This window comes from Malus domestica, chromosome 02, assembly GCF_042453785.1.
Source record: "Malus domestica chromosome 02, GDT2T_hap1".
NCBI lineage: Eukaryota > Viridiplantae > Streptophyta > Magnoliopsida > Rosales > Rosaceae > Malus > Malus domestica.
The window spans coordinates 4,882,524-5,021,984 of NC_091662.1; the positions used below are offsets into that span (position 1 = coordinate 4,882,524).

The following is a 139,461-nucleotide window of genomic DNA, read 5'->3' on the forward strand; positions in this document are numbered from 1 at the left end:
AAGCCAATCATACATTGTCACGTATACGTAAATGGCCTGGGATGCCGCCACAATAGCATCTCGTTATAGGCAAGTTTTTATCCTCTTACTGATCCCTAGTAAGTAGTGATTGATAGTAGGCTTCATCTTGATGATGAGATCACTGAATCAGAAGAATAGTAATTGCAGAAGTAAAGGACCAGCTTGAATGGTAATATTAACTGAAACCGAAACTTTATTTCTGAAATAGCACCGAGAAAGTAAACATTTTAGTACGTATGTATGACTATTCGACATCAAACTATCACCTTTCTCGGACCTAAGGCCCAGAAAATGTCCAACGACTTGTTAGAAAACTCGAAATTAGACTGTACAAAGTCACTCAAGAAGAAATGTTACTAATTCAACTCACTTTCTACCTCTAGTTTCTTCTGCTTGTGCAGATACTTGTAATGTTAATGACATATTGTTTCGGCTATGAATCTGAAACGGAACTGCCTCCCTGTGTAGCCTCTTCAACGGTATCAATCCTTGAGGTGTCTGAACTTGTTTCCACCTTCGCTTTAATGTCAATGTTCGAGTCTTGTACTGAAATTTTGCTTTTGGCTTCCAAATCAGCACCAGTTGTTCCTTCTTTAGATCCAACTTCTTCATTTACCTTGTTTTCTCTGATGTCACTTTGATTGTTAGAACTCGAATTCATTTCCTGATGTCCGGTAATTGCGTGATCACCGCCTGTTCCAGTCACTATGTATTCTATGAGATCATGGCCATCTACTGGCACGCCATTCACATCATCAAAGCCATGGACCTCTCTGTCTGCCACTCAATTTTGGCCCTCAAGAGAGTCATTCTTACTTTCACCACGTGTAATGTCCTTGTATGTAGTACTCAATTCCATCAATCACTTTGGCTCCTTGTCAGTGGTACGAGATTCCTCCAAATCTCTTTGTCTCCTTAGCTTAGCCCCTTTCATTTTCTTTCTCGTCGTGCTTATCTTGTGGTATTTGCTCCTTGTCCTCTCCTACTTCATCATGATTCCCATGTTTCGCACCATCTTGATCAGCGAAAATTGCCTGCGTACCTTCGTGTCCCTCTTGGTAATTTTCTTCATGCGAAGAACACTTGTCGAGCCCCACCGATTCATCATTTCCTTTAACTTCACCACCAGAATTATCATCTTTATTGTTCAATTCTTTTTTCTGAATTTCTGTTTCCTTTTCAACTTAATTCACTTCGTTTACGTTCTGCAAAGATTCTTCCTCATTTTTCTCTTCAACATTTCCATCTTCTTTCTTTACACTTTCTTCTCCTACATGTTTTGGATCTTCTGGTGCAGACACACCTCCACCTTTTGACCACCCTGCACTCCCCTTACGTCCGAAAATATCAGAACCGCTTCGCTGGCCTTGTCCTTTGAACTTTCACTATAGTCCTTGCCATGTGACTGCTTCATCTGGTATAGCAACCAGAAGCAAACAGCCAAAATCAATGCAATCTGAATTGCATGTTTCACCTTCAACCCTTTGGCGGGTCTCTGGTTGCGCCCGGCAATCATCACAACGATAAGCAAGTCAAGGTTGCATTTATAAAATATAAAAGACCACCACCCCCCCCCCCCCCCTCCCCCCCAAAAAAAGAAGAGAAAAAAAAAAAACCACCAAAAACCAGCAATTAGGGTTTTGTTGTCAACATCAAAAAAAGGAAAAATCGCATATTATTATCACCAATTAGGGTTTTGCAAATTTCCAATCAGAGAACTCCCCTCCCCATCAAATTCAGACCTTAATATCTTTCTTAATTAAATTTCCTCCTGACAATATACAACGATCTACTAACTAAACCAAAATTTATGAACAGAAAACAGAAAAACCAGATAACCCTCAGTTTGGTTTCCGAGAAAATGCAGGAAAATGAACTAAAGTTTGAATCTATGAGTCAACTAAGTCCAAATCCAAGTCAAGTCCATAATTTTCAGGAAGCTTCCAATATTTCCAAATCAATTCACGTTCTTCTGCTATAATGACTTATCTTCCCCCAGCACTGCACGCTTTAAAGGTTATATTCGCATATCCATTCTAACTTTATGGCCTAGAAATCTTTTGATTTATGAAATGATTCTTATTTTATTATTCAATCGTCTGAAATGTGTTTGTATCATATGACAGAGAAGCGAAGAAGCTCTAGTGATGATGGAGAAGGCTATCACGTGACAAGCGTTTATTGGAGGGATGATGCCACTAGAAAAAAAAAAAGAAAAAAAAAGAGACATTGAGTGAGAATTTGTCCAATGAGGCAAAGCACTCGTGTAATATGAATTTGGAGAAGATAAGGACTGCTCAACGCCTAACAACTTTTATCAGCACCACATGTCAGAGATATTAAGTTAGATTTCCTCAAATTGATGTGATAGAATTTGACGATTCTCCCTCCTTTTCGAGGTATAGAAGAAACTAGGAAAGGATACAAAACATCACTATCAATCCATTTAACAGCCTTGCAATAATATTGGAATGCAACTGCAGTAGTATCTCAGGCCAATCATATATTGTCACGTATATGTAAATGGCCTGGGATGCTGCCACAATAGCATCTCATTATAGGCAAGTTTTTATCCTCTTACTGATCCCTAGAAAGTAGTGATTGATGTTGGAATTAAATAGAATTCAGTTTTGTTCAAGTGTTTAAGAAGGAAGAAATCAATAGAAAAGTGTATGTCTAGTCTCATAAGACAAGTGTATGCTTTAGATCTTTGTTTTGAATCAAGGGCTGAGATTGCTCTAGATTAGCTTGTAAGGAAATATCCTAAGTTGATATTTATTGAAATATCTGTGATTACTTCACAGATAAGAAACCTTTCACATTTTTTCCCCGATTCTGTTTTTCTCTGGTTCATCTTCTTGTCTGCCTCCAGGAACCAAAACTAACTCACCAGAATTTATCATGGCCTCAGAGCTTAGGTTCTGATCAAATTCAGGACTGGGCGTTTTGTGTGTGTGCTTCGTATCTCTGAAAAGGAAAGGAGGAAAAACATACCCAGATCGTGAAAATCTCATATGTTCTTACAAAGCCTCACATGGTTACTTCGAGCAGTGGAGGAGATCTGAGGGCTCCTATTTTCAATGGGATCAACTACGATTTTTGGTCCATCAAGATGAAGACCATATTCAAATCACATGATCTCTGGAATTTGGTGGACAAGGGTTATGAAGCTGTAGAAACTGAAAATGATTCTAGCGATGAAGATCAACAGTCTGTGAGGAAGATAGCAATGAAAGTTAATGAAACAAGAGATGCAAAAGCTCTTGGTATCATTCAAGGGGCAGTGTCTGATGAGATCTTTCCTCGAATCTCAAACTTTGAAACCTCCAAGACTGCATGGGATGTTCTTCAACAAGAATTTCGTGGTGATAAAAAGGTTAGGTCTGTCAAACTACAATGTTTAAGAAGAGATTTTGAGTACACTAGGATGAATGATGGTGAAGCTCTATCTGTTTATTTAACAAGATTGACTGATATTGTGAATCAAATGAAAACTCTTGGTGAAGAACTGACAAATCAAAGATTAGTGCAAAAGATACTTATTAGCTTGCCTAAATCTTATGATTCCATCGCATCTATTATAGAAGAAACTAAAGACCTTGACTCCATTGAGGTTCAAGAAGTGATTGGTACATTGAAAGGCTATGAGCAGAGGTTAAATATGCATTCTGAAAACTTAGCTGAAAAGGCTTTTACTAGCCTAAGTGTGACTGAGAGAGATAGTAGTTACAGGGGTCAGGGGAGCAACTCAAATCAAAAGAAATTATGGAAAGGAAAAGGGAAGAAATGGGACAACAACCATACTTCACAATCAAAATCAGAATCTAGCAGTGAGTCTACCAAAACCAAGTGTAAAATCTGTGACAAATTACACTATGGTGTTTGCTGGTTCAAGGGAAAACCCAAATGCACCAAGTGTGACAGATTTGGTCATCTAGCAAAAGATTGTAATCCAAGAAGGAACCAAGTTGTCAACTATGCACATAGAGCAGAAGAAGAGGAAGTAAATGTCTTTTATGCTTGTAGTGTTGCAAAAACTGAAAACAAGAAAGGAATCTGGTATATTGACAGTGGATGCAGTAATCACATGACTGCATATGAATCCTTACTGATCAACATTGACAGAAGCTTCAATTGCAGAGTTAAAATGGGGAATGGACAACTAGTGGAAGCTACTGGAAAAGGAACTCTTGTTCTAGAGACAAAGGGTGGAAGAAGATTCATCAAGGATGTAATACTTGTACCAGGTCTTGATGAGAATCTCCTTAGTGTGGGACAGATGATTGCTCATGGTTACTTCTTACTTTTTGGAGACAATATGGTGGAGATCTTTGATGACAGAAGCCTCCAAAACTTGGTAACACAAGTTGGCATGACAGAAAACAAAAGCTTTCCACTTATGCTAGATTACAATGATTCAATTGCTCTAAAAGCAAGTGTTGCAGAAAACTCTTGGTTATGGCATAAGAGGTTCGGACATCTCAACTTTCACAGTTTAAAGAGATTGGAGAAACTACAAATGGTGACTGGTCTTCCTGAGTTACAAGAGACTAAAGAACCGTGTGAAGGTTGCATACTGGGGAAGCATCACAGGGACTCTTTTGAAACTGGAAGTGCATGGAGAGCAAGTCAACCTCTAGAACTCATACACACAGATGTGTGTGGTCCAATGAAGACACCTACACTCAGTGGGAACAGATATTTTCTGCTATTCATTGATGACTGCACTAGGATGGTTTGGGTATATCTTATGAGAAACAAGAGTGAAGTCTTTTCAATCTTCAAGAAATTCAAAATGATGGTTGAACTTCAGAGTGGTCTCAAGATCAAAAGACTAAGAAGCGACAGAGGTGGTGAATTCACTTCACTTGAGTTCCAAGAATTCTGTGAAGGAGCAGGATTACAGAAGCAATTGACAGTGGCCTACACACCACAACAGAATGGTGTGGCTGAGAGGAAGAACAGGACCGTGGTTGAAATGACCAAGTCAATGCTCCATGATAAGAAAATGCCACTTTCTTTTTGGGGTGAAGCTGTCAATACATCTGTGTATCTCCTAAACAGGTGTCCAACTAAAGCACTTGAGAAGAAAACACCGTTTGAGGCATTTAGTGGCAGAAAACCAAGTGTGAAGCACTTGAAAGTGTTCGGATCAATTTGCTATGCACAGATACCATCTCAACTACGACACAAGCTTGAGATCAATAGTGTCAAGTGTGTCCTTGTAGGTTATGGAAGCTGTGAAAAGGGCTATAGGCTCTACAATATTGAGTCACGTAAAGTGATCCTCTCAAGGGATGTGGTGTTCAAGGAGAATGAAGCATGGAATTGGGAAACCAATAACATATACACTATCTCATTTCCACTAGCAATGGAAGAAGCACAAGCTGAAGTGCAAAATGTGAATGAACCTGTTATACAAGATGAGAGTCAAACTGATTTTTCAACTCCAACACAAGGATCTCAGTCCTCTACTTCAAATGCAGAAGGACAAGAATTACAGGATTCCTCCCCGGAAACAACTCCATCGAGAATGAAGAGTTTAAATGAGATATATGCAGTGTGTAACTATTGTGTTGTTGAACCTGAGAGTTTTGAAGAAGCTGAGAAGGATCAATCCTGGCAGAAAGCAATGAATGAAGAAATTGCCATGATTGAGAAAAACTCTACTTGGAAATTGGTAAATAGACCGAGAGATAAACCTGTGATAGGTGTGAAATGGATTTACAAGATCAAACTGAATTTGGATGGATCAATACAGAAGAACAAAGCAAGATTAGTTGCCAAGGGCTACTCACAACAACCTGGGGTAGATTTCAATGAAACTTTTGCCCCAGTGGCAAGGTTAGACACCATTAGAACCTTGATTGCTCTTGCTGCCCAAAAGGGATGGAAACTTCACCAGTTAGATGTCAAATCAGCTTTTCTAAATGGCATTTTGGAGGAAGAAGTGTATGTGGATCAACCACAAGGATTTGAAGTGCCAAATAAAGAGGAGAAGGTCTACAAGTTAAACAAAGCACTGTATGGACTCAAACAAGCCCCCAGGGCTTGGTACAGTGAGATAGACTCCTATTTCAGCAAGAGTGGATTTAACAAAAGTCCTAGTGAAGCAACATTATATACAAAAACTGGTGAGAACTCTGAGATGCTTATTGTGTCTATATATGTTGATGATGTGGTCTTTACTGGTAATTGTGAAGAAATGATTGAAGAATTCAGAAGGGAAATGATGAGACAATATGAGATGTCGGATCTTGGCTTGTTGCATCACTTCTTGGGAATTGGAGTAATACAAGAAACTACTGGGATTTTCATACATCAACAGAAGTATGCACAATCACTGCTTGAAAGATTCAATCTGAAAGGATGCAAATCTGTGGCAACACCATTGATCACGAATGAGAAACTTTGTAAAGTGGATGGTTCTGAATCTGCTGATGAATGCTTATACCGAAGAATGGTTGAAAGTCTGCTTTATTTGACTGCTACAAGACCTGACATTATGTATGCAGCCAGTCTCTTATCAAGGTTTATGCATAATCCCACGAGAATTCACATGGGAACTGCTAAGAGAGTACTAAGGTATATCTCAGGGACCTTGGATTATGGAATCAAATATGAAAAGGGAAAAAAAGCAATTATGGTAGGCTTCTGTGACAGTGATTGGGGTGGCAGTGAAGATGACATGAGAAGTACCACAGGATATGCATTTACATTCGGTTCTGGGATATTTTCTTGGGCTTCTGTCAAGCAACAAAGTGTTGCATTGTCTACGGCTGAAGCAGAGTATGTGAGTGCTGCAATGGCTACCTCCCAAGCTATATGGTTGAGGTTTGTGTTAAAGGATTTTGGTGAAATGCAAGTGGATGCTTCACCACTTATGTGTGACAACACATCAGCAATAGCTATGACCAAGAATCCTATTTTTCATCAGAAAACCAAGCATATCAAAAGGAAGTTTCACTTCATAAGGGAAGCCTTGCAAGAGAATACCATTGAACTGATCTACTGCAAATCACAGGATCAAATGGCCGACATCTTCACCAAAGCTCTACCGAGGGAAAGGTTTGTCTATCTCAGAGGAATGCTTGGGATCAAAACCAGAATTCATTTAAAGGGGAGTGTTGGAATTAAATAGAATTCAGTTTTGTTCAAGTGTTTAAGAAGGAAGAAATCAATAGAAAAGTGTATGTCTAGTCTCATAAGACAAGTGTATGCTTTAGATCTTTGTTTTGAATCAAGGGCTGAGATTGCTCTAGATTAGCTTGTAAGGAAATATCCTAAGTTGATATTTATTGAAATATCTGTGATTACTTCACAGATAAGAAACCTTTCACATTTTTTCCCCGATTCTGTTTTTCTCTGGTTCATCTTCTTGTCTGCCTCCAGGAACCAAAACTAACTCACCAGAATTTATCAATTGATAGTAGGCTTCATCTTGATGATGAGATCACTGAATCAGAAGAATAGTAATTGCAGAAGTAAAGGACCAGCTTGAATGGTAATATTAACTGAAACCGAAACTTTATTTCTGTAATATCACCGAGAAAGTAAACATTTTAGTACGTATGTATGACTATTCGACATAAAACTATCACCTGTTCTCGGATCTAAGGCCAAGAAAATGTCCAACGACTTGTAAGAAAACTCGAAATTAGACTGTACAATGTCACTCAAGAAGAAATGTTACTAATTCAACTCACTTTCTACCTCTAGTTTCTTCTGCTTGTGCAGATACTTGTAATGTTAATGACATATTGTTTCGGCTATGAATCTGAAACGGAACTGCCTCCCTGTGTAGCCTCTTCAACGGTATCAATCCTTGAGGTGTCTGAACTTGTTTCCACCTTCGCTTTAATGTCAATGTTCGAGTCTTGTACTGAAATTTTGTTTTTGGCTTCCAAATCAGCACCAGTTGTTCCTTCTTTAGACCCAACTTCTTCATTTACCTTGTTTTCTCTGATTTCACTTTGATTGTTAGAACTCGAATTCATTTCCTGATGTCCGGTAATTGCGTGATCACCGCCTGTTCCAGTCACTATGTATTCTATGAGATCATGGCCATCTACTGGCACGCCATTCACATCATCAAAGCCATGGACCTCTCTGTCTACCACTCAATTTTGGCCCTCAAGAGAGTCATTCTTACTTTCACCACGTGTAATGTCCTTGTATGTAGTACTCAATTCCATCAATCACTTTGGCTCCTTGTCAGTGGTACGAGATTCCTCCAAATCTCTTTGTCTCCTTAGCTTAGCCCCTTTCATTTTCTTTCTCGTCGTGCTTCTCTTGTGGTATTTGCTCCTTGTCCTCTCCTACTTCATCATGATTCCCATGTTTCGCACCATCTTGATTAGCGAAAATTGCCTGCGTACCTTCGTGCCCCTCTTGGTAATTTTCTTCATGCGAAGAACACTTGTCGAGCCCCACCGATTCATCATTTCCTTTAACTTCACCACCAGAATTATCATCTTTATTGTTCAATTCCTTTTTCTTTTTTCTGTTTCGTTTTCAACTGTTGGAAAATAATAGTATTTTGGTTTATTTGAATGTTTGGTTTTCTTGGCTTAGCTCGTTAGAATTAGGTTTTGTTAGTTTATTATAAATATGGTGCTTTGTTATTCATTAGAGAACAAGCTAGTCACAATGTAGCCTATTAGGGTTTTGTAGTCGTTCTGACATTCTCGTTTGTTTAATAATATTCTTATTATTTTGTAGTATTGTTCGTTGCGCACTCTGATTTTCAACTTGGTATCAAAGCAGGTTTGATTTTTTGGGTTGAATCTGTTACAAAGCCGTGAAACCCATAAATCATTTCTGTTTCCATTGTCTGATCAGAACCCTCTTGCACCCACACCCTGATCCGTAGCTGTCGTTGCCCCGTGTTGCTGCAATCTGATCCGTTTGCATCGACACCTTGTTCTTGCACTCGCACCGTTTTCTCACTTATTACATATTTGCCTATTCATTTATTACATAATTACCTTTGAATCCTCCGAGTATTTATACGAGATCTAAATACGGAGGCCCTAAGTATGGTATAAACAGTAGTCCCCCAAGTCTTCAGTCAAGAGAGTCTTTTGGCTGGAAACTTGAAATTCAGTCCATGTGTGGGCTGAAGTAACTAGATGTCGTCTAGAACTGATACTCGATATGAGGCGGTACTCAATCTGAAATGATGCTCAACTAGAAGTAGCACATGTTGCGAGGCTGCTCTGCTTGTGGCTTATGTTGCCTTGGTTGGCTCGGCTTGTGGCGTTGAAGGTGAGGGAGTCCCTTTTATAGAATAAGGGCTCACTCCTCAATACATAAATGATGGGCTAGAATCGATACGCGCGGCGAGGCGGTTGCTCAGCAGGCGGCGATGTTCTCTAATAATGGTGAGGGAGTCCCTTTTATAGAATAAGGGCTCGCTCCTCAATACATAAGTGATGGGTTAGGAGTGATGCTCGCCGCGAGGCGGTTGCTCAGCAGGCGGCGATGCTCTCTAATGATGGTGAGGGAGTCCCTTTTATAAAATAAGGGATCGCTCTTCAATACATAAATAATGGGTGCTCTCTAATGAAAGTGGGGGAGTCCCTTTTATAGAATAAGGGCTCGCTCCTCAATACATAAGTGATGGGCTAAGTCCCCCAAGTATTTTTCATGAAGCCCAGTTGAGGCCCAATATATGGTATATAATGTAGTCCCCCAAGTCTTCAGTCAATAGAGGTTGTTGGCTGGAGACTTTCAAATTCAAGCCATGTATGGGCCGAAGTGGTGGTTGTTCGGAGGCGGTCTTTGTAAACCATGCACTGAAGCTTTGTAGGTGAAGCTTTGAAGCTAAAGCTTTTGTAAATGAAGCTTTTGAAGCTGGAGCTCTCGAAGCTGGAGCTCTGTAAATGAAGTTTTCGAAGCTGATTGACATGAGTGATGCTCATGAATATTTATGTTGATTGACATGAGTGATGCTCATGGATGTTGACATGAGTGATGCTCATGAATGTTGACATGAATGATGGTCATGAATGTTTATGTATGATTGACATAAGTGATGCTCATGAATGTTTATGTATGATTGACATGAGTGATGTTTAGGGAAGGCCAATTCTTAGGCCATGGAAGGGCTTTCTCACCCTCAGAAGCTCTCTCCATCTCTCTCCCTCACAAATAGAGAAATACAAATATCAGTGTGGACGTAGCCCAAACATTGGGGTGAACCACGATACATCTTGTGTTATTTACATTTCTTGCAGATTCACGGTCGGATTTACGTTGCTCCAAGATCTCCGATTTTGTGCATCAACAGAGGCTAGAGAAATCGCAGAGACATTGTCACACCAAAGAGTGGGAATGACAGTGAGTTGAAGAGCAACATCTCTGAAAATTTTACACACCCATATGAGTTCAGCTGCAGTGTGCGCAAGAGATCTATATTCGGCCTCTGTAGAAGATCGAGCAACAATATGTTGCTTTTTGGCACTCCAACTAATCAAGTTTCTGCCCAAATATATATAGTAGCTACTTGTAGACATTTGATCAAACACACAACCGGCCCAATCTGCATCAGAATAGGCTGTAAGGTGCAAGGAACTCTTCGTAAACCACATTCCTTGATCAAATGTACCTTTTAAGAACCGTAAGATTCTCTTGACATCCTGAAAGTGTGAATCACGAGGACAATGAAGAAATTGGCAGACTTGATTCACTGCAAAGGAAATGTCAGGTCTGGTCCAAGTGAGATACTGTAGAGCCCCGACGATAGACTTGTATTCTTTAGGATCAGCTAATGGAACGCCAACATGATCAAGCTTTTGAGTTCCCAAAGGGGTAACACAAGGTTTACAACCTTCCATGTTTGTCTTGATTAAGAGATCTAAAGCATATTTGCTTTGAGACAGAAAGATGTCGTCATTGGATCTATGAACTTCTAGTCCAAGGAAATAGTGCAATGAGCCTAAATCCTTAACTAGAAATAAGGAACCAAGATGCTGAATAAAGTGTTGACATAGAGAGGTATTGGGACCAGTTACCAGTATATCATCCACATATATAAGGATTAGGACAAGGAATGGTTTAAGTTTCACAAACAGAGAGCAATCAGATTGAGAGTTTGTAAAACCAAGAGATACCAGAGTGTGAAAGAGCTTGTCATACCATGCCCTAGGGGCTTGCTTTAAGCCGTAGAGAGAGCGTTTGAGTTTGAAAACATGTGAAGGTTTGGATGGATCAATAAAACCGGGTGGTTGTTGCATAAAAACCTTTTCTTGGAGATTTCCATGGAGGAAGGCATTGTTGCTGTCAAGTTGGTTTAAAAACCAATCATATTGGACTACAAGTGTAAGGAGAATGCGAATGGTAATAGGTTTGGCAACCGGGCTGAAAGTCTCTTTGAAATCAACACCTTCTTATTGATGGAAGCCCTTAGCAATAAGACGGGCTTTGTATCGATCAATAGAACCATCAGGTTTCCTTTTGATTCGGAAAACCCATTTGCATCCGACTAGATTTTGATGAGGAGATGAGGGTACAATATTCCAAGTGCCGGTGGACTGGAGAGCTTGAAATTCTTCCATCATGGCTTTATTCCAGTGATCATATTTGGAGGCTTGCAAATAAGTAGTAGGCACAAAAGAAGTAGAATCAATAGGATGTTTTATAGCTGTTAATACTTTTGGCTTGAAAATTCCAGCTTTAGACCGAGTGATCATGGGATGAGTGTTTGTGGGAACTGAAATTAAAGAAGAATGATGCTCTTGAGATGAGGCAAAAGCTTGAGTGTGTTGGGAATGTTGAGGTGGAGAGACTAATGGTGTTGAGGAAGAACCTTGAGATATATATGGACCCGGAGATGAATGAGACACAGAAGACGGTTGGGTGGTAGAGATGTTTGATTGAGGAAATGGCAATGAGAACTCAGTTGATGTAGATGAGGAAGTACAATGTGTGTGAAGAAGTTTGGTGAGGATAAGAAAATCATGAAATGGAAAATGGTCTTCATTGAAAAGGACATGCCGTGAGATATAAACCCTGTTGGACAGTGTATCTAAACACCTATAGCCTTTGTGTTGAAGACTATAGCCCAGAAAAACACATGGTGTGCTTTTACCATCCAACTTTGATTGCATATATGGCTTAAGCCAAGGGTAGCAGCATCAACCAAATATCTTCAACTTTGAATAATCATGAGGCATGTTAAAAAGAATTTCCCATGGAGACTGAGAGGATCCAGAGATAGGTAGTCAATTGATAAGATACAGTGCAGTAGAAAAAGCATCTACCCAAAATCTGTGTGGAACTTTAGAAGCAACAAGAAGTGTCCTTGCAGTCTCAATAAGATGTCAATGCTTGCGTTCCACACAACCATTTTGTTCAGGTGTGTGTGGGCAGCTAAATTGATGAGAAATACCATGCTGAAGCAAGAAAGAAATAAATGCAGAACTTGTGAACTCACCCCCTGAATCTGTTCGAAAAATCTTGATTTTATTTCCAAGTAAATTTTCAACATATGTTTTGAAATTTACAAAGATAGAAAAGACTTCAGACTTTGCCTTTAAAGGAAACATCCAACTGTATTTGTTATACTCATCTACAAAGAGTACATAGTACTTATAGCCACTAACAGATGAAACTGGACAGGGACCCCAGACATCACAATGAATCAAGTCCAAGTTATTTAAGACAGTGGTGGTACTAGAAGAAAATGGCAGCTTGTGATGTTTACCAATTGCACAGTTTGCACAAAAAAACTTAACAGAAGCTGAATTATTAGTAACAAGCTTATTTGGATGCAATATCCTTCTGAGAATGGTTGTTGAAGGGTGGCCAAGGCGTTTGTGCCATTGTTGTAATGAAACCTGAGTGCTAACAAGTGCAGAGAATGAAGCTTGGAATGGTTGTCCTTTCAGATGATAGAAACCATCCCTAACTGGGCCCCGAAAAAACGTCTTCCCAGTGGAACGGTCATTGATGACAAAACCATCATAATCAAGAGTTAAAGAGCAATAATTGTCTCTTAGAAATTGATACGCAGAGAGCAAATTGAATTGCATCATTGGCACATGGAGAACATTATTTAAGTGTTTTAAGTACAGAAGAACCGGTGTGGTGAATTGGCATACCTTGACCATCACCAGCATAAACCTTGTTTTCACCAGAGTAAGGGATGGGAGAAGATATTGCTGAGATATCATTGGTGACATGAGCAGTGGAGCCAGAGTCCAGAAGCCATGTAGGCTGAGAGGAAGAAGAAGTATTGGCACACATAGCAACAAGCTTGGCAGGTGGAATCTTTCCAGCAAAAGCATGGTTCATTCGAGCATAGCAATCAAGGGCCTCATGATCAAAAGAATTGCATATTTGACAGGGAGACCGATTTCCAGAATTATGAGTATAGCCACCAGAATTACGATTGTAGTTACCAGAGTTGTGACGGAAATTATCATTACCAGTGCCAAAATTGTTGTAATTGCCACGATAGTTACCACGACCTTTATTGTTCTTCTGAAAATTGCCTCGGCCACGGTTATTGCGCTGGAAATTGGAGCGATTGATGTAGTTAGATTGGTGGACATCATTAGCCTGTTAGGAATGAGGCGTAGGTAAAAGACCTTGCTGGAGAGATGGACCTTAAGCAGCAAATGCATGAAATGGTTATGTAAGGGAAGATGCAGAAGCTTTCTTCTTTCTATGCATGAAAAGTTCTTTGTTCAGAAAGAGGCCATGAAGTTCATCTAAGGAAGTAGATGAAATTCGAAGCATGATAGAATCTACGAAGGATTCATAATCATCAGAGAGGCCATTTAAGATAACATCAATAAGATCTTGATCTAACACCGGAGCTCCGGCAGCCGTAAGAGCGTCAAATATGCCTTTGATACGCTATAGATAATCAGAGATTGACATATCGCCTTTCTGAATGGCATGAAGACGTGATCAGAGTTGATGAATGTGCGCCACTGAGACACCGTCAAATCGTTGTTCAAGAATCTGCCATAATTCTCGAGACGAAGTAACCCTGACGGTGAATGGAATGAGATATTCAGAGAAGGTTGAATTCAGCCAGATAAGGATATTTTGATCCTTTTCAAACCAGATCTCGAAAGTAGGATTAGGAACTGCAGTAGTTGCACCATATTGATCAAGAATAAAAGGCGGTGGACACACCTCCGATCCATCGATAATGCATGTAAGTTTGTATCGTCGAAAAATTGGAGCGAAAAGAGCTTTTCAGACCAGATAATTATCCCACTTAAGCTTTGTAGGAACCATACAACTGATGTTTTGAATTGAAATTGAAGAAATTGAACAGAGATTCGAAGAGTTAGGGTTTATCGGAACAAAATTTGATGAAAGATGGGTGGGATTCTGAGTGAAAACTTCCGGATTTGCAAGTGAAGAAGTAGAAGACACCATTGGGGATCAAGATTTGCAGGGAGAAAATCAAAGAGGATCAGAGAAATCGAAGATTGCAGAAGAAGCTAGGATTGGTGATTGAGCAGAGAGGCAATTGATACCATATAAGAAATAACTCTGATATTTCATTTCTTAATGAATAAGAAATTACAATGGGTTTATATACAGCAGAGAAAAATAGCTTAGTAACTAATTACATCTAGTTAACTCACTAATCTAGTAATTAGTTACAAGGACAGTTGTAACACACTTGTAACAAAAATACAACTAACTATTTATATGCCTTTTTACTAGCTCTGTGTTATTTGACGAAACCTCACATCTCCATTTTTTCCGACGAGTTGCAGGTTTCCCATCGTGTTTTCCGGCCAAACCTCGTCAAATTGGATGAGGTTAGCACCACCAACAAACTGTTCTCCATCCCTGGACACAGATCGAAGCTTTGCATGCTCGAATCTGTCATGGATTCGAAGAAACCCAAACATGCCAAGACTTCCGGGCCAATTTACGGCCACCTCCGATCATCTTTTGGCCTCGATTCCGGTAGAAACTGAATCCCCTCACTCCCAACTTCAGTTTGGTATATTTTTATGTGAAAATTGGTTGTGAAACGTATTTGAAAGAGATGGTCGAATCGAAAAGTTAACGGCAATGTGTGGTCGGAGGTCACAAGGAGTGGCCGTAAGTAGTCGTCGAGCAAGACAAGGATGAGAGAAATGATGGTCTTAGCTAGTTCCATGGTTCTCGGCGGTACTCGCTAAGACCAGATAGTCCTGCCCTTAGTCGAGGCGAGTGAGAGCTAGTCTCACTAAAGCTAATCCTTGCTGGGAACAAACATGGGACTTGACTAACCCTTAATTTTGTCTAGTCCAGTGAATTTTAACGAGGACAAACAAATGCCCCCTTCTAATTTCTTCTATACCTCGGAAAGGAGGGAGAATCTTCAAATTCTATCACATAAATTTGAGGAAATCTAACTGATCAATATCTCTGACGTGTGGTGCTGATCAAAGTTGTTAGGCATTGAGCAGTCCTTATCTTTCTCCAAATTTCTGGTACATGAGTGCTTTGTCTAATTCTCCCTTTTTTTTGTTGTTTTTTTTTCTTTTCCTAATGGCATCACCCATCCAATAAACGCTTATCAAGCGGTGAATTGGGAGAGATTTTTTAGTGTGACTGGTACACGGGTGATACACCACGTGTCACTATATAAATGATAAGATATGTGTGTTAAAAAGTTCATAACTTAGAACATAAAATTGTTCACCACTTATATAAAAACAAGTGATGTACCCTCCGTATTCCGGTCACAATCAAATTTTTTTCGTGAATTGGTGATAAGAGAGTATCTCTCGTCTGATTGAACTCTGCTTTATCTTACCAAGATCTCATGACCGTATGTTCATATTTTAGAAATTATATGCACATAGAGAACGGTGTTTCGCACTTCAAGAAAGTTATTCTACAATTGTTCACACGTAATTCTTCTAAGTGTTTTTATTAGAAGGAACGGGTGCATCGTGAAGTGCAGATAACAGCTCCCATACAGATGAAGCCTTTATATAAAGCGTATTGAAAGAAACATTCTACAAAGCATCCATTTGTTATTAGCTTTCTTGTCCTGCAACCCAAATGGCACTTGAGAAACAATTGAAATGGGAAGGCAAGGCAAGTGCAGAGCTAAAAGTGACCAGAACTTGCCATGGTGTTGAAGGCACACCGGGGGTAGCCGGGTGCGTGTGGTTCTATGCTGGGTTCAAGACTCCGGTTGATCCTAAAAGTGACCAGAACCAAGACCAAGAGAAGGCGAACCGGACTAAGCAGAAGCTGCTGAGTATAGACCCAGCAGAAATGACATATAGTTACTCTATCATAGATGGGAATGTTGGGTTTAACTCGTACCTTTCGACCGTTCAAATGGTGCCGAAGGACGCCGAGTGTACGATTGTGTGGAAGTATGAAGTTGAACCAGTGGAGGGATGAAGGCTGGAGGATCTGGACCTGTTTATTGGCACTGGCTTGCAAGTCATGGCAAGCAGAATGGAAGCCTCTCTCCAGCTCCAAGTTGAATAATTGGAAACACAAAAGTGATTTGGTAGAGAGAATGGCAAGTGATTTGTATAACCCTGCAATAAAACCGGCAACAAAATCCAGTAAGGTTGATAAGTTGTCGGACTTGTAGCTCCGATCGTTAAAAGTAGTTACCCTTGTTTCAAGGTGGATTAGGATTTTTTTTTTTAGGGATGATTTATGAATGGGGGTAAGGCTAGCCGACATTCACCTTTCCCAGATCCTGCGTAAAGCGGGAGCCTTGTGCACTGGGTACAACCTTTAAGGGATGATTTATGAATGATGAACTAAAATATAAACGTTTTTAATCGTTGAAAAAAGTTACAGAGTGAACACCACAAGGTGCCCCTGAAATAAACAAAAGAACCCTAATTTTGAATCTAGGTAAATTCGACAATTTAGACTTTTTGACGGGAAGATCACGTATGGATTTTTAGAATTTTGGTGAAAGAGAAAGACAGAGCAATCATAAACATTAGGGTTAAAGATGATGATACAAGTAATTTTTCAACATCATGATACAACTATCCGTACAAGTACAGCAACTATTAGTACTTGTGTCACATCTTGTTCTCTACCAGTATGTGAATCACCTACAAAACTGAGGTCAGGTTCTACAGTATGCAGACTGGATGCGGATGCCCGAATGAGCAGGCAAGCCTCACGAACTAGGCCATTCATACGCCTTCGAAGTAAAAGCAGACTACTACTCGGGGCAGAGTCTATTCAGCCGGATAACTTGCACGATGTTCTCTTTAACTGACTTCCGACATGATGGATCTACTAATCGTCTAGTTAACTTCTCAATGTCAGCATGTTGAAAAATCAAGAGACGAGCCTTGAAGTAAGATGCAAATGAGAGCTACGATTGTGTTGCGATCAAAGCACTTATGGAAATTAAGTTATCAATATTGGATGTTAATAAAGACTAAGAAATATGCTCAAATCTCACCTTAATGGTAGCGACATCGGTTGAGGATGGTTTCAAATCCAATGCATAACTGAAATGAAGCATTGCTTTCTCATGCATGTTACGCCGCTTATAGATCTTACCCATCAAAGCGTAGACACTACTTTCACGAGGAGAGTATTCTTTAACCTCCTCTAAGACCGCTAAAGCTTCATCGAACTTTTCTAAGCTCATTAGTATACTAGCCTTATGATACATTGGAAGTGGATTCTTCTTATCCGCCCTAATAGCCTTCTCCATCATCACTAGAGCTTCTTCGCTTCTCTGTCATATGATACAAACACATTTCAGACGATTGGATAATAAAATAAGAATCATTTCGTAAATCAAAAGATTTCTAGGCTGTAACATTAGAATGGATATGCGAATGTAACCTTTAAAGCGTGCAGTGCTGAGGGAAGATAAGTCATTATAACAGAAGAACGTGAATTGATTTGGAAATATTGGAAGCTTCCTTAAAGTTATGGAATTAAATTGGATTTGGACTTGGTTGACTCAAAGATTAAAACTTTAGTCCATTTTCCTGTATTTTCTCGGAAACCAAACAGAGGGTTATTTTGGTTTTTCTGTTTTCTGTTCATAAACTTTGGTTTAGTTAGTAGATCGTTGAACATTGTCAGGACGAAATTTAATTAAGAAAGATATTAAGGTCTGATTTTTTTTTTTTGGGGTCTTTCATAAATGAAACCTTGACTTACTTATCGTTGTGATGATTAATCGAGAATTTATAAGGAGCTTGTCTTTTGAGCAGTTGTAAAGAGTTTGGATGAATAACCAGTCTACCGGGCGTAACCAGAGACCTGCCAAAGGGTTGAAGGTGAAACAGGAAATTCAGATTGCATTGATTTTGGCTGTTTGCTTCTGGTTGCTATACGAGATGAAGCAGTCACATGACAAGGACTATAGTGAAAGTTCAAAGGACAAGGCCAGCGAAGAACGTGGTTCTGATATTTTAGGGCCGAAGGGGAGTGCAGGGTGGTTAAAAGGTGGAGTTGTGTCTGCATCAGAAGATCTGAAACATGTAGGAGAAGTAAGTGTGTTGATGCACAAAACCGGAGGTCTTGGAGCAACGTAAATCCGACCGTGAATCTGCAAGAAATGTAAATAACACAAGATGTATCGTGGTTCACCCCAATGTTTGGGCTACGTCCACACTGATATTTGTATTTTTCTGTTTGTGAGGGAGAGAGATGGAGAGAGCTTTTGAGGGTGACAGAGCCCTTCCATGGCCTAAGAATTGGTCTCCCCTAATGAGGAGAGTGAGGAGTCATTTTATAGAATAAGGGCTCCTCACTTATTACATATTTGCTCATTCATTTATTACATAATTACATTTGAGTCCTCCGAGTATTTATACTAGATCTAAATACAGAGGCCCTAAGTATGTTACAAACAGTAGTCCCCCAAGTCTTCAGTCAAGAGAGTCTTTTGGCTGGAGACTTGAAATTCAGTCCATATGTGGGCCGAAGTAACTAGATGTCGTCTAGAACTGATACTTGATATGAGGCGGTGCTCAATCTGAAATGATGCTCAACTAGAAGTAGCACATGTTGCGAGGCAGCTCTGCTTGTGGCTTATGGTGCCTTGGTTGGCTTGGCTTGTAGCGTTGAAGGTGAGGGAGTCCCTTTTATAAAATAAGGGCTCGCTCCTTAGTACATGAATAATGGGTTACGAGTGATGCTCGCGGCGAGGCGGTTGCTCAACAGGCGGCGATGCTATCTAATGATGGTGAGGGAGTCCCTTTTATAAAATAAGGGCTCGCTCCTCAATACATAAATAATGGGTGCTCTCTAATGAAAGTGAGGGAGTCCATTTTATAGAATAAGGGCTCGCTCCTCAATACATAAGTGATGGGCTAAGTCCCCCAAGTATTTTTCATGAGGCCCAGTTGAGGCCCAATATATGGTACATAATGTAGTCCTCCAAGTCTTCAGTCAATAGAGGTTGTTGGCTGGAGACTTTCAAATTCAAGCCATGTATGGGCCAAAGTGGCGGTTGTTCGGATGCGGTCTTTGTAGACCATGCACTGAAGCTTTATATGTGAAGCTTTGAAAGTGAAGCTTTGAAACTGGAGCTTTTGTAAAAGAAGCTTTTGAAGCTGGAGCTTTTGTAAAAGAAGCTTTTGAAGCTGGAGCTCTGTAAATGAAGCTTTCGAAGCTGATTGACATGAGTGATGCTCATGAATATTTATGTTGATTGACATGAGTGATGCTCATGGATGTTGACATAAGTGATGCTCATGAATGTTAACATGAGTGATGCTCATGAATGTTAACATGAGTGATGCTCATGAATGTTGACATGAATGATGGTCATAAATGTTTATGTATGATTGACATGAGTGATGCTAATGAATGTTTATGTATGATTGACATGAGTGATGCTCATGAATGTTTATGTATGATTGACATGAGTGATGCTTATGTATAATTTTGGAGTATTGGACGTACTTTTGATCACTTGGTTGGTGATAATAACGGCAGGCTGCTGAATAATTTTGGAGTACTGGGCGTACTTTTGATCACCTGGTTGGTGATAAGAGCGGCAGGTTGCCAAATAAGTTTGGAGTACTGGACGTACTTTTGATCACCTGGTTGGTGATAATAGAGGGCTTGGCTCTTTTGGGCATATGGGCATTCACCCTCCACCTAACATTCCAGCCCATTATTTTGGGCTTGACGTTTTTTTTTTTTTTTTTACCCTCTGATGGGGTTATACAAATGTCTCCTAAAGATAAGAAAAATAAACATCATTCAAAAATAAGAAAAGTAAATCACATCTTTCTGGTGGAGTGTTTATTCCTTGCTTTTGCAGTGTCCCCATGTGCCTCCCTTTTGCTTTCTGCTTTTTCTCGGTTTTTTCTGCTTTGCTTTTGCTTTTCTTCTTTTCTCTTTTCCTTTATTCCACTTTTGCTTTCTCAGAAAATGAAGATGCAGGGGATGGGTCATTGATCTCATCTAGCAGGTTATCTGCAGCATACAGAGCATCTTTGATCTACACTAGCTTCCCTGCAATTTGTCGAGGTACTAGGGCTGGCCATGGCCCCTCTTGATCGCTTCCAGGAGATCGAAAGATTGAGAATCGGACGGCGGAGCCTTACCGGAGATCCATCGCCGCTGAAACGAGAGGGAATCAGAGACCGACGGACGGCGGAGATCGGATACGATCAAACATCGACGGCAGCCATCGGACCTCAAAATCCGTGGTAGTTTCATCCTCTCTCTCACTCTCTCTGGAGTTCGTCTCTACCTCACTCTCGCGAGATATGGATTCATCCCTGAAATGTTGTAGAAATCATCTGATATCTTGATATCTTGTCATTGTAAGACAAGCAGCCACTGACCCATAGCCGACACGACACCGTCTCAGCATCAGTAACCTCAAGTTGAGTAGTAATCTCGTGCAAGAACAATGTTTCAGCACCCAAAGTAGCTTGAGAACAACATCTTGGCAAAAAAAAGCTGCAAATAATAACTTTCCTTATACCTCTGAGACAATCTCACTTTAGCACTCTCATGTTCCACATTTTTCTCTGTTCAAGGCTCTTACCACAGAATACAAACATGCACGGAGATGTGACATGCAGAACTCGGAGGTGGATAAACTTGATGGAATCTGTGATTCGAGAGCTGAAAGAAGGTTGAATGACGCATCGATCTCGGATCTGAGATGAGGAGGATAGGGATGAAGGCAGGCTCTCGAGCATCTCGCCATGAGAGATTGATGAGAGAATGACAGGAAAAAGATCACTCGTCTTTGGGAAGTGGTTAGCCCTGACTTGGACCTTCTCGCCGACCTTCCCGTAGCCAGGCCTAGCTGGACACACGGCGGGCTTCGACGACGACGGTGGCGGGGCGGTCAGCATCAGTTTCAAGAGAGGAGGAAAAGCTCATCCAAGCTGTTGAATACATTGATGATGAGATTGTCATTGGTGATGGAGTGGATGTCTGACTGAGAGATTTTGAAGTCGTTGGGACGGGTTGAAATTGGAGCAATCAGAGAGAAGCAGAGTTGCGGATGGTGACTTCAGTGTGGGTTTTCTGCTGTTCTAAAATGACGACGATTCGGTCCCTCCGGAGCCGCACGAACAGGACAACGGTGGATCGGGCCTGGTGGTCGTCCCAGATCATGACTTTATTGGTCGGGTACTGAGGGTCGGGTCTACCGCCGAGGGTCAGAGTTAGGGTTGGGCCATGAATGTGTTGGTTTATGTCTGGGCTGCTTGGAGAATTTGGCCACAGAAAGAGGGGTTTTTGGTTTCTTGGTTTTGCAGATTCATGGTGGAGGTTGTGAAGTTCTCACGGTGGTGAGATGGAAAATGAAAGATAACCAACATAGCTTTTCGTGTCGATTCCCATAGACGGCACCAAATGTTGATGCACAAAGTCGGAGGTCTCAGAGCAACGTAAATCCGACCGTGAATCTGCAAGAAATGTAAATAACACAAGATGTATCGTGGTTCACCCCAATGTTTGGGCTACGTCCACACTGATATTTGTATTTCTCTGTTTGTGAGGGAGAGAGATGGAGAGAGCTTATGAGGGTGAGAGAGCCCTTCCATGGCCTAAGAATTGGCCTCCCCTAATGAGGAGAGTGAGGAGTCCTTTTATAGAATAAGGGCTCCTCACTTATTACATATTTGCCCCTTCATTTATTACATAATTACCTTTGAGTCCCCCGAGTATTTATACGAGATCTAAGTACGGAGGCCCTAAGTATGGTACAAACAGCCTCAAATCCAGTTTTTCATGCTCGCACAAAGCATGTGGAAATTGATTACCATTACATTCGTGAACTCGTTCTTGCCAAACTGCTCCGAGTACAATATCTCAATACTCAGCATCAAGTTGCTGATATCCACACTAAATCTCTTTCCAAAGCTCGGTTTCAATATCTTCAATCCAAGCTTTGACTCGGTTCTCCTCCGTTTAGCTTGAGGGGGTGTAAAGAGGCATATAAATAGTTGGTTTAATTTTTGTTACAAGTGTGTTACAACTGTCCTTGTAACTAATTACTAGATTAGTGAGTTAACTAGATGTAATTAGTTACTAAGCTATTTTTCTCTGCTGTATATAAACCCATTGTAATTTCTTATTCATTAAGAAATGAAATATCAGAGTTATTTCTTATAGCTAGAGCAAGGGAAAGAGGAGAGAAAGATTGGAATCGAGAGGGAGTAGGACAGAAAAAAGAGAGAGATAGAGACTGGAATTGAGATGTCTAATCTGGAAGAAGGAAGGGTGGGACGGAGAAGGCTATTAGGGCGGATAAGAAGAATATTCCCCTCGTGAAAGTAGTGTGTACGCTTTGATGGGTAAGATCTATAAGCGGCGTAACATGCATGAGAAAGAAATGCTTCATTTCGGTTATGCATTGGATTTGAAACCATCCACAACTGATGTCGCTACCATTAAGGTGAGATTTGAGCATATTTCTTAGTCTTTATTAACATCCATTATTGATAACTTTCCATATGCGCTTTGATCCAACACAATCGTAGCTCTCATTTGCATCTTACTCCGAGGCTTGTCTCTTGATTTTTCAACAGGCTGACATTGAGAAGTTACATGTACCTGATGAACTAGACGATGAGTAGATCCATCATGTCGGAAGTCAGTTAAAGAGAACATCATGCAAGTGAGTAGCGGTCTGCTTGTGCTTTCGAAGGCGTATGAATGGCCTAGTTCGTGAGGCTTGCCTGCTCATTCGGGCACCCGCATCCAGTCTGCATACTGGAGAACCTGACCTCAGTTTTGTAGGTCATTCACGTACTGGTAGAGAACAAGAGGTGGCACAAGTACTAACAAGTAATAGCTGCTGTACTTGTACGGATAGTTGTATCATGATGTTGAAAAATTACTTGTATCATCATCTTTAACCCTAATGTTTATGACTGTAATCTGCCTTGCTCTTTCACCAAAATTGTAAAAATCCATACGTGATCTTCCCATCAACGAGTCTGAATCGTCGAATTTACCCAAATTCAAAACTAGGGTTCTTTTGTTTATTTCAGGGACACCTTGTGGTGTTTACTCTCATTTTTTTCAATGATCAAAACTGTTTATATTTTTTAGTTCATTATTCATAGATCATCCCTCCAAAAAATTAGGTAAATCCAAATCCACCTTGAAACAGGGGTAACTACTCTTAACGACTAGAGCTACAAGTCCGACAACTTATCAACCTTACTGGATTTTGTTGCCGGTTTTATTGCAGGGTTATACAAATCACTTGCCATTCTCTCTACCAAATCACTTTTGTGTTTCCAATTATTCAACTTGGAGTTCAAGAGAGGCTTCCATTCTGCTAGCCATGACTTGCAAACCAGTGCCAATGAGCAGGTCCAGATCCTCCAGCCTCAATCCCTCCACTGGTTCAACTTCATACTTCCACACAATCATACACCCGGCGTCCTTCAGCACCACTTGAACGGTCGAAATGTACGAGTTAAACCCAATATTCCCATCTATGATAGAGTAACTATATGTCATTTTTGCTGGGTCTATACTCAGCAGCTTCTGCTTAGTCCAGTTCACCTTCTCTTGGTCTTGGTTCTGGTCACTTTTATGATCAACCGGAGTCTTGACTCCAGCACAGAACCGCAAGCACCCAGCTACCCCCTGTGTGCCTTCAACACCAAGGCAAGTTGTGAGAGTTGGGAACCACTTGTGCAAGCCAAAGAAGTCTCCAAAAGAGGCCAAATTTGCTCTGCTTTGGGGCCTTTTAGCTCTGCACTTGCCTTGCCTTCCCATTTCAATTGTTTCTCACCATTTGGTTTGCAGGACAAGAAAGCTAATAACAAATGGATGCTTTGTAGAATGTCTCTCAAGAGGCTTTATATAGAGGCTTCATCTGTATGGGAGCTGTTATCTGCACTTCACAATGCACCCGTTCCTTCTAATAAAAACACTTCGAAGAATTACGTGTGAACAATTGTAGAATAATTTTCTTGAAGTGCCAATCACCGCTCTCTATGGTTTCCCAAAAAAAAAAAATATCACCGCTCTCTATGTGCATATAATTTCTAGAATATGAACTTATGGTCATAAGATTTTGGTGAGATAAAGCAGAGTTCAATAAGACGAGAGATACTCTCTTATCACCAATTCATCACGTGACAAGCGTTTATTGGACAGATGATGCCATCAGGAAAAAAAAGAAAAGAAAAAAAAAAGAGAATTTGTCCAACGAGACAAAGCACTCGTGTACCAGAAATTTGGAGAAAGATAAGGACTACTCAATGCCTAACAACTTTGATCAGCACCACGCGTCAGAGATATTGAGTTAGATTTCCTCAAATTTATGTGATAGAATTTGAAGATTCTCCCTCCTTTCCGCGGTATAGAAGAAACTAGAAGGGGGCATTGTTTGCCCTCGTTAAAGTTCACTGGACTAGACAAAATTAAGGGTTAGTCAAGTCCCATGTTTGTTCCCAGCAAGGATTAGCTTTAGTGAGACTAGCTCTCACTTGCCTCGACTAAAGGCAGGACTATCCGGTCCTAGCGAGTACCCCCGAGAACCATGGGACTAGCTAAGACCATCATCTCTCTCATCTTTGTCCTACTTGACGACTACTCATGGCCACTCCTTGTGACCTCCGACCACACACTGCCGTTAACTTTCCGATTCGACTATCTCTCTCAAATACGTTTCACAACCAATTTACACTTAAAAAAATATACCAAACTGAAGCTGTGAGTGAGGGGATTCCATTTCTACCTGAATCAAGGCTAAAAGGTGGTCGAAGGTGGTCGGAAATTGGCCCGGAAGTCTCGGCATGTTTGGGTTTCTTCGAATCTATGACAGGTTCGAGCAAGCAAAGCTTTGATATGTGTCCAGGGATGGAGAGCAGTTTGTTGGTGGTGCTAACCTCATCCAATTCGACGACGTTTGGCCGGAAAACACGATGGAAATCCTGCAACTCGTCGGAAAAAATGGAGATGTGAGGTTTTGTCGAATAACACAGAGCCAGAGCGAGGGAGAGAGGAGAGAGAGATTGGAATCGAGAAGGAGTTGGACAAAAAAAAGAGAGAGATAGAGACTAGAATTGAGATGTCTAATCTAGAACAAGGAAGGGTGGGACGGAGAAGGGAGAAAAAGAGGGAGAGAAAGAGGGAGAGAGTGACGGTGAAGGAAGAAAAAGAGGAGGAAAAATATAGGATAATAATAAAATATTTATATTTATTAATTAAATAATATAATATTATTTATTCGGCTTTTTAGTCCGAGTGCATCAAACGCTTCACTAAGTTAGTCTATTCTAAGCCAATTCAGCTTAATCCCTCAAGTTAATCCAGTCCGAGATAGTCCGGTGCAACAAATGCACCTGAAAAATATATAAAACGTCACTATCAATCCATATTTAACAACCCTGCAATAATATTGGGATGCAGCTGCGGTTGTATCTCAGGCCAATCATACATTATCACGTATATGTAAATGGCTTGGGATGCCGCCATACTAGCATCTCGTTATAGGCAAGTTTTTATCCTCTTGGTGATCCCTAGTAAGTAGTGATTCATGGTAGGCTTCATCTTGATGATGAGATCGCTGAATCAGAAGAATAGTAATTGCAGAAGTAAAGGACCAGCTTGAATGGTAATATTAACCGAAACCGAAACTTTTATCTCTGAAATAGCACCGAGAAAGTAAACATTTTAGTACGTATGTATGACTATTCGACATCAAACTATCACCTGTTATCGGATCTAGGGCCAAGAAAATGTCCAACGACTTGTAAGAAAACTCGAAATTAGACTGTACAATGTCACTCAAGAAGAAATGCTACTAATTCAACTCACTTTCTACCTCTCGTTTCTTCTGCTTGTGCAGATACTTGTAATGTTAATGACATTTTGTTTCTGCTATGAATCTGAAACGGAACTGCCCCCCTGTGTAGTCTCTTAAACGCTATCGATCCTCGAGGTGTCTGAACTTGTTTCCACCTTCGATTTAATGTCAATGTTCGAGCCTTGTACTGAGATTTTGCTTTTGGCTTCCAAATCAGCACCAGTTGTTCCTTCTTTAGACCCAACTTCTTCATTTAATGCGTTTTTGCTGATTTCACTTTGATTGTTAGAACTCGAATTCATTTCCTGATGTCCGGTAATTGCTTGATCACCGCCGGTTCCAGTCACTATGGATTCTATGAGATCATGGCCATCTACTGGCACGCCATTCACATCATCAAAGCCATGGACCACTCCGTCTACCACTGAATTTTGGCCCTCAAGAGAGTCATTCTTACTTTCACTGCGTTGTACTGAAATGTCCTTGTATGTTGTACTCTTTGGCTCCTTGTCAGTGGTACGAGATTCCTCCAATCTCTTTGGCTCCTTAGCTTGTCCCTTTCCATTTTCTTGCTCGTCGTGCTTATCTTGTGGTATTTGCTCCTTGTCCTCTCCTACTTCATCATGATTCACATGTTTCGCACCATCTTGATCAGCGAAAACTGCCTGCGTACCTAGGCCCTCTTGGTAATTTTCTTCATGCGAAGAACTCTTGTCGAGCCCCACCGATTCATCATTTCCTTTAACTGCACCTTCAGAATTATCATCTTTATTGTTCAATTCTTTGTTCTGAATTTCTGTTTCCTTTTCAACCTGATTCGCTTCGTTTACATTCTGCAAAGATTCTTCTTCATTTTTCTCTTCAACATTCCCATCTTCTTTCTTTACACTTACTTCTCCTACATGTTTCGGATCTTCTGATGCAGACACAGCTCCACCTTTTGACCACCCTGCACTCCCCTTACGCCCTAAAATATCAGAACCGCGTTCTTCGCTGGCCTTGTCCTTTGAACTTTCACTATAGTCCTTGCCATGTGACTGCTTCATCTGGTATAGCAACCAGAAGCAAACTGCCAAAATCAATGCAATCTGAATTGCCTGTTTCACCTTCAACCCTTTGGCGGGTCTCTGGTTGCGCCCGGTAGACTGGTTATTCATCCAAACTCTGTACAACTGCTCAAAAGACAAGTTCCTTATCAGTTCCCGATTAATCATCACAACGATAAGGAAGTCAAGGTTTCATTTAGGAAAGACCCCCACCACCCCCTCCCCCGCCCCCAAAAGAAAAAAACCAAAAACCAGCAATTAGGGTTTTGCTATCAACATCCAAAAAAAGGAAAAATCCCAAATTATTATTAGGGTTTTGCAAATTTCCAATCAGAGAACTCCCCTCCCCATCAAATTCAGACCTTAATATCTTTCTTAATTAAATTTCCTCCCGACAACGTTCAACGATCTGCTAACTAAACCAAAGTTTATGAACAGAAAACAGAAAAACCAAAATAACCCTCCGTTTGGTTTCCGAGAAAATGCAGGAAAATGAACTAAAGTTTGAATCTTTGAGTCAACTAAGTCCAAATCCAAGTCAAGTCCATAACTTTCAGGAAGCTTCCAATATTTCTGGTAAACAAAAACATCGAACCGGAAAATTCAAAACTTGGATTTCTTTCTTTTCCACTGAATTTCAACAGCAATAAATTCACAACGGCGATCAAAAAGTTCAATTACTTGAGCAACAAACATACAGATTATTCAGAAATTTAGACCAAAACAAAAAGAAAAGAAATAATTCACAGAAAAATATAAAGATTTAAATTATTTAATGAGTTAAAATCTTACCTTCTAATCAGGAATGGAAATTGAAGAATCTGACTGCGACTGTAATTTTCTTCTTCTTGTGATTTATTTCAAAGTTTGTTCTTTTGGGGAGGAAGAAATGATCGAAAAAATAAGAAATAGCGGTTACTTTTTTGTTGCGAATCCGAAAATGGCCTTCCTGACCGGCGGACAAGAAGCTTTCACAGTCGTGGTTTTTTCGTAAATATGTTGGGAGTATTAGGGTTTTTTGGGCACGGAAGAAGAATGAGGGGTGCTTTCTTGAATGTTGTGCTTCCCTTGCCGCCTTCGGAAACGACGACCCAACTTTTTCCTCCGCCGGTTACGGAAATAAAAGACGGCGATTTGGGCAAATGGCTCGTCGACACGTCTACACTCTGCTTTTTTACTCTCACCAGCCTGGGAAGAGATTCCATCCGGATCTCTCCTGCCAAGTCCCTAGGATCCGTGGATCCGGATCTTTAAAATTTGATCAAATTGTTACAATTAGTATAACTTAGGGGCATCTTGTTTGTGGCTTTGGATCAAATTTCAAGGGCCTAATCGCCAGATCACTAGGATTTTGTGAGAGAGATTCGGAGTGGATTTCTTCCCCACCAGCATCACCGATTTTTTAGTGCGCCGGAGAACGGCTCGATATATAAAGTGTCATAATACAAGTAGTTAGATATTTGAAAAAATGATTACAACTACTTGTAGTATGCCACTTAGCACTCTAAAAATTTCTCATTACGAAAATAAAAAGTGATTTTCACAACATTGTTTAATTTCTCTTTACTAATAGAAATGTGGCCCAAGGTTTAGTGTTTATGGTTATGTTTCTGAGCTTCAAAGAAGGATTTATACATTTTGGATTTCTGGTAATAGTTGTAGAGAGAATGTAGGAGATGATGATGTGTATATTGCATTGTTCTTTCATACAAGAAGTGTGATATTACCGTTACGGGAGAGAGGAAGGGAGATCTTTCTCTCTTTTATATCGAAACAACTCTTAGTCATCTTATGAGATGCTTACACTTGTTATAATCCATCACTTAAAAGAAATGTTAAGAGGCCGTTTGAACTATGATCCAACGACTCCCATACATCTCAAGAAAAACATTATAAAATGAAATTCAAACATTTCTTTTAACACAAGAAATCGGATGGAGGGTTATACACCAACATAAGGCCATTCATCAGTTGTGGGTTATTCTTCCTCAAAGGACACTGGTGGTCAGTGGCGATAGCTCAAAACCCACGGATGAGCCACAAAACTCCATCTCATTGGAGTACAAGAGTGTGGCCGATCAATTTCAGCCACACTTTGCAAAAAAATGTAGTGTGTGTGTGTGTGTAGTATAGATAACTACAATTGTGTACCCTTGACATGTACTAAATATCTTAATTTTTTGAGTGTGGTGTTGCGTCCTATGAGGCTATATACTGCTACTGTTTCCAGAAGTCTCGAAGATAAGGCTTGGCTCTGTAAATTAGTGGCGGAGTTGGACGTTTCTTCAGGCCGCTAAACACCACCAAGGCATAAACCACATGGCAGCTCTTAAGGCCATTACATGCAACAGAGCCCACCATGAATATAACTAGTTGTTACTTGAAGCTCTCGTAGAGCTGGAAGATCGAATGGAACAGGTAGACGGAAAAGTCCCAAGAGCAGATGTTGAGTTGAAGCCACCATCAAATTAATCATTATCATGAATCTAAAAATCTCACTTCACGTAGGGAAATCGGTTAAAGTGGTTTGAACAAATTTACTGAATACAAGCGATTTCTCTAGTTAAAAAATGCGGCTGTGAGATGAAAACTCATAGTAAAAGGAGTGGAGAAAGACGTTGGAAGACACAGAAAGAGATTTTTGTTGGAAATTTTGAGTAAAAATTTCACTGTCGCACATTGATCACTACCAAAAAGGTTTCCTCACTTTATAAGGTTTTGTCTCTTATAGAAAATGATTGGAGTGATGAACCTTAGAGAATAAAATTGGGCTTACCCTTGGAGTTGGGCTTTAGGGTGTGCTAATTAATTGATAATTAATATATAATTAATTATCAAAAGATGGGCATTGGGTGTGATTCACAAGTTGAACACACAACTTACCCATTCTTATGATAAAGTGTGTGTTGTCTGTTGAGTTCGAGGGGTTATGTTTTATACATTTAAGAACATTAATATCTTGTTATCAAGAGAAATATGGTAGACTGTTCTTAATTAATGTCACCTATATAGGAGTAAATGGGGCCGCATTTATGAGAATTGAAATGACTAAATTCTCTAAAGCTCCCTACGATATCCGGGATCTGTTTGGAGCCAAAATGAACACAACCGTATGAATTGATGTGTAGCAGACATGATATGTGTGTAGCATATTGTCTCGGTTTATTACTAAGGTTAACAGTTCAAGATCTTTCACATTCACTACGTCACCAAGTAAACCCGATATGTTTTCACTAGGGTAAGTTCAAGTCCAAAAGACACTTCACCAGCTGCATATCATGTCTATTCTCTCTCAACTTTAGGCAGCCTAGTCATACATTTGCATTCAAATGTGGGGTGTTATAAGTAAATTGGTGGTGTTTGAATGAAATTTCAACTCAAATGTGGGGTATTGTTGGAAATTTCAAGTAGAAATTTCATTGTCCCACATTGGTCACTACCAAAAGGTTTTCTCACTTTATAAGGTTTTATCCCTTATAGAAAGTGATTGGAGTGAAGAACCTTGGAGAATAAAATTGGGCTTACCCTTGGGGTTGGGCTTTGGGATGTGCTAATTAATATATAATTAATTATCAAAAGATGGGCCTTAGACCTTGGGGTTTGGGCTCTAATAATTAAAAAATTTAATTAATTAATTTCGAATTTAATTAATTATTTTTAATTAATTTCAAATTTAATTAATTATTATTTTTTATCAACATACTCATCCTTTCAGATGAAATTTGTGAAGAGTGATAAAAGAACGCAGAGAGCAAAGCACCCTTATAGAGAAGATGTCTCCCAACAGATACATCACTTTCTCATACCTGTTGCGAATATGCATACACCTATTATATATACATCCATATACATGACATTTATAATACAGAAAATCAACATTCTTCTTCTACAATCACAAATATCCTTTCTGAGAGAACCACACAAAAATTCGCCAGAAGTCAAGTTTTCCATTGCTGGAATTCTAACTTGATCTTTGAATCCTGATAAAGCAGATGTAACACTAAGTAAAGACGAAATTTCTGTTTCAAGGACATTGGTGTACGCAAGTCTCGATCTTCAATATTTCTATTTAATATTATTTCATTGTTCATACATTGTTAATTAGTTGTTCGCATTTATTATTTATTTTTATCACAAATTATTGATATATTTCTAACAATTTAAAAATATATATAACGTACTTGCCAATAGAAAACCTAGTCAAAACGTACTCATTGGCGTTCTAAAATTTATACCGACAATCCTAAAAGCAATTCAAACCAATCCCAATTCGTAAAGTCCTCACATGACGTGCCTCATTTGAATAAAACACACACTATGTTCTGCATTTCCACACTCCCACTCGAAGCAAAGACAAAAAGTAGCCTAAATGATTTATAAAAAGAAGTGAAAAAACATGCAGTGCCCTACTGATGTTGATGGGTTTTGTTTTTGCTGTATTAATAGTACTATAAATCAATTATAAAAGCATAAAGGATCCCAGCAAATTAAAACCAATTTAATGTGATTAACTTTAACTTAATTAACAAGTTTGAGCTAAATAATTAACTTAAATTAATATTTCTGTCACCTTTATTTTTCCTTCCATGAAAGGATGCAACGTTACAAAAGCAAAATGAAAAACATACTTCTTCGATTACTCTTTACGAAAAGGGTAATGATGGAAATCTAATTTGTAGATAAAATTCTGTAAAATAAATAATATAGAAACTAATGATTGAATTATAACTTAAGCATTGATAAACGTGTTTATTTCTATTGGTGACAAATATTTATTTTGTAAATTTTGTCTACAAATTTTGTTTCTCTTGCTTTACCCTTATAAGAATACGATCGTAGACTCGGAGTTTTAATTACTATTAAGATTTTGACTTTTTTTTTTTTACCAAAAGAAGGAAATAACTTTATATTCTATTGTTTGCTGCATACTATACACTAGAAAATGATAAAATTTTCACAAATGCATACCATCAAAAGTAAATGAAAATGTATGTTTCGTAAAGTACATTATCCTTCAAACAATTAAAATATAAAGAAATTAATGGAAACTTAATTATACAAGTTACATCCATGACAATTTCCACTAAAATTATATAAGGAAAAAAGCAAATTTCGAACTTGAAAATTGAACTTAATCGTGCAAAATATATTAAAGAGAGGGCAAATGGTTTGATAAAAAAACATACCCCATGAATATGATATTGACCCCAAAGCCCCACCAAAAAATATCAGAACAAAATACCGCATACAATACATGAGCACAATGATCATGATTCATAAGACAAAAGTTATAAGTATCTAGTATTCCGGATACTTTAACCGTTAAATTTTTTTTTATAATTTAACGATTAAAATATTTAACATATCATTTGCTTCGGAACACCAAATTAAATACTAATCATAAAATTATTTCCAATAAAAAATGCTAAATATAATTTCGTGTAGAATATAACCCTTCTAATCAAATTAGACAACCACTAGGCAATGGTTCTAGTAGTTGACAAATGGCATTAGGTCCCCAAAGCTTAGGATTCTTTCGTGGCTACGGCTCATTGGTGTGATTTAAAGAAAAAAAGGGTTTTGAATAGCTTTTATGTTCGTGGGTCGTGGCCCAACCAGAAAAGAAATTTCAGTGAATACCCTAAAAAGAAGATTAATTTTTCATTTAAATCCTTTTCCAAAGTCATATGCAGCCTTTTCTTCCTACTTTTTTCTTTTGAATACAAAGTTAAATATATTTTAGCTGAGTGGGAGTAAGAATGTGGATCAATCACCACCACAAATCACAATTGATTATGGATTATAGTTCTAGAAGTTGAATTTAGATCATTTCCAAATCTATGTATTTGGAGTCAACCGATCTAAAAATTTGGACCACTCATTTAAAACTTTCAGTTTTCATTAGCATATTCTAATGACCCATCTCACACAAACCTAGAATTCGGATCTCTCTTTCTCTCTTTTCAACGGTCTAGATTTTTAAATATTTGGACTCCAGATACAGAGATTCAAAGAGAATCTCGACTCCTAGAAGCTAACTATTCATACTCTTTTTTTTATGCAAGCAAGAGGAAGAAGGGATTCAAATTCGAGAACGTGAATTAATACATGAATATTCAATTGTGCTACAAACTGATGCATCGATATATCAATTTGAATCCATATTAATGTGTCACGTGCCTTCCATTTGCATGCATATGTAGAATTCGGCTCGGACCAATCATTTTCACAAATACAAATTTCTGAAAGAGAGAAATTATGTGATGAGAACCAATTGTAAAGGATGTTTATAGCTTTCACTTCAAAGAACTTGGAAAAGTACACCTGCCCAAATTGCATTCCTAATTAGATAGGTATATGACTTAATCACTAAACATAATTAACTTGCACACGTGTTTAATCTGCATTAAAACGATAAGGGTTAATCTTAAAGATTCAACACATCCTCATGTGTTATACATGCAATTGATTCATATCGTTAATGAGTATCAGTTAATATCGTTAATAAGGATGAGTCAATCACACAATAATTCTCTTTGGTTAGAGTTGAACATTTATTTATGCAAATCTCACAACAAGTCTCGCACAAACCAACAAATCAATGTAGTTCTAAGTCGTCCACATAGATATGAATAATTGTCGATTACAATGTGGGTAGGTTTTACTAACATAAACAACTTACAATTGCTAATACCTCGACTCTTTGTTTATGCGAATCTTGCAACGTATCTCCCACAGATCAATAACTCAAAGTCGTTCACCTTGGAAGCAAACCTCAAAACATGGTACTTTAGCACGCAAAGCGAAGTAGTTTTGCAAAGTGCATTTCCTAGCGTTTGGTTAGGTGGTGGTCGATCGTGAAAGGAAAAGCATAACGTTTGGAGTTGAAAAAAGGAAAAGCATTTCCTAGCAATATGGTGGCCGGCTACCATTTATGCTTTTCTTGATCAAGTTGAACAATGTGTGTTATTACTTATTAGCATGTATATTTTAATAGGTTAGCTCATTTATTGACCAAACCAATCTGAGGAGAAGGAAAAATAAACATAGAACAATAAAATTAAAATGTGATTAGGGTTTAGAGGTCCCCGGGGTGTCTTGCTTTCTTCATGTGAACGCCCAATTTTAGGGTACGCAAAAAGGTATGTTTTCGAATACGCGTGTACGGTGAAAGATTCATTTGCGGCCTCAAATCAGTGGGCCACGTGTTCAGAGTAGTAATTCAATCCTGTCAACCTTTGTCAGGCTGGCTGGGTTCCATCCAATCCCTCTCATGGGCGCTGTAGCAACTAAGATTATTTTCCACGCCATTGGCTAAATGTCTGCAGCTTGAAAGAGCAAAGAAAAAACACACAGTTTTGAGCATCGTTAGAAAGATCCGACCGTTGTTAATTATTGCATAAATCAGAATTGACATTAACAATTAATTACAACTAATCATAATTGAGTATAGATGTGACATGTATATGATATGATATATATATAACAATTAACAACTAATCAGGTAGCACTCTTTAACTATCTCTAGAATTACTTTTATTCTTTAATTACAACGGTGTTTTTAAGACTTTGGATTGTCGGAGACTAAGCTTGACCGAGTTGAGAAGTTTTTTAGAAAAATATACACCGCTACATTATATTATTGTCATAATCATGTTAATGTGAAACCCTAATCTACTCATCATATTAAGCATATGATTAAATGGTTCATATTAAGCATATGCTTTTGATAATATCAAAGTTGCTTTTGTTTAAAGACATATTTTTTCAGGTATCGGATATTTAAACGATATTCCATATATTATAATATAAGTAAAGGAATTGATATATTTTTCTGTATCCCTCCAAGCTTTAATGTTGTTGAGCACTTAGAAAAAATTCTCTATCTAAACATATTTTGTGCATGCAATAAAAACACACCTAAACAAACCATTACTAGCCATCATTTCTTTTAAATATCAATCTCTTTTTTCATATACTTTTAACTTTTATGTTCTGACTTCCATCAGTGTGTACATAATATGATATTTTAAAGATATGATAGATCTTGCACACTGTCTAACGAAGTTTTATTTTTCTATAGGTCACTGTTTAGTCTGGTTTGAGAATCCTGAATGTTATATAAAATATACTCACTCAAGACTTTGTATTTGAATGTCATTTAATCAATAATATTGTTAGTATTTCCTAACATATACAGTAAGATTCTAATCCATGAACTTAATGCTTGAGCCTTGAACGTTTCAAAGCACCAAAAACACTAGTTGAAGGATGATTTGAATTTCATAAGGAAAGAAATGGAAAAAGTTAAGATGCAAATACCTTAATATGGAGGGCAAAGGCTGCGTGTATTTGACACTTGGGACCTTCCCAAGATATTTAATCATTGCATATGGGAGCATTACTTAAGTAATTTGGTTCCTATCACAGGGACCTTCTAGTAATTTGACGAAGCCAATCATAGGAACTTTTATATATATATATATATATATATATATATATATATATATAAGCACTAACCAAAATATTAAATCAATCAAATAACAAATAATTAGAAATGCCAATTCCTATCAATTTGGAAATGCCAATTCACTCACTCATCACACCGCGTGAAACAAACTCTCGTACTTATTTTGCATTTCTTGATCTTTCTCTTAAGATTGTAACACTCACTCGCCATAGAAGAGAATGATATAAATCGCTACCACTTCATAATTATCAACTTAATCTATTTATTTATTAAATAATAATTCCTAACCCCTTTATATACCTCCTTCCCCTTCCCCTCACAAAGCTCGAACTAACCAAAAAAAAAACTTCTTAATCTCTCTCCCTCTCTCCCTCTCTCTCTCTCTCTCTCTCTCTCTCTATCACCCAATTATACAAATGGAAGTAGAACCAAGCCCGCCGGTTGTGGCAAAGAAATTGTGGAACTTAGTACGCATAGCGTTCTTCATGTTGCGCAAAAGCTTATCGAAGAGCAAGCTTATTGTCGACCTCCATTTGATGCTCAAACGTGGCAAGCTAGCAGGCAAGGCAATAGCCAACAACCTCATGCTCCACCACAACTCCGCCTTCAGCTGCCGCTCAAACGAGGCCCTATCCTTCGTCACTCCCCGAGAGTACGAGTTCAGCTGTAGCAACAGCCCCGCCGTTCACAACCTTTTTCATTTCAACAAGCGCAACAAACACCACAACCACTATTTTCCCAAAGCAACCAGTGCGTACCAATACGACGACGTTAGCACTATGAGTGCGGTTCAGAAGGTGCTTGAGATGTTGAATAATGAGATTGCGGTGGAGGCCTCGCCGCTTGTGACATTGCCAGGGTTTGGGAAGAGCCCTATGGTGAGGCAGCTGAGGATAACGGACTCGCCGTTTCCGTTGAAGGACGAAGGTGATAGCCAGGTGGACAGGGAAGCTGAGGAGTTTATTAAGAGATTTTACAAGGATCTCAAGTTGCAGAAACGATCGGCTGCCCTTGAATCTCCATCATACCATGCCATGCGTGGTCGATGAGATGGGAGAATAGACACAACATTTAATTTCAACTCGGTTAATTAATTTCCTTGAGTACTCCACGGTTAATTTGTTTCTGATCTATCAGCTTTGTGATTTGCACATAAACGTATATTTCCACATGCACAAAGGATTTTTGTATGCGCCGGTTATATATGTAAACATCACTCAATCTACGTACGTATAATTGGATTCTGAATGCATGATATGAGAAAGAAGTTTTATATATTACTGGCACATACTAATTATATATTTTTCACACACGCTAAGTATTTACTTTTGATCTTTTTATTAAGGCTTTTTAGCCAAAATGGTTGCAGGAATGATCCCTGAGATTGTCCACCGTCCATTATTTTGGTCATTCCGTTAAAAACTCCGTTAAATGTCCCAAAGCTTTGGCCGAAAATTTAGGCAATTTTCAAAGTTTCGTAACTCAATCGCTTCTTGACTAAATTTGATCCATAATATATCAAAATGAAGATAGGAAAGTGCAGAAAAATGATTATACCTATTTGGAAGCCCCATGATTGTCAGAGATGGTCGGAAAATAGCTTGAAAAGTGACTGGTCAGCGGGAAAACTGGAAAACTCGCCGAAAACTGAGTAAAACTTAAACGTTCATAACTTCTTCAATACTCAACGAAAGCGAGTGATTCGAAAACAAAAATCATACTTCTCGACGAGACAAAGAAAATGATATATTTCTTGAAGGCTAATTCACTATGGTTTGGTCGAAAAATAGCTCGAAAGTGGCTGTCCTGGTCATCGAGTTAGTCACTTTTGAACCATTTTCCGGCCAAACCACGACGAGTTAGCCATCAAGAAGGCTACCATTCTCTTTGTCTAGAAGTATGATTTTTGTTTTTTGAATCACTCAATTTCGTTGAGTATTGAAGAAGTTATGAACGTTTAAAGTTTACCCAGTTTCCTGCGAGTTTTCCAGTTTTTCCGCGGATCAGTCAGACTATTTTCCGACCATCTCCGGCAACCATTGGACTTCTAAATATGTATAATCTTGTTCTACACTTTCCTACCTTTATTTTGATATATTATTGGTCAAATTTGGTTAAGAAACGATTGAGTTACAAAGCTTTGAAGATTGCCCAAACTTCCGGCTAATAGCTCCGGATACTTAACGGAGTTTTTAACGGAAGAATCAAAATAATGTATAATAGACAATCTCAATGACCATTTCTATTGATTTTCAATTTCAGAGATGAAAATGATGTGTTATACAAATTTTAGGGACTATTTTGGATAAAAAGTTTTGTATTAAAAACATAAAATGATTTGGAAATTGGGTGTGTGTTTGCTTAACGTGGATATCTACTAGTTGCTTTTAGACTTTAATATTTAGATGAAACCAAGGCTCCCCCTTTGGAGAGCAATAATTTTGATTCTTGTATTTTCCTTCCCACTGTGTCTTTTTAAATTTTTTTGTTGTCTTCACATGTGGGTCTTCCTGAATGTCTTGAGTTGTAGTTTTCCTATTATTTTGGCCTTTTTATGTTGTGTTTACTTTGTTTATGTTGAAATTATGTGTAATATTTGAGTGAACCTAATATGCAAGGATTGTGAAACCGAGCTATATACTTCATCGACTTTTGAAAGTAATTTGATTCCATCAATCTTTTCCTCGAAGTTTCACCTATCACAACAATTGCACTGTTTCGAATTTGTACCGAGATTTATCTTTTCGAAAAGAAGAAAAAAAACATGTTTGCTGGTAAGAAAAGAGAAAAAGCGAAAGGGTGCATATATAAACATATATGTGTGTGAATTTTTCTCTTCTTTTTATAAAGCTATGGCCTTGTACCTACTGCGACTGTAGTTGCAACTTGCATGGTAAAGAAGACTTGAGAGAGCGTTATGTTTGTCTTGGTCTCTCGTGTGTGTGGGATTTTAATGTATTGCCTTTCCAGGTTGGTGAGGAGGAGCCTTGGATTTATTAGGGTTTAGGGTTTTTATCTGTGTAGTCCACTCTTTGTGATGGTGATACTAGTGGTTGATCTGGTTCGAAATTTGATTACGTTGTTAGGGGAGCTACTATTCAATTTCGACGATCGATGGTCCAGAACTGAAAAATAAAGATAGCCACAAATTTTCAGATCTAGCTATACTACCATTTCGATGAGTTTGTCCAGATATTTGGTCATTTATACTCAATTGTATATTTCAGTTTCTTGTTCTTTTCATTTTTAGGTTAGTGGTTAATCAAATTGTGTCTGTGATTTAAATAAGAAATGTTGAAGTTGACAGCAACGTCTTTGTCGTCCATTAGCCTCGACTAATGGACAGATTTTCAGTCCGTAAGTTGGAGAGATTTTTCCGTGATCAAAACAATAAGTGATGTATCATATGTCATTATATAAATAGTAAAACATGTATGTTAAAAAGTTAATTTAAAATATATAATTTTTCACCACTTATATAAAAACATGTAATGTACTACATGTTCTGATAATAATGAAAATTTTCTCTCTAAGTTGGGGCAGGTTATTCGTATAATAAAGACAAATGGGCAATCAGTAGACATCTTCCTTCCTTTAACGGAAAAAATGCAATAATTTTGAGAGAGAAAATAACATTATTACAAATTTGATGGGAGGGAACGTTGTGAACATCGATTATTGTGTTATATGTCCGTATGTGTGTGGAGCTAAATTCGTGACATTCACTTTTTTACACAATTTTTTACAAATATTTTTATAAAGCCTATTTTATAATGTATTTTAATGATTTAATTTGTTAATCTTTTAAAAAATCATTCATAAATTATCTTTATAAAAAATTAAACAAATTCAAAATGATTAAGACATTAATTTATTGTAAAGAAAATGAACGAATACAGTCCAACTATCATATAGCTTCAGATTTGCATGATTTTTCGTGGACATGATATTTAAGGGAAAACCTAAAAGACTAACGGTTTGGATCATTAGGCTTTGGGCTTCACACCTAAAATAACATTGTCCCTGTACCATGAAGAAAATTAGAAATTCACCATAAAATCATAGGAAAAATAATGAAAATAGTTTGAAAACTTTGAGTTTTAATGATAAGAAGAAAGGATAAAGTGAATAGTACCATGATTGACTTTTTAGTGTAAAAATGTAATTTTTCATTAAAATGAACAATACCAGAAGTTTTTCGTTAAAGTTTCCTAAAATCAATTGGTATCATTATAAGCTTATCGGCTTCAGGGATCAACTCCGATCCTAACTTTTCTTTTCCTTCCCATTTATATGTTCTTCTTTTTTCATTTCAGCTATATTTAATTTGTATGATAGCAGCTGAAGGGTCCATCTCATATTTTCTTTATTTCCATATTTTGATCACTTCTCCAACGTAAAAATGATACGTGGGCGTGCAAATCTTACCAAAGAAAAATCCGAGAAAGTTATCTTTGTAGTACATAGAGAACAGAGTAGTTTCTTGAAAAGAAACACAAAAATAACTTGAGTATGCTGAAGATAATTAGGCAACAACACATGCATCCATACGAAGAGGAAATAAATTAATATTTATTACCCAGCATGCTACTATGATGAACTGACTAACCCACTGAATAAATTAACCACTATATATTTACTGCTCAATAAACTCGTCTATACATATTTTATTATTATTATTTTTGAAAAATTGAAATAACATTACAAAGAGGATCCTCGACGGATCTTAAAACCATACAAATCAAACTTTAACCTATGCAATGTTAAATTTGGAAAGTTATTAACCAGATAAAAGAATGATCGTCATTATAAACTAATTCAAGAAGCAAATCCATATGCTGTCATATTAGCTTCTTGATAAATATGATTAAGGGTATATACTTCAGAATTTGCTGAAGAAGTTGTCAGATATCTTGTATTGGTTAAAAAAAGGAGGTGAAAGATTGTCAGAATTAGCTTTATAGATCTTGAGGAGTAAAAAAAAGGAAGAAACAAATGGTAAAATAAAAGAAGGGAAGAAAACGACAGTAATTACAAAGAGTAGGTGGGAGATTGCGATGTATAGTTGCATGATTGACGAATCGTCTCTCTCAAACAGTAAAGAGCCTCCTATCTCTCTCTCTCTCTTATCGATCGATGCTTTCATCCCATGCTTATCTTGCAAATGCATACAACTAATATATATGAATCATCATCGTGTATTTATATATATGTGTGTGTGTGTCGTGTATATATATGTATATATGTGTGTGTGTGTGCGTGTCATGTGTGTGTATATATATGTGTGTGTATTAACATCAATATTAATACATATCTATTTTTTATTTATTTTTGGTTTAATTGCTGAAATTCTGAGGAGCCAATGGCACAGTCGCCCTAGTAGATGAGTGCCATGCATGCGTGCATGATTTATTTGATATGGACTTGTTTGATTTGGACATAATTAAATGGGGCATTTTGATATAGATACCTCAAATTTGAATTTTTTTAATCAAACATCTATAACTTTTAAACTTTTGATCAAACATTCTTCTACTAATTTTTAATTAAAAATTATGATTTTATTGTATTTAATTAACCAACTAGTTCAGAAAGTAATATCACAAATATTCTAAAATCACTACAAACTTCCTATCTCATCTTATCATAATTCGTTCAAAATGAATTTTTCTTATTCAAATAATTTTTTGTTTTAAATTCTAAAAACACATAAACATCGTATTAACATACAATTATGATATATAACATGCACATATATTAAATATAACGTACCAAACAGATATATTAAATATAATGTACCAATCATTTGGTACGTTATATAAATTTAATCTGGGTACGTGTTAGTATTTTGGTACGTTATAAAATATTGCTTTTGGTACGTTATGCAATTCTTTATTTAGTACGTACCAAGTTATTAGTACGTTGTATTATACTTATTTTGGTACGTACAAAACTTATGGTACGTTATGTGTAAGTTGTGTAACCCAAAAAAAGAAGATAACTTTTCACATTAAAACATTGCACTAAAAAATATTTTGTCAACTCTTAATAATTAATTATTGGAATAAGGACTCATTTTAAATAAAAATAAAAATGTGAAAACTCTTAGTTCACGTTTCTACTATAAGTAGTTGTTAAAAAATTCAAATTTATTTGTAGTTGCATGAAATTAAGCAGTCTAGTCTACATCTCAATTTTAATTATAAACGAACTCTTGTTTTTTTATAATCTATATAAAATGTTGAGTTGGAAATTGGAAAAACTATATTTCATCCAATTAATCTTGAACCCGAGTAGATATAATTGAATCCTTAAATTGAGGAAGGGATGAGATTCCATAAAAATAGCAATAAATTAATGAATATTATTGAGTGCATTTTTTTACATAGAAATGGATTTAAAAGAATTTATTAAATACTTAAATTAAAAATATACCTGGAATATAAAGTTTAATTAAAAGTCAAAACACTTTAATCAAAAGTTGAAAAGTAACAGATGTTTAATTTAGAAAAATCTAAAATGAGACATCTAATTCTAATTAACTGTAATTAAATTGTTAAGCACTTTCTCTTCAAATCTTCATATTTGATTCAACCTTCATATAATTAATGTACGTGCACTACTATTGATTTTGATCAATCAGCAGAATTCTCAGAAGCGCTTTTATTTTAAGCAGTCAGGAACAACATTATACTCATAAGTGCTTTTTCTTGAAGTAGATTCCAAATTATTATTATTATGAAAAAAAAAAGTGTTTTCTAAAGCATTTGAAAATGCTTTTGAAGAGAGCGCTAAAAACGCTTTTACAATCTACAAGCTCCTTTAAGTGTTTCTTCCAAATATTGCCAAAAGCATTTGTGGAGCCAAACAATTGTTCGTCTCAATATACTTACCATTTTCGAACAAAATCAAGTGCCCATACTTTTTCTCGGTTACAAAATATTAAGTTTAGGTTGAGGGGAGGCTACTTCATCAGGGCCAAGACATACCACAAGTCTTTTTGAGAACTTACAGATTGGGTTTTAGCTCATCTTTTGATTTTTACAGTTCGCTCACTCAGAAGGATTGCCGGCAGCTACACTCGAACCTAGACCTTGATTTAGCAAGGAAAACGATATTTACCAACTCAACCAATTCTTGTTGGCAAGTACCCAAATTTTGACCTAGAAAAAAAAAGTATCTATCAAAATATTATATGGCCCATATAGTTTTAGGCCTAAGTTTTGAACATCTAACAACATTTGATGGGCCAATAGTTTAAGACGAGTGATGTTTTATTTGGTCCAAAAGCCCAATGATGAATCCACCAGACTAGTCAACGTCACGACGTTGTCCTTACGCATTATCCACGTGGCAAAGAAACGTCCAAATACGGATACGGTGGTCGTGATCTCACCTGAACAAACTCGTCTCTGTTCCTTTCAGTTTCACTCGTTAACGCAAAACCTTCGTCCCAACTAACGAGTCACGACTGAGCCACAACTCACCCGAGTCACGACTGCCTTGACGCCTCCCCGATCGAGTTGAGAGGAGGACGCATATCACGCAGATCGCAGGAAGCTTTTACGCAGTCGAATTCGAGCTTTTCGGTTTGGCAATCTCTCGAATTCGAGCTTTTCCGTTTGGCAATCTCTCCCATTTCTTCCATGGAAGCTGCTCCATTGGTCAGTCTCTAAGCCGCGGTTGTTGGTAGATCCGAATTCGGTTTCGTAACAATGTCTTCGTGGCTCAAGGCTGCTGAAGGTTCGGATCCTCTATGTTTGTTCCAATTAATTTTTTGTTTTTGTTAATTAATTTGGTTTGCTTATGGATTTTGAATGTGTTTTGGGTTTGATCTTATGCTTAATCACTAATTGTAATTATTTGAGGTGTTTTATGGATAATATGGTTGCGATAACCGGCTAAGTTTGGATTTGCATGTTTGGTGATTCTGATGTCATTGGCATTGGGCATTTCTTTATTGAATTGTGTTTAGAACTTCATTTTGAAATAGAAATTTCAATTTGGAGTCATCATAAACAGAAAAACGGTGATTAAATAGTAGTTTTGAATATATAGATCATCCCTGTAGAAGCTCCATGTCAGAGTTCCTTGTATTACTGCGACATTTCTTGTGCCTTTGATGTGTAAAGTTTGTAACTTTTTTCTTTGGCCTCAGATTTGTTTGAAGTTGTTGATCGAAGGGCAAAGCTGGTTGTCAGTGAGTTGGATGATCAGTCGCCTTCCCAATCACCAGGTATTGCCCTGCATCTTTTTATTTTTGTTTTGGTTTGAAGTCTGGACGCTGCCAAAAGACTTTACCCACTAATGAGTTGGTGCCTCTTCTTCGTTGTTTTTACATATGCTGTTAGGATGCAGTTCAGAGCCTTATTAATGGGTCCTAGAATATTCTTACTTCATCAAGTTACTGTCTTTTAGATAACCTTGAAGACCACCTAATTGTTGCAAATTTTTATTTATGTTTTCCTTTTCTGAAGCTTCTAATGGGCAAGGATCTCAAGCCAAGAGAAAAAAGTCGAAGACCAAGGTATTGCCAGATTACTCATGAAAATACAGCATGCTATATTTCACACACGCATGAATATATGTATATAAAGTTTGTGGTCTACATTGGATATTTTCAGGCTCAAAAGAGACAGTCCACAAATGAATCTCAGAAAATGAGTGATTCTGCACGTGAGCAGATTAGTACGTTGACATCACAAACAGACGTGACACCTGAAAAAGACAGTGATGCTCATCTAAAGGAAAATGAAGGGGCACCCTCTGCAGATCCTACAAGTCAAACCATCAACGAGCAGCAACAGAATCATGAGAAAGATCCCACAATAAGCATTCCCTTAACAGAGGCACGGGCAATTGAAGTTGGTGAAAGTAATGCTGAACAAGCAGAAGCTTCAATAAGTCTTACTGATAGGGAGGCTAATACATCAACTTCTAATGGTAAGCTTGTCAGTGAGATTGACTCGGATGGTCGTGAAGAACATCCTTTGCCATCACCTGCCAAAGAAGTTGAGGTTGTGGATGAAAACCATCAGGTTGAATCAGTTGGTGCTGGCCAAGATAACAAATCTAGAAATTCAGATGTTCATCCAGAAATTGACCAAGGGAGAACAGAGTCTATAAATACAGATGCCATCAGTAACAGAGAAACCCAACCGAAAGTTGCTGATGGCAATGAGGAACCAGTTGTTGAGAAAAGTAAGCCAATTGAGCATAAATCTGGTAGCTCTCCTTTAAAAGTACAGGAGCAGGATCAAATTGAGGAGGTAAATTATTTATTACGAGGTGATATCTCGTGTGCGTCTATGCTTTTTGCTTTGAATCTAGTTAACTTGCCATATAGGCTATGATTAAATAGTTTCTTTAGTTGGTTTACAGGCTCAAGGATTGCTTAAAACTGCTGTTTCCACTGGTCAGTCTAAAGAAGCAAGGTTAGCAAGGGTAAGCTCTACTGATTTCTGTTTTTCTTTCTTTCAGCTGATCTCTCGTAAAAGGTCACCATAAGTTGAATAAGCCTGTTTCACATATGCTCTAAGAAGCTTTCTGCCCCCTTTAGAAATTTCTTATTGGTTTGAAGTTTCCTGTTTTAGGTCTTTGTTAATCTTTTGGTTATTATTGACTATTAGGTTTGTGCTGGACTTTCATCCCGACTTCAAGAATACAAATCTGAAAATGCACAGCTAGAGGAGCTTCTCGTGTCAGAGGTGAGATACATTCCTATTTTTTATTTCAGGTTATGTGAAGTTTCAACCTTTGAGGCATATGATCTAACACTATTGGTATCTCATGTTACTGCTATTTTGATAGAGAGAGCTGAGTAAGTCGTATGAGGCTCACATAAAGCAACTACAAAAAGATTTGTCCACATCTAAAAGTGAAGTGACGAGAATAGAGTCAAATATGGTTGAGGCCTTGGCAGCAAAAAATTCGGAAATTGAGGCACTTGTCAGTTCCATGGATGGACTTAAGAAACAGGCTGCCTTATCTGAAGGGAATCTGGCATCGCTGCAGGTTCATTACATGCACCACATTTAATTATTGATGCATGATATTCCTCTCTCTCTCTCCCTCTCTCTATGCCTGGTTTGTGTGAAGTACCTTGTTTAACTTTTTCATTATTCTGTTCATGCAATTATGAATGTTCTTGACTTAGATTTTTGACCAGTTTGAGGCTTAAATAATAGCTTGATTATTATTATTTTCCAATCAGGCAAACATGGAGTCTATGATGAGAAATAGGGAGCTGACAGAGACAAGGATGATGCAGGTTAGAGTTTAAGATTTTTCTTCTTTGCGTGTATTTGGATCTTATCATTTGATCCTGAAATATTAGGAAAATATTCTTTAGGCTCTTCGAGAGGAGTTGTCTACTGTAGAACGTAGAGCAGAAGAAGAGCGTGCCGCACATAGTGCAACCAAAATGGTATGTACCTACAACATTAGTATTATCAGTAATTTCTGTACTTCTGGTTATTTTCTTACACTGCGATAATCACTTTCTGGTAAAACAGGCTGCCATGGAAAGGGAAGTAGAACTGGAACACAGAGCCCTTGAGGCATCCACAGCCCTTGCAAGGATCCAGGTAAAGTGAGCGCGCTTCTCAAGTTTGTGACTCTTTGCTATGCACCATTACTTGATAAAAAAAAATGTATATACCATTATATTTATGAGCTTTTTGTTCTCTTTCTTCTCTTTAGAAGCTTATGATTACTGACATTCTTAGTTCCTTTATACATGAACCAAATAATGGTGCTTGCATATTAGGTTTTTATTTCTGATGAACTTGTTACAATATTTTGAAAGTTTTACAAATTTTGTTTCGTCAATGAGCTTTTTTCCAGGAGTTGTATCTATGATTCCATGTTCTGCCTCTGAACTCTGAAGACATTGAATTTTCATGCGTTTCTGGGATTTCAATGAATTATACATATGTGAGTTTGAGCATAATATACTGAACGTTCCAATTGCTTCCCTATTCAGAGAATAGCAGATGAGAGGATTGCAAAGGCATCAGAGCTTGAGCAGAAGATGGCATTGCTTGAGGTATAATAAACATTCTATATTATATTTGTACTAATGTTTTTGTTCATGTCTGGAACATAATACTGTCTTAAGATCCTTGGATAATTAACATTATGTGCCATCAGGTTGAATGTGCCAATTTAAATCAAGAGCTGCAAGAAATGGAAGCTAAAGTTCGGCGTGGGCAAAAGAAGTCGCCAGAAGAGGCAAATCAAGCAATTCAGGTATTCTTTGTGATATCCATTTTATTTCTGCATTTTATTACAGTCTAAACTTCAAGTGTGATTTCTATTACTTGGTAGTAAGTATCGTCTCATTGTCACATGGGCACCCAGCCCAGCCCAAATTAATTGAGCATATTTAAAGCTTCCCCACGGTATTATTGTACTCACTTACAGTTGTGAATACTAAGGTGCAGGCATGGCAGGAAGAAGTGGAACGTGCACGCCAAGGTCAGAGGGATGCAGAGGGCAAGCTTTCTTCGTTGGAGGTGAGTCCCTTGTTTGTTGCCCAACAGTTTTGTTATTATCAGTTTATAGATTTGTGCTCTGAATTTTTTTGCCTTGTCGAACAAATTGTTTATATAACGCTTCTTGAAATGCTTGATTTCAGGCTGAAGTACAAAAAATGAGAGTTGAAATGGCTTCTATGAAGAGGGATGCAGAGCATTACTCACGCCAGGTGATACTGCTGCCTCTCTTTTCATATATCTTCATCATACGAAGATTTTTACTAGGTTATCTTGAGCTCTATGTTATTTACTGGTTATATTTTGCATTTTGCAGGAACACATGGAGCTAGAGAAACGCTATCGTGAACTCACTGATCTACTGGTAATGTCACTCAAGAACACTAATTTAAATGGTCAGATATCGTGTCTTTATTGACACGTCTTGTTCCATTTATTTTTCAGTACTACAAGCAAACACAATTAGAAACCATGGCTAGTGAAAAAGCCGCAGCAGAGTTTCACTTGGAAAAGGAAATTAAGCGTATCCAGGAAGCACAGGTCTGTTTCTAGGTGTTTTTTGCTGCTTACATGATAGTTTTTGTATAGATTCGAGAGTCCATTTACTTTTAATTTTTTGGTCTCATATGTTTCTCTTCTTTTTTTTTTTTTTTTTGAATCTAGTGTCTCCGGGTCTTTGACCCGACTACTCACTAGGCCACCCGCCTGACCCCACAACATTTGGTAGGCAAGAAACTCTAGCAATTGCTAGGTGGGTACCTTGAGAGCTGTCGAACCCCAGACCTCTTGGTAACAAACCAAGGGCCTGACCATTAGACTAAACACTCTTAGGTCATATGTTTGCTTCTCTATATGAAATTATGAATCCATATTATATGCAGGTGGAGGCTGAAAGAAGTAGAGTTTCCCGTCGGGCATCAGCATCGTGGGAAGAAGACGCTGAAATGAAGGCACTTGAGTATGTTGATTCTTTTAAAAGGAATTTTACATGATTTCCCTTCATTCTTTTCGCATCTTGTTAACTAACAAGTAATATGTTATAATTGTTCGTCTTTGGATGGAACTTAACGAAAATATAACATCTTCAGGACTCTTCCGTTGCATCATCGTCATATGGCTGGGGCAAGCATACAGGTAAATAATTTTCTTACATCCATCACCATTCTAGTTCTCCGTTCCTCACTCTTACATTTCACCTCGTCTCATGCAGTTACAGAAGGCAGCAAAAATGTTAGATTCAGGGGCAGTCAGGGCCACAAGATTTCTCTGGCGGTATCCAACAGCTCGACTCATCTTACTATTCTACCTGGTAAAACAGTTAAACATGTGTTTAAAGGCAGACATACAATTTGGAGCATATTGAATTACAAAATAACCAGAATAAATCATATGCAGGTATTTGTACATCTCTTTTTGATGTATTTGCTGCATAGCCTTCAGGTATGGATACTACTTCAGCATTATAATTTGTATGAGAAGCCAACATTCGGTCATGATACAATATCGTATGTATATCTTCTAAATGTGGATTCTATATGCAGGCTCAAGCAGACAATTTTTCCGCTAGAGAAGTCGCAGAGTCCATGGGACTTGGTCACACTAACTTACCGTGATTTGGTAGTTGCTTGCTCCATGCCAGAAGCTACTTCCGCAAAAATGACAATTCACAGAATGCGTTGTATGAAGGTATATATAGTTGCTTTTATCTCCATTCTTTGTCGAGGATGCGCGCGTGCGAAATCTCGATCATATATATATGTTGTCGAAGTTAACAGGCTCCATCGAAATAACGCATGAGTCACTGCTTTTGTTCGTCTTACAAACTTTGCTTCTGCTCTGCAGATGTGAAGATTTTCGTACATATATGTACTTGGCGACTTGTAATTCTTTCATTGCATCCTCAATTTTTTGTGTGTTGTCAAGAAATATTTGTGACCTGATTGAATGAAGTTGTGAATGTGAATTACACATGTATATTCATCAATTTTAAAGGTTCAAAACTTGTTTGAAAGTATCACTGAGTCGATATTTTATTCTAAACTATTTTAACAGAGTCGTGGAATTCTGACTCGGATCCAAAAGGATGAACATGCTACTGTAATCAACCGGTCTATCTCGCATCGGTAACACATCACCTTAAATCTTCTTTTTGTTGTCAAATAAGACGTAATGTAATAAAAGTGGCCCTAAATGTTTCAATGAATTCAAAAATAAAGAAAAATAAATAAAAGTGGCCTAAATTAATAATATTTGTTAAAAGACAGGAATCGATCGTAATTTAAAAAAAAAAGTGATTTTCACACTTTATTTATTTTATTTTTTCGTCTACACATTCTTTTTCAAATTCTTCAATTATATTTTAAAGGTGTGATATCGATATATTATATTTTACTTTTCACACATCTTTTTAATTTAAGCCGTCGGATCGGATGAATTGAAGAAGTTCAACAGATATAAATTATCAAGGATGTATGAACAGTAAAATAGGATGTGTGGATAACAAACTTTATATTTTATTCCAATTACTTGAAAAGTCTTTCCTAATCATAATTCCATTTGCATTATGGAGAGAATCTAAAAAGTTGGATTTGACAAAAGGAGAACAGATGATAAATCTGACGCTGCACATGTGAGATAAAGTAGGTCAGCAATGTAGCAGATTCATCGTTAAGAAAAATTCAAACGTAGCATTGAAGTCATTTCCTTTTTCGGCCAAATATAAAAGGCTTATTTTTAAGGGAGTTAGTAACGAAAGTCTGTAATACTGTTTATTTTAATAAAAAATTATATTTTCACATTAAAAAGTTAAATATTATACTATTCACTTTACCATTTATTTTGTCATTATTGTTAAAACTCAAAGTTTTCAAACTATTTTCATTAGTTTTTCTTATTTTTAACTATCGAAATTCGATTTTAGTCTTATTTTATTTATTGTAACTCAAACTTCATTATTTTACTTCTTAAAACTTAAAATGTTTCTGCTTTTTCTATCAAATTCGCTCTATTTTGATACTATTTTGTTCATTGAAACTCGAAAGTCAAAATTCGCTTAACTTTCTGACGTTGTTTACGTACCGTTACCATCTCCATCTCGCCGACAACTCTCCTCCTCTCTTGCTCACTATCAACCCAGCCTCTTCCTCTCACTGCTTATCTAGATTGATTTGATATCCGTCGAATTGAAACAAATGTCATCAGTTGGGTATCATTTGAGTGCACTAGGCTAATCAAATTCTTTTTTATTTTTTTTAGATCTCTGCAACTCAAGCAAATCAACCCAAAAAAATTCCAATCTTTAATTTCTTCATTTAAAATAAATATTTTCTGACTGTTGAATGTGGGCACATAGTGGAGATTTATAATCAAATTCATCTCCACCATGCATTAACATTCAAACAATTCATAGTGGAGATTTATAAAATGACAACTTTTAGAGTTTTAATGGGCAAAATGTGATAAAAATCTGTTTCAAGGACCACAGTGAAATCAAAATCGAGTTCCAAAGAGGCAAACTGAGATCAAATCGATTTCTATGAGGTATAGTTAAAAATGAAATTGTACTACATTTTTACCTATCCACATTTGCGACTTTAAAGGCTATTTGATTGAAGAAACCAAAATATGATAAACTATTTAAGAAGGTAAAGCGAACTTTTGAGTGAGTTACATCTAGTGATATCATGTAACATCTCACATCGTCCAGGGAAGTGATCATTAAATGTATATTCCCATCCCTACCAAGCACAAGGCCTTTCGGGAGCTTACTGGCTTCGAGTTCTGTAGGAACTCTGAAGTTAAGCGAGAAGGGGGCTAGAACATTCCCATGATGGGTGACCCATTAGGAAGTTGCTTGTGAGTTCCTAGAAACAAAACCGTGAGGACGTGGTCGGGGCCCAAAGCGGACAATATCGTGCTACGGTGGTGGAGTAGGTCCGGGAAGTGATCCACCCCGGGCCGGGATGTGACAATTGGTATCAAAGCCTAACCCTGGCCGCGTGTGTGCCGACGAGGACGTCGGGCCCCTAAGGGGGGTGGATTGTAACATCCCACATCGCCCAGGAGAGTGATCATTAAATGTATATTCCCATCCCTACCAAGCACGAGGCCTTTTGGGAGCTCACTGGCTTGGGGTTCTGTAGGAACTCCGAAGTTAAGCGAGAAGGGGGCTAGAGCATTCCCAAGATGGGTGACCCACTGGGAAGTTGCTCGTGAGTTCCCAGAAACAAAATCGTGAAGGCGTGGTCGGGGCCCAAAGCGGACAATATCGTGCTACGGTAGTGGAGCGGGCCCGGGAAGTGATCCACCCCGGGCTGGGATGTGACATATCAAAATCAAGTTGATGCGCAACTAAAAATAAGCCAATATAAAAAATTATAGGGAAATTTTATTTAAACTCATGTAACATTTTTTTACACGCAACTTAAAATTTTAAATGTTAATTGTCTATTTTATCCTATTGCATAATTACTATTAAGTACAAAATGAAATTAATAATAAAACTCAAATTTATCAATAAACCCAAACACTATAATTAAACCCTACGATCATTCTTTGTTCATCATATGTTTATTAATTTTTTTGTTCGTTTGATTTCAACTTTTTAGAGTTTAGACGATGAGTATGTTGGTTTTAATTTTTTTTTTCAATCAATCCTGCATAGTTTGCTTATCTTTCTGCAACAGCAAATGCTGCAATCAGTCTTCCACTATCTATCTGCACCCCAAAAAACAAAAAAAACTTGCAGATATTGCAAGGACCTTGGATTCCGTTTGGTTCTTCTGTTTTTATATTTTTTTTCTTCTATGTTGGTGTAGTTTGACTACACCCCAAAATCATGGCATCAATGTAGCTATTGGTGCAAATAGTATTGCATAAAAGTCCTAATACAAAATCTGCAGCCAAAATACAAAAAAATCTTGCAGATATTGCAAGGATTGCTTCTTCTATTTTTATATATTTTTCTTCTTCTCTGTCAGATATTGCAAGGATTGCTTCTTCTATTTTTATATATTTTTTTTCTTCTCTGTCACCCCAAAATCATGGCATCAATGTACGGCCAATGCGGCAACATTTTCTGTGACTTGATCGAGGTTTGGAACATCAGAGACATGACCAGCCTTAAGAGCCATTGATTTTTATCTTGCAAATTTGCAGACTTTGCAAAAATGCAAGCTATGGGAATTCAAGAAAAATGAGGACACTAAGAAAAATTGGCACTCGGTTTTGAAATACACAGCCTGCTGCGGCAGCTTCTGGGTTAAAAATCAAATGGGCGTAAAAAGAAATTCACATATTGAATAGGGTTAATGAGGGTATATTAGGTATTAAATTTGAGTTTAAAAAGATATTAATAATTTAGTTAAAATCAAATGAGTGCAAAAAGTTCGATGTAGAAATAGATTAGATTGATTTATATAAAATTTCTCAAAACTATTTTACCGAGAATGATTAATTAATAAAACTAAGAGCGGGCCAGTGTCACCCAGTTAGGGACACGTCGTGTGAATAAGCACAAGAAGAAACGGCATGAAGAAGTAACAGTATAAAGTAGCAGCTCCACTTAAACCACCATCTCCGAAATCAACTGGATTTTGTCACCAAACTTCCCTCCCTGCAATTATTTAATTTCACACACACTCAACGCTGAACTCAAAAAGCTCCAGTCTTTTGAGACTTCTTCCTTCCTTCCTTGCTTCCTTCCTTCCCAGTTGACTACAAAGTTAATCAATGTATCATCCGCCTAATTACGGTCCCAGCAACTCCAAACGCAGTTACACAGAGATTGAGGGTGTTGATTTCGATGACCCCGTCTTCTCAAATCCCGACCTTTTCCCTCTCAGCTACTCTCACCGCCCCGCTACCGCCGCCATTGGCATTTCCCCACCACACCCAGCAACCGCGGCCACTCCCCGAGACGATTGCCCACAACCGCAACTGCACGTGCCTCTGCCTCCGCGGGTGCAGCAAAAACTGAACAGTATATGTGGGGAGAAACAGCAGCCGCTGCCGGACGCCGAGTTGAGAAGGAAGCTGGGATTGCTGGGGGAGGAGAAGGCACTGGAACTCCTTGGTGACATTAACAACATCAGCACCCTCAGTGGATGCATTTGGTTCTTGCTCCACCATGAAAAGTACCAATGTACCCCTCATCCTCCTTCTCCTTCCCCTTCCCCTTCCAAGTCTGGCCCTGCTGCTTCTCCGCTTCTTCACAGCCCGTCTCCTGCTTCTCAAATCACTCCTGGTCGTCAAGGTCAGATTTTTACTTCATTGGTTGTTTTGTTTTTGGTTGATCAGTGATGGGTTTTCTTTGCTGATTATTTTTATATCCGATTTCTGCTATTTCTGTCGAAGAATGCGAGAATCCCACGTGGGAAAATTGCCGGTTGATAAAATGAATTACAATGTATAAAGAATGGTTTCACTTCTAATAATGCCGATGACCCTTTATAATAATTCTCTTGTTTGTTGGTTGGGACAATGTTGGTGTGATTAGTAGTGGACCGTTAGTCCGTCCCATTGAAATCTTGACACTTTCGTTATGTGAGTTGCAGGGAGTACTAGTGGAGGACAGATGCAATTGCATACCTATTTCGCTGCAGCTCCTTCAAAATCTGTACGCGCATCTCTTTTTCAAGGCCCATCATCTGCTCCTATCACTCCTGTTCGTCAAGGTGAGGTTTTCGCGTTGAGTTTTTCTTTCATGGGTTGTGTCATTTCTGGTTGTTTTTCTTTTAACCCATATTTTGTCTCGATTATGTGAGTTACAGAGCAACCTGCAGATCGTGGAGGAAGAGAGAGGCCATTGTATTCCTCCTATCCCTCGGATTCTCCTTCGAAAGCTGCCCGTACTTCTCTCTTTCAAGGCCCGTCTTCTGCTTCTACTTCTAAGTCTTCTCTCACTCCGGTTCGACTCTTTCAAGGTCAGATATTTTGCACTTTCTCTGTTTCATGATTTTCATTCATCGTGATCAACTGTTTGTTTGTGATAGCTATCTATTTTTGGAGCTCTCACTAATCAGTCCTTGGTTGTAGACCAACCAAGACACGATGGGCAGGCACAATTAGAAGCTCTAGGCGAACTTGAATTCAGGAGACAGTTTCTGATATTAAATTACGCCGGAGGGTATGCGAAAGTTGGACTGTGGCTTATTTGGTTCTACTTCTGAATTTCCTCTTGATTAAACCGTTTACTTGCCTGCTTTTAGGTGTCTTTACTTACGTATCTATTTTTTTAGAATGAAGTTAGAAGATGTTCTAGCACCAGAGACTATTAGAAGTTGGAAAGATATGCCGATGCAGCAGTTTGAGAACACAATTTGGGAAACTTTGGGTAGGAAATATGCTCGCAAGGAAAACCGACAATGCGTGAGTATCACTCTCAAAGCTGGTTTATGTTTAAATTAGTGAATTACCATAATCTTTGCTGGTTGGTTTTCACTCTTGGCCTACTTTTTATTGAAGTTCCTGTAAAGAAAATTGGACTTTTAACGCTGTTCACTGCCACTGGCTTCTTTAGTACTGGCATCAGCCAATCTTATATCCATTACTTTTAGTATTTATGCCTAATGCCCTAATGTCCCTTTCATGTTTTCGGTGGGATGTAGACTTTGGATTGGGAGTCTGGAAAATCATACGTCTACCATTGTGAAGTCGCTGTGGATGGGAGCTACAATTTTAAGGTTTTTACTCCTACCCCCAGTATAAATGTGATCGCCCACAAACATGTGTCTCCATGCTTGCATATGGGTAATCTGTTTGTAGTTCCTTCTTGACGTCGAATACCTGATATATTGTTATTTTTCAGGGCCCCTATCTACACACCGCAAAAAGAACTCTCCTACAGAAAGTTTTAGGAGACGACAGCATTTTAGTGGTGAAATTTGCCGATGTGAAGGATACCAGGAAGCAGAGGGACCTTTATGCTGACTATAGCAAGGTCGCTAGAGAAGGGATTCTTGTTGGTTTGCGCCGATATTGTTTCTTTGGTATGTCTTTAATGCCTTCTTATGTGAAATTTGAATTCACAATTTTGAAGATGTTTTACTTCCTTAACCACTTTGATCTTATTCTTTCTCGTGCTTTTCTTGATTGGCTCAAAAGTATAGTTTATCATGTTACTTCACGTACTGGAAGTAGGACGAGAATGATGACATGGTTTAAACTTGGGATTCTATATTTTTGAAACTGATTTTTATGTTATTTAGACCATTTATCACTGGTGAACTTTTAACGTGTATTCGACAGTTGAACCTGTTGTGTTCATTTCATTCAGTTATTGAGAATTCTAGTACGATTGATCATTATTTCTGTCTTTCTTAATATGGTTATGAATCAGTGTTCAAAGATGGTGGCAATAAAGAAAAGAAAAAAAGCCCGACTTCATCACCTGTGAAGTGTTACTTTATCCGTGTGGACTCTAGTGCCGCGATTGACAGGGGAGAAGATTATAAAATATCTAATAAAACGATTCATGAAGCAAGATGCATTTTCATGCATCCACATACTGTGTCCACCGTGAGCAACTACATGATTAGGTATGTCGTTGTCTATAACACAAAAAGTTTCTTTTTTGATGTTGTATGGAAGCATTTTTCCTTAAGGTTCTAAGCTATCACCTTTCTCGGGGATTCAGGTTTTCACTCATTTTGTCTAAGACAGAGAGCTTAGAAGTAAAAGATTGGTCTCTTGTGAGGGTTGATGACATTGATGATGAGTATTGTCTGGTACGATCCTCAAACTATCTTTTCCAGTAAATCTTGCCATTCCAAATTATATTTAGATATCCTTTTCTTTTGTTTAATCTTACCATGCAGTTTATTTTTTATTTTTTGTTTTCAATAAACTGCAGGATGCATACGATAATCGTATCTATAGAGACGGCAAGCCTCTTATACATTCAGATGGAACTGGATTCATATCTGAGGATTTGGCGTCACTTTGTCCGAAAGAATTACTGAAAAAAGAGTTCAGCAATGAATACTTTGAGGTTTGTGATTCTATATTTTAGGTAAATTGGAGATTTTGAATTAAGTTCGCTCAATATATTCTCATTTCCTTTGTGCTTTTGTTTTCCCCCTGTAGCCTTTGCTCATGCAGATCCGACTTTTCTACAAGGGCCGTGCTGTGAAGGGAACCTTTCTGGTCAATAAAAAAGTATGATTTCTTTCATTTACTTATGGAAATGCCCTCATCATTACTGAAGTAAATTGAAATAATACAACCCCAATTACAGGTTCAGGCATTATAATGAAAACTTTAGAGAATAGTTCTGATTAACATTGTTTTCTTCATTATCTAAATTTCTGACGTCCTATACTATTTACAATCTTCTATGTCCAACGTTGTAGCTACCACAAAAAACGATCCAGATTCGACCATCAATGATTAAAGTTGAGACAGATCGACAGATGCTGGATGGTCAAACAGTGAATTCGTTGGAGATAGTTGGAGTAAGGTACACCCATTATCTAGCATGTATGTTTGCCAAGTTTGTATTGCTCCCCCTGCAGTTGAGAATTTCAGATGCAGAGCAAATTATTGAAGGCATAGATTTTAAGTTGACGTTTTCATCTTCCAGTACAAAGCCTAGGAATACAAAATTTTCGAGGAATTTAATAGCCCTTCTATGCCATGGAGGGGTGCCGAAAGATTATTTCATGGAGTTACTGATGAAAGATCTGGAAAATACTCATGGTGTTTTCTGCAATAGGCGTGCAGCAGCCAAACGTAAGCTGATATTTCTTTCTTTTCAAATGGCTGCCAAATTCTTGTTTTGATACATGTCCATGGATTAAATAACATTCTATCAAATTTATTTTTCCTTTCACTATTTCTAGTTCCTTGATGGGTTTCGTTCCTTCATCTTCTGTATTTGCAGTTGCCTTTAGCTACGGCGGGATGGATGATGACTACAACACGTTTAAGATGATCTCTTCTGATATTCCTCTAGAAGAATCATATTTGCAACATCGTTTGTCATTCCTGAAGAAAGAGGAAAATATCAGTCTTAAAAGAGGGAAAATTTCTAGTCCTCAGAGTTACATGTTGATGGGGACTACTGATCCAACAGGGATTCTGGAAAAGGATCAAGTTTGCGTTCTTCTGTATGTACAATTTCTGGCAATTTTTAATCCTTTCCTGTTACACAAAATTCATTAAATAATTTCATGAAATTAGCTATAAAATACAATCGCTTGATTACATGTTGTACGATAGAATCATAGAAGGAATGAATTAATCTGCAACGGCAATATTTGAAGTTTGGTAAAATGTTTATCCGAACAACTGAGACGTACAATCTTTGATCTATGTTATAAGATGGTATTATATGGTTATGCTGTACAAGTTTTCGTAGTTTCTTGCTTTAGGAGTTATAGTTGCACTAATGTATTATGTATATTATGTTTCTACGGATTATGAGCTAAATTTTCCGTGTAGAACTGTTTTTAGTATGTGTTATAATATGGTATTAGTTATTTGGATTGTTTTCTTGTTCCATTTGTTCTAAAGGTGTTACTCTACATTGTTGCTTTCTCGATCCATGCGGATCTTAATGTCAATAGATATGGTTCACTTATCGTTTGAAGGTCTAATTTTCGGCCCAATGACATTTGCAGTGACAGCGGGCCAATTCAAGGAGAGGTGCTAGTGTACCGGCATCCAGGTTTACATTTTGGTGATGTTCATGTTTTGAAGGCCACCTACGTGGATGAGTTGAAAGAATTTGTTGGAAATAGTGGCTTTGCTATATTCTTCTCTCGCAAAGGTTCGCGTTCAGTAGCTGATGAAATGGGTGGTGGAGATTTTGATGGCGATCTATATTGGGTCTCAAGAAACCCTCGGGTTGGCATTTACGCATGATTACTTTGTCATTATTTTGAAACTTCAACATGCACAGACCATCTAGAACTACTTAACCAGTTTATGAATGGAATGGAAATAATTTTGTTCATCATTAATTCTTGGAATTATTTCAGCTTTTAGAATGTTTCAAACAAGGTGAACCTTGGATCGATACTTCATCAACGCCCAAAGCTGCCACCACCTTACCACCAAGTGCGCTTTTGCCCGATCATATAGAGGATGCGCTCTTTAAACAATTCTTGACAACTAGGTTTGAACCGAGGTATGGTGAATCTGTATTAGACCCATTTCGGTTGAATTACATTGAAATTCTGGTTTTATTTAGGTTCCAAATGTGTTGCAGTTACTATTTTCTCGATGGTTAATGCTCTTAGCTTAAGTAGAACCTTTTGATATCGTTTTGAATGCTTTAAGGTAGCATAGTTCAGTAATTCTACTGGCAAAAGGAAACTTTAAATTAGAATTTTCCTTATTAACGTTTAGTACGTTCTTGACCTTTACAAAGTATCAAGTAATTGTTGGACCTCGTTTTAATTTGGTTTCCATTCTTCTCGATATGATATCAGATGGTAGATCTCCCTATTTGTTGAGACTGAGACGGAACTCTCTGGCTATGGTTCATGCTTATTTGTATTAAATTTGTTTATAAATCGAACATTTCATCCACAGCAAGTCTTATGTTTCTGGTGCTCAAAATAATTTCTGTTTTTTTCAGTTTTGCGATGGGTATGGCTTCTGACTACTGGTTGGCTTATATGGATGAATTTTTGACCCTGGGAGATGGTCATGAGAAAACCCTTACGAAGGCAAAAATGCTGCGGTTGATTGATTTATACTACGATGCTTTGGATGCTCCAAAAAAATGTCGAAAGGTTAGTTCTGTTCTTTTGTGCTTCAGTCATGTTATTGAATGATATCAATATGACTTTATTATTATCTTACTTTCTCTCCTGGATGTTATACAAATGGAACTTTTGTCCATCTTCGATTACCCTTTGATTCGATTGCATATGGTGCAAGAACATTCTCACCCTCTTGCTGTTTTAAGTTCATGCATTGGAATGGGAACTCAGTAGCTAGTGTTTGGTTATTTTCTGTTTGTGTATGATCTCCGATGATTTAAAACTTGAATTTCACGTCTGAGTAACAGGTCGAAATCCCCAATGATTTGAAACCGCGGTCATTCCCTCATTACATGGATAAGCCCAACTCCTACAAATCAACTTCCATTTTGGGATCAATTTACGACGCAGTGGAGGAATATCAACCGGAAGACACTTCTGACAAAGGTGATGAAATGTTTTAATATTAGCTAGTCATATTACATACGTTGCTATCCATAGAAAAACAAGAGTTTTGACTTTGCTCTTGTGCCCTTATGCAGTAGTGGAAAAACTTCCGTGTTTTGATGTTGAAGAACTCCCCGAGCCGTGCTTGAAGAAGTGGTACAAACTCTACGAGCAGTACAGGAGTGAAATGAACCGTGTCTTGCAATACGATGACAAAGAGGGCAAGAATCAAGCTGCTGATAAGATCATAAGACGGTATAAAGAGGTAAGATTAATGAACAAACATTTCGGGACTTGTCATATGTTCCGGTGCCTGTTCTGCTCTCACTGGTTTGTCTCAAATTATTTTTGCAGATTCTGTATGGCTGTGAGGACTTCGAGAAGAGCACGAGGCCCTTGGATGAAATATTCAACGAGGCACTCGCCATATATCGTTTCGCATATGACTACGCTTGGAAAGTAAACGATATAGGGAAATGTGGGCTTGCATGGAGAGTTGCAGGTTCAGCTCTCTGTAAGTATTACAAGACCAAACACGAGGACCGCACGTTTGAAGTCTCGTTCTCTGTTCTCAAGGATATCCTCTAATGAAAGGGGTACGGGGGCTCAAGTTCCTCGGCTGAAATATTCATCCGAGGACCGAGGCACCCCCTCTATGTATCGTCTGTGTATAACTTGTGAACGTGCTTGGAGGCAAGACGTGTGCAAGTAAATGCTGTATTAATAATGCAATGTAACATTATTCATGACTATATATGAAAAAGCAAAAATCATTTCCCAAATATTTGATTATCAATCAGTTAATTTAATAACATAAGAGTCGAAAATTGTGAAAAGGCAATAAAATTCTGTTGGAATGAAGGAACAAATCTTTAAGAAAGTGATTTTTGCACTACTTTTACGAGTGGTGGATTGTTCCGGTAATTAGGGCAAGTGAAAAGAGACATGCAAAAATTGAAATTTCAATTTAAACACAATGACAATATGATAGTCATTTGAAAAATATTTGTAGTATGTCATTGTCAAAGTAGAAAAGACGCAAAAGTCCTGAGAAATATTTTTACTCGTCATCATATTAATTGTTTTTGGATAAGTTTAATTTAATTTTTCTACTACAAAATCTCAAACTCTGCCGTCACCAATGAAAGTGTTTGCCATGTTTGGTAAGCTTCTGAAAAAAATCCAACAGTTGACTACTGTGTCCCTGACACTTAGCAAGGCAGCAGATCCCAATAATAATATTATTTGGATTCTTCCATATCATAAATGCTATCTCAAAGAGGAATCTTTGTAAATTTTATATTTTAACGTTAATTTTTGTTAAATATTATAAATATTGTGTAAAGGGTAATACAATGGGACTAAATTTGTAAACAAAATTTTATAAAATAAATGAAATGAAAATTGATGATTAGATTATTACTTAAATATTGATATACGTGCTCAATATATTAATAACACATCATTTAATTTACAAATTTAGTCTCTTTTAGTATTATCTATGTAAAAAATATAAGATGTAAAAGTTTATAAAAAATGTCAATTTGAGAGAATTTCGATAATATTTCTTTTATTATATTATTTATTGGTGCTTGAAAAGTCTTTTTTATTGAAAATTCCATCTGCATCATTATACAGAATCTTAAGCTGCACATGGAGATGGAGGTAAAGTTGTTCAACAATTTACACATAAAGCAGATTTACTGTTACGAATCAGGCATAAAAGAATTTATACAAAATATTATATAATTAAACCGAACACAACGATGATGACCTCGTGGTTTACGTACCATGTAAAAAATATAAAATAGAGGTTTTCATTAATTTTCGTATATTAAAACGTGATTTATGGTTTGAAATTGAGTCAGATTGGTTAAAAATTAAAGAAAATTAATGAAAAATATTTGAAAACTTTGACTTTTAACGAAAATGACAAAATAAAAGATAAAATTAATAGTACCATAATTGACTTAAAATATGATTTTTCTTTAAAATGAACAGTATAGGGAACTTTTCGTTAAAGTTCTCTAAAAATTAAAGGAAAACTAATGAAAATGGCTTGAAAACTTTGAGTTTTAACGATAAGGACAAAATAAAGGATAAAGTGAATAGTATTATGATTCACTTTTTAGTGTAAAAATGTAATTTTTCGTTAAAGTAAACAGTACCGTGAACTTTTCGTTAAAACCCTAAAAAATTAATGGACCAGTGGACCATGCATAAAAGAGCCCTAAAGGAAAAAGAAAAGAGCTGAAAAAGGATGATATACTTGGTGACTAAGGTACTGTAACTTCTCGAGGAAGGATGAAGAACCACTTTACCTTGTCGCGCATGGTTCAGCTTGGAGTCTTGGTCCAATCCAAAGTCTCTGTACACAGAAAAATTGGTCCGGTTCATCCCAAGATCAAAAAAGTGTAAATATAAACTTGGTCTGGTTCACATGGCAGAGGGACGTCATGTGAATTCAGATCACATGAAGAAGAAGAAATGGAATGGAAAAAGGAATAGTACGTAGTAGCTCCTTTTAAACACCCGGTTTGAAATCAACTGGATTTTGTCAGCAAACTTCCTTCCTTTCTTCCTTCCCAGTTAATTACAAAGTTAACTAATGGATCATCCGCATAATTACGGTTCCAGCAACTCCAAACGCAGTTACACAGAGATTGCGGATGTTGGTTTCGATGAACCTGTTTTGTCAAATCCCGACCCTTCCTCTCTCAGTTACTCTCAACTCCCCACCTCCGCCATTGGAACTTTTTCCCAGCCACGCTCAGCAGCGGCGGCCACGGCCGGAGACGATTGCCCAGAACCGCAAGTCCATGTGCCTCTGCCCCTGCCGGTGGAGCAAAAACTGAACGCCATTTGTGAGGAGAAAAAGCAGCCGCAGCCGGGCGCTGATTTGAGAAGGAGGCTGGGTTTGCTGGGGGAGGAGAAGGCACTCGAACTCCTCGGCAAAATTTCCAATACTAAAAAAAAGATCAAAAACCTCAGTGGATACATCTGGTTCTTGCTGCGCGAAAAGTACCAATGTGCCCCTTGTTCTCGTTCTCCTTCCCCTTCCCCTTCCCCTTCCAAGTCTGGCCCTGCTGCTTCTCCGCTTCTTCACAGCCCGTCTTCTGCTTCCCAAATCCGTCCTGGTCGTCAAGGTCAGATTTTTACTTCATGGGTTGTTTTGTTTTGGTTGATCGGGTTTTCTTAGCTGATTATTTTTAAAAGCGATTTCTGCTATTCTCTCGAAGAATGCAAGAATCCTACGGAAAACTATCAATTGATTAAATGAATTAAAATATATAAAGAAAGGTTTCACTTCTAATATATAGATGTAAACTAGGACAATATCGATGTGATTAGTAGTGAACCGTTGATTAGTAATGGACCGTTAATCCGTCTCTTTGAAACTTGGCACTTTGGCTATGTGAGTTGCAGGGAGTACTAGTGGAGGACAGAAGCAATTACATTCCTATTTCCCTGCATCACGTTCGAAATCTGCACGTACATCCCTTTTTCGAGGCCCATCATCTGCTCTTCCTATCAGTCCTGTTCATGAAGGTCAGATTTTCGTTCATGGATCGCGTCATTTCTGATTGTTTTTCTTTTACGATTGCTTTTTACTCCTATCCCTCGAATTCTCCTTCGAAAGATGCCCGTACTTTTCTTTTTCAAGGCCCGTCTTCTGCTCCTCCTCCTACTTCTATCACTCCGGTTCAACTTTTTCAAGGTCAGATATGTTGCACTTTCTCTGTTTCATGATTTTCTTTCATTGTGATCAACTGACAGGAGATACCACAGACAATCGATACTACTTGCAATGTAGCAGAGATTTAAACGTAAATGCAGCTACAAAGGAGTCAAATTACAAAAGTAAATTGGACAAGGTAGGTTGCAGAGGTTTAAAGTCTTTTTGTGTTATGAGTTGAGTGTCATTGTCTTCTGCCTTTCTGCTAGCTTATATAGAACAAATTTGCCCTTTAGTTCTAACATCTTCCTTTCGAAGTAATTCTCTCTCCTCCTAGTAGTTGATGTGACTACTAACAAGAGATTGAGCCTCGAACAGGGCTAATGTTACTCCATTTAAATGTAATTAAGCAATTTAATTTAGGCTTAATTATAAAAAACCTTTAACCTTCGGCTTGTCGGGAAGGGGGTTATCACCATTAAGTGACCGTTATTAGCATAAACTTTTCCTCTAATCCACTAGCTCTAACGGGCAAATTTTTAAGGATATAAAAGGGAACACGCTATCAATTTTCACTTCACCTTCAGTTTCCAGAAAACTTTAAGTCTTCGAAAGATCGATAATATCATCTTCCGAAAACTGAATTCAACTATCCGTTCCAGAAAATTTCAAACTCTCAATCAATTCTTCCATGTCGACTTCAACAGCTTCTCGTCATGAGTCTGATGAAGGTCTTACCAGCCTTAGAACTCGATCGAACACTCTACAAAGTGCAAGGTGGTCTGAACCTTCCAGTCTACTTTCACCATGGGAATCCTACTATTTGGACCCTGTGTGGTACCAAGAAATGTCAGATGCAGTTGAGAACAATATGCCTCCAGCCACCTAGCTCTCTCATTCTCCTTATTCTAATTCGAAGGGAATTTGCCCGACCAGGTGGAGTAACGCTTCTATAGGTTTCCCGACCGCCTCTGGTCAAGAGTGGTCGAAGTGGGTTGATGCTCGAGAACCATTCTTTATAGCAAGATGGGCACTGAATGGGATTTACGACCTGAATTATGATGTCCAAATCTTCTGTGACCCTGAAGCCCGAACTGCTCAGTGCAGCCTTGCTATTCTGGAATAATGCAACCAATACTTTTGATTTCAGAATGGCTCAGCTGTTTGGTATGTGGCCATGAGGTAGGTGTATTGACGTCTCAAAGGATTAGTCGTCTCACTGGGACTTGCAGTCGAAGAAGAAGAAAAGAGAAGTTGAGGCCACTCTACCAACAGTGAAGATTAAGTATCTATCTTCAGAGTTTCAGGCTTGTGCGACCTACTACTTTGGCTTTCTCAGCTATTTTAAAAGCAAGTATGGCCCCTCGTCCTTCTCCACCAATAGAGATCAAGAGCACATGGACTTCTTGCTCTATTAGATGAATAAGTTCATGTTCCCCAACCCTTTAAAGGGTATGGAAGTTAGTGGATCCCTCTTGTTGTAGCCTTGAATCAATATGAAGATATAGCCATAAAAGATGCTAGTTCTCGGGCTCGAGCAACTTCTCCTACCTCTTCATCTTCATCAAAGATGCTCAGATAGAGGAGAACTAAGGCTAGGCTCAACACTCTTGCCTCAGAGGCTTCCTAGACTTCAACCAGAAAGAGGACTAGGCCCGATACTGGTCTCAAAATAGGTGAAGCTTCTGAGATAGTTGTAGGAAGAAGAAGAGAGCAGCCAACAAGTGATTAAGTGCTTTTTGATGAGTTGTTAGTTTATATAACTTACTGATGAATTCTAACACAGGATTGTCGGAGTTCAACCAGAAGAAAGACTAGGCCCAAGACTATAATATCTCCTTCAAAGGTGGTGAGTTTTCACCTAACTTACGAGAGAAACCACAATAAAAATGTTGTTGCTGCTATAAGTCATCCTTTAGATATTCAATTTACATTTTTCTGTGGTTCACAAATCCTAATTTTCTCTTATGCCTCTTGTCCATGGATAACTAACCGCTTGTTCTAGCAGGAACAAAAGAATCAAGTCATGAATGAACCTCTCCAAGATATCCTTTATCCTAATGAGGTTGGGAGTTCAGGAGTTCATCCCTCAGGCCCTTCTGGTGCTAATGCAGAGCCTAAGATGTCAATGGAGCCTTTCACTTTCCCTTTGCGCAACAACTCTCCTTCACCTCCTGTCGTCGAGCAATCAAAGGTTGTTTTGATAGAGGCTGAGAATGTTGAAGTGCCCGTAGAGGTAGCAAGAATTCCCGAACAGGTATATTCTTTGTCATTTATCTATTTTTACTTTTGCAGTTATCCTTTTTAACTTTACCGTGATTTTCATTGCCTCACTTCGATTTCAGGGTTCAGCAGCTCCATCTTTACCAGCCACACATGAAGAGGCCTATCTAACTATCAACCTTCCCCATACCCCATCAATTGGAGTAGTGGATATTGACGGTTCGTCAGGGGAGAAAGAGAAGGACCCTAGCTCGACAAAAGAAGCTCACAACACATATTTCCTTGTTCCTCATTCTGTGCCTGATGCTAGCAAGGAAAAGCCTAGCACACCCTCTCAGAGCAACAAGCAAAAAGAAAAGGCTTCTTCCTCATCATCCAACTTACCAGAACAGCCAACTCCTCCAGCTGTCGTTTATCCCAACATATCCCTCCCTGAGGTCTTGCTCGAACTTCAGAAACTCAAGCAAAAGGTTGACTCCCCGAGCCAGAAGCCATCAGTCCAACAAGCTCAAGATCTAAAACAATCCTTCAAACACTGGTTGGAAGGTGGTTTTGATGTCAACTTCCAACGCGACATGCTTAATCAAGCTGAGAGTACACTTGAGAAGCTGTATGAGCTTAATGAGATCACCGAAGAGCAATTCAAGACCTTTAAATCCTTCTTCCAGTTTCTAAAGCAGTTGCAGGAACAATACTTCCAAGCTGCCAAAGAGGCTGAAGATATGCAACAAATGAAACTCCAACACTCTGAGTTCTCTACTCTTTTGAAATCTTTTATTGGAGAAGGAACCGAAATTAGGGATAGTATTTCTGTAGTGGACCAACAAATTCAGCAGCTAGAGAAAGAGTTGGCCAAACTGAAAGCTGAGAAAGCTAGCTTGGCTAGTGAACTAGCTGTGAAAGTGGTTGAGGCCCGAAGTGCAAGTCAACAAGTAGATATTTTGGATGCTCAGTTGGTCAACAGCAACATCGCAGTTGAAGAACCTGAGAGGCTGGAGATTGACATGAAGACTGTGTATGCTAGGATTGTTGCCCTAGCTAAGGATGCTCAATTGTAATTTCTGTTCGTTTGTGTTTATTTTCTTTTGTTATTTCAGTTTTTGTAAAGCCACTTGCTGGCTATCAATACTTCTATTAGTAAAAGTTCGCATTTCTAATTTTTTTTTTTTTAAGTTTTGCTTCAAAATCCTTCTGTTATTCTGTTGTCGCATAAAAACTTGTGAAATAAAGATGCATTGTTTAGAGGCTTTCTTATTCACAACATCTCAATACAAATGATGAACAGGTTTTGGATGAAGTTGTTTTCTCAAACAAATTTAACTGTACTACATACTTCATAAAAAGCAAAGACAGAGAACTTTTGCCAGCTCGGGCAAAATTTGGAGGGTCACTCAAAATTTACAATGTCACTTAAGGACATAAAACTTTTGAAATGAAGTTTTAATATAGGCAATGTGGCAGATGCAATTACAGAGATATGTCAAATTTCAAAGGAATTTGGAAAAGGTAGGCTGCAGCAAGTTTTTGTATTGTGAGTTGAGTGTCCTTGTCTTCTGCGTTTCTGCTACCTTATATAGAACATATTTTCCCTTCGAAGTAATTCTCTCTTCTCCTAGTTGTTGATGTGACTACTGACAGGAGATAAAAATTTACATTGCAACTTGAGTTTTCATCCCTTCAAAACTACCAAAATGGCATCAAAAAGTGGCTTTCCTCGGTAACTGTCCAATGTGAAAGAGGGTTTTGCCGCTGGAGTAGGATTCTCTCTCCTCCTATTCTCATCCCCTTCTCTCTCCTCCTTTCACACATTGTTTTTTGTCTTATTGTCTCTATAAAAAAAACAATATAAGATGTTGACGAAGCTTAACCGTGACCGTTCAAATAGGAAGGGAGGGAAGATGAGAGAAATTAGGAGAGGAGAGAATCCTCCTTCGCCGCCCACAAAGCCTTGTGGAAAATGCTTTTAAATTCTTGAGCTTGCACACCATTCACTTTTATCAACATAAATATTCATCTGTGCATTAAGTGAAAAAGTGAGTCTGAGCCTCATAGACCCAATGTTAATTTGGGGTCCAAACGTGCCTAATGCCCTAATCTACACACCGCAAAGAGAACTCTCTTACAACAAATTTTGGGAGATGACAGCGTTTTACTGGTGAGGAGCTCTCTATCAAACCAGTTAAGCTTTCCAAAGAAGACCTAGAAGAGGAGCTCATAAAACTGTTTATGACAACTAGATTTAAACCAAGGTATACATTTGACTATGTTTTATAGCAAATTGGGTTGTATTACATTCAGTCCTGGGTATTTTATGGATCGTGAATCTCTCTTTGTTGTCGGAGTTGAGTGAGCATTCTCTAGCAATCCATTACAATTCATTCAATTATAGTTCACAAAGAATTTCTTCTGTTTCATTATGCAATGAGTGAGGCAGCTGATAGCTGGCTGGCTATGATGGATTGCTACTTGACCCTCGGAGATAGTAGCATTGATGAGAAGAACTTAGTGAAGGCAAATATACATCGTCTGGTTGATATATACTACGATGAGCTAGATGCACCAAACAAAGGTGGAAATTAAGGTAATTAGTTCTACTTTTTGTTGCTTCACATGTGTAATTGGATGTTTCTCCAGTGCTTGGTCGTACAAAGAAATGTTCCCTCTTTTGCGCAAAAATCAAAAAATATATATTGCCATCAAGTGTAGCAGTCTTCATTGGACCACAAATATCACTGTGATCAGTTCCAATGGCACTAATGCTCTCTATGCTTGACCAGTTGGAAAAAAGCTTCTGTGTTGTTTTCCCAAGTTACATCCTTCACACACTTCACTAGTTTTTTTTTTAATTTTTATTTTAGGTAGGCTAAGAACCATTTGTTGGTTCTGCAAAGTTTTCAAGCTTTGAAAGTTGAGGTGGCCTAGTCAGTTGTGCCATAGCCAAGATGACTCATTGATAGTTGCTTTCATTGCAAGATTCCCAAGAAATCTCAGCAATAAGGGAAATCTTCTGTTTTTCTTCATTTCAACTTTGGAGACATGATTTTGCAGGGTCCTGTCATCATAAATTTCAACCACATCATCACCAAAAAGAAAGAAATACCTATGTTCTATCATCTGTCCTACACTGAGTAGGTTTTCATCCACCACAAGTACCAACATCCCTTTTCTGATGTATCTTTTCCCCTTCTTAGTGTCTATAATCAGGGTTCCTTTACCAACATCATCCACTATGTTTCCATTCCCCATTTTAACTCTGCTAGTATAGGTTGTATCCAAGTCAATAAGTAGACCTGTGTGCTGTCATGTGGTTGTTGCAGCCATTGTCTATATACCACACACTCTCATTTTCTTCTATTGTTGCAACTCTACATTCAAAGAACACATTAGCCTCTTCCTCATCAACTTGGCTTGCAAATTGCACCTATTGGTTTCTTCTACCACTATTGCAATCTTTAGCCAAATGACTAAATCTTTCACATTTGTGACATTTGGGTTTACCCTTGAACCATCAAGCACCATAATGCAATTTATCACATATCTTGAAAGCCACTTTCTGTGTTCCTTCAGTGGTATTTGGTTTTGCAAGACTACCACCCTTGTTCTCCCATTTCTTATTTTTCACTTTCCATGGTTTCTTCTCTTTTTGACTGTTGCTTGACTGTCCACTAGTGTTATAGTTCTACTTACCAATAGTGAGTGATTGAAAGGCCTTATCAGTAGCTGTATAATCTACTGCATGCATTTCTAACCTTTGCTCAACTACTCTTAGTGATGCAATCACTTCTTGAACACTGATTACATATGAGTCCTTAGCTTCTTCAATAAGTGACACAATGTTATAATAGGACTTTGTTAGACTAATAAGCAGCTTTTGCACTAATCTTTGATTTGTGAGTTCTTCACCATAGTTCTTCATTTGATTCACAATATCAAACAATCCAACAAGATAGTCCTTAAGTGGTTCATTTCCCTCATCTTAATGTACTCAAATTCACATCTAAGAGAGGTAAGTTCCATTCTTCTAACCTTTTTATCACCTCTGTATTCCTCTTGAAGAATGTCCTATGCTCCTTTGGTTGTTTCTTTATTTGCAATCCTTGGAAATATGATGTCAGAGACTGCACCTTGAATAAAGGCAAAAGCTTTAGCATCCTTCGTGAGAGTTTCTTTCACAGCTGGGGTTACATATCCCTTTTCCAGCAAATCCCAAAGATCATGAGACTCAATGATGGTTCTCATCCTTATTCTCCAAAAGTCTTAGTTTTCACCTTGAAAGATTGGAGCTTTCAAGTCATTGCCTACTGTTCTAGCCATCGCTTCCAGCAAATCCCAAAGATCATGAGACTCAATGATGGTTCTCATCCTTATTCTCCAAAAGTCTTAGTTTTCACCTTGAAAGATTGGAGCTTTCAAGTCATTGCCTACTGTTCTAGCCATCGCTCCCAATGAAAAGTAGATTTCTAGGGTTTTCTTGTTGGAAATTCCCTAAAGTTCACAGATCGAACTAAGGCTCTGAGGCCATGATGGATTTAAGGTAAAACTTAAGAGAGAAAAGATGAAGAACAAAGGAATTTTCAGAGAATGTTTATAGAGAATTTTAGAGTAAGCAAATCATAGCTGCTCCTCTAGTTGATTTCATTAATACATTCATTCCTTTACATTCATCCTTATCTAGCTACAACCTCAGGTACATTGTCTTCAAATTACAACTGTGCTATTGTTCATCTAAGCCATACACCTTACCTCTAATATGAGACATACATGTGTCCAGCGTGAGATAGCTTTACACTATAGATAAGGATATTAAAAAATCTAGCCGTTAGCTTTTACAACTGAGTTGCTTAAATTAAAACAGAATATTAAGGAGGCTGAATCAGATTAACTTCCAACAATAAGTAATCTACAACTAAAAGCTAGATATGAAACCTAAAATCATGTAATTATGTATGAAGCAGAGAATAATGCAGAAAGATGACTTTCTATAGTGCTGCTAATGATAATTAATTTCTCATGAAAACAAAGAAAAGAGAAACAAAGGTATAAGACTAATTTATTGTTAGATGATATGCATCATAATAGCAGTAAACTGAAAATTAGGTAAAAATTAGTAAAAATTGAAACTTTTTTTCTGATGTAATATTCTCTTCATTTCACACATTGTTTTTTTTTCATTTCTTGGTTCCAACGATTTTATTTAGGATTTTCTTTCTCAAATTATATTTCATGATTTCTCTACGGCCTGGAAAATAATAGCCTTCCTTGATGATAAATATAGTACAAAAGCATAACCCTATGAATATCTGAAAGTAAATGAGTTGTTTTGCTTTTTAATTGGAAATCATGACGAACAAAAACCTTTCACCAGGGAGAATTGGGGGATCCTTTCCTATATTAGTTGTAATATCATTTAGACGAAATCAGTCATTTTAGTTTTCCCGACTGATACCATACCATACATACCAAGCATCAACAGCATATGCAAATTTTCACTTTGTTTCACACATCGTTTTTTTTCATTTCTTGTTTTCCAACCATTTTATTTAGGATTTTCATTTTCAATAGTTTGTTTCTAAATGTACTTGTTTTCAATTTAAGAGGGTGGTCCTATATAGACATGAGCCAGGAAGGAGGAGTTCCGGTATGCTGGGCCATTTGTGGATAAGTGAGACAGGGATGCCTACACAGAAAAGAAAGAAACAAGAGGAGCTAAGGCCATTTCCAATGGAGATGGCTTAAGGTTTAAAAGCCTAAAAATGGTCTAATTTGTCCAGAAACTCACCTCCAACCGATGACTTGGCTATAATTCTTTGGAGTCTATCAGGCCATTATTTGGCCATATGGGCATCATGTTGGCCAATTGTAGTTCCTTTCGCAGTTTCTTTTTTGGGGCCCAACTCTTCAGTTGCAATAATTGATTTAAATTCACTGACTAGATTTGAAACCATCCAACGTAGTTTAATTAATTAACCAACAAATTTAAAGTATAAACTTAATACTAATAAATTATTGAGGGGGCTATATTTAGCCCATTCGATTGGAAATAGTATATGAGTATGGTCTAACAATGTTTATGTAAAAATATTTTTTTGCAGGCTATATTTCTGGATGAGGCTACGTTTAGCACTTTTCGGTTGGAAATGGCCTAAAAGACCTATTACTGCTTACTACTGCCATGAAAAAGTATTTCATTTGTGCCTTGTCCCCAATGGGTTTTGTTTGTTGGTTGAATTGTACTTGAGGGAGGAATGAGTTATCGGTTGTCAATATCATCGAATCAATCCAGGGCAAATCTCATCCAAATTTCTAATTGCATCCTCAACCTTTTTGGCTCTAAGAATCTCAAGATTTTCGAAACTCTTAGGGGGTGTATTCAATTAGGATTGCGAGAGAGTTTCAAGGAATTAATAATTCCAGGTGTATTTAATTGGGAATTTAAAAGACTTTATAAAAGTCTTGGTGTATTCAATTGAGATTCTTAAAGACTTCTTACAATTCCCTATAAATTTAGGCGTATTCAATCATAATTTTAGAAAGTCTCTAAAAGTTTAGGTGTATTGAAAAAGAAAGTGGATTTGAACGGATTTGTGATTTGGTGGATTTTGGAGGATTTCAAGGTGATATGTATAAATACCAAAGAGCTTGGCAAATCTCCCCTCAACCCTAGAAACTTTGAGAGATTTTGAGCGTGCGGCTCTTTCCTCGAGAGACCGTCTTCTCCTCTCCAGAAACATATCAATGTAAATATATCATAATTTTATTATATGTGTCCCTGCCATATCACGTATTATTATATGTGTCCATGATATGTGTAGAACTACGTAGAAAACATTGATCACAGGTTAGACCGGTGCAGCTGTTGTTGAAGGTGAGGCCGGCCGATTTGATACCGTGGGAAGAGAAAAATCTCTTCACTGCTGCATTTTATCAAACAGTGGATCTTCATGATCAAGAACTCCAATTTTCTTGGGAATCGGATGATTGTACTTGCCCAATTTTATCTCAGAAGTTGTACAAACTAGAGGATTGACAAGAGAAAGAGAAATTTTCAAGGAGATTGCGGAAGCGCGGGATTGTTTCTTGGCGAGGATACCATGTGAGAATTGAAGAAATGCAGAAAAGAGTGCATAGAGAATTAGAGAGAGAGAGCTTGAAAGTTTCGTAAATTGTTCTTTCGTGATGAAAAGTAATTGTTTTACAAAGAGAAAAGCCACAAGTGCTGAAAGATCAAGGTACTAGACCCATGAATCAGCCCAAGAGATTTAGTAGACCGAGCACTATCTCAGTGATATGTAACGAGCGCATGAATCAGCCCAAGGGATTTAGACCGCTCAAGGCAATTGATTGTTTGCCGACTAAAAGAGACGAGTACAGGGCTTAAACTACTTTCGACCGCTCAAGATGCAGGCCAGTTATGTTACGACTTTGACAATTTAAAGGTTATGGAACCTGAGGAAGTTAAAAGCGACATATGAAGATAGAGAGGGGCAAGAGACAGAGGAATGCAGAAATTCTATATGCTCCAAATGATAACCCTTAGTTTATGGTGGTGTGTTAGCTTTGGTTCATCTGATGAGGGCTTTTGTTTGTGAGGAAACTCTCTCTCTACTTACAGATATTTTTTAATGTGACCATCACACAAGGTGGTACACCACATGTGACTATACAAATGGTGGAATATATGTGTCAAAAAGTTAATAACTTAAAAAGTAAAATTTCCCACCACTTATATAAAAACACATGTTATACCATCCGTATTCTCGTCACAATAAAAAATTTCTCATGTACTTGATCACAATGTAATAAAGCAGATTTGATTGGTATTTCTAACTTTGTCTAACAAAAGTATCTTGGTAAATAAAAATACCGAAAATAAAATATAAATTTATAAGTTGTGTCTAACCCAAGTTAATAAAAACTTGTAAGTCCCGCGTAGGGCTCATGACTTGGAAAAAACACTCTCACGCGTGCTAGTTATTATTATATGCAAGCAATATTAGTGAAGGGGGCCGGAATTTCAAATCGTGGTCTTGAGGCAAAGGTAAAAGTTCTTAACCGAAAGGCCACAAAAAATTTGTAAAAAAAATAAAATTACAGCTTTTGTTCAAGATTAAAATTAGATGAAAATCTTACACTAAAAGGCTATCATAAAACAAATGGCACAAATAAATGATAAAATGCAAAATAAGAAGGTGTGGATTAACATTGTGTTTGTCTGTTGGTTTGAGATTATGGTGTTTCTAAAAAAAGCAGCTGATTAAAAATTTGGAGCAACACAACAAATGTGTTTGCTTAAAAAAAAAAAATTCTAAAAACAGTTGTCAATGATAGTAGAAAAGTAGAAACAGAGTCTATCATACTTTTAAAAAAGGTTTTTTTTTTCAAAGAATAGTGAACAGTGCCCATTTAATGAAATTTTCAAACAATACGTATACCTCTGCATACTTTATAAAATTAAAATTTTTGCCCCTGCATTATTCTCCTTGACAATTATTATATCACATTCAATACCATATCATTTTAGTCATTTAACATATCCACATTAATTTTATATAAAAGTTTATCAAACACTCAGATACTATTTTTTTTTGTTATAAGCACTTGAAAAAAAAAGGTTTATCAAACACTCAGACATTGTTTTTATTTTATTTTTATAAGCACTTATAAAAAAAGTTTATCAAAAACTCAAGAACTTTATTTTACAACTGTTTATTCTCGAAGCACAATAGAAACAATTTTTTTTTAAAAGCACAACAATATCAAATTAGCTCTTAGTATTTCAGTCTAGTGGTATTTCTCTTCACTTGTAAGTGAGAGGTCTTAGATTTGATGTAACATCCCACATCGTCCAAGGGAGTGGATCATGTAAGCCTTATATGTATATTTCTATCTTTTCCTAGCACGAGGCCTTTTGAGAGCTCACTGGCTTCGGATTCTGTAGGAACTCCAAAGTTAAGCGAGTAACGCACGAGAGCACTTCCATGATGGGTGATCCACTGGGAAGTTCTCGCATGAGTTCCTAGAAACAAAACCGTGAGGGCGTGGTCGGAGCCCAAAGCATACAATATCGTGCTACGGTGGAGTTGAGCTCAGAAAGTGGTCTTGCCCGGGCTGGAATGTGACATTTGAATCTTGGGATTGGCGAGTTGCAACCAATTTATTCTCTAACCCCCTCAATGTAAATATATCATAATTTTATTCAAACCTATGTTTTGTATCTCTACAGTCACATTCTATTTGATTTTTTTTAACAAACGATATTTATCTACACTAAGGGGCTAGGGAGTGGGCTAGTAATAATGTGGTTCAAATTCGCCTTTGGCAAGAATCGAACAAAAGACATCTCACTTACAATGGGCTAGCAATAAGGTGGTTCACATTTTATTTGATTTATGTATTTATTATATCTTTGTATCCAACATTAGTTCCTAAAAACCACCCTTGCTTGTGAAAACCCAACTCAATTATCTAAACTTCTTTTTACACTCAATTAGTTCTTATTAATTATTAAGAAATGCAAAAATTAAAGGCGACTCTAATAAAGAACAGAACCCTAACAAAATTAATTTTTGGTTGCTACTAGAAAACCCAAACAAAAATTTGATCCACCTTTCGCCCACATCAGCATAATCCATACGCAATTATAAGGGTTTTGCATAACCATACTCCTTGAATGGTGATGAACATTGCAAACAAGGGGTGACGATGTATGATCACAATATTGCTGGTGTAGGCGGGAAAAGTTTCCACACCAAAATGTCTGGTAGAATGACACGGAACCAAAAATCTTACGCCTTGTGGGTGTTAATTAACCAAATACACTGGAAACCTTTACTCTGTAATCTGATATGATACTAGTGTAGTTCTTGTAATTGATCGTAGAAATTTTATAAATGTTGGAATAATGGGTGACATGCCTGCCAAATTAGCTATTGTGAATTGATTAGCTGAGAGTACAGGGTTGTTACTTGGTTAGTTAGTGGCTTAGCTTGCAAGTCAAGTATATAGCTTGTCAATTGTGCAATGCAGGCAATTAAGAAGAATGTTGTAATGTCTCAGTAGTATACTTAGCCAAATATTCATAACGTCTAGAATTCTCATTGAAAAGAAACCCCATCCAGATCTCAACAAATCATATATGCAAATCTCGAATACCATTCATCGCACTCCAACCATGCAAACCCTCCTTTGTAACCCTGGCGATAAGGGATTCAGCAGAAACTTTATAAACAAAGCAGTCTTCCACAACCATCCTGACTATCCTTAGTCCATTAAATGAGCCCTTAGCAAAGACAACGTCGTCCTGATCATTTACAAGCAAATTAAGACTCATTTAGTAGGGGGGTGATTTGCAACAATCACAATTAGATCAAATGGAGGTTCTGTTTGTTAGGAATGTTGGTACTACAAGATAGAGAATGCTCAAGGTAAAGTAGAAAATGGACACCAAGAATTTATGTGGTTCAGCAATTTATGCCTACGTCCACAAAACAAGGATCAATCTTCACTTTATGAAAAAGATGAGTACAACAAGAGTAGTCTTACCAAGCCAAGGACAAGGCTTGATGGATACAAGAAAGTATGACACACACTTTATATCACTCTAAACTTCACTCATAATGTGTAGTGGAACACTCTCACTCTCACTCTTGGAGTGGAACTCTAGCTTTGGACTTGATCCTTTGCTACTCACACTTGGTTCTTAATTGGTTACTTCACTACAACATCACACCCATATTTATAAGTGAGGGTTTGGCATTCTACTAGTTTCTAGTGTATTCTTCAAACCTCTAGCATAGAAAGATCTAGACTAGCCACAAAATTGTAGTTTCTAGATCTTTCCATTTGCAACCAAGGAAGCTAGTACTCTCTAGCTTCTTCCATCAACTTAATAACATGCTAGAATTGTCTAGCATGCTCTAGCCACCTCTCTTGCTTACTAGAATAATCTAGAACATTAATCATGGGTTGGACCATATACCAACAATCTCCCCCTCCAGTCCATGAGGGAGGAATTCCGATCATGACTCCAAGTTACCTGGAGTCCATCCCAGCAGCCTTAATGCAGAATTCCAACTTTGATTTTGTGACTACCAAGGATAACTTGAATGGAAGTCATCTTCACCACCGGTGAGAAAATCTTATCAAAGTCAACTCATTTCTTTTGACCAAAACCTTTGACAACCAAACAAGCCTTGTACCTTGTCATGTTGTCGTCTCTTTTCAATTTGAACACCCACTTGTTTTTCAATGCTTTTCTGCCTTTTGGAAGCTCCACCAGCTCATAGGTACCATTCTTTAATAAGGAATCCATCTCTGACTCCATTGCCTTCATCCATTTATCACTGTTGTTATGAGCTCTGGCCTCCTCATAAGTTTCGGGCTCTCCATAATTAGTCAACATGATATACTCTGATGAAGAATACTTGGTAGACGATCTTCGACTTCTGCTAGATCTTCTGACCTGATCTTCATTCTCTTGCGGGGCTGGAGGCTCCCCCTAATTAGGTTCTCCTTGAATCTGCTTTTCTTGACTAGGCTCCCCTTGATCAGCAATCTCATGGTCTGACACATCTTGATCAGGCTCCCCCTGATCAGCATTATCTGGTTCTGCAGACACTTCATTGGCAGCTACTTCAGGGATGTCATCGTGACTTTCTTCATCTGAAGCTAATGGATCAACTCCTCTGACTGCGCCATCTAGTTGTGCCTCTTTATCTGAATCCCCAATTGTTATCTTCATAAAAGACCACGTCTCTACTTCGAATAAATTTCTTCTGGTATGGGTCCCATAATCTGTAACTAAAATCTTCACCGCCATAACCAAGAAAGATGCACGGTGTAGCTTTGTAGTCTAACTTCGATCTCTGTTCTTTGGGCACATGCACAAAAGCTTTGCAACCAAACACCTTCAGATGAAAGTAAGACATATCATTACTAGTCCATACTCTCTCTGGAACATCAAGACCTAATGGTACTGATGGAGATCGGTTGATCAAATAGCAGGTTGTCCTTATAGCTTCACCCCATAACTGCTTAGATAACTTTGCAGTCCTCAGCATACACCTGACTTTCTCCATGATGGTTCGGTTCATTCTTTCAGCAACACCGTTATGTTGTGGAGTTCCAGGAACTGTCTTCTCATGACGTATGCCACGTTTCACACAATACTCTCTAAACTGGTGAGATGTGTACTCGCCACCGTTGTCGCTACGAAGGTACTTTAGAGGTTTTCCAATTTCCCTCTCCACCATGGCATGGAACTCCTGGAATGTCTGAAACACCTGGTCTTTGGATTTTAACAAATACACCCAAACCTTTCGTGAAGCATCATCAATATAAGTAACAAAATATTCATACCGTCTAGAATTCTCATTGAAAAGAAATCCCATCCAGATCTCAACAAATCATATATGCAAATCTCAAATACCATTCATCGCACTCCAACCATGCAAACCCTCCTTTGTAACCCTGGCGATAAGGGATTCAGAAGAAACTTTATAAACAAAGCAGTCTTCCACAACCATCCTGACTATCCTTAGTCCATTAAATGAGCCCTTAGCAAAGACAACGTCGTCCTGATCATTTACAAGCAAATTAAGACTCATTTAGTAGGGGGGGCGGGGGGGATTTGCAACAATCACAATTAGATCAAATGGAGGTTCTGTTAAGATCAGGTCGATATGACCATATGTTTTATACTAAAAAGATGTAGAATACAGACATCTTTATATAAAATTAAAAAAAGGAACAATAACACTTACATGAACAACAACGAAACAGCTCGTCAATTCTTGAAGGGCCTGCATCTCAAATTCCCAATTATATTTATGAAATTTAATTAAACAAATAGAAGGAAGGAATTAAACATGTTCCTAACAAAACGTGAAGCTATATGTACCTTTAGATAGGAACAATTAGGGCCTACAAGAAATGCCTTCAGTTCAGGAAATAGTTCCTGCATGCACACAAGATTATACCAAGCTGAAAATTAGAAAGTTTTTGCATATCTTCAGCATTAAAGAAAGGGGCTATAGACCTGTCTAGGCACTCCCTATGTCTCAGCTTTCACTTAGACAGAAAATAAATAACTTTAATTTGTATTTTCTTTTTTCAATAAATTGTATGAAACTTGTTACATACTTGATTGAACACTCATTATACATTATTCTCCTTGTTTTCAATATGTTTCAATACTTTATAATTTATATATAATTCTAGTTCATGTTTTCAATATGTTTTAATAATTTATAATTTATATTTTATTCTATTTTACAATTTACGTATCTCAATACAATTATATGTTTTTTTTAAGTATAAGTAGACGTTTAAATTTATATGTTATATAAAAATTAAAAATTCGCCTAGGCCCCAGCCGACGCTCGACTAGCGCTTAGTATTTTTTAGAGCTTTGGTTACACATAATGAGATAAAGGACAATTAGTGGTAATCCGATTAGGCGGTCATATGTTGTTTACTCATACGATTAGTCATTGATAGGCCTTCTACTCACTGCATTCTTCGCATCTAATGTCAGTGTCAATAGTCAAGTTTTTCATGTAGTGAGTTGGCAGACACCATAAAAAATGAAAGGAAATCTTTAAGAATTATACATACCCTCTTGATCCCATATTTTGAGCAAAGCCCGCCCACTTGAAACCCAATTTTGATGATTAAAAATAAACGCACACCCAGATATTTTATTGCCTACAATCAAATATTGTGCCCTAAAATCAGAAAAGTAAAACGAAATAGCTCAAAATCATTGTCATGTTGCTACCACAAAAGAGAAAAGAAATTATGTTTTATGAGATCAAGGAGAGATCAAACGCAATATGAAAAACTACTTCGAATCATAAAGGATCTGACGAACCTCAGGTGCTGAAACAGTACTTGTTGAAAAAAGGAAAAGAACAATCCTAGCCTGAATAAAAATAACTTCGTTCACGTGGCATCTGAGTGCCGAGATTGTCATGGAACCCTCAACCTGACCATATTTACTTTTAATAAAGAAAAAGAGAGGAGATAAAAAAGACAAATGGACAAGATCGTCCGTAAATCCCAGAGAAGCAAAATTGTGCATAATTGGAATTTAACTACTAATCAATCTGAAGTTGATTTCACAAAGATCTATAATTCATACATATTTAAAAATTCAACACAATTAAGAGCTTTAAAACAATGTCTATTAGGACTGTAGGACATAGCAAAATTTGTTTTCTGATACAACAATGTATAATTTGTGAGTAGGGAAATTTAGGTTAAACCATATCATGGACACATATAATAATATGTGGTATTGAAGTCGATCCATGCGGATCTTAATGTCAATAGATATGGTTCACTTATCGTTTGAAGGTCTAATTTTCGGCCCAATGACATTTGCGGTGACATCGGGCCAATTCAAGGAAAGGTGCTAGTGTACCGGCATCCAGGTTTACATTTTGGTGATGTTCATGTTTTGAAGGTGTTCGTCTAGAGGAATATCCAGTGAGGACGTTTCCTGGCCAACGAGCACACATCTCCTCGAGAGGTTGGCGCCGGTTGATATCGTATGTCGGGCTTTTGCTTATTGGCGGACTGTAAGAGAATGACATAATTAATTCTGAAAGGTGCCTTTGTGGGGCCTTAGGTGTAGGCCTTGAGGCTCACAATCAAAATTAACTTTAAGTACCCAAGGGTGCCACTGCCATCTTTAGCATGATAAATGTAAAACTGATGTTAAGTTTTATTGTATATATATATATCTGAGAGACTGAGTTAGTTATGAAAGGTGTCTTTGTGAGGCCTTAAGTGTAGGCCTTGAGGCTTCCCATCAAAACTAACCGAATACTTGAACATATATTGGTTGTTTCATTGTTGCATAAGTATCACAATCGTTATACTTTAATTGCCCGAGCTAGCAGAGCAGAATGAACTCAGATAGGTGCCTTTGTCGGGCCTTAGGTATAGGCATTGAGGCTTCCTATCAGAGTTAATTCTGTACTCAAGCGTTTTGTGGGAATCATGATATAACAGTTGTAAAACTAGAGAATAAGCCAATTACTTACGCCCCAAGTAACTTCGAACTTCTTGTTATCAAGGATTGTCGTGGATGGGTTAAGTCCACATAGAGTTCTTGTTTATGCCTTGAGACCAAGGACTTTTAATTGATCAATCTTGTCTGCCCGAATGGTTAGAATTTAGAAGTCTTTTAATCATAAATTGGCTAGCAATAACTTGGATGCAAATGGAAATATACATCATATTACTAGATATATGAATGAAAGACAAAAACAAAGGAGGTCGGGCAAGGTTTCACCTTGTCGGGCAAGGCTGATCGTCTTGCAACTTCCTCTCTTTGTGATTTATAAAGGGTTCGTATGCTAACAAGGGAGATTGGAAGATGAGTTTATATGAGGGAATCGATACTACAATAAGATTTGAACATGGTAGCAGAGCTTTCACAAAGGTTTTCTGGTGAAAGTTGATCCCGAAAGGGATGAAGGCTGAGGGCTGACTACAGCTTCGTGAAGGCAAATCTGGTTTGAGCAGAGTTTATGCTTGTATTTGTTTGTTTGATTAAGTGTCCTTGTCTCTGATTTTTCTTCCTCCTTTTATAGACGATTTAGCTTGGCTGCCTGCAGTATTGATTTTGCCCGAATGCTTCTGAGGGGTAGTGACCCATCAACTTTTTACTTGTACTGCCATTGTAAAGTACTTTTGGGCTGATTAGCTGGCTGGTCTACACCACTTGACCTCTAGGTAGGTGAGCAGGTGGTTTGAATGATCTGCACTTGGACGGGAAAAAATGCTCATTCTTTCTTCTAGGCTTCGGCTGGGCCCTGGACTTTTCCTCCTTCTGGACCTTCTTTCGGGCTAACCCCCTTTTTAGCTCAAAGTTTAAGTTTTATCCCAAACAGAAGGCCACCTACGTGGATGAGTTGAAAGAATTTGTTGGAAATAGTGGCTTTGCTATATTCTTCTCTCGCAAAGGTTCGCATTCAGTAGCTGATGAAATGGGTGGTGGAGATTTTGATGGCGATCTATATTGGGTCTCAAGAAACCCTCGGGTTGGCATTTACGCATGATTACTTTGTCATTATTTTGAAACTTCAACATGCACAGACCATCTAGAACTACTTAACCAGTTTATGCATGGAATGGAAATAATTTTGTTCATCATTAATTCTTGGAATTATTTCAGCTTTTAGAATGTTTCAAACAAAGTGAACCTTGGATCGATACTTCATCAACGCCCAAAGCTGCCACAACCTTACCACCAAGTGCGCTTTTGCCCGATCATATAGAGGATGCGCTCTTTAAACAATTCTTGACAACTAGGTTTGAACCGAGGTATGGTGAATCTGTATTAGACCCATTTCAGTTGAATTACATTGAAATTCTGGTTTTATTTCGGTTCCAAATGTGTTGCAGTTACTATTTTCTCTATGGTTAATGCTCTTAGCTTAAGTAGAACCTTTTGATATCGTTTTGAATGCTTTAAGGTAGCATAGTTCAGTAATTCTACTGGCAAAAGGAAACTTTAAATTAGAATTTTCCTTATTAACGTTTAGTACGTTCTTGACAGTTACAAAGTATCAAGTAATTGTTGAACCTCGTTTTAATTTGGTTTCCATTCTTCTCGATATGATATCGGATGGTAGATCTCCCTATTTGTTGAGACTGAGACGGCACTCTCTGGTTGTGGTTCATGCTTATTTGTATTAAATTTGTTTATAAATCGATAATTTCATCCACAGCAAGTCTTATGTTTCTGGTGCTCAAAATAATTTCTGTTTTTTTTTTCAGTTTTGCGATGAGTACGGCTTCTGACAACTGGTTGGCTTATATGGATGAATTTTTGACCATGAGAGATGGTCATGAGAAAACCCTTACGAATGCAAAAATGCTGCGGTTGATTGATTTATACTACGATGCTTTGGATGCTCCAAAAAAATGTCGAACGGTTAGTTCTGTTATTTCGTGCTTCAGTCATGTTATTGGATGATATCAATATTGTTGGAAATTCAAATCAAAACAGGTTGTAAATGGCAGCTGCTAGCTGTTAGTTTCTTTACAGGTTGTATTCTCACTTGCTGCAACTGCAAAGACTAAAGTTTTCTCCATGTGCCAGCTGAAAGTGTGTTGAAAGACAGCAGAGAAGTGAGCTGCTGTGTGCTAGCCGAAAGGTTTGATTCCAACCTGGAATAATGCAATGCATGTGTGTGCCATACTATCCAAAGTTGCTGCATGTGTTTGAAAGGATGTAAAGATGGTAAACACCATCATTCATTGCAAGTGTTGCTGTATTGTTTATCAATTTTCTGTTTTGTATAAATAGGCCTTCTTGCTAGGCTTTAGAATCAATTCCATTCCAATTCCTTTCTCATTTTCAGCTTGTAAGCTACTGAGTTTGTAAACTCTCTTTTCATATATCAAAGTCCAAGTGTTTTGCCAAAGCTTGTAGCTTCCCTCCTTTCTCTATTTCTTTGTCCAATTTTATTGAGAGTGCAAAGTGAGAGGTGTGATAGAGTTTGTAAACTTATCACCCACATATTTTGGTATTGAGTTAGTATACTTTTCAATACCAACAATTGGTATCAGAGCCAGAATACAATTCTGGCAGGTGCAGCAGTTATGGCATCCAACTTAGTGCAGCTCCAAGTTCCCACATTGAAGAAAGAAAATTATGAAAGATGGTGCATCCAATTCAAAGCATTGTTTGGATCACAAGAGCTATGGGAAGTTGTCAGTAGTGGGTATGTTGTACCCACTACCGAGCAAGAAGCCACATATACTGCAGATCAAAGGAACACTCTCAAGGATTTACGAAACAAGGACCAGAAGGCGTTGTATCTTCTCTATCAAGGATTAGAAAATTCAACGTTCGAGAAGGTTACAGAAGCAACAACGAGCAAGCAAGTATGGGACACACTCAGTACAATCTACAAAGGAGTAGATCGAGTCAAGAAAGTGAGTTTACAGTCACTTTGAGCAGATTTTGAAACTGCTCACATGAATGAAGGGGAGAGCATCTCCGACTATCACTCAAGGCTCATTGTGATAGTAAATCAGATGAGGCGAAATGGCGAGAGACTCGATGAAGTACGAGTTGTGGAGAAGATACTCCGGTCACTCACATCTAAGTTTGAGCATGTGGTGACTGCCATTGAGGAATCCAAGGATTTGGAGGCGATGAGCGCAGATGAGCTACTAGGATCCCTCCTAGTTCACGAGCAACGCATTCAGAAGAATGCAAGCCCCACAACACTAGAGCAAGCTTTGGAGTCAAAATTGAAAATTGACAAACCAAATAAAGGTCGTGGGCAGTGGAACTCACGTCGTGGGAGTTCATCCAACCGTAGCCGAGGACGAGCCTGAGGAAGAGGTCGAGGCTATGAACAAAACCGAGGTCAATCTCAAGAGTGGAGATCTACCCGAGGAAAGGCGCATATCTAATGTCACACTTGCAAGCAATATGGACATTATGCAAATGAATGTTCATATAAAAATGGTGAGCATGTCAACATGGCAAAATCAAATGGAAATGTTGGTGAGGAATTTACAGTCTTACTAGCACACCATGATATCAGTAGCCAACAAGATGTTTGGTATTTAGACTCTGGTGCAAGCAACCACATGTGTGGAAAGAAAGAGTTTTTTGCCTAACTCAAAGATGGGCCTTATGGATCTGTGAGTCTTGGTGACTCCTCAAAGCTGCCAGTTGAAGGCAAAGGGAAGATCAAGATCATCCAGAAGGATGGTAGAAAAGAATACATCTCCGATAATTACTACATACCAGGTATGAAGAGCAACATTCTGAGCATTGGTCAACTGCTCCAGAAAGGGTATATTATACATATGGAGGATATGTTTCTCACTCTCAGGAATGCAAGGAGAAAACTTATTGCACGTGTTCAAATGTCAAAGAACCGAATGTTCCCGTTGAAGTTGAACACAAAAATTGGAAGTTGCAACATCGGTGTAATGGAAGATGAGTCATGGAAATGGCATCTTCGATTTGGCCATCTTCATTTCAATGGCCTAAAGTTGCTGTCAAGTGGAGGAATGGTTCGTGGTCTACCCCAGATTGAAGCCACACGCCAAGTATGTGAAGGTTGTGTGCTTGGCAAGCAAGCACGACTATCATTCCCTGTTGGTGATACATGGAGAGCAAAGGCACCACTGCAGATGGTACACATGGATATATGTGGTCCATTGGATCCTATGTCTTATGGAGGTAATAGGTATTTTATTACTTTCATTGATGATTTTAGTAGGAAGACTTGGGTTTATTTTCTCAATGAGCAGTCGGCTGCCCTAAAAATCTTCAAGGAGTTCAAGGCACTCACAGAGGCTGAAAGCAACCACAAGCTTGTGGCTATGAGATCAGATAGAGGTGGAGAGTACACCTCCAATGCTTTCCAAGCATACTGCAAGGAGCAAGGAATTAGGCATCAACTGACTGCTGCCTATACCCCACAACAAAATGGGATAGCCGAAAGAAAGAATCGAACCATCCTTGACATGATAAGGTCCATGCTTAAGGAGAAGAATTTTCCAAAAGAATTGTGGGCAGAAGCTGTAGCTTGTTCGATTTATTTGTTGAATCGATGTCCAACAAAGAGTGTTAAGAAGATGACACCACAAGAGGCTTGGAGTGGATATAAGCCGAATGTTGCACACCTAAGAGTTTTTGGGTGTGTTGCATATGCTCAGGTTCCAGAAGCCAAGAGAAGAAAGCTCGATGATCGAGGTGAAAAGTGTGTGTTTGTGGGCTATAGTGAAGAGTCCAAGGCATACAAGCTCTACAACCCACTAACTAGAAAAATAGTGGTTAGTAGAGATGTCATCTTCAGTGAGGAAGAGGCATGGAAGAGGAACAACAAAGAAGTCAGTAAAGGGAAAATCGTCTCCACTGATTTTGAAGAACCATAAGTTGTACCACTTGTTGAGCAACAACCTGCTCAAACAACCACAACAACTCCATTGCACAGAACTGCAATGAGTGGTCCTACATCTAGTGAAGAAAGCATCTCTTCAACTCCAGTGAGGCTAAGAAGTCTTACCGAGATATATGGACAAGAAGAAGAAGAAGAAACCAACATTTTCTGCTTGTATGCAGACCACGAGCCTCTCTCATTCAATGAAGTTGTGGAAGAAGATCGTTGGAGAATAGCCATGGAGGAAGAAATCCATGCCATCGAGAAGAATGACACTTGGGAGTTGACAAAGCTCCCACCAAATCAGAAGGCTATTGGTGTCAAGTGGGTGTACAAGATCAAACGCACTGCAGATGGGAGTGTGGATCGGTACAAATCAAGGCTTGTAGCAAAGGGCTACAAATAGAAGTATGGAGTGGACTATGATGAAGTCTATGCTCCAGTTGCAAGACTTGACACGGTAAGATTGCTAATCTCTCTTGCCGCTTATCATAAATGGAAAATTTATCAACTAGATGTCAAGTCAGCCTTCCTTAATGGAGTACTTGAGGAAGAAGTATAAGTGGAACAACCAGAAGGCTTCCAAGTACAAGGAGAAGAAGATAAGGTGTATCGTTTGAAGAAGGCTTTGTATGGCCTCAAGCAAGCACCACGAGCTTGGAACTCAAGGATCGATAACTACCTTCACCAAAATGGATTTCAGAAATGCCCATACGAACATTCAGTTTACATGAAGCAATGAAGCAATGTTCTGTGAGTTCAAGCAATCCATGTTCACTGAATTCGAGATGACTGACAATGGATTAATGTCATACTTTCTTGGCATAGAGGTGAAGCAAGAAAGTGACGGTATCTACATCTCTCAACAAAAGTACATGAGAGATATATTGGAGAAATTCAATATGGACAAGTGCAATATTGTCAACACTCCAGTTGCAACTGGATTGAAGCTGTCCAAGGAAGGTGAAGGTGAGTTTGTAAACTCAACCGTGTACAAAAGCTTGGTTGGAAGCCTAAGGTACCTTACAATCACAAGACCTGATATAGTTTATGGAGTTGGACTCGTGAGTCGGTACATGGAAACACCAAGGGAGTCTCATTGGCTGGCTGCCAAGAGAATCTTGAGGTACATAAGAGGTACTCTAAACTATGGTATGTTTTATAATTTTGGTGAAGATGCAAAATTATTTGGTTATTCAGATAGTGATTGGGGAGGTGACCAAGATGAAAGGAAAAGCATAACTGGCTATGTGTTTTTTCTAGGATCAACAGCTTTCTCATGGACTTCAAAGAAGCAATCAATTGTTGCTTTGTCATCATGTGAAGCCGAGTATGTTGTTGTAGCCTCAACAGTGTGTGAGGCAATTTGGTTAAGAAATCTATTGAAGTCAGTGTGTCATCCACAAGTGGAATCGACTGTGATTCATGTGGATAACATGTCTGCAATCAAGCTTGCAAAGAATCCTGTTCAACATGGAAGGAGCAAGCACATTGATACCAGGTTCCATTTTCTAAGGGATCATGTAAAGCAAAAGACAATCGAACTTGTTTATTGTCACACGAAGGAACAAGTGGCAGACATCTTCACTAAGCCACTAACAGTTGAATCATTCCGGCTGCTACGTGAAATGCTAGGAATGAAGGCGTTTTGATTTAAGGAGGTGTGTTGGAAATTCAAATCAAAACAGATTGTAAATGGCAGCTGCTAGCTGTTAGTTTCTTTACAGGTTGTATTCTCACTTGCTGCAACTGCAAAGACTAAAGTTTTCTCCATGTGCCAGCTGAAAGTGTGTTGAAAGACAGCAGAGAAGTGAGCTGCTGTGTGCTAGCCGAAAGGTTTGATTCCAACCTGGAATAATGCAATGCATGTGTGTGCCATACTATCCAAAGTTGCTGCATGTGTTTGAAAGGATGTAAAGATGGTAAACACCATCATTCATTGCAAGTGTTGTTGTATTGTTTATCAATTTCTGTTTTGTATAAATAGGCATTCTTGCTAGGCTTTAGAATCAATTCCATTCCAATTCCTTTCTCATTTTCAGCTTGTAAGCTATTGAGTTTGTAAACTCTCTTTTCATATATCAAAGTCCAAGTGTTTTGCCAAAGCTTGTAGCTTCCCTCCTTTCTCTATTTCTTTGTCCAATTTTATTGAGAGTGCAAAGTGAGAGGTGTGATAGAGTTTGTAAACTTATCACCCACATATTTTGGTATTGAGTTAGTAAACTTTTCAATACCAACAAATATGACTTTATTATTATCTTACTTTCTCTCCTGGATGTTATACAAATGGAACTTTTGTCCATCTTCGATTACCTTTGATTCGATTGCATATGGTGCAAGAACATTCTTCGATTACCCTTTGACTCGATTGCATATGGTGCAAGAACATTCTCACCCTCTTGCTGTTTTCAGTTCATGCATTGGAATGGGAACTCAGTAGCTAGTGTTTGGTTATTTTCTGTTTGTGTATGATCTCCGATGATTTAAAACTTGGATTTCACTTCTGAGTAACAGGTCGAAATCCCCAATGATTTGAAACCGCGGTTATTCCCTCATTACATGGGTAAGCCCAAATCGTACAAATCAACTTCCATTTTGGGATCAATTTATGACGCGGTGGAGGAATATCAACCGGAAGACACTTCTGACAAAGGTGATGAAATGTTTTAATATTAGCTAATCATATTACATACGTTGCTATCCATAGAAAAACAAGAGTTTTGACTTTTCTCTTGTGCCCTTATGCAGTAGTGGAAAAACTTCCGTGTTTCGATGTTGAAGACCTCTCCGAGCAGTGCTTGAAGAAGTGGTACGAACTCAGTACAGGAGTGAAATGAACTCTGTCTTGCAATACGATGACAAAGAGGGCAAGAATCAAGCTGCTGATAAGATCATAAGACGGTATAAAGAGGTAAGATTAATGAACAAACATTTCGGGACTTGTTACATGTTCCGGTGCCTGTTCTGCTCTCACTGGTTTGTCTCAAATTATTTTTGCAGATTCTGTATGGCTGTGAGGACTTCGAGAAGAGCACGAGGCCCTTGGATGAAATATTCAACGAGGCACTCGCCATATATCGTTTCGCGTATGACTACGCTTGGAAAGTAAAAGATGTAAGGAAATGTGGGTTTGCATGGAGAGTTGCAGGTTCAGCTCTCTGTAAGTATTACAAGACCAAACACGAGGACCGCACGTTTGAAGTCTCGTTCTCTGTTCTCAAGGACATCCTCTAATGAAAGGGGTACGGGGCTCAAGATCCTCGGCTGAAATATTCATCTGAGGACCGAGGCACCCCCGTTATGTATAGTCTCTGTATAACTTGTGAACGTGCTTGGATGCAAGACGTGTGCAAGTAAATGCTGTATTAATAATGCAGTGTAACCATTATTCATGACTATATATGAAAAAGCAAAAATCATTTCCCAAATATTTGATTATCAATTAGTTAATTTAATAACATAAGAGTCGAAAATTGTGAAAAGACAATAAAATTCTGTTGGAACGAAGGAACAAAACTTTAAGAAAGTGATTTTTGCACTACTTTTACGAGTTGTGAACTGTTCTGGTAATTAGAGTACGTGTGAAATGAGTCATGCAAAAATTGAAATTTCAATTTAAACAAAATGACAATATGATAATCATTTGAAAAATATTTGTAGTATGTCGTCAAAGCAGAAAAGACGCAAAAGTCTTCAGAAATATTTTTGCTCGTCATCCTATTAATTGTCTTTGGATAAGTTTAATTTAATTTTTCTACTACACAATCTCAAAATCTGCCGTCGCCAATGAATTCAAAGGGTTTGCCTTGTTTTTTTTTTGGACAAAGAGGAACCATTCATAACAGCAGAAGCCAGCAGCCAAGCTGCAAAACAAGGAAAGGAAAGAATACAGGAACCAAATAGCAAAAAGAGTCAACGAGGACTCACCCTAGAGTTAAGACTAGGAGAAGACAAAGCATGACACAACAGCGGGGCTAAGGTCCAATCTGCACTTCTCCACAATCTCAACTCCAGGGGAATTAAGGAGGGCACGGGAGACCATCTTTGGACAAAATATGAACTAGAGAGGATGGGGGTCGAATGACCCAAACGCCAGAACACATCAAAGGGTTTGCCTTGTTTAGTAAGCTCCTGAAAAAAATCCAACAGTTCACTACTGTGTCCCTGACACTTAGCAAGGCAGCAGATCTCAATCCCAATATTATTTGGATTCTTCCATATCATAAATGCTACCTCAAAGTGGAATCTTTGTAAATTTTATATTTTAACGTTAATTTTTGTTCATTATTATAAATATTATGCAAAAGAATAATATTATATGACTAAATTTATAGATAAAATTTTATAAAATAAATAAAATGAAAATTGATGATTGGATTATTACTTAAGTATTGATATACGTGCTCAATCTATCAACGACACATCATTTAATTTACAAATTTAGTCTTCTTTAGTATTATCCATGTAAAAAATATGAGATGTAAAAGTCAACAAAGAATGTCAATTTGAGAGAATTTCGATAATATTTCTCTTATTATATTATTTATTGGTGCTTGAAAAGTCTTTCCTATTGAAAATTCCATCTGCATCATTATACAGAATCTTAAGCTGCACATGGAGATGGAGGTAAAGTCGTTCAACAATTTACACATAAAGCAGATTTACTATTACGAATCAGGCATAAAAGAATTTATTCAAAATATTATATAATTAAACCGAACACAACGATGATGACCTCGTGGTTTACGTACCATGTAAAAATATAAAATAGAGGTTTTTATTAATTTTCGTATATTAAAACGTCACTTATGGTTTGAAATTAAGTAAGATTAGTTAAAAATTAAGGAAAATTAATGAAAAAGATTTGAAAACTTTGAGTTTTAACGAAAATGACAAAATAAAAGGTAAAATGAATAGTACCATGATTGATTTTTTAATATAAAAATATGGTTTTTCTTTAAAATGAACAGTATAGAGAATTTTTTGTTAAAGTTCCCTAAAAATTAAAGGAAAACTAATAAAATGAAAATTTGATGATTGGATTATTAGTTAAGTATTGATATACGTACTCAATCTATCAATGACACATCAATTTGCAAATTTAGTCTCCTTTAGTATTATCCGTGTAAAAAATATGAGATGTAAAAGTCTATAAAGAATGTCAATTTGAGAGAATTTCGATTATATTTCTCTTATTATATTATTTATTGGTGCTTGAAAAGTCTTTCCTATTGAAAATTCCATCTGCGTCATTATACAGAATCTTAAGCTGCACATGGAGATGGAGGTAAAGTCGTTCAACAATTTACATAAAGGAAAACTAATGAAAAGGGTTTGAAAACTTTGAGTTTTAATGATAAGGACAAAATAAAGGGTAAAGTAAATAGTAACATGATTGACTTTTTAGTGTAAAAATATAGTTTTTCGTTAAAGTGAACAGTACCAGGTGCTTTTCGTTAAAATTTCCTTTACATAAAGCAGATTTACTGTTATGAATCAGGCATAAAAGAATTTATACAAAATATTATATAATTAAACCGAACACAACGATGATGACCTCGTGATTTACGTACCATGTAAAAAATATAAAATAGAGGTTTTCATTAATTTTCGTATATTAAAACGTGACTTACGGTTTGAAATTGAGTCAGATTGGTGAAAAATTAAAGAAAATTAATGAAAATTGTTTGAAAACTTTGAGTTTTAACGAAAATGACAGAACAAAAGTTAAAATGAATATGATTTTTTAATATAAAAATATTATTTTTCGTTAAAATAAACAGTACCAAAAACTTTTCGGTAAAATTCTTTAAAAATTAATGGACCAGTGGATCATGCACAAAAGAGCCCTAAAGGAAAAAGAAAAGAGCTGAAAAAGGATGATATACTTGGTGACTAATTTACAGTAACTCCTCGAGGAAGTCATCTCTTCTATCGTTGAAAAAGGATGAAGAACCACTTTACCTTGTCGGGCATGGATCAGCTTGGAGTCTTGATCCAATCCAAAGTCTCTGTACACAGAAAACTTCGTCCGGTTCATCCCAAGATAAAAAAAGTGTAAATATAAACTTGGTCTGGTTCACATGGCAGAGGGACGTCATGTGAATTCAAATCACATCAAGAAGAAGAAATGGAAAGGAAAAAGGAATAGTACGTAGTAGCTCCTTTTAAACCACCGGATTTGAAATCAACTGGATTTTGTCAGAAAACCTCCTTCCTTTCTTCCTTTCCAGTTAATTACAAAGTTAACTAATGGATCATCCGCATAATTACGGTTCCAAACGCAGTTACACAGAGATTGCGGATGTTGGTTTCGATGAACCCGTTTTGTCAAATCCCGACGCTTCCTCTCTCAGCTACTCTCAACTCCCCACCTCCGCCATTAGAACTTTGTCCCAGCCACGCCTAGCAGCGGCGGCCACTGCCAGAGACGATTTCCCAGAAACGCAACTCCATGTGCCTCTGCCCCTGCCGGTGGAGCAAAAACTGAACAGCATATGTGAGGAGAAAGACCAGCAGCAGCCGGGCGCTGATTTGAGAAGGAGGCTGTGTTTGCTAGGGGAGGAGAAGGCACTCGAACTCCTCGGCAAAATTTACAAAAGTAAAAAGATCCAAAACCTCAGTAAATACATCTGGTTCTGGCTCGGCCAAGAAAGGTACCAATGTGCCCCTCGTTCTCGTTCTCCTTCCCCTTCCCCTTCCAAGCCTGGCCCTGCTGCTTCTCCGCTTCTTCACAGCCCGTCTTCTGCTTCCCAAATCACTCCCGGTCGTCAAGGTCAGATTTTTACTTCATGGGTTGTTTTGTTTTGGTTGATCAGTGATGGGTTTTCTTGGCTGATTATTTTTAAAATCGATTTCTGCTATTCTCTCGAAGAATGCAAGAATCCTACGGAAAACTATCAATTGATAAAATGAATTAAAATATATAAAGAAAGGTTTCACTTCTAATATTGCCGAGCCTCTTTTGTGATAATTCTCTCTTATAATATAGATGTAAACTAGGACAATATCGATGTGATTAGTAGTGAACCGTTGATTAGTAATGGACCGTTAATCCGTCTCTTTGAAACTTGGCACTTTGGCTATGTGAGTTGCAGGGAGTACTAGTGGAGGACAGAAGCAATTAGATTCCTATTTCTCTGCATCACCTTCGAAATCTGCACGTACATCGCTTTTTCAAGGCCCATCATCTGCTCTTCCTCTCATCAGTCCTGTTCATATAGGTCAGATTTTCGTTCATGGATTGTTAGGATGCCAGGTGGCATCATCTTGTGGTGACAATTAGAGTTGAGCATGAGTATAAATAGTACATTGTAAGAGAAGGAAGACAGTTAATGAAATGATATTGTTGTTCTGTTAGTATTTCTCTGTGCAATTGTAGAAGATGTGGAGCTAGGTTCTAACATTGGTATCAGCCAGCGTTGATCCTCTCAATCCTTCTCCGTTGTATAACGCCGCAAACATTTTGCAAAAAAAAAAACCATGGAATCGAGGGTTTCCAATCTGGCAGCCCAGTTCGACGAATTCAAGAAGTCTCACGACTTGATTCTTCTTCAATTGCGGTCCCTCATGGCTAAGGGTCACGATTCAATATCGAATTCGAGGCAACCATTCTTCAAAATGGCGTCTCATATCTCTGTTGTGAAATCGGATGAAATTGTTCTCAAGCTTCAATCCTTCCACAACGAAAAGATTCAAGCCCGTGAGAAAAGAGATGAATTCTGGTCTCAATTTCGTCCAAGATACAAGCCCAAGACTCGTTCTGGTCTACGACCCATATTGAAGAAATTCAAGAAGGTGCATGACTACGGCAAATACCACAAAGATGATTCTACAAAGTTTCGTTCCAGTTCCAAATTTCAAGAAATTTTTGGGTTTTTTCGAAGTGAATTGGCTGGAAAGAATGCAAAGGTTTTCGATTTACTCGACAAGAAAGTTGAAGACCCTGTGAAAAGTCCTCCATTTCTTGATTCTGATTGCATGAAATCCAAGATTCAAGCTTGCGTTCTGGGTTCTTCATCTCCTAACGAATTGGTTGCTGCGTTTAGCGATAAATTCAATCAATTCAGGACGTCGACTTCGTCTAATCGGGAATTTCACTGCACGAACGACTTGGCCCAAGAATTCATTTTCATAATTTCCGTATCTGATGATGGGTTCGTGAAAATTGATTCACTTGCACTCCAAGTGTTTAATGAAAGGTCACACTCAGCAGATTGTGATTTTCAGTTGGGCTATCACATGCCGATTTCTGACACCGGAGGTACACTTTGTAGGTTCTTTACTTCGAATGTTCAAATTAAAGATGCTCATAGTTCTAAATTTCTTGTTTGTCATGGTGAAGTCATGAAAAATGCTACTATTGTGCATTTGAAGCTTGGTTTCCATGAGTTAATTCGTGACAAGGGTGGGACAATTAGCCAGAGGCTCTTTAATTCAAAGTCCAAGAATACAGATTGTGCTCGGGGTTTTGATTGTTCCACGGTGGTCAAACGTGAGGTAAGTTTTGATTCTTCCATGATCATTGATGGGGAGTATGCTGGTATTTTAGGATTGCATCATTTAGAAGCTTGTATGGACAAGAATAGAAAACATGAAAGCAAGTTCACTCTCTCCAGATTTGGAAATGGTTGCTGTATTGTTTGCTGTGTTGTTTGCCGTGTTGTTCTCAATCGTGACTATTGCAAGGGCATTCGGGATAAGGGTGGTGGCTCAAAATTCTGGTACAATGTCGCAATAAAGTGTGCAACTATCACTCCAGATGAAACTCGTGTTAAGGAGTTCCACTTGAAACAGATGTGGAGGAGTCCAAATGGGACCATACGGAACCATTTAAATGGTACTGTTTTTGGAGAACCTTTTATCTGCAGAAATGTTATCCTTCTTGTTCCAGATTGGACAATGCCAACATGTATTGGGAGACATGTTTTTGGTGCTCAGTACCGAGCAACTGATGCAATCATAGAAGGACCTGGAAAACTTCAATTGGTTTTTGAAGCATCTTGCTATCGAATCAGGGAAGAAATATGTTAGGGAGGATTATCCGGTTCATATGTTTTATAGGCAGAAGAAACTAACATTTGAAAGTAATGTTCATGGATCTTTTGGTTTGCAGTCATATCCATCACAAGCAATACGCTTATGTTGATCAAATGATTTGGTCAATACCATTGCTCAACTTTTTTGGAGGGTGTAATGTGGAGTCAAGGCAGTGAGCTACTCTGCTACGCTAGAGAAGCAATGCTGATTGCTAGTGAAGTGAGTCCAATGGCAGAACCATTTCAGGAATGATGCTATTGGAGAGCTATACCATGGACTGAAGCTTAAGTTCCGGAAATTGTGAACCTTTAATACATTCTTGTGATGTTGTTGTTATAGTTTTATTGCTGGTTTTCAATTGTACTTACTTCGAAATTGTAAATCTTACTTGTAAGATTGGTTTTAAGGGGGGGGTATTGTTAGGATGCCAGGTGGCATCATCTTGTGGTGACAATTAGAGTTGAGCATGAGTATAAATAGTACATTGTAAGAGAAGGAAGACAGTTAATGAAATGATATTGTTGTTCTGTTAGTATTTCTCTGTGCAATTGTAGAAGATGTGGAGCTAGGTTCTAACATGGATTGTGTCATTTCTGATTGTTTTTCTTTTACGATTGCTTTTTACTCCTATCCCTCGAATTCTCCTTCGAAAGATGCCCGTACTTTTCTTTTTCAAGGCCCGTCTTCTGCTCCTCCTCCTACTTCTATCACTCCGGTTCTACTTTTTCAAGGTCAGATATGTTGCACTTTCTCTGTTTCATGATTTTCTTTCATTGTGATCAACTGACAGGAGATACTACAGACAATCGATACTACTTGCAATGTGGCAGAGCTTTAAACGTAAATGCAACTGCAAAGGTATCAAATTACGAAAGTAATTTGGAAAAGGTAGGTTGCAGAAATTTGAAGTCTTTTTGTATTATGAGTTTAGTGTCATTGTCTTCTGCCTTTCTACCACCTTATACAAATTTTCCCTTTAGTTCAAACATCTTCCTTTCGAAGTAATCTTCTCTCCTCCTAGTTGTTGATGTGACTACTGACAAGAGATTGAGCCTCGAACAGGGCTAATGTTACTCCGTTTAAATGTAATTAAGCAATTTAATTTTGGCTTAATTATAAAAAACCTTTCACCTTCGGCTTGTCGGGAAGGGGGTTATCACCATTAAGTGACCGTTATTAGCATAAACTTTTCCTCTAATCCACTAGCTCTAACGGGCAAATTTTAAAGGATATAAAAGGGAACACGCTATCAATTTTCACTTCACCTTCAGTTTCCAGAAAACTTTAAGTCTTCGAAAGATCGATAATTTCATCTTCCGAAAACTGAATTCAACTATCCGTTTCTGAAAATTTCAAACTCTCAATCAATTCATCCATGTCGACTTCAACAGCTTCTCGTCATGAGTCTGATGAAGGTCTTACCAGCCTTAGAACTCGATTGAACACTCTACAAAGTGCAAGGTGGTCTGAATCTTCCAGTCTACTTTCACCATGGGAATCCTACTATTTGGACCCATTGTGGTACCAAGAAATGTCAGATGTAGTTGAGAAAAATAAGCCTCCAGCCACCTAGCTCTCTCATTCTCCTTAATCTAATTCGAAGGGAATTTGCCCGACCAGGTGGAGTAACGCTTCTAGAGGTTTCCCGACCGCCCCTGGTCAAGAGTGGTCGAAGTGGGTTGATGCTCGAGAACCATTCTTTATAGCAAGAGTGGTCGAATGGGATTTATGACCTGAATTATGATGTCCAAATCTTCTGTGACCCTGAAGCCCGAACTGCTCAGTGCAGCCTTGCTATTCTGGAATAATGCAATCAATACTTTTGATTTCAGAGGCTCAGCTGTTTGGTATGTGGCCATGAGGTAGGTGTATTGACGTCTCAAAGGATTAGTTGTCTCACTGGGACTTGCAGTCGAAGAAGAAGAAAAGAGAAGTTGAGGCCACTCTACCAACAGTGAAGATTAAGTATCTATCTTCAGGGTTTCAGGCTTGTGCGACCTACTACTTTGGCTTTCTCAGCTATTTTAAAAGCAAGTATGGCCCCTCGTCCTCGTCCTTCTCCACCAATAGAGATCAAGAGCACATGGACTTCTTGCTCTATTAGATGAATAAGTTCATGTTCCCCAACCCTTTAAAGGGTATGGAAGTTAGTGGATCCCTCTCGTTGTAGCCTTGAATCAATATGATGATTAGCCATAAAAGATGCTAGTTCTCGGGCTCGAGCAACTTCTCCTACTTCTTCATCTTCATCAAAGATGCTCAGATAGAGGAGAACTAAGGCTAGGCACAACACTCTTGCCTCAGAGGCTTCCTAGACTTCAACCAGAAAGAGGACTAGGCCCGATACTGGTCTCAAAATAGGTGAAGCTTCTGGGACAGTTGGTAGGAAGAAGAAGGGAGCAGCCAATAAGTGATTAAGTGCTTTTTGATGAGTTGTTAGTTTATATAACTTACCGATGAATTCTAACACAGGATTGTCGGAGTTCAACCAGAAGAAAGACTCGGCCCAAGACTATAATATCTCCTTCAAAGGTGGTGAGTTTTCACCTAACTTACGAGAGAAACCACAATAAAAATGTTGTTGCTGCCATAAGTCATCCTTTAGATATTCAATTTACATTTTTCTGTGGTTCACAAATCCTAATTTTCTCTTATGCCTCTTGTCCATGGATAACTAACCGCTTGTTCTAGCAGGAACAAAAGAATCAAGTCATGAATGAACCTCTCCAAGATATCCTTTATCCTAATGAGGTTGGGAGTTCAGGAGTTCATCCCTCAGGCCCTTCTGGTGCTAATGCAGAGCCTAAGATGTCAAAGGAGCCTTTCACTTTCCCTTCGGGCAACAAATCTCCTTCACCTCCTGTCGTCGAGCAATCAAAGGTTGCTTTGATAGAGGCTGAGAATGTTGATTTGCCTGTAGAGGTAGCAACAATTCCCGAACAGGTATATTCGTTGTCATTTATCTATTTACTTTTGCAGTTATCCTTTTTAACTTTACCATGATTTTCATTGCCTCACACACTTCGATTTCAGGGTTCAGCAGCTCCATCTTTACTAGCCACACATGAAGAGGCCTATCTAACTATCAACCTTCCCCATACCCCAGCAATTGGAGTAGTGGATATTGACAGTTCGTCAAGGGAGAAAGGGAAGGCCCCTAGCTCGACAAAAGAAGCTCACAACACATATTTCCTTGTTCCTCATTCTGTGCCTGATGCTAGCAAGGAAAAGCCTAGCACACCCTCTCAGAGCAACAAGCAAAAAGAAAAGGCTTCTTCCTCATCTTCCAACTTACCAGAGCAGCCAACTCTTCTAGCTGTGGTTTATCCCAACATATCCCTCTCTGAGATCTTGCTCGAACTTCAGAAACTCAAGCAAAAGGTTGACTCCCCGAGCCAGAAGCCATCAGTCCAACAAGCTCAAGATCTAAAACAATCCTTCAAACACTGGTTGGAAGGTGGTTTTGATGTCAACTTCCAACGCGACATGCTTAATCAAGCTGAGAGTACACTTGAGAAGCTGTATGAGCTTAATGAGATCACCGAAGAGCAATTCAAGACCTTTAAATCCTTCTTCCAGTTTCTAAAGCAGTTGCAGGAACAATACTTCCAAGCTGCCAAAGAGGCTGAACATATGCAACAAATGAAACCCCAACACTCTGAGTTCTCTACTCTTTTGAAATCTCTTATTGGAGAAGGAACCGAAATTAGGGATAGTATTTCTGTAGTGGACCAACAAATTCAGCAGCTAGAGGAAGAGTTGGCCAAACTGAACGCTGAGAAAGCTAGCTTGGCTAGTGAACTAGCTGTGAAAGTGGTCGAGGCCCGAAGTGCAAGTCAACAAGTAGATATTTTGGATGCTCAGTTGGTCAACAGCAACATCGCAGTTGAAGAACCTGAGAGGCTGGAGATTGACATGAAGACTGTGTATGCTAGGATTGTTGCCCTAGCTAAGGATGCTCATTTGTAATTTCTGTTCGTTTGTGTTTATTTTCTTTTGTTATTTCAGTTTTTGTAAAGCCACTTGCTGGCTATCAATACTTCTATTAGTAAAAGTTCGCCTTTCTAATTTTTTTTTTTTTAAGTTTTGCTTCAAAATCCTTCTGTAATTCTGTAGTCGTATGAAAACTTGTGAAATAAAGATGCATTGTTTAGGGTTGGTTTGATATTGCTGTGCTTTGAAAAAAAACTATTTCTGCTGGGTTGTGAGAATAAACTTATTTTTGCTGCTTCACGTTTTCAGTTTATTTTCACTCAAAACTGTGACAATAAGCTGTTTTTAAATGTTTACGAAACACATTTTTGAGCTCAGGTTTTTTTTATATCTAAATGATGAACAAAGCTTTTGGATGAAGCTGTTTTTTCAAACAAATTTAACTGTAGTACATACTTCATAAAAAGCAAAGACACAGAAAACTTTTGCCAGCTCGGGCAAAATTTGGAGGGTCACTCAAAATTTCCAATCTCAATTAAGGACATAAAACTTTTGAAATGAAGTTTTAATATAGGCAATGTAGCAGATGCAATTACAGAGATATGTCAAATTTCAAAGGAATTTGGAAAAAGGTAGGTTGCAGCAAGTTTTTGTATTGTGAGTTAAGTGTTATTGTTTTCTGCGTTTCTGCTACCTTATATAGAACATATTTTCCCTTCAAAGTAATTCTCTCTCCTCCTAGTTGTTGATGTGACTACTGACAGGAGATAAGAATTTACATTGCAACTTAGTTTTCATCCCTTCAAAACTCATCAAAAAGTGGCTTTCCTCTGTAAAACCTGACCGAGGTAACTGTCCAGTGTGAAAGAGGGTTTTGCCGCCCATAAAGCCCTGTGGAAAATGCTTTTAAAATTCTTGGGCTTGCACACCATTCACTTTTATCAACATAAATATTCACCTGTGCATTAACTGAAAAAGTGAGTCTGAGCCTCATAGAGCCAATGTTAATTGGAGATGGATTGTCTGGCCTCTCATTTTTATACTATTTTCATCCCTTCTTATTTTATGTGATCACGGTTAAGTTACGTCAACATTTTATATTCTTATTACTTTTTATTATTATTATTTTTAGAAAAAAATTAATATAAAATATTAACGTGGTTTAACCGTGACCACATAAATAAGAAATGATGAGAAGAGTATAGAAATAGGAGGGCAGAAAATCCACCTCCATGTTAATTTGAAGTCCAAACATGCCTAATGCCCTAATGTCCCTTTCATGTTTTCGGTGGGATGTGGACTTTCGATTGGGTGTCTGGAAAAGCATACGTCTACCATTGTAAAGTCGTTGTGGATGGGAGCTACAAATTCACGATTTTTAGTATTTACTCCTACTCCCATTAATGTGTGTGATCGTCAGGGCCGGCCCTAAGGCCATCTCCAACCGAAGGCAGGCCAGATGGCTCGTTTGAGCCCTCTGGCCCTCCAAGATTCCCCAAGATATTAATATTTTAATGAACAGTACAGGGCCATATTTGCCTCCGTCTCCAACCGAGGGCCAGAGGGCCAAAGAGCTCGTTTTAGCCCTGTCACAAAAAACTGTCTCCAACCGAGGGCCAAAGGGCCATAGGGCCAAACATAATTTATTATTTAAATTTAAAAACTACAACAACTTAAATTAAAAACAACAACTTATATTTAAACACTACAAATTAAATTTAAAAACAACATTAACTTAAATTTAAAAATTACAACGACTTAAATTTAATATCCATAATCAATATTATCTTCATCATCCGCCATTGTAGGAGTATAGTCAGAGATAAACAATTGCCGCCGAGCCATAATTTCTTTTTTTTTCCTATCAAAATAGGCCTTACTCATTGGAGTGTAATTCGAAGTGTTCCTTTCCATATTCTTATCATCCATCTCTTCTTGTATTTGTTTGGCTCGCTCTTCATGTCTACACTTCCTTTCTTTCGCCTCACGGGCATTTTGCTCCGCCAGTAATCGAAATGAGGCCGCCACTTCATGTTGAGCGGCGTAATCAGCATTTGCCTTGCCCTTTTCCCTCAACCTTCGGGCCTTGTTTCGTCGCATAGGCCTAGGTAAAGAAATTTCGGATGGAGTCGGATTTTCTACCCTTGTTTGTTGAATGGTAGGAGATCCATCTTCATTCATATCTACAGATGGGGATGCAGCTTCCAAAGGATCCACTCTATGTTGAGGTGGATCTTCAAATAACACCCACCCTTTACAAATTTCCCAACAACCGTGAAACTGAAAGGGTTTTGAGCTGCCCTCCATATACAATTCCTCCGCTTGGCGTACCTAGAAAATATAATTAAAAAAATTTTAGGAAATTAATTCACGAAATTAATGTAATATAATTAAACATTGAAAATAAACTGTAAAAACACTAACTTCGTCATAGTAATTGGCGCCGCTTTCATGTCTACTTGCTGCTGCTAATAGTGCTTGATGCCATTTATTCAAACTTGGATGAAGATGTTTCTTCCATCTTGAAGAACAACTTTCGTGGTTTCGGGTATTCGGTGGAATGGTGCCTTCGTAGAACTCTAAGTATTTTTTGGACACACGAGTCCAAACACCTTCACTTGTTTGAGAAATCCCCCTCACACTATCTTCTGAGATCCATCTATAAGCCTTGCAAAGAGCTTCATCTTCTTTTCGGGTCCAAGCCCTACCTTTCATTGCAGATGAGGCCATTTTTTTTTGAAAAAAAATGAAGGAAATATTGCAAATGAAATGAAGAAATATTATAGATGAAGGAAATATTGAAAAATTGAAACAAATATTATAGATGAAGGAAATATTGGAAAATATATTGAAGGAAATATTGAAAAATTGAAACAAATATTATAGATGAAGGAAATATTAGAAAATATATTGAAGGAAATATTGAAGGAAATATTGAGAAATATATTGAAGGAAATATTGAAAAATATTGAAGAAGGAAATATTGCAAATGAAGTGAAGAATTGAAAGAACTTCACCATATTTATAGAAGAAAAAAATGTTTAAAATAAATTAAAAAAAAAAAAAAAAAAACCAACGGCTAGCTGACTCAGCTAGCCGTTACATTCAAAAATATTTCAAACTATTAGCGTCGGTTATAACCGACACTAATAGTAGAACTATTAAAAAAAAAAAGCTCTTCAATGTTGTCGGTTTTAACCGACAGCAATAGGAAACATTAAAAAAAAAAAATAGCCAGCCCTCCAGCCCTCTCGGATCCCGAGGGGCCCTCCCAGATTCCAGAGCCCTCTGGCCTAGCCCTCGGTTGAAGACGGTTTTAGGGCTATTTTCGGCCCTCTGGCCCTCTGGACCCTTCGGTTGGAGATGGCCTAAGGGTAGTCCAAGTAGGTGCCCGTCTGGGCCCTCACTTTGGAAGGGCCTCCAAAAAAATTTTATATCTTGTAATTAACATATAAATACAAAAAAAAAAGTAAGAAATATCATAATTCATTTGTTAGTGCAGTGGAATGTTGGCTTCATTTTTCTTTGGGGTGTTGAGTTTGAAACACGAAGCTGCCTTTCAGTCCAAATGCATATAAAGTTCTAAAACTCAAGTCTCTTTGCAATTTTTTTTCTTTCAACTTCTCATTCTCTCAATTTCTATCAAATGTTTAAACCAACTTCCTATTCTCTCTATTTCCATTGAATGTTTAAACCAACTATCATATGGTCTTAAAGATTGTACTTTAAGGTAATCAAAACTTTGAATTATATATTTTTCTTTTCAATAACTTTTTTATTCAATGGATTATTTTAATATTCAATTCGTTAGTGTGATGTTGATTTTAGAAGAAAAAAAATACAAGAAAAACAATTGGCGTTGAATTTATTATACTCGTTAATCAAGTTTTATTGTTCTTCACTCTTAATCTTAAACTCTTGACTGCAAACATTTAGTACATTTGTGTCTAAAAACGTGAATCGTGTAATGTTTAAATAATGTTTGTATATTTATCTTCTTTTGATATTAATTTTTAATGATACTTGATATGAAAATAGAACTTTTTATGTATTTAGCGAATTTTTTATACAAATCAATATACAAAGAACCGAGATCAAAGAATTTTAGGACCTCACTTCGAAGGCTCATCTAGAACCCCCAAATTCTCAGGGCCGGCCCTGGTGATCGCCCGCAACCATGTTTTTCCATGCTTGCATATGTATATTTGTATGTCCACAAGGACTTAAGTTGACAGGTTACTTAAAGAAGCTGTCATATAGGTAATCATACTTTAACATCCAATAATGAAATGTGGTACCAGTACACAATATTGACAAGCGCCCATCGGATACTGAAGGAATCAGGTCTTCTGGTTAGGTCTTGTGGGAGGTTTCAAGTTGAAATCTTAACCCCATATATTCGGATTTGTGATCGTAGATTCTGTACGGTGGTGATGGTTTAGACAAGAGTACAAGGCTGACGGGTGAAATATTTGTCGACCGAGATATATATTATTTGTTATGACCATGCAAGGAGTGCAGGAGCTGTAAGTAAATGCGGGTTTGCATGGAAAGTTGTAGGGTCAGCTCCCTTTTCTAGTGTCACCCCATCTTGAGGTACCGTTTGGTACGTAGACGGGACCGGACGGGATGAGACGAAATGGAGGTTTGTGTTATGTTTGGTATGCATAGGACGGAACGGTTCGGATTTCGTGTTAAATGACTAACTTAGCCTTGTTTGTACAATTTCTACAGCGTCGTCGTTTTCCTTCATTTTCTCGACAACCAATCAGACCCCCAAACAATTACAAGAAGAAAAAAATGACGAATCAGACCCCCAAACAATTTCTTTCTCTTCAAATCAAACATAGAAAAATATAGAAAAATCCCAAAATTCATTTCAATCAATTTCTGCAGCTTCGTCATCGTCCTCCTTGCAGCGTCGTCATCGTCTTTCCTGCAGCGTCGTCATCATCCTCCGTGCAGCATCCACCTTCTTCCCTCCAACCCACCAAACTGTTTCACTCTCTCTCTCCCCAACCTCCCTCTTCAAATCGGGCGACTCCGTCCTAATCCAATGGTCCGGCATCGACTCGCTCTCCTGACTCGACTGGCTCGGCATCTACTCACCCCCTCCTCCCACCACGACAACTTTATAGGATACAAGTTCCTCTCCTCCGCCCCCACATGGAAATCTGGGTCGGGCTCCATTTCCCTCCCTCTGGTCAATCTCCGATTCAACTACTCCTTCTGGATTTTCTGCTGGAACGAGTCCGAGGTCGACCCCAACCACCTCGACCAGGACCACAACCCCCTCCTCGGCACCGCCCACCTGCTTGCCACCTCAGATGACGAGCTTAGCTTCGAATCGGGTCGTGTTCCGGATCAGATCCACCTCGCTTACACGGATGGAGATGACGAGATGCGGGTCATGTTCGTGACGCCAGACGACGCCGGAGAAGAATAGGGTTTGCTATGGTGATGTCGTTGTCGTCGGATGGGTTTGCTGGGATTGGGTTAGCAGTTGGGTTACTGGGTTTATGGTGGAGGAAGAGGAGGGCTACGAGAGAGACAAGGGTAGAAGAGAGGGAGGTTACGGGAGAGAAAGGGAGGTAGACAATGTAATTAATGAAAAATAAGAGGGGTATTGTTGTCCAAAAAAATATAATTTTGTGTCCCACGGGATGGAAAAACCCGTTCCAGGGGGGAAGGGGGAACCAAAATCTAACCCATTTTCGTTCCGTGGGACGCGCGTTCCACATAATTTTAGCGCACCAAACATGGGATGGAACGCGTCCGTCCCACTCTGTTCCGTCTCATCCCACGTACCAAACGCACCCTAAAAGAACTCTGTAACTAAGAACTGGATTGTGTAATCTAGCTAGACTTTAGCGACTGTTTATGGTCAATAAATGTTGAATATATTGTAACATTTTTGTTGTACGTATAAATCCATGGTTCTCAATCATGGATACTTAATTAGTTTGGAATGACAAACTCATTGTTTCAATGTTCATACGAGAATAAAATCTAACTATGAAGTGAGGAACGGTAACAACTTTCTTATTTGTATTTGTTTTTTTTTTTTTTTTGAATTCTCCCTACTACCTTGTAATTTGCACGACGATTTGAACAGTCTATTTCTAGGTTATTTTTTAAAAGATTTAACTTAATATGAAATCGTTTGATCATCCAAGTGTTATTCAATATATAGACCAGTCATGTCATTTAGTTAAACATTGATATTTTGACATGCTAATAGAACTGTTTAACAACTACAATTTCTATTTCAGTTGATAAGTAGATTGTTCCAATTACCGTGCAACAATGCAAGATGATGAGAATGATAGCTGAAATGTCCAACTGAGAGGGTCGGTCCGTATCATCCTTCATATGATGCAAGGGAGTTCATATTCATAATACCTTTGAACCATGGAGTCGAAGAAAATAAAACAAACCCACTTAAAAGGGAACTTTAAACCACGTGAAAAGGAGCCAACCCTAATTAAAATTTGACACGGACCTTGGGAAGTAGGACGTCTGTGCAAGGAGAAGTTTTTCGGAGAGCCGGTCACACAAGACAGCTGGAGTACTGAACGAATCATGGGTTGAAATCTGTCTCTTTTATTTTTAAAATATTAGGTTAATATCAGTTTCTTAATTTTTAATATTTAGTACATGTAATTTTTTAGTACATAAAGTTATAATTTTAGAATACTTTTATACATCTGTTAAAATTACCGTTAACTGATGATGACATCCACGTGGATGGGCGACACAAACTAAAAAAATTTGGGCGTCTGCACCCACCCTTCTCCCTCCTCCGCACATCCCATGGCGGAAGACCAGGACCAAGATTCAGCTGTCCTAGAGGAAGAGTACGCCGTCTGGAAGAAGAACAGCCCTTTCCTCTACGACCTTATCATCTCTCACCCTCTCGAATGGCCGTCTCTCACCGTCCACTGGGCTCCCTCGGCGCCGCAGCCCCACACCGACCCTTCCCTCGCCGTCCACAATCTCGTTCTTGGGACCCACACCTCTGATGACTACCCAACTTTCTCATGGTCGCCGACGCCCTCCTCCCCACATCCCAGCCCAACTTTGGCGCCATTTCCGAAAATGACCCTGTGATGCCTAAGGTACTGAAAGATCGGTCCTTTTCACTCATTTAATAGAAATAATTTCTGGGGTACCAAGTATCTTAAGATTTCCAGAATATGATGTGGGTTCTTATTAATTTGAAGAAATGAATCGTGGGTAGTCGGAATTTGTCAGAAATATTTTGTGGGTACCAACTGTATGTTAAAATTTCTAGCTGAAAATGATTGCATTTGTGCTTGGTGTGGTTGTAGGTGGAAATAACGCTGAAGATTCGGGTGTTTGGGGAAGGGGGAGAGAGAGAGAGAGAAATAGAGTGGGTGGAGTCGAAGAGGGAGGTGGAAGGCTGGGTGCAGAGAAGAGAAGGACATGATATTGTAGGTGTCAGATTGCAATAGGCGCAGAACTTTAGCGGTCTTGTACGTCGGGCTTCTCGAAAAATTTCTCTCGTGCAAGGACGATTAGGGAGAAATTTTTAATTGTGACGGGAACATATGATACATCATGTGTTTTAATAATAATGATGAAATTTTTTATTTTTTAAGTTATTAACTTTTTAACACACATATCCTACTATTTGTTTGTATCACTTGTGTACTAATCACATTGAAAAATCTCACGTGATCGGGACCATCTCCACGAGCTGTCATGCTTCAATCCAATCCAAACGTAATCTGAAAAACCAAACCTCAATCTCCTGTGAGCCACTTGAAAAAGGAAACTCAGTGGTCAAAAACTAGTCATCTTTCAGGGCCCTAACCTAACACCAAAGCAATTCAAATGATGAAATTTTTAGCAGATGGCGCTTTTACGTTCGATCGACCAAGTGCTTCCTCTTAACAATTAATAATTTAATTCACTAATGCTATAATAAAAATTAATAAAAATTGTATGTACATAATAGTTATATAACAAACATACAACTCATTTTATTTAGGTAAAGTTTGAAATATTGAAATCGTTAATTGAAATGTTAAATAATTTTATAAACTTGTCTCTACAAATAAATTAAAAAGTAAATGATTTGGATAATAATATACTATTACAACTTAATAAGAGAACCGAAAAAATAAAACGAAAAGAAAATAGTAACGATCATCCTATGTTATAAATTTCTTTAGGTTACATGCATGATTGACAGACAACAACGACAATAGAGGCAGCTGTAAGAGCCGACACACGGACATGTGTAATATAATCTCATTATCCAAATCAATCAAACCCTTTACCAAAAAAAGAAAGAATCAAACCCCCCAATCACTCCGTATCGACTCTCTCTCCTCTCTCCACTGTAAGATTTTTTATTGTGCCGAATACACTGCTCAGTTTACTGAAAAATATTTTAGTACGGTTTAATAAACGGAAAATGATCATATGCGGATTCCTTCCTAATCTACGAAATTCGAAAATCTCAAGCATTGAAATTTGTTTTAACGGTTAAAATTATAACTTTTAAAGTAGACTTCTGTTTATAGTTATTGGATCAAATTTCAATGATCCAGATTCTCTGATTTGATGAATTAGAAAAAAGAAACTTAGCATAGTAAGCCGTATTTTTGATACACTGTAAAATTTGTCATCTCCACCGTCTCTACCGCCGAACACAGACAAAATCCCATGTCTCTGTCTTCCTCTCACTCCCACCCTAGTTCTCTCTCCTCCATCCTATCCGTTTACTCATTTAACTATTCCCTCGATATTTTTTCCAATGAAATCCTTAAGAATATCCCACTAACTTTTCTGCAAATAATTAACTAAAAAAAGAGAAAAAAATTAAAGATTGAATAGTTAACTCTTACCGTTTTAATTTCCTATTACAATTTGACTTTCGCGTGTAAAAGAAGCCAAAATCTGTGGTTTGCATTGGTGGCAATGTAACATGGGTCGCTGTTTGTTTTGTTATTAAAAAGAGCTTCAACACAAAAGCAGAGCACTCCACCATCCTCTGCAACTTCTGCTTCTGCTTCTCTCATAAGCGCTTTTGAGCTCAAAGGGTCACTGAGAAAGGTTGGTGCTGAATCTGATCTTAAGATATTACTTGGGTCGTTGAGGATGGCGAGCAAGCTCACGGATCCTACGGTTAAGATCGACCCGAAATCCACCGTCGGCGGCGGCGTTGAGGATGTATACGGTGAGGACACTGCCACCGAGGACCAACTTATCACCCCCTGGACTTACTCCGTTGCCAGGTCATCATCTCTTTTCATTAAGTTACTTTTTACCGTCTGGTTTCATATATAGATCATAGTAGCTGTGTCTGATGATGGAGGATTGAGGTTCAGTATATCTGTTGTGGGCCCAGAATTCTATGATCCCTTGTGAAGCAGTTCTGAAATCTGAACCTTCCACTTTTAGTCTCTGAAAAGTGAAAACTGGAAAGTTTGCAGTTCTGATGCTGTTTGTTTGTTTATTTTCAATAAAAATTAGGATTTTAATAACAAAAACAAACAATATATATATTTATACATGTAAGTTTTTTGGGAAATGAATGCGTTAGTATTTCATATTCGATTTCGATATATCATCATGACCAGCACATGACCACTTTTCAGTATTTGATCAGTTAATGCTTGATCGTTTTATCGTCAGTATTTGATTTTAATCGGTTCTGAGATTTGTAAATTAATTAATCATTTCAATCAACTTTCAAAGTTTTTATAATAGTAATTTTTTTTTGACAAACGATAGCGTTAGGATTAGATAGTTGTTAGGGAGAAGGAGATGGAGATCAAACTCATACCATAGTGCATAAACATAATTACTTTCCGCGTGGTGAGGCGCGTTCTCATTTGGATCAAGCACCACTTTTTGTGAAAGTTACTTTTTTTTTTGTTTAATTTTTGGTGTGTTTTTTTTATGCAGTGGGTATTCGTTGCTGAGAGATCCTCAATACAACAAAGGGCTAGCATTTACAGAGAAAGAGAGGGACGCCCATTACTTGCGCGGTCTTCTTCCTCCGGCAACTATTTCTCAACAACTCCAGGTTTCAATTTTCATGACACTGCTTAGTATTCATCTTAAGTTGGTTTACATATATGGTTATGTTTTAACAACTCAAACATGTTGTTAGCTCGGTTAGACCAGTTAGTCACGACAGTGTTCCCGCCACCTCTCACTCGAGTTTGATTCCCCCTCCCCGCGAATTAGAATAGTTTAGAATATCGCTCAAAAAATAAAAATGTTGCTGGCTCATTTAACATGGTATACTTCTGTTAACCAGGAGAAGAAGTTGATGAATACCATCCGACAATATCAAGTCCCGTTGCAAAAATATATGGCACTGACGGAACTCCAGGTACTTTTTCTTTTACCCGGATTAGTTTAGTTTGACGTTGATTTCGAGTTTATTTCTTGAAGTTAAACGTTTCCATAAGATTGAAACTGTTTCAAGTGTGTTATATTTATTGGTGCAATGTGTTAAACATTTAAGGATGTAAAGGATCATTCAATTGCTTTGTTTAACAGGAGAGGAATGAGAGGCTGTTCTACAAACTTCTCATTGATAATGTCGAGGAATTGCTCCCAATTGTCTACACTCCGACTGTTGGTGAGGCTTGCCAGAAATTCGGAAGCATCTTCAGGCGCCCTCAGGGTCTTTACATAAGTCTAAAAGAGAAGTACGAGTATTTGTTTACGCCGTGATTTTTCAGTTTTCTCAACAAGAAGTCCCAATAACATGAAAAACTCTTGAACATTATAGGGGTAAAGTTCTCGAGGTATTGAAGAACTGGCCTGTAAGGACTGTTCAAGTTATTGTTGTGACTGATGGTGAACGTATCCTGGGACTTGGTGACCTTGGTTGTCAGGTAAGGTAGCGGAGTGATGTTTTTTTCCCTTGAGTTATAAGCATTTTAGTAAAATAGCGATAGTGGAAAGTAACTTGGTGCACACCACATTGTTGAACATGCTTCAGGGGATGGGAATTCCTGTGGGGAAGTTGGCTTTGTACACGGCACTTGGAGGAGTTCGCCCCTCAATGGTAATTGTTTTCCTATTTACTAAATACTAATCATTGTTTACACTTCAACATGATAGGGTTGCATTGCAAATCATGGATATCATAGCATATTTATTCATTTTAATCAAGAATTCCGTGGACTTTTCTCTTCAGTGTTTGCCTGTAACAATTGATGTTGGGACAAACAATGAGAAGTTGCTGGATAATGAGTTTTACATTGGACTCAGACAAAAGAGGACAAGGGGAAAGGTTTACCTTACTCTAGTCTCTAGTTTACGTGTATGTTCCAGAATTATAAAGCTTAACTTAATGTGAGCGATTTTGATCGTACTTGCAGGAGTACGAGGATCTTTTAGAAGAGTTCATGAGTGCTGTCAAGCAGAACTATGGTGAAAAAGTTATTGTACAGGTTACTTCTTATGTTACATCATCTATTCACTGGATTTTTGGAGTATAAAATTTTCACATTTTCTGAGGTTGTCTAGTACCTTTATATTGAAATGTGCAGTTCGAAGATTTTGCAAACCACAATGCTTTTGAGCTGCTGGCCAAATATAGAGCATCTCATCTCGTCTTCAATGATGACATACAGGTACAAATTAGATAACTGACTGAGCTTGCACGACAGCCTTTAGGGTGTGTACACTTTGTTTCTTTCCGCTTTGAACCGTTGTCTCCTTGTTTCAGGGGACGGCATCTGTAGTTCTTGCAGGAGTTGTGGCAGCACTGAAGTTAATCGGTGGTTCCCTGTCTGAGCATAGGTTTTTGTTCCTTGGCGCTGGAGAAGTAAGAATTGTTATATATTTGTCGATTTTTATCTTTACTACATCAGATTGGTAGAGAACTAAGAGTAGTCCAACTCTACAGCATAATTCTCATTCCACTGTTACTTCGTGATTGTAGGCTGGTACCGGTATAGCAGAACTAATAGCTCTTGAGATCTCGAAAAGGGTATTAACTTTCTAAAATCATGTGCATGCCGCATGTCAATCCAGAGATGTAAAGAACTTCTAGTCACGGTTGATCAATGTTCTTCCTTCATTATTTAGTTTTCTTCTTCTCTTACAGACAAAAGTTCCTGTGGAAGAGACCCGTAAGAAGATCTGGCTTGTTGATTCAAAGGTGGGTAGCGTTCTCGATAAAGATTCTGACTGTCCCTTATCAATTTTTCTAGTTTCCTCTCATACTTAACGCAGCACATGAATTGTCTTGCAGGGATTGATTGTTATCTCTCGTAAAGATTCTCTTCAACATTTTAAGCAGCCTTGGGCTCATGAGCATGAGCCTGTTGATAATCTTTTGGATGCTGTCAAGGTTCGAATCATATGATATATATTTTTAGTGGATATATGTTAGTTCTATAATTCTAGGTTTTTGATCGTACATCCATACTTCATCAGGCAATTAAACCAACAGTTCTTATTGGATCGTCTGGTGTTGGAAGAACATTTACAAAGGAGGTGATTGAAGCAGTATCGTCCTTCAATGAGGTAATCCTCTCCTTTCTCTTACCCCTGTTCCGTGTCTATCTTCTTGTACGAGGCATAACATGTTCAGCATCGATTTTATTGACATTAAGAAATGAATGCTGCAGAAACCTCTCATTTTGGCTCTTTCCAACCCAACATCACAATCTGAATGTACCGCTGAAGAAGCTTATACTTACAGTGAGGTATAATATTTACGCTTACCATTAATCTGTCGTTACTTGATTGAGGAATTATCTCGCAAAGTGAAACTAATTTCTCATTCATGATTCTTGTCCGGTTTCCATTACCAAGGGTCGTGCAATTTTTGCCAGCGGAAGTCCATTTGATCCTTTTGAGTACAAGGGCAAAGTTTTTGTTCCTGGCCAGGTAATGCAAAAGTAGCTTGTAGTTTGAACTTTGAAGACCAAGTTTAAACATATTGGTTTGAGTATCAATAACCGAGATTTTTTTATCGTCCCAGTCCAACAATGCATACATTTTTCCTGGATTTGGTCTGGGTTTGGTTATCTCTGGAGCAATCCGTGTTCACGATGACATGCTTCTGGCAGCCTGTAAGTAGATGGCAAATTTTGAATGACGTAATTTTGAAAAAGAATGCAAAGTAGAACTTGTATCGCATTTTCCGACTTCTGCATTTACCGTTTGTTCAACTTTTTGGTTTTCTCCTAAAAACAGCGGAAGCCTTGGCGGGGCAAGTTTCCGAGGAGAATTTTGCAAAGGGGCTGATCTATCCACCATTGTCGAACATCAGAAAGATTTCTGCCCAAGTAGCTGCTAATGTAGCTGCCAAGGCATATGACCTTGGTAAGTTTTCTGTCACCTTGGTATATTCTGAGTTCTAACCCAAAAATATATCATTTCTTCCATGCACCATGTAACTCTTTTTCATCTTATGCTTTTGTAGGCGTGGCTACGCGTCTCCCTCGTCCTGAGAATCTTGTGAAGCATGCCGAGAGTTGCATGTACAGTCCCGTCTACAGAAACTACCGCTAAACAGTGTCTGGCTCCGTTGTTTGTTGTGTGTTATGCTTCGCTTCGAGGCTAGTTATCAAGAATGTGTGTTTCTGAAGATGTGCTGTATCAGTGCTTGTAAAATTGGTGAAAGATGATGCGTGTACATCACAAGGGTTTGTAAAATTCGAATAAATATGCTAATTGTATTTGTTCCTGCAGATCAAATGCATTAGCTTCCCTTCACATTTTGTTCTTTGATATCGTCATAACGTCTCCTGGTCTACAAATCATATGCTAGTTCTGATAGTTTCTCAAATGTGTTTGCTCAAAGAGTGCTTATGTTGTTAATACGAACTATAAGGCAAAGAATCAAACATAAGACCTCGATTGCAGAGACAAATGTCTTAAATCACATGAGATAAACCTTTTGCGAGCGAGTACATACTTGTTGAAACGCTACTTTCCAAAAGCAAATGTATTAATATAAGTGGCACCAAAGACTCAAAAGGAGATTGGGGGGGGGGGGGGGGGTCCCGTTTCATGCATTCAACCATTGCAGCACTAACATGGCTAAAAAGCCAAGTAAAGCTAGTGTTGATATGAATCATTTGAGGGAGTGCATATGTGTTTGCTCAAAGAGTGCACTTATGTTGTTAATACGAACGATAAAGCAAAGAATTAAACATAAGATCTTGGTCGTAGGGTACACTCTAAATTACTTTAATTATAAGCCTCTTGTGAGCAAGTGCGCGCTTGTTGAAACGCTATTTTCCAAAAGCAAATGGATCAATATAAATGGCACCAAAGACACAAAGGAGATGGTGGGTTCCTTTCCAATCATTCAACCATTACAGCACTAACATGGCTAAAAACCAGGTAAAGCTATATAAAGTGTTGATATTAATAATCGGCGTTTGACCCAAAATGATATGATTGTTATAACTCTTCATTTTAGTTCCTGACATTAAAAATTGATATGGTCCTTAAGATTGTACACGTAAATCATTTTGATAATTCCGTGAAATTTTTTTCAATATTCTCGTTAAGTATTGGGGTTCGTTCGACAAGAATACCTTTAAAAAGGTGGTCACGTGGTCTTTCAGGTGAAAATTTAACAAGAATATTGATAAGATTTTTTATAAAATGACAAAAAGGATTTACAATTGACAAACCTCACGAGCCACGTTATCGACTTTAATTATCAAGTACCAAAGTGATAAGTTATGTCAATTTCAGAAACTATTTTGACTAAAAAGTCATTAATTATTTGAGGGAGTAGTACTACTCCCGGAGTACTCTTTAATTATAACTATGGATGACTTCCTACTGCACCCAGTTTTACCATGAACCCCGAATATGCAGGCGTACGACACACTCCACACTAACGTTAATTTAGAACGAAATATATGTTCCGTACTTAGATACAGATTCTGCAACAAAAATGGAAGAAATTTTATTGTGGTAGGGTACCAGATTACAAGGTTATATGAAGTTACAGAAGGATACAATATGAACAGTGACGTAGCGATTATCAAGTACAGCAATCGTTGAACCATATTGAAACTTATGCTAGCTATCTTAGAAGAATGAGGAATCATCTTCAATTGCAGCAGAACTGACAAAATTATTTGTTATGTTCGGTGTAGACATTCAGATTGGCGTGAGTATTGTAATAGCGCTGGCTCAGGTAAGTGCGGCACAAGATCGGGGGAAATCTGGAAAAGTAGACAGATACAGGGATGCAATGAACAGTGAGATCATTCTAAATGCTTTATGATTCGAATTTCAAAACCGCCATCCTTTGGCCGCATAAAATTTTTGAGTTGCTAAAATAGCTATACGATAGTTCCAGCATAATATTTGTGTCGGAACTTACTTGGGAGGGTTCTTTTCAGATTTGCACGTAGGCAAACACTCAACAAGACAATCGTGACTTGGTTCTATAAAGTATGCGATCTGCCAAAGAAAAGAAGCAAATGAGATATCAATTCCAAAATGCGAAAGAATGTGCTGTAAAAAATAGAAAACAAAAATTAGTATATCATATACGTGAAAGTTAACATAACGAATGCCATGTAAATCCCGAGAAAAGAAAACAAAAATCAAGTAATTGAGCTCATGTACAATTCAGGCACAGATACAATAAGTGAAGTTGACGGTTTACATTTGAACCAGATGATAGACACAACGAACAAAAGAATCTTACACAGCATAAAAACACTGAAACTGATGTAGTCTAGTACGCCATGAAATAGAAAAAGTAAAGAAGAGAAAGAGTCATACAGAGTATCTGTCTTGACCGTTCCCTACAACTCTATGCAATGTGGACCTGAGCACAAAAACAAAGCAGGAGAATGCATCACAATAGTTGAACACAAACATTCTAAAAGGATAATGCACATATAATAAGATCCAAATGAATTGCACAGCTCCAAAATGCCAGCATTCATCTTCTATGAGCATATAATGCAGACAGAACTAAGAGAGATGTGCAGTACTTGAAAATGCCGTTGCTCCAGCGTTCCAGCATGTCACCAATATTCACTATAAATACCCTGAAATAATAAACAGAAAAAAGAATGTTACCACACTGAATTAAAAAGGTGTCTTTGCATTATATTTGCTACTATGGTGGCATCTATAAAATCGTGAAACATTCAAAACATGTTACTAGCAATGAAGCATATATCCGCAAGGAAGGATATAACTATAGAACATATGAGTCAGCCAGAATTAAGCCACTTTAATGATATCGATCTCCCTCGGAGGGTAGAACGACTAACCCTTTTATTGGTGGTATATATTCCCATATTTGAGGTTTCGCATCCTTATCCTTGCATATCTGCAAAGAGATATAGGTGGAATAACAGATTAATAATGCAATAGTTATACCTGCCTTCTTAATAATGGTAATATAGCTTAAGTTCACAGCAGCACTCTTACTTGGAGACCTGCAACATCATCTGTTGCCAATAGGGTTATAAAACCAAAGTCCGAATGAGCTCCAGCTCCAAAAATTCCATTTGCTGGATCAGAAACTTGACCTATATAACAAATGAACATCGTCTTAGGAGTTAAAATAGTTGTAGGATCAAATTAGTTACAAAATTTTTTATTGAAATTTACCATCGTAGTGTAGTAAACGCAGTGTTGCTATAGCCTCGCCAAGCATTTCTGGTTTGTCGAAGAAATGGATGTCGAGATCAAGAGCAAGGGCCACAAGCCTACCAACTGACTTAGCCACCTCCCTGAAATGATTTTCATGAAAACAGGTCACCTCAACGTATATCATCCACTCTAGAAAGAACTAATCTAGAAGAAGAAATATGGAAAAGAATTATTGAAAGTTCTGAAACTAATCAATTATTCATCCTAAAACCTTGTCACTAACAAAAAGGATATTCTCATAGCAATATGAGTAAAGGCCACTATTTAAAACGCCAAGAGGGAAAACAACGATTTCTAACATGAACGTACATTGATCACATGCTTGTCGACACACATGCACAAGCACTCTGATCCTACAAAACATATGTAGTTGCTAAGTACAAGTGCACAACTTACAAGCATTGTCTATGATATTCCTCCATGGTCTCCCTCCACCCCGGCAACACATCTACAACGAAAACAAATAGTACGAAAGGATCAATAACACCCTTCTATTGCTAGATGCTAAAAGTACGAAAGGGCACTATAAAACCAAATTTTGCTAGAAAACCAGCATTCAATTCCACATCTTGCAGTTATTTACCTGGAGCAGGCCAAACATTAGGCCCATAAAACGGCTTTTTAGCTTCTGGGTCATCTTCTTGTAGCTCAACTCCTATGTAATACCCCTCCTTGTAATCTCCTACTCATCGAACAAAACCCGAATTTTATGAAAAAATAACAAAAACCCTGAATTTTAATCCACAAAGAAACAATCAGAATTTGTACTTTCCTAGTGGTTTAATACAAACCGTGAACTTGGTTTTCATGATCGAGATGCTCGTCGAGAGAAGGGGTATATCCCCTGTAATTCTTGTTCCTCAAAAGCTCCATTTTTGCACTCAATGGCAACTCGAAAAGCCTCCTGCTCTGATCAAACACCTCCGCCATGAATTCCTCGCTTATTCCATGATTCACCAGGTAGAAAAACCCGCAATCCAAACACGCCTAAAACAACCCAGAATTCAGTTTTTCTTCACAACCCAGATTAGAAAAACAGAAAATCGTCAAACCCAGAAAAAAGTTGAGGAATTTATGCGGGAGTCGTAAGTTTCGAACCTGTTTGAGTAAAGAGACGGATTGGTGGGTGTCGGAGCTCGAGAGATCGATGCAGTTGAGGGCGGAGACTCTGGCAACTCCGTCGCCGTTTGTGATGTGGGTTGCCATTTTCTGGGGAAACTGAAGTGGCAAGACTTGAGAAGTCAGTGTATGAAATCGATTGTGGAGGACAATCTTTTGGGTTTTTTTTTTACGAAAAAGCTCGGGTGGGCAATGAGAGCACGCACTATCCTCGGTTTTTTTTTATGTATTTCTAGTTAGCCGCCTATTTTGCTGGCTTTGTTTGCCGCGTTATATACGTTGTTCCGTCACGGAAACCGATCGTTTTCAGATTCCTTTCACCACGTCTACTTATCTAGATCATTAAAATTTAATTTAACGGTTAAAATTATTATAATTTTTAAAGAATCTGTTGTTTGTAACCATTGAATCAAATTCAATGACCCAGATGAGTAGACTCGGTGAAAGGAATCCGTGGTGGAGGGAATCCGTTCTCACTTCTTTGTGTACGTGGAGCTGGACTGGGTTTGCCACCACACATTTATATGGGTACCGTAACGTATATTTTGCACTCAAGTCAAACTATACGTGAAAGTAGAGTCGGTTGCCCAAATATGCGTCTGTAGAAGTTCGAATTTGAGTGAGGAGTTTCAAACCTTTTCTCGCCAGAGCATAAATCAATTCGTTTTATGGTTCAAAAGTAAGTTGTCTTTGCTCAAGTGAAACACAGACGATTCTCCAGTGATTCTGTTCCTTCTTACTTCATTCGGAACAACCCCAGCTTATATTTCAAGTTATAGTAGTAGTACTAGCAAAAATTACCCGTGCGATGCTACGGGTTTTAAAACCGTATAAAACATGTTGAAAGTTCTAAATATGTACGATAGACATTACTATTTACATACGTGTGGAAATATATTTACAACCTTATTTACAATAATAAAAAAATAAGTGTCGAAAAGTGGGGGTTCATAACATTTTGCAAGTTTAGAGCACTGTTGAACTGCTTATTTTTCCAAAATATTCTAGGTACATAGATACTAATCAGCAGTGAACTTTCTTCTTTACTAATCGACACTTCAAAACTTTCTTCTTCTGTTTTAATTTCGCTGTTACAAATCAGAAAAATGAAACTAGTTAATGTAAATAAATGGTAGTTTTACCGAAAATGAAAGAACAAAATATATGTGGTGTGCATTGCGATTGATAACAATGAAAATAAGTTGAAGAGTATTGCCTTATCCAAGCAAAAAATGCCCTAAACCTTAAATCCTATATGAATCCAAGTTTTCAAAACCATTCATACTCAAAGCAATCAATTCAATCATGCTCAAACCAATTCGGTCTAATATGTAATATTCATACCATCTATTTCGATTTTACTCCTCAAGATTTATTTGACCGTCTAATTCTCACATGCTAGCCCGTTTAAGATAAGCCATTTTGATATTTCAGTTTTTAGTTTCTAAAACTTCTATATATTTAGGTCTCTTCCTTCACATTTGAAAATTATGAATGAATATACAAAACACTAATACAATCACACAAAAAGGCAATGTTTATGGTGGAAAGCCCAAGTTCCCGCTAATTTGTCCTCCATATACCCTACCCTAATCTTCTAAGGTTTTTAGTCAAACAACTTGCTCCTGTAACAACTATATTAAAGCATAAATATTCATGAAAAATCATCACCAATAGCAAAAAGGCACAAAGTATTTTACAGAATTCTAAAGATCCCTTAAGTGCCTCGAACCCAGGTCTGTCCTCTCCTTGCCTTCCTCCTTCATTACTATGATTTCTTTTTTTTTTTTTTGATGTTGGAATTTTTATTTACGGAAATTTAAGGCTTTGAAATATAGTATTGATTTCAGAGCCTTTGGCAGTTTACTTGTAAATTGTACAGAGATTCATACAGAGAGTTAGTGTAAATTGATCAAATATTGAACTACAAATTGACAGAAGTATATAACGTTCCATACATCAACATCATCTCCCTATCTCGGTTTTAAACCCACAAAGCAGAAGCTCAAAGACAAAAATAGAAAATAAAAAGGCATTCGGAAAGAGAAAGTCGTTGGCTTTTACCTGAGGAAGAAGAGAAGGTGGTGATATTCGCTTCAATCTCCTTCGAACCTTCACCAAATTGTAGATGCAAGGTATGAATCTTGATGCAGGAAGTGAGATTGGTGGTGGGTTTGGGGTGTTTATGGGTTTGTTTGGAAGGGGAAAGAGGGACCGATGTCGAGTAGGAAGTGATATTGAGAGAGAGCACGATGTTGAGTGTTCGGCGGAGAGAGGAGAGAAGATGAAATGGACGAACTGAGCAGTGTCTAAAAAAATGGACGACCCAGATTCAAACTGGACGGTCAAGACAAAATTGAAATTACACCATTAAACTGGGGGCATTTTTGGAAGTACATTGTTGTGTTTGGACAATGATGAATTACTTGCACCACACAGTTGTGTTTGGAGTCTCATCAAAATGTAAGTCGAACGAATAAGGTGTGGATCTTCTTAACTAACTGAGCTATAAATATTTTAAGAGTAAATTGTTAATTTGCCTCCTGAACTATCACCCAACTTTTGATTTCCTCCCCTGAACTTTCTAATTGGAAAATTAAGGACTTAATCTAATTTTTTTTTGCAGATTTTCTCCCTACCGTTAGTTTTTCATAGATTTTATCTAAATTAACGTTAACTATTATCATGAGCAAACCACGTAACTCTTCTTTGTGGACAAAAGCGTCACTTCACTAGACCTTCAGACACAAAAGCTATAGAAGCACATATATTTGCATAGGTTTACATTTTAGAAATCTAAGGTTTTTAATTATTTTAAAGAATGAAATGATCGAACTACCCACACATGGTGTTCACATGCTTCCATTTAACAGAATTTTGGATGGAATGAATGAAAAATTAACAGCAGGGGCAAATCAGTCAAAAAAATTAGTTTAAGTCCTTAATTTTCCAATTAAAAAGTTCATGGAAGAAATCGAAAGTTGAGTGATAGTTCAAGGAACAAATCGGCAGTTTATTCATATTTTAACAACAAAACGAACATTTAATTGTTGAGACTAGTCAATTTTGTTTTTTGTTTTTTGGGTCACCTTTTCTTCTTTTGGTAGATTATTCACAGGAGCGACCCAGCAATTTAGGCTAAAGAGGTGGCCACCCATTTCCCCCTTTTAATTTGAGTTAGTCGTGATCCAGAGTGGTACTGATTTTGGGCCAAAATGGTAATAGAAACTGTCCTCAAAGGCCGTTGTCAATTTTTTATCTCTATATATTTTTTTTGTCATAATGTTCTTCTATATTTAAATATATTGGTAAGATTTAGATTGGTGAGCACACGAGGATGATAGCATTAAGAATGAGGATATCTAAGTAAAGAAGGGGTGGCTGTAATTGAAGATAAGATGAGAGAAAATCAGTTAAAGTGTTTTGGACATGTGAACCGAAACATACAAATATTCCTGTTAGAAGATGCAACTATGAAGGATGCTCAAGGAAAAAGGGATAGAGGGAGACGTAGAAAAACATGGAAATAGATTGAAGAAAATATATGGAGTACTTGAAGCTAACGAAAGAATTGATGCAAAACCAAGTGCAGTAGCATTCTTGGATTCATACAGCTGACTATACTCAGTGAGACAAGACTTGTTTGTTGTTGTATATATATATATTGGTAAGATTGTGCTACATTTGACCAAGTGATGGTGATTGGTGGCTCTCAAATCCTATTTGTCTTTCTCCTATTAATCTCATTCTAGTAAGTTTACTTTTTATAATGGCTAAAAAACAATTGTATGATCAAATTCATGATGTTTTTGTTGGGATTTCTTCCCTAAAAAAATGAAAATTATAAAATCTGCGCAAAGTCACGTTTACTACTTATTATCAACAAATTCTTTTGATTTTATCTGTCAAAAAATGTAAAGTGGTGGGAATACAAATTATTTAAATTTTTGTTAGGATTTCTTCCCTAAAAAATTATAAAATCTACGCAAACCCAAGTTTGCTACCTTTTATGAACAAATTCTTTTGGTTTTATCCGTCAAAAAATGTAAAAGCGGTGGGAATACAAATTAATTAAAGTTGACCATCCAAAATATCTATGTAATGTTCAACACACGGTTAGCCAACAAGGTTGCATTTTTGAACCGGCCCTGGCTGCGGCCTCCCAGGTGTCTAGTTCCACTTTTTCAAGTTTATATCAGCATTTGTTGTTACCGCCCATACCTTATATTATAATTTATGACATTTAGTATAGTATAAATATTTGAAAACTTGAGCAATGTCCTCCCTTAAAATAATTTTTTTTTTCACTTAGTCCTCAGAACTTTCATTTTGATTTTTCGGAAATTCTATGATGTACAGAGTATATGACCAACTTCAGGAAATATTTGTCTACAGAGAGCTACATGACGTACAAAGCATATGACTAACTTCGGGAGTAATATATGGCAACAAAAAGCCACATTCACAACGAAATATGTAAATAATTGGAACTCTTGGTTGTTGAGTTATGAGACAAAACTTAGGAATTGAAGCTTAACACATGTTTAGCAAATCAAAGGTTTACACTATATGCAAACGGTGGATTGCTCTGTGTTAGGATCTTTATCTTTAATCCACTACGTTTCGAATTCAAACTTCCCCTCTTTATAGTGTACATTTGTATAAAATGCCACTTGCACTAAAAGATATATATATATATATATATATATATATATGTATGTATGTATGTATGTATGTATGTATATAACTTGACAGAATAATTGCGAAGACATGTGATTATAACAAATTGCTAGCCGAATGACTTGCTAAATTATTACGAAAAGGCCAAAACTTGATTATCCAATTAAATTGTCAACATTCTGTTCAATCAACAAGGAAAAAAATGTTATCTTCATAAAAACAAATAAAATCGGATGATACATGTTTGTTTGTAGTATTTTCGAACCATTCTTTTAATAATTATTATTATTTGAAAAACACTTAAATCAATTTCTACTAAAGAGTACTACAAATTAATTTTGGTGCGGCAAACCAAACCTATAAATAATTACATAAACAAACTGCAGAAAAATTAAATGGGATGGCGCAAACTGCAAAGTCACTGTTCGACGGCGGGGATCATGGGGGAGCGGCAGAGAGGGCAAGAGTTGCAGGCGACGAGCCAGGAGGAGATACACGTGGCATGAAATACATGGCCACATGGGACTTGTTTACCAATAATCTTGTGATCCTCCTCACCACCTGATTGCAGTCCTTCCATGCAAACCGCACAAACATCATCGATTGCAGTAACAGGACTTGGCATGCATTGAACTATCAAGGAGCTGCAGGTTGAATTCGATGCTGCAATGATACTGTTATTATTGCAGTGGGAAGAATTGGAATTCTCTGCAAAAGACAAAGTTAAAGCTTCATCCAGATCAAATTCATCAAGGTCGATATGGTAAGTTGATATGGTGTTGAGCAGTTGATCCGAAAATACAGTTGCCATGGAAACTTTTAGGGTTTTTTTTGGCTTTGGACACGGATGAAAAAGATATCTAAATTCAGTGAGGAACAGGAGGTAGAAGATGCTATATATATTTAGAGAGAGAGAGAGAGAGAGAGAGAGAAATGACGCCCTAATTATTTAAAGATTGAATGATTCAGGAAGTAATTGACTATTATTTGGAGGAAAGTGTATGAACCTTACCAAGCCTGTCTGGCTAGCAGATTGGCAATTGGGTCTAAAACCATGGGGTCAAATGTTTAATAGATTTAGTGTTAGATCCACATTGCCAAAGTGAGTGGATCATCTATACCTTATATGTCCATACTCACCTCCTTTAGCACGATGCCTTTCAGGAGCTCATTGGCTTTGGGTTCTGTAGGAACTCCGAAGTTAAGCAAGAAAGGGGCCAGAGTATTCACAGAATGGGTGGCCCACTGAGAAGTTCTGCTCGAGTGAGTTCCTAGAAACAAAACCGTGAGGGCGTGGTCGAGACCCAAAGCGAACAATATTGTGTTACGGCGGAATCGAGCCCGGAATGTGGTGGAGCCTGATCACGATGTGACATTTAGACTATATGCAAATTTGACTTGTGGTAGTCTGACTCACACCCAATTGGATTGGCTAGTCAAGTACATTTATATATACATATATGTAGTGTACTTTAACTTAAAAGATAATATTTTTAATTTAATTTTGTAAGTGAGAGGTGTTAGGTTTGATTCTTGTCAAATACGAATTTGCGCCACATTATTGCTAACCTATTATAAGGTTTAATTCACTCCCCCACCCCCTTAGTGTAAAAATATCGTTAGTTAAAAAAAAAAAAATTGCAAGTATTGTACCTCATATATATATATATTTGATGTCCAAAAATTATTGGGATAGTGAAACTGAATATTGTCACATGCGACCTGTTATAATATGGGTGAAGGGATCATATTATGCTTTTTCTTTTGAAAATGATAAGATAATTACATTAAATTTAGTTAAATTAAAGAGAGTTTTGAACTTAGATGCAAATATTGCGATGCTCTAGCTAACTTTTCTAAATTAGGTTTGCAATGATGAAATTATACTTTAGAATATCACAGTACAATGAATCAACGTGCTCAAAACATGTGCTTCAGTACGGTGAAGTAGCATCTTGTGGGTGTAAAGTGTATAGCTAGTTAATAATGCATATACGGCATAAGAGTTCAACTCCTCTACTAGCTAGGGTGTGGATTGAAGAGATTATTGGATCTGATAATCGGATCACGTGTTCATATAGATCCAGACACAAAAAAACCTCCTACCACACATTTTTTGATTTGTCATGCTAACCCTGACACATTATTGGTTCCAACTCCCTCTCGCATTGTCCCTAGCCCCGCATGCCGTATAAAAGACCTTCTCTACGGATTGGGATACAAATTCGACTTTAAAAATCATGATTCATGTCTACGTCTATATACTGCTTTACACACCGCAGATGTTGAGGTAGAAAGCATGAGCTTGATGTATAATAATGAAACTAGGAGGGAACATAGTTTTCTGTACTTAATACATAAATTTATACTTAATAAGTTAACAAAGCTTATAAGTTCCCAAAGTATAAATTAAATAAAATTTAAGGGAACATAGTATTCGTGGGTTTGCAAATGATTTAAATGTCAAACAATAAAATTCCAAACATTAAAAAAAAAGTATAAAAGTAGCGGCATGGCCAGTATAAGCTAGCCATGGCTAGTATTTAAAATATTGATATGTGTGGGAATATCAATGGATGTATTGATATCAATATCAGTTGCCTTCGACGAAAATTATGAAAATTTACAATGGGTGGGTATATCAACTTATCCAAATTTAGTTAAAATTAGAGAAAATTTTCTCAAAAAAAAAAAAAATTCAAAAGTTCAATGCAATGGTTCCTGCAAAGTTTCTATAGTGCATCGGTGATATTCATTGATTTTCCAACATCTCGCTTATACAGGATGAAGTTTTCATCTTACCCAATTTCCATATTGATCATTAATTTTTTGAATATTTCGACAAAAATATCGACAATTTCGTAAATATTTTAAACAATACTCATAGCTTACCTTCCACTACAAGTGCAACCTTCTTAAAACTGTGATTTGTCTTTTGAAAAATAATCTTGCAACTAGATTGATCCAAAGCATTCACATTTGTTATTTTGTTTGAGATGATTCAAATTTATTATTGTTTTTGTAACTTTATTATCTGTCTATATTCCAAAACTTTTCACTTTGTCCTCGAATCCTCATGTTTCTCGTTTAAGACAATTATATATGGGCACATAATAAAATACGTGATATCTAAGTACCATATGTTTGTTGACACATGAGACTCTGGTTCTGAGAAACATCTAAATATTTTGTTAAACACTTTATTTGAAGATTGTAACCATAAAAATAATTTATTAGATTTTCTTGGAAGGATTTTGAGGTGGAGAGATTTTTCAGTGTGTCGGAAATATGGTTATGTACACCAAGTGTAATAATACAATTGGTTGAAAACTTGAAAAAAAATTACCAACCAATTGTATTATCACTTAGTGTACCTGACCATATTTTTTATGTTGAAATATTCGGAGCTGAGTGGGGTAGGGTGTGATGGGTTATTGGGTGATGAAATGTTTTTTTTCGCTCTTAGAGAGAGGAAGGAATAAGTTACATTAGCAACCGTATTACGAGTTATGGTGTGTAGTTTGACTCACATAATCTCTCATAAGTGAGCTAAGTTTCTCAAAAGAGAAAAATTACTCAATTTATGTGACAATCATTTATCCTAGAGCCGAAAGCATCTCCAACACCATTAGCAAATTATATAATCTAATTTGAATTAAAAGTACATATCTAAAAAGGGTAATTCTATTAACACCTCACAATCTTACGAAGACACCCCACACCTTAATTTTTTCACTTAAATTTCCACCTTTACCCCTATTTAATTTAAGTTAGTAGACAAAGAGAAAACCCCAACCACCTAACTATTCCTTGCTGGTGGCAACACCTCATGCAAACAGAGGCAAAAAAGCCCAACCAGTCGTAATTTCTCATCACGATAGCATAACTCTCTCTCTCTCTATTGCATTTGCATCTGATACTCTAGAAGAAATGTCTGGCTTATTTTTTTTTATGTTTTTTCTAGAGTGAGAGACAAAAAAGGGCCACGACGAGGTGGCTTGTGCGGGACAACAACTTCGACAACAAAGGTGATAAGGGTAAAGTAGTATCAGGGTTGGTGAGTCGAAGTGTTGGATTGTAACCAACGAAATGAGAGTTTCTGGCCAATGTTTATGGAGGTAATAAGATATACTTGGTGAATTGGGGCTACTAGGCGTGCTTTTTTTTTGTTTTTTTGGAGTGGGGATGTGGTGTGGCTTCAGAAAAATGAGGGACAAAGCTGAAATTTTATAGAAAATTTTAATATGGGGTGTTTTCATAAAATTGTGGGATGTGTATAAAATAACCCATCTAAAAACGAACAAATTCCAATTAAATAATTAAAATTCTAAAAGTATACAGTATTAACTCTTAATTGAATTAGTTATTGGGGTTGATCGGGATGATTGTGGAGCGGCGGAGAGGGCAAGAGTTAGAATTGGAGAGCGAGCCAGTTTGCTACGCAAGTTTGGAGGTAGACATGGCCACAAGGGACTTGCTTAGCACCACCTTCTTCATGATACGAATATCCGTCGCTATAAAATGAATTATCATTAGTGAGAATTAAAAGATGTCGAAAAAGACATTTTACAGTGACAAATAATAATTTTCAACAGGAAAAAATCCTCGTCATAAATTTTTTTGGAAATATAAACTAGCCATCGGAAATATTTCATTTCCAAGGCACGTTGCTCATCATTGTTAATTATCTTTACAACAAAAATAAATTCTCAAAATAATTATTATTATTATTTTTTTTTTTAACTTTTGACTTGTCAATGTGAAATCATCTACCAAGTCTGAACAAAGTTTCCTAGCAAGGAATAAAGGTGAAAATCATGCTCTGTGTTCAAGTTCATCTAATGTATATAAATATTGCATTATGCATGAATGGGTTCCTTCTAATCATGTTTATAGTTCTCAAATTTAGAAACAAGTTCTAAAGACAGGATATGACTTGGGCACTCATGTTTTCTCATTTTGCAATTATTCCCCTTGTTTCTCTGTTTTGATTTCTTTTGATGATTTACAAAATTTAATGGCTAGAAAAAAAAAAGAGTCCGAAAATCATTTTTCTTGAAAAGTTAGACGTTATGCTTCAAATGCATATAAGAATTTAAGTATTCTAATTAAGCAAATTTAGATTGGATTTTTTTTTTTTTTTTTTTTTTTTTTTTTTGTAGAGAAAGCCAACATCATATTGCATTCAAACGTGTCGATTTTTAAATTTAGAGGTCGAATCCAATCCACCAATGCTATGAAATCAACCAGATTAGGGTCTTGGATTGGATTTTGAACACATTAAGAAATAAGTGGTATATATTAACTACATTGCAAAAGATGGAGAATTGGTACAGAGGAAGGGAAAGAATTGGTAGTGAGAAACAAGAAAGATTGTATTAATTGAATAGAGAAAATGTATACAATGAAACTTAAGAAAATAATAGCTATACAATCTCTTATATAGCCATATAACCCAATTACAATAATACCCCTCTAACTATATTTCTGTTATATCAATTATTACTCCCCCCTCAAACTAAACTTGGAGTATCCAAGTGAAGTTTGAACTATCCAGGTATTTGAGACTGATCTGGAACGATCCTGGCATTCTTCGACAGACATTGGAAGCCGTAAGGAACCCTGAACTCATGCATGAGATGAGGCGAAACACTAACAGAGCAATGCGTGAGATGAAAATGTTTCAGGAGCCATTTTGAATGCTACAACCAATCTCCACAGAAATTGCAGCTTTAGTGATGCTTTCTGATTAAAAGAAAATTCTTGTTGCCCAGTTTCTTCACACAACGATATGACATAGAGTAAGTACCCACAAAGCCTATCATTAGGTTTAACCCCTTTTTCAACTGCAACGCCATATCACCAAATCTTCCCAAAGAGTTTCAGCTGCTAAAAAAAATGCACATTACCAACTGGTGCAAAACAAAACCCTGTATCATCCTTTCAAACACACATTATGCAGATAGTATTACATTCGGAGCAGGACCGAATTCTCACTGTATGTGAATCTGCAAGGCTTTCCTGATTATGAATGATCTTAGCAATACAATTAAACCTGGTCTTGATCTGAACATACCCAACAAGTTTTTTATTGTGAACTGAGAAGCCATAGTTGACACTGCCAAGAAACTAAATCTACCAAGGAGAATGACACTCCAAGAAACTAAATCAACTAAGGAGAATGACACTCCAAGATCCACAGAAAATACTTCTACGTAGGAGAATGACACTCCAAGATTCACAGAAAACAATTCGACTCAGGAGAATGACACTCCAAAAATCCACAGAAAGACTGCTACTTTCTTTTTCAAACCCACAAACTATAAATCCCAACATATTCACAAATTTTAGAGAATTATACTCCAAGAAAAGATACAGAAAGAATGATCCTTTTAGACATCACCATATCACAATTCTATCCAGAAATCAAGAACCCCAAATCTTTGCTTCAAACAAACCAAGAAATCAAGAACAAACACATACCACGACTTCAGAGAATAAGCAGCATATATAATCGAGATTCGAGAAATTGAAACAAATTCACCTGAATCACCACACAAGCATCACCAGATCGTCAAATAGCACTGAACTCCAGACGTCCAATCGACAAGCAACCCAGATACCCAATCTTCGAGCAACCCAGATTTGCAATACTGAGCTGTGCAATTCGTCAAGCACTTGGGCTGCACATAGATCAAAATCGCAGAAAATAGCATTCAGAAATCCAAGATCTCAATCAACAGTGCAACGAATTAGTCCTGCATCGACCTATTCCCCAGAAATCCAAACAACCCATCTCTCCAAGAAACCAGAGGATTCCCCCGTTACCAAATCACAACATGAAAGAGATGCCGCCGCACATTCACCACCTCTGCTGGCACGACTCGCTCACGTTCTGGTCCTTCGTCTTCCTCGGCATGATCTTGATCTTCTTCTTCCGCTCGCTGTCCTCCAATTCTCCGCCGTTCTGTATGCTGCATGCTTAGAAGCCGAAAAATCAACCCACAAACAATTGCAGAAGCACGAAAAAATCTAATGGAAAATTGAAGAGAAACTGAACCAAAAAAAAAATGTATACTACGAAGAGAAACCGCCAGAATCCATGGCGTGAACCCACAAACAATCGCAGAAGCACGAAAAATCTAATGGAAAATTGAAGAGAAACTGAACCAAAAAAAAAAATGTATACTACGAAGAGAAACTGCCAGAATCTATGGCGTGAGCCTGGTGGCTCTGATACCATATTAACTACATTGCAAAAGATGGAGAATTGGTACAGAGGAAGGGAAATAATTGGTAGTGAGAAACAAGAAAGATTGTATTAATTGAATAGAGAAACTGTATACAATGAAACTTAAGAAAATAATAGTTATATAATCCCTTATATAGCCATATAACCCAATTACAATAATACCTCTCTAACTATATTTCTGTTATATCAGTTATTAGTATAATCTACTTGAGTAATGTAAAAATAGTTTCAAATAGTTGACTTGGTGTCCAATCTAGAGTACCAGATCCTCAACAATGACTGTGTTAATGAATTTACTCCAGAGAATCCGTGCCTATTACAAACAAACAACCAAACAAAATCTCTATGCATTTATTTTGCAATCTTTGGGAGCAGTTCTCTCCATAAATGGGGGTAAGGTTAGCCGACATTCACCTCTCCCAGACTCTGCGTAAAGCGGGAGCCTTGTGCACTAGGTACGACCTTTTTATTTATTTTGCAATCTAGACTAGATATGATGATATATAGAAACAGGGTGCTAAGAACAATTGCTTAGAGGCGCATCCACTCACACGCACATTAACAGCTGATAGCCGCTCACATAAATAATAGTTGAGATCTACTCACGTGCTGGCCTGCATGTGTTCTAAGCAAATGAAGCAGCTGAAGAAACTACTTTTGGAACATGGCTCACTGCACATCCTTTCTTTGCATACCAACACAATCAGCCATTTCTGCTGTTTGGATTCTGCAGAATCTGCACTTATTCAGGAGTAAATACATGCCTTTATAACGTGTCGTGTCCCCGATTTCTTTTCCTCCGTATATAAATCACCTTCTCGATCGGCTTGTCATCATTGTACTCAATACGATACTTTCAATGTCTACAGAGATCAAGAAAATGGAGAGCAATTCCTTGCGTGAAAAAGTTGCAGCCATGAGGCAATCTCTCTTTGATGAGGTCCTTTTTTCTCTCTTTTATTTTGATAACCATTTTGTTTTTAGTTTTTGGTTTTCAGATTGCATTCTTTTTTTGTCGGATTTTTCTGAATGTGTAGGGCTGGTTTTGCAGGAAATTTTGGACAACCAGTTTGTGCAGATGGAGCGATTGGAAGATGTTGACAACCCCAACTTTGCTGAGGAGCTTATGACCTTGTAATTCAGGGACTCCACCAAACTGTTAGTTTCTGTGGAGCAAGCACTGTGAGCTAATTTACTACTTCTACAACATTACTTTCCTTCTATTTTCTTTTCCTCATTGACGGGAGGGGGAGAAACTCGAACTTGAGTTGACGGAAGAGGGAGAAAATCTAACTTGAGACATTTTTCGACACCGGAAAGAAAAATGTTACCAGAACAAGAGTTAGTAGTTGGTATTTCTACTTACAGTTTGACATTGAAAGATGATGATGACATCGGTTACCTATGTTTTAGTAGGGAGAGACCCCCGTACGACACCAACAGACTTGATAAGTTTCTCCATCAGCTCAAAGGTAGCAGCGCCAGGTAAATATGATATTTAACAAGAGAGCATTTTTCTTTATATTACCATAAATATAATAATTAATTTTCAGGCTAGCATTTGAGCTTATATATTTTGATAAAACTCGAACATGTTTTTGTATAATTTGTGCAATTAATTAACTGCACTGTTTTGTCATACAGCGTTGGAGCTAACAAAGCGTGGATTGAGACCAACGAGATGAGGGAGGCTTTCAAGTCCGAACACGTTGAAAGGTGATGAGATACTACCCCTTTGCTTTTAATTCATAACTTATATATATATATATATATATATATATATATGTGTGTGTGTGTGTGTGTTTCTTCCTTTAAACTCAAAAGTCAAAGTAATTTTGCCACTACGCCGATTTTAGTTTGCCACTTCAAATTGTCGTTTTTGCAGTCATGTTGAGATTCGTGTCATGTGTGACACGTCCCGATCCCGATATTCTCCGAATATCAGGATGGGCACGTGCTGGCCGACACCCGAGAGTGACGAAAGTCATTTATTGAGTGCAAATGCTAAGAATAAGGAATAGATAAGACTTATAAATATAAAAGAATCAAGAATATGCATTTAAGGAACGTGTTCAAAACATACGACTAACTAGAACACCGAAAGAAATAATATAAAATTAAATGAACAAAGAAGTGGGTCCTACACCGAGAGAACTCGAAGATGCCGATGCGGAAATGCCTGGATGTTGGGATTGTATGCCTCGATTCTAAGTCCTGAAGGGGGCGCAAAACAAACATGAGTGGACCAAGTTGATATATATATAATAAAACAGTTATCAACATACTAATCCCTAGGTTTTATGAAAACACATATATCATGATAAACATAGGTTTTCCGAAACCTAGCATGCCGTATAATGTCTCAAATCATAACTTGTATATATAATAATCACTAGTGAATTGTCCGATAACCCCCAGGCCCCGTCTCTAAGCAAACAGTCAGAGAAAAATACACTTCAGGCCCCATGCCGGCTCCCCGTCCCTGTGCTAATAGCCAGAGGAAACACACTCCAGGCCCTATGCCAACACCAAACCGTCGCCCGGGACGGACCGGAATCTATCCTTACGTCTCGTAACAGAAATGACCACTAGGTAAATACAAAACCATTGAATATATATATATATTGAAAAGCAACTTCATATTATAAAGTCATCCATCATCTATACTATAAAGAGGTGTTCGAAACATGTTCTAAATATCATATCGTCATCCATCGAATATTCTATAAGAACATGGGTTATAGGAAAAATAGTAATAATTCAAATTAGCCTCAATAAGCATGTTATCTCAAAGCGTTTCATAAAACATAATTGTTAAATCATGCTTTTCTATGTATGCATTTCTATTATTAAAACATGCATTTTAGAAGGGGTCCACTCACAGATACTTAAACGTCGAAGAGCCACGCAAACTAGCGAAGATGCCACTATAATTGCCCCTAAGCACATAAAGGGCTCAATTAATAAAACTATATAATAGCAATAGAATTTAGGAAAACGGACATTAGAAACGGATTCAGAATGTCGAATTACCTTAAGAAGGGTCCCGGATAAATTTCGTAAACGTCAATAGAATATTTCCTTAATATTCCCTAATAAAATATTTCCTAATAGAATATTCCCTAACGAAATATTCTCCATAAAAGGTTTTGGGCCGACTAAGGTTTAGGGTTAGGACTTGGGTTAGGTTTAGGTTAATGGGTTAGGGAATTAGGTTGATAAAAGGCCTAGGGTAAATAATTGGGTTTAGTGTTTTTAAACTAAAAAGGTTTATTGGGTTAGGGCCCTAGGTTTTAGGACTTAAAGAGGAAAGGGCTTAAAGCCCTGGTTCAAAAGGCCCAAAGGCTGTTAGCCTAAGGGTTTCTGGGTTCAACAAGGGAACGGGCTAAAGGCCCTAATTTAAAAATGGCCCAAAGGCCTTTATAATTAAACAATTAAAATTAAAACAAAATAAAAGGAAAAAGGGTTTGGGTTGGGCTCGGATCTAACAGGCCTAAAGCCCCAGTTCTAAATGGCCTAAAATGCCTGAGTTTTCTGGAATGTGGGTCGCCGGACCCATTCGAAAGAGAAGGCCGGATTCGGTCGGAATTTACACAAACTTTAAACGGCCATAACTTTGTCAATACTTAACGAAATCAAGTGATTTAAAAACTGAAATCATAGCCCTCGAAGAGACGAAGAGAATGGTACCTCACACGATATCTAAATAGCCATGGATTGACCGCAAAATTCCTCGAAAGCCTCAAAGGTCGCTGAAAACTGGGTAAGATTCAAATAAGTATTACTTCTTCAATACTAAACGAAATTGGGTGAAATAAAAAGGAAAGTTGTAGTTATCAGCGAGATGAAGAGATTGATACCTACACGCTGGCCAACTCGCTGTGGTTTGGCCGAAATTTGCCTCGAAAGGGGTGGTCTGTGTCGGAGCTTGTGTACGGGGCTTCATGTTTCGACTTCCAAGATGCCAAGACTATGGTTGAGTTCGTAGCAACGAGATAAAGATGATGGTGATGTTGAAATTGTGATTTGATGATGATTTGAGGATATGGGTTATGGGTGTGGCACGGTGAAGGAGAAGAAGAAAGAGAGAGTGAGGGAGAGTGACGGGAAAGAGAGGGAAGAAGGAGACCAAAAAGGGGATGGGCCCCACGTGGCACACAATTTAACACCAAAAACAATTTTAAAAGAAAACAATACCCAAAACAAAATAAAATTACATGACTTTTAGGGGTGGGGTTTTACAATGTGCATGTTTTTTATGTATTGTTATACTTTGTTTATGAATATTCAAAGGAAAAGTAAAGCGTATTAGACTAGTGGTCGGTTTTGGGAGAGCTGGAATCACTTTTGGGAGAAGCTGTTTTTGCCAATTAGTGATTATAAACTTGTCCATGAATGCATGTGTGTAGGACCAAGAGTCAGTTCCAGCTGGTTAAGAGGGCGCACGAGACTCTCAAAGTGAAAATGGAAACCTACTTTCATCTTCTGCGAGAAGCTGGACCTGCAGATGCTGCTCATCCCCCAAAGTAAAGGAAAATGATGAAGCAATGCAACAATGCATGAAGTCTATCTATATAAGTAGAGTGATTTAGTTTAATTTTGGAATAAATCAGCAAGGTTGCTCTTGTCGTTGTTGTTGTTTTGTTTCTGAATTAAGGATATCTTAATTAAGGGTATCCTAAACCTTGTATGCTGTTGTAGCAGAGAATGAAAATCACGAACTTCAAGTTTCCCGAAGTATTATTATATCGATATCATCAATATTAATATTAACGACATATCTACATTCTAAACCTTGTATCCTAGTTGTTTTCTTGGACTCCATTAAAATGCAGTTAAGTTTATCGACGACATATCTATCATTCTATCAATTGTATCATCAATATTAATATCGATGATATATTGACGACATATATTCATTTTTAAAATGTACACTTGCACAATTACGAGAGTGGTTGCTTCTCTATTGCACCTTTGAAGTATGCTCAGTCAGTGGGTTCAATACTTACGATAGGATTTACACAAAAATGGAAGATTGGTTGCCTGCATGAAGTCTAACCATGTGAGGTTGTGAACTTATGGTGGTATTGGTTTGTTCACCTTGGGTGAAATCACACAAAATGCGCCCTTAGACTCTCGGGTTAGTAGGGTTTCCCATGGGTAGCTAATAAAAATAAATAAATAAATAATAATAATAATAATAAAGAAGGTAGCATATAGTAGTATAGTATTTATTATTTATTTGGCACCAAAGCAATAACATTATTTATCATACAAAATGCGCCCTTAAACTCCTCGCTGAAAGAACTGTGAATCCTCATGCCCAAAGCCACAAACCCTAACTTAAGCAAGGTTCTGCCATAACCACTTGAGCTGAGTTGAAGCCAACATTTTAGACCATTATTAGTTACATTTACCTAACTCTAACACGTGGCAAGGTTAAAAAAGGCACCACGCTTTTGCTGGAGCTGAGCATAAGTGCCTTTTTCCACCACCTTCCCATCTCCAACAACTGCAATCATATCTAGGTTTTTGATGGTGTTGAGCCTGTGTGCTACCACAATTGTTGTCCTTCCAACCATAATGCGATCCAATGCTTCCTGCACAAGCTGCTCTGATTGCAGATCAAGTGCACTTGTTGCCTCATCTAGCAACAATATTGTTGGATTCCTAAGTATTGCTCTTGCAATTGCTATCCTTTGCTTTTGCCCTCCTGATAGCTGCACCCCTCTTTCGCCGCACTCAGTGACGTACCCGTCTTTCAGTGACCTGAATCCAATAAACAGACGAATACAGTGTTTTGGAATGATCAGGATGACGATCAATGGCTAAATAGATAAGCAAACACAATGTTGTGTGATGATAATCATATGGCTAAACGATTTTCGTTCAAGGAGCAATGTTGACAATGTGTATACTTACGAGATAAATTCGTGAGCATTGGCGGCCCTCGCAGCCTCTGCAACCTCATTTTCTGGAGTGTCAAGCTTCCCGAACATGATGTTGTCCCGAATGGTACCGGAATATATCACCGGCTCTTGGCTAACAAGGGCCGTGTGCCTCCGGTACCATTGAATATCTAGTTCCCTTATGTCAACCCCATCCACCTTCACTGATCCCCTCCCTACATCATAAAATCTTTGTATCAAGCCAATCACAGTTGATTTTCCACACCCACTTGTCCCGACAAGTCCAAAGCTTGAGCCTGCTTGAGCCTCCAAGCTAAATTGGCACAGCACTAATGTCTCTGGCCTGCTAGGGTATGCAAAATCAACCTTCTTCAATTCAATCCTTCCAGTCACTTTCTCTAACTGGATCCAGTTTCCATTATTGCTATCTCCATCCCCAACCTAAAAAAGATCAAAATTAATACAATTAGCCATAAGCTAAAAACCAACTTCAGTTTTTCGGTTGCCACTTACATTATGAGAGCCCGAAATTAGTGAATGCCGGTCAAGAATCTCAAACACGGATGCAACTGCAGTCGAACCCTTGGCCAAATCCGAAGTCATGCTTCCAGCTTCAGCTATAACTTTACCAGTGCTAACCAATATGAAAAATGTTTTGAACACATCCCCAGCTGATATTTGCCCTTTTTCTACCAATGTACCACCATACCAGAAGTCCAATGCCCATGACATAAATGTTAGGCACTGAGCCGATCCCATTCCAAGCCCAGCTAGCCATGCCTTCTTCCGTGCTTCTTTCCGCGGTGCCTCCTGAGCCTCATCGAACAGTTGAAGTACTTTTCCCACGCTTCCGTATGATGTCACAATTCTGTGGTTATACACTGATTCGACTGCAATTTGAGTGCTGTGGTTTTGTGCTTTGATGAAGTTGGCTGATATGCTAGAGAGCAGGACTTTCTTAGTGTAAAAGCAAAGGATCGTGAGTGGTTGGACCGCGATCATAACGAGTGCTAGCTTCCATGCCACGACTAGCCCCATGATCATGGCTATTGTGACAGCTGAAGTGGTTTGGACTAATAAGGACACCCTGTCTGCCACGAGGGACTTAACCATGGAAGCCTCATTGCTCAATCTCGAACACAATGCCCCACTCGAGTTCTGCTCCTCATCAAACCAAGCCGTTTCAAAGGTCAAGATCTTTTGAAGCATTTGTAATCGGATTCTTTTCGTGAGCTGCTCACCCATGTAAGCAAAATTGTAGTGTTGGAAGAGATTCAAAGTCATGGAAATTAAGGAAAGTGCACAGAAAGTCAAGGAGTATGTGCGAATTCGAGCACACATTTCGTCGTGGTTTGGCAGAAAGAAAGCTGATATCATTCCACCTATGGTTAAGGCATAGACAGGTTGAACTGACCCGAACGCTATGGCAGAGAGGCTTCCGATTAGGCCTTGCTTCCATTCTGGGGAATTTAAAGAGAGAAGCCGGTAAAAAGAAGTCGGAGGATGTGACACAAGTTGTGGAGTCTCATTAGATAATGGCGATTTTGCAAACGCTGATGCAGGGCTTGATCTTGCCGTGCTTAGCCTGCCAGCGCTGCTTCTAGTGACTGAAGACACCGAAATTCGTTCTTGCTCAACGTTGTCAAAACTACTGAGCTGCCTCTGCAGCTTTGCTAGATTTGCATAGTGCCCGTTTTGGCGGTTGATGAGGTCGTTGTGGGACCCTATTTCGTTGATGCAACCGCCACTCACCGCTGCAATTAGGTCTGCATTTCGGACTGTGGAAAGCTTGTGTGCAACAACCTGATCATGGTCCAAAAAATGTGAGACGATGAAAGGTAATTAATGTACTGATTGAGGTAAATATCAAATCGATTCTTAATCAGCGTAACATTTATTTGATTAGTTACCATTGTGGTTCTTCCCATGGAGGCTTGATCAAGAGCATTTTGGACCAAAGCCTCTGATTCAGAGTCAAGAGCACTTGTTGCTTCATCAAGTAGTAGAATCACAGGGTTCTTAATGATTGCTCTAGCAATGGCTATCCGCTGCTTTTGTCCACCAGATAAAAGTGCTCCTCTCTCTCCAATCTGTTGCATAAATTCCGCCATTTTAATCATAATTAAGTCAAATCTGATGAAGATAACGATTTTCTATTCCAAACGATATCCAACTTTAATCTAGTTTATACCATATGATCCCCAAAATCCTAGCTAATCCTAAACTACAAGGAGAGAAATTTCGAACTAGGATTTCAGAGGGGTGCACAACCTGGCTATGCATCTGATCATAATTGGAATAAATTTTGCTTCACATTAAATACCATTTTCAGTTTTTACACATATTCACCTTGGTCTCATACCCTTCTGGCAGTTGCCTTATGAAATTATGAGCATTGGCAGCCATAGCTGCAGCTGTGACTTCATCCATATTAGCATCAAGCTTACCAAACATAATATTTTCCCTTATCGATGTCCCAAACAATGCATGTTCTTGGCTCACAAGTCCCATCTTGGATCTTATCCAATTCAACTGAAGCGTCCTTATATCAATGCCATCAACCCGAACAACGCCATCATCCGCGTCATAAAAGCGTTGCAGCAACGCAATTGCTGTGGATTTTCCACTTCCACTTGCACCTACAAGAGCAATGGTCTTCCCGGCTTCAACTTTGAGGTTGAAATCTTTGAGAACCATGGAATCAGGACGAGAAGGATATGTGAACTTGACATCAATGAATTCTAGCTCGCCTCTAATGTTGTCTAGCACAACTCCTTTGGTGTCTTCACCACCAATCAAGGGTTTCCGGTCAATCCTGTCAAATATTCGGGTGGCGGCAACAGCAGCTTCTGTGAAGTACCTCAAATCTGGAAGTGCCATTCCCAAGGATCTGTTAATATTCATCAGGTTATGTCCAAATATATCGCTTGTATATATATTCACATCAGCAGAATGAAAATAGGGTTTTAATTATAGACAGAAAAACGTCCAAAGTAAATTGTGAAAGATTTTACGCTTGTCGGCCAGAGCAGTGCGTCTGCCTTGCACCCAACAAGTTCAAGTTTCCCTCTCCGAATATACAGTTGTACATAAATTTCTCATGATTGAATATACTAAAACAACTATACTTAATTGCTAGTGATTTTCATTTAGTTAAGATATATATTCTAATATAAATCCAGAAGACTAGATAGCTATCTACATGCTTTTCTCATACATACTTTGTTCAATACACACCTTTCTAACATGAGCTAAGATCAATTAGTAGATTAACTAACTCAGCAGCAAGAACATCCAAAAAACATGCGTGGAATTGGAACACGTTTTACCCTCCATATATTAAAAGATACTATTAACTATTGGCGGGTTTGATACAATTTATACGTGTTTCCATTGATCAAAAGTGGGAATAATTAACTGAGCACTTCATTTATATTAATAAGGAAGAAAGGGTAAAGTTAAAATTAAAATGAAAACCCCACAAAAATTATGGTCTTCTTGATCTCAAAACATAAAAATAAAAAAAACATAATTGAGATAAGGTTCGATCAACATATTACATTTGACATATAAATTACCAAAACATGAATGATATATTATGTGACAATTAAAATTTTCCAATCTGACACATAAGTACAGTGCATAATTATATAGTGAAGAATTGGAGTATGGATTAAAAGACCCCCATAATACAATGAAGAATTAGCAAATGTTACAGAGATCAAAATGAATAAATTGCATATTAAATAAGTAAACGAAATTAATTTTTTGAACTTTTCTCAGAGTCAAGCTCAGTTTTCTCATTAAGCAGGTTGCAATATTATTAGTAAATATCTCCATAAATAATCATTAACATGCAATCTTAATTAAGATAACTAAAAAGATACTAATTAAATACAAACTTTAGACACACAAAAAATATCATAAAATGCATGAGATGAGGGATCAAGAAACATACAGTCCACTCAATACGAAAGAGATGCCCGCCGCATAAATCCTCCCACCACTTTCACCTTTAAACATGACCAAATGGCTCCCATACCAAGCAAGAAATCCCCATATCGCAAAAGAAAGTCCTGTGCTTCCAACAGCCAACCCTTTTGCAATGCCTTGCTTTATCCCCAGCCTGCTTGTCCTCTCCAGTATTGCTGAATATCTGTCCACAATTCTCCTCTCGGCAGTGAACGAATAAACAGTTTTAATGGAGCTCAATGCTTGCCCTATTATTATGTTTGCTTCTCCGTACTCTTTGTACGAGTTTTTAGATAAGTACATGAGGTACTTCCCATAGATCATTCCTGGTATGATTAGAAGAAGTAGTGTGGGGAATGCTACCAAGGCCAGTCTCCATGACAAGTAGGTGGAGAAGGCCAGGCCAGAAACAAAAACGGAGGAGTGCATAACGAATGTTGGCACCTGATGATCAATCATCGAAAATGAGAAACAAATGAAACCATAAAATTTAAGGGAATGTTATTCTGCATAACAAATATTGGCACTTGATGATCGAACACAAAAAATGAAAAACAAATTAAACCATAGAATGTGAGAAAAATATTATTCACACTCACAGTTTGTCATTCTACTATCTAAATTAAAAAGGAATTAAACCATAAAATTTAAGTGAAATGTTATTCACACTTCCAGTTTGTCATTCTACGGCTCTTTATATTAGAAGAATATTAGCTTTAGAGAGTAAAATATGATCCTTGTCAGTGAATAACAATTGCCCAATCTAATAACATAAATTTTGATTTTGATCAATTTGATGGTGATCATGAGTACAATTACCTTTTCACTTAGAACTTCTTGTATGAGAAAAGTGTCTTTTGATATAGTATTGATGACCTCCGACGTAGTGGCTTCTTGTGAATCGAAAAACCCAACTTCCTGCCTTAGAACAGCTTCCAAGTACTTGTAACGAATCTTCAGCACCTGCCTCTCACTGGTTTTGCTCCAACAATAACCCTCTACAAATTACCATTAATCACTTCAATTAGTCTGGATTTTAATTATAAGTTATACCTCAAACTTTCAAATTTCATAGGGTTTTGGATTGGTGTCCCAAATTTAGAAAATATAAATGGTCGATCGGTGAGTCCATATGCTTTAGAGGGTTTAACTTTAAGCCATTAAATAGGGGTTTAAGTTTTAGGGTTGCACAAAGATACTTCTTTTTTTTATCCCCCCCCCCCCCCCCCAAAACACCCCTTTCTCATAAGAGATGCCAAGTTACCACTTTTTGGTCAGATCGATGCTATTAGAAACATAACGAACTTGGTCAATCGCGGTTTCTCATCGATCGGAGTCCCCTTGTTCTTGGAAAGCAAAGCAAATGAGAAAAAAAATTTATAAGAGAGGAAGTTTGAAATTACCCAAATGAGCCACCAGCATTACTGCTAATCCCAAGTATACAAAGTCCAAGCTGCACTGTTAACAAAAGCACGGACACAATTAAAGGATGGACAATGTGAGACGTTAGGAACTGAGTTTGTTGTTGAAAAAGGAAAATTAACCAAAAGCGCTGAGAGCTAATACGATTGACTGAAATTTAGCAACTGACCCTTTCAACTTCGTCCATCCAATTAGTCCCATGATTGTTCTGCTGGGTCTGACCATATCCCAAGTTGTTCATAAGACGGCTAAC

General features: G+C 37.8%; 16 protein-coding genes and 3 long non-coding RNA genes across 30 annotated transcripts in view; 12 read left to right on the forward strand and 7 right to left on the reverse strand.

Moving 5' to 3' along the window:
* Nucleotides 1–454: 454 nt before the first annotated feature.
* On the reverse strand, nt 455–1,537 carry LOC139190339 (DEK domain-containing chromatin-associated protein 4-like). The gene is made up of 3 exons (XM_070810407.1): nt 1,325–1,537; nt 947–1,196; nt 455–798 (listed from the first exon to the last, which is right to left on the reverse strand). Exons 1-3 carry the CDS (start codon nt 1,535–1,537, stop codon nt 455–457), a joined length of 807 nt encoding a protein of 268 aa, XP_070666508.1.
* Nucleotides 1,538–16,050: 14,513 nt separating this feature from the next.
* Nucleotides 16,051–16,401, forward strand: LOC103452929 (lachrymatory-factor synthase-like). The gene has a single exon (XM_008392458.3). The coding sequence runs from the start codon at nt 16,051–16,053 to the stop codon at nt 16,399–16,401; it is 351 nt and encodes a 116-aa protein (XP_008390680.2).
* A 7,326-nt stretch (nt 16,402–23,727) lies between these two features.
* Nucleotides 23,728–24,210, reverse strand: LOC103452950 (lachrymatory-factor synthase-like). Its single transcript, XM_070810421.1, has one exon. It carries the CDS (start codon nt 24,208–24,210, stop codon nt 23,728–23,730), a length of 483 nt encoding a protein of 160 aa, XP_070666522.1.
* A 1,852-nt stretch (nt 24,211–26,062) lies between these two features.
* Nucleotides 26,063–28,387, reverse strand: LOC103449686 (DEK domain-containing chromatin-associated protein 4-like). Its single transcript, XM_008389014.4, has 2 exons — nt 28,087–28,387; nt 26,063–27,420 (listed from the first exon to the last, which is right to left on the reverse strand). The coding sequence occupies exon 2, from the start codon at nt 27,403–27,405 to the stop codon at nt 26,362–26,364; it is 1,044 nt and encodes a 347-aa protein (XP_008387236.2). The 5' UTR covers nt 27,406–27,420; nt 28,087–28,387; the 3' UTR covers nt 26,063–26,361.
* Nucleotides 28,388–36,180: 7,793 nt separating this feature from the next.
* On the forward strand, nt 36,181–36,813 carry LOC103452938 (uncharacterized). The gene has a single exon (XM_008392467.2). The coding sequence runs from the start codon at nt 36,181–36,183 to the stop codon at nt 36,811–36,813; it is 633 nt and encodes a 210-aa protein (XP_008390689.2).
* A 6,330-nt stretch (nt 36,814–43,143) lies between these two features.
* LOC103449693 (golgin candidate 1-like) lies at nt 43,144–49,518 on the forward strand. 5 transcript variants are annotated; one of them, XR_003766378.2, is made up of 22 exons: nt 43,144–43,507; nt 43,923–44,000; nt 44,242–44,291; nt 44,389–45,033; nt 45,146–45,208; nt 45,394–45,471; nt 45,575–45,778; nt 45,978–46,034; nt 46,116–46,190; nt 46,279–46,350; nt 46,749–46,811; nt 46,916–47,014; nt 47,203–47,280; nt 47,403–47,471; nt 47,576–47,623; nt 47,704–47,799; nt 48,141–48,217; nt 48,348–48,393; nt 48,470–48,568; nt 48,655–48,699; nt 48,801–48,945; nt 49,102–49,270. XR_003766378.2 is itself a non-coding variant. In XM_029087620.2 (21 exons), exons 1-21 carry the CDS (start codon nt 43,480–43,482, stop codon nt 48,870–48,872), a joined length of 2,142 nt encoding a protein of 713 aa, XP_028943453.1. In that variant the 5' UTR covers nt 43,159–43,479; the 3' UTR covers nt 48,873–49,270. The 5 variants fall into 5 exon arrangements, 2 of the variants coding, with proteins under 2 accessions (XP_028943453.1, XP_028943458.1); XR_011572054.1 differs by lacking the exon at nt 49,102–49,270 and adding an exon at nt 49,312–49,518 and having other exon boundaries at nt 43,159–43,507; XR_011572056.1 differs by having other exon boundaries at nt 43,159–43,507; nt 47,209–47,280.
* A 3,251-nt stretch (nt 49,519–52,769) lies between these two features.
* Nucleotides 52,770–60,196, forward strand: LOC103452960 (probable RNA-dependent RNA polymerase 5). The gene is made up of 20 exons (XM_029087638.2): nt 52,770–53,512; nt 53,814–53,933; nt 54,030–54,182; nt 54,295–54,385; nt 54,498–54,627; nt 54,867–54,941; nt 55,067–55,247; nt 55,598–55,796; nt 55,895–55,985; nt 56,111–56,248; nt 56,344–56,415; nt 56,610–56,716; nt 56,840–56,988; nt 57,140–57,365; nt 57,879–58,104; nt 58,239–58,387; nt 58,841–58,997; nt 59,276–59,414; nt 59,510–59,679; nt 59,769–60,196. Exons 1-20 carry the CDS (start codon nt 52,990–52,992, stop codon nt 60,000–60,002), a joined length of 3,330 nt encoding a protein of 1,109 aa, XP_028943471.2. The 5' UTR covers nt 52,770–52,989; the 3' UTR covers nt 60,003–60,196.
* Nucleotides 60,197–61,694: 1,498 nt separating this feature from the next.
* On the forward strand, nt 61,695–66,470 carry LOC103406921 (uncharacterized). 5 transcript variants are annotated; one of them, XM_029087626.2, is made up of 6 exons: nt 61,695–62,560; nt 62,841–62,963; nt 63,192–63,289; nt 64,877–64,939; nt 65,096–65,347; nt 65,436–66,470. In XM_029087626.2, the coding sequence occupies exons 1-6, from the start codon at nt 62,023–62,025 to the stop codon at nt 66,369–66,371; spliced, it is 2,010 nt and encodes a 669-aa protein (XP_028943459.1). In that variant the 5' UTR covers nt 61,695–62,022; the 3' UTR covers nt 66,372–66,470. The 5 variants fall into 5 exon arrangements, with proteins under 5 accessions (XP_028943459.1, XP_070662674.1, XP_028943462.1 ...); XM_070806573.1 differs by having other exon boundaries at nt 65,096–65,326; XM_029087629.2 differs by having other exon boundaries at nt 65,099–65,347.
* Nucleotides 66,471–76,810: 10,340 nt separating this feature from the next.
* LOC139190345 (uncharacterized) lies at nt 76,811–78,469 on the reverse strand. Its single transcript, XM_070810426.1, has 5 exons — nt 78,454–78,469; nt 78,212–78,294; nt 78,075–78,113; nt 77,741–77,888; nt 76,811–77,028 (listed from the first exon to the last, which is right to left on the reverse strand). Exons 1-5 carry the CDS (start codon nt 78,467–78,469, stop codon nt 76,811–76,813), a joined length of 504 nt encoding a protein of 167 aa, XP_070666527.1.
* Nucleotides 78,470–79,698: 1,229 nt separating this feature from the next.
* Nucleotides 79,699–81,645, forward strand: LOC139188780 (uncharacterized). Its single transcript, XR_011572070.1, has 3 exons — nt 79,699–79,777; nt 81,216–81,362; nt 81,497–81,645. It is a non-coding gene; the product is annotated as an uncharacterized lncRNA (long non-coding RNA).
* A 460-nt stretch (nt 81,646–82,105) lies between these two features.
* Nucleotides 82,106–88,663, forward strand: LOC114819306 (probable RNA-dependent RNA polymerase 4). The gene is made up of 4 exons (XM_029087641.2): nt 82,106–82,258; nt 87,750–87,888; nt 87,984–88,146; nt 88,236–88,663. The coding sequence occupies exons 1-3, from the start codon at nt 82,109–82,111 to the stop codon at nt 88,070–88,072; spliced, it is 378 nt and encodes a 125-aa protein (XP_028943474.2). The 5' UTR covers nt 82,106–82,108; the 3' UTR covers nt 88,073–88,146; nt 88,236–88,663.
* A 2,539-nt stretch (nt 88,664–91,202) lies between these two features.
* On the forward strand, nt 91,203–98,342 carry LOC103452970 (uncharacterized). 4 transcript variants are annotated; one of them, XM_029087650.2, is made up of 6 exons: nt 91,203–92,010; nt 92,333–92,458; nt 95,065–95,162; nt 96,747–96,809; nt 96,969–97,217; nt 97,308–98,342. In XM_029087650.2, the coding sequence occupies exons 1-6, from the start codon at nt 91,488–91,490 to the stop codon at nt 98,241–98,243; spliced, it is 1,995 nt and encodes a 664-aa protein (XP_028943483.1). In that variant the 5' UTR covers nt 91,203–91,487; the 3' UTR covers nt 98,244–98,342. The 4 variants fall into 4 exon arrangements, with proteins under 4 accessions (XP_028943483.1, XP_028943490.1, XP_070662696.1 ...); XM_029087657.2 differs by lacking the exon at nt 96,747–96,809 and having other exon boundaries at nt 91,206–92,010; XM_070806595.1 differs by lacking the exon at nt 96,747–96,809 and having other exon boundaries at nt 91,260–92,010; nt 96,978–97,217.
* LOC139188789 (uncharacterized) lies at nt 92,566–94,809 on the forward strand. Its single transcript, XM_070806601.1, has 2 exons — nt 92,566–93,498; nt 93,580–94,809. Exons 1-2 carry the CDS (start codon nt 92,718–92,720, stop codon nt 94,266–94,268), a joined length of 1,470 nt encoding a protein of 489 aa, XP_070662702.1. The 5' UTR covers nt 92,566–92,717; the 3' UTR covers nt 94,269–94,809.
* A 6,335-nt stretch (nt 98,343–104,677) lies between the features above and the next one.
* Nucleotides 104,678–105,820, forward strand: LOC139192293 (uncharacterized). Its single transcript, XR_011576341.1, has 2 exons — nt 104,678–105,325; nt 105,539–105,820. It is a non-coding gene; the product is annotated as an uncharacterized lncRNA (long non-coding RNA).
* Nucleotides 105,821–106,971: 1,151 nt separating this feature from the next.
* LOC103426653 (NADP-dependent malic enzyme) lies at nt 106,972–111,929 on the forward strand. The gene is made up of 19 exons (XM_008364737.4): nt 106,972–107,473; nt 108,147–108,267; nt 108,505–108,579; nt 108,750–108,901; nt 108,985–109,090; nt 109,198–109,263; nt 109,396–109,491; nt 109,580–109,651; nt 109,751–109,834; nt 109,930–110,028; nt 110,146–110,193; nt 110,311–110,364; nt 110,458–110,556; nt 110,643–110,732; nt 110,837–110,914; nt 111,024–111,098; nt 111,193–111,283; nt 111,408–111,536; nt 111,637–111,929. Exons 1-19 carry the CDS (start codon nt 107,337–107,339, stop codon nt 111,723–111,725), a joined length of 1,761 nt encoding a protein of 586 aa, XP_008362959.2. The 5' UTR covers nt 106,972–107,336; the 3' UTR covers nt 111,726–111,929.
* A 1,185-nt stretch (nt 111,930–113,114) lies between these two features.
* On the reverse strand, nt 113,115–116,292 carry LOC103406787 (kihadalactone A synthase LFS-like). The gene is made up of 11 exons (XM_029087675.2): nt 115,953–116,292; nt 115,646–115,841; nt 115,438–115,536; nt 115,251–115,302; nt 114,813–114,934; nt 114,630–114,730; nt 114,470–114,528; nt 114,185–114,241; nt 113,970–114,015; nt 113,563–113,642; nt 113,115–113,401 (listed from the first exon to the last, which is right to left on the reverse strand). The coding sequence occupies exons 1-11, from the start codon at nt 116,058–116,060 to the stop codon at nt 113,311–113,313; spliced, it is 1,011 nt and encodes a 336-aa protein (XP_028943508.1). The 5' UTR covers nt 116,061–116,292; the 3' UTR covers nt 113,115–113,310.
* A 518-nt stretch (nt 116,293–116,810) lies between these two features.
* On the reverse strand, nt 116,811–118,293 carry LOC139190367 (uncharacterized). The gene is made up of 2 exons (XR_011574547.1): nt 118,038–118,293; nt 116,811–117,061 (listed from the first exon to the last, which is right to left on the reverse strand). It is a non-coding gene; the product is annotated as an uncharacterized lncRNA (long non-coding RNA).
* Nucleotides 118,294–128,743: 10,450 nt separating this feature from the next.
* Nucleotides 128,744–132,635, forward strand: LOC103452997 (pseudo histidine-containing phosphotransfer protein 1-like). Its single transcript, XM_070810522.1, has 4 exons — nt 128,744–128,845; nt 128,957–129,390; nt 129,550–129,621; nt 132,315–132,635. The coding sequence occupies exons 2-4, from the start codon at nt 129,230–129,232 to the stop codon at nt 132,433–132,435; spliced, it is 354 nt and encodes a 117-aa protein (XP_070666623.1). The 5' UTR covers nt 128,744–128,845; nt 128,957–129,229; the 3' UTR covers nt 132,436–132,635.
* Nucleotides 132,636–133,122: 487 nt separating this feature from the next.
* Nucleotides 133,123–139,461, reverse strand: part of LOC103453005 (putative ABC transporter B family member 8) — a 6,653-nt gene continuing 314 nt past the window's right edge. The window contains exons 1-9 of the mRNA XM_017323216.3: nt 139,378–139,461; nt 139,190–139,244; nt 138,606–138,784; nt 137,773–138,230; nt 136,164–136,704; nt 135,725–135,904; nt 134,328–135,617; nt 133,828–134,255; nt 133,123–133,674 (exon numbers count right to left, since the gene is read on the reverse strand). The exon at nt 139,378–139,461 is cut by the window's right edge and continues 314 nt beyond it. Coding sequence (XP_017178705.3) covers nt 133,329–133,674; nt 133,828–134,255; nt 134,328–135,617; nt 135,725–135,904; nt 136,164–136,704; nt 137,773–138,230; nt 138,606–138,784; nt 139,190–139,244; nt 139,378–139,461 — 3,561 coding nt within the window. The 3' untranslated portion in view covers nt 133,123–133,328. The remainder of the gene's footprint in view (nt 133,675–133,827; nt 134,256–134,327; nt 135,618–135,724; nt 135,905–136,163; nt 136,705–137,772; nt 138,231–138,605; nt 138,785–139,189; nt 139,245–139,377) is intronic.

Excerpts from the sequence above, each read along its gene's own strand:
- LOC139190339 (XM_070810407.1), bottom strand. The coding sequence starts at position 1,537 with ATGATTGCCGGGCGCAACCAGAGACCCGCCAAAGGGTTGAAGGTGAAA. Across the intron at positions 1,197-1,324 it reads AGGGTGGTCAAAAGGTGGAG|GAAACAGAAATTCAGAAAAA; the intron begins GTGTGTCTGCAC and ends TAAGTTGAAAAG. Across the intron at positions 799-946 it reads CGAGAAAGAAAATGAAAGGG|ACAGAGAGGTCCATGGCTTT; the intron begins GCTAAGCTAAGG and ends ATTGAGTGGCAG.
- LOC103452929 (XM_008392458.3), top strand. The coding sequence starts at position 16,051 with ATGGCACTTGAGAAACAATTGAAATGGGAAGGCAAGGCAAGTGCAGAG.
- LOC103452950 (XM_070810421.1), bottom strand. The coding sequence starts at position 24,210 with ATGGGAAGGCAAGGCAAGTGCAGAGCTAAAAGGCCCCAAAGCAGAGCA.
- LOC103449686 (XM_008389014.4), bottom strand. The coding sequence starts at position 27,405 with ATGAATAACCAGTCTACCGGGCGCAACCAGAGACCCGCCAAAGGGTTG.
- LOC103452938 (XM_008392467.2), top strand. The coding sequence starts at position 36,181 with ATGGAAGTAGAACCAAGCCCGCCGGTTGTGGCAAAGAAATTGTGGAAC.
- LOC103449693 (XM_029087620.2), top strand. The coding sequence starts at position 43,480 with ATGTCTTCGTGGCTCAAGGCTGCTGAAG. Across the intron at positions 46,351-46,748 it reads CAGCCCTTGCAAGGATCCAG|AGAATAGCAGATGAGAGGAT; the intron begins GTAAAGTGAGCG and ends TTCCCTATTCAG. Across the intron at positions 47,472-47,575 it reads CAGAGCATTACTCACGCCAG|GAACACATGGAGCTAGAGAA; the intron begins GTGATACTGCTG and ends TGCATTTTGCAG.
- LOC103452960 (XM_029087638.2), top strand. The coding sequence starts at position 52,990 with ATGTATCATCCGCCTAATTACGGTCCCAGCAACTCCAAACGCAGTTAC. Across the intron at positions 54,183-54,294 it reads TCCGGTTCGACTCTTTCAAG|ACCAACCAAGACACGATGGG; the intron begins GTCAGATATTTT and ends CCTTGGTTGTAG. Across the intron at positions 56,249-56,343 it reads TCAGCAATGAATACTTTGAG|CCTTTGCTCATGCAGATCCG; the intron begins GTTTGTGATTCT and ends TTCCCCCTGTAG.
- LOC103406921 (XM_029087626.2), top strand. The coding sequence starts at position 62,023 with ATGGATCATCCGCATAATTACGGTTCCAGCAACTCCAAACGCAGTTAC. Across the intron at positions 62,964-63,191 it reads TATCAGTCCTGTTCATGAAG|GAGATACCACAGACAATCGA; the intron begins GTCAGATTTTCG and ends ATCAACTGACAG. Across the intron at positions 65,348-65,435 it reads TAGCAAGAATTCCCGAACAG|GGTTCAGCAGCTCCATCTTT; the intron begins GTATATTCTTTG and ends CTTCGATTTCAG.
- LOC139190345 (XM_070810426.1), bottom strand. Across the intron at positions 78,114-78,211 it reads CTAATTGTTCCTATCTAAAG|GCCCTTCAAGAATTGACGAG; the intron begins GTACATATAGCT and ends TTTGAGATGCAG. Across the intron at positions 77,889-78,074 it reads GCTGTTTCGTTGTTGTTCAT|GACGACGTTGTCTTTGCTAA; the intron begins GTAAGTGTTATT and ends GTAAATGATCAG.
- LOC114819306 (XM_029087641.2), top strand. The coding sequence starts at position 82,109 with ATGAGTACGGCTTCTGACAACTGGTTGGCTTATATGGATGAATTTTTG. Across the intron at positions 82,259-87,749 it reads CTCCAAAAAAATGTCGAACG|GTCGAAATCCCCAATGATTT; the intron begins GTTAGTTCTGTT and ends TCTGAGTAACAG. Across the intron at positions 87,889-87,983 it reads GGAAGACACTTCTGACAAAG|TAGTGGAAAAACTTCCGTGT; the intron begins GTGATGAAATGT and ends GCCCTTATGCAG.
- LOC103452970 (XM_029087650.2), top strand. The coding sequence starts at position 91,488 with ATGGATCATCCGCATAATTACGGTTCCAAACGCAGTTACACAGAGATT. Across the intron at positions 92,011-92,332 it reads AATCACTCCCGGTCGTCAAG|GGAGTACTAGTGGAGGACAG; the intron begins GTCAGATTTTTA and ends TGTGAGTTGCAG. Across the intron at positions 95,163-96,746 it reads ACGAAAGTAATTTGGAAAAG|GATTGTCGGAGTTCAACCAG; the intron begins GTAGGTTGCAGA and ends ATTCTAACACAG.
- LOC139188789 (XM_070806601.1), top strand. The coding sequence starts at position 92,718 with ATGGAATCGAGGGTTTCCAATCTGGCAGCCCAGTTCGACGAATTCAAG. Across the intron at positions 93,499-93,579 it reads GCCGATTTCTGACACCGGAG|TCATGAAAAATGCTACTATT; the intron begins GTACACTTTGTA and ends GTCATGGTGAAG.
- LOC103426653 (XM_008364737.4), top strand. The coding sequence starts at position 107,337 with ATGGCGAGCAAGCTCACGGATCCTACGGTTAAGATCGACCCGAAATCC. Across the intron at positions 108,902-108,984 it reads TACATAAGTCTAAAAGAGAA|GGGTAAAGTTCTCGAGGTAT; the intron begins GTACGAGTATTT and ends TGAACATTATAG. Across the intron at positions 109,264-109,395 it reads GAGGAGTTCGCCCCTCAATG|TGTTTGCCTGTAACAATTGA; the intron begins GTAATTGTTTTC and ends TTTTCTCTTCAG.
- LOC103406787 (XM_029087675.2), bottom strand. The coding sequence starts at position 116,060 with ATGGCAACCCACATCACAAACGGCGACGGAGTTGCCAGAGTCTCCGCC. Across the intron at positions 115,303-115,437 it reads TAATGTTTGGCCTGCTCCAG|ATGTGTTGCCGGGGTGGAGG; the intron begins GTAAATAACTGC and ends TTTTCGTTGTAG. Across the intron at positions 113,643-113,969 it reads ACGGTCAAGACAGATACTCT|ATCGCATACTTTATAGAACC; the intron begins GTATGACTCTTT and ends TTTCTTTGGCAG.
- LOC103452997 (XM_070810522.1), top strand. The coding sequence starts at position 129,230 with ATGTTACCAGAACAAGAGTTAGTAGTTGGTATTTCTACTTACAGTTTG. Across the intron at positions 129,391-129,549 it reads CTCAAAGGTAGCAGCGCCAG|CGTTGGAGCTAACAAAGCGT; the intron begins GTAAATATGATA and ends TTTGTCATACAG. Across the intron at positions 129,622-132,314 it reads AAGTCCGAACACGTTGAAAG|GACCAAGAGTCAGTTCCAGC; the intron begins GTGATGAGATAC and ends GCATGTGTGTAG.